General features: G+C 43.2%; 3 long non-coding RNA genes across 3 annotated transcripts; 2 read left to right on the top strand and 1 right to left on the bottom strand.

Moving 5' to 3' along the window:
- The first annotated feature begins 940 nt into the window (after positions 1-940).
- Positions 941-54,894, top strand: LOC114015961 (uncharacterized). Its single transcript, XR_008731583.1, has 3 exons — positions 941-1,843; positions 13,850-13,968; positions 54,058-54,894. It is a non-coding gene; the product is annotated as an uncharacterized LOC114015961 (long non-coding RNA).
- Positions 12,131-19,454, bottom strand: LOC114015960 (uncharacterized). The gene is made up of 3 exons (XR_003560164.2): positions 19,295-19,454; positions 12,945-13,054; positions 12,131-12,810 (listed from the first exon to the last, which is right to left on the bottom strand). It is a non-coding gene; the product is annotated as an uncharacterized LOC114015960 (long non-coding RNA).
- A 75-nt stretch (positions 54,895-54,969) lies between the features above and the next one.
- Positions 54,970-70,482, top strand: LOC129735738 (uncharacterized). The gene is made up of 3 exons (XR_008731579.1): positions 54,970-57,159; positions 67,497-67,588; positions 68,515-70,482. It is a non-coding gene; the product is annotated as an uncharacterized LOC129735738 (long non-coding RNA).
- Positions 70,483-121,896: the final 51,414 nt, after the last annotated feature.

Below are 121,896 nucleotides of genomic sequence, written 5' to 3'. Positions count from 1 at the left end.
AGCCTGTACTTCATAGGTTCATCTATGAGGATTTTATGGGAGACACTGTCAAGAGCCTTGCTAAAGTCGAGATAAACAACATCCATTACTCTCATCCACCAAGCCAGGTATCTCATTGTAGAGGTCTGTTGGGTTGGTTAAGCACAATTTCCCCTTCACAAATCCACGCTGAATACTGCTAGCCACCTTCTTGCCTTCATATGTTTGGCAACGGTTTCCAGAATTATTTGCACCATCACCTTCCCAGGGACTGAAGTGAGGCTCACTAGGTTGTAGCTCCCCAGTTCCTCTATCTTGTCCTTGTTGAAGACAGCAGTAACATTTGCTTTATTCCAGTCCACAGGAGCCTCCCTGATCACTATGACCTTTCAAAGACAGCTAAAAGAGGCTTCACAGTGACATTGGCCACTTACCTCAGCACTTGTGGGTGCATACCATCAGGTCTCATGGACTTCTGTATGTTCACTTTAAATTCCCTAACTTGGTCCTCACCTACCAATGAGGTAAGTATTCCATGCTCCAGACTTTCCTGCTGATCTCAGGTCCCTGGGATTCCTGAAGGCAGGTCTTACCAGTAAAGAGTGAGGTGAGGAGGACATGAAGTATCTTGGCTCTTTCCATGCTCTTTTCACCAGGTCTCCCACCCCATTCAGCACCACACCTACATTTTCCTTAGTCTTCCTTTTGCTGCTGATATACCTATAGAAACCCTGAAGTCCAGGTTGTGGTCCTTTTCGCCCTGCTCCCTCCTTTCAGGATCCTTTCCTCTACCACCTTATGGTCCCTGCAGTCAAGACTGCCCCTGACCTTCATATCCCAGATCAGTCTTTCCTAGTTTGTAAGCATGAAGTCTGTCACTGAATAAAGGTGTGTCAGTGTGTGGGGAAGAAAAAAATTGCCAGGTGGGAAGTTCAGTAATCAGATTAATTTCCTGACTGTGGTCTGAAAAAAAATAGAGAATTAGGGTATGGATCTCTTTATTTTCAGCCCATCTGTCTATCACACACATCTGCCACTGCATCAGAACAGGAGTTACCTCTGGATTCATTTTTCTGTCTGGCAGAAAAGCAGCTAAGGGTTGGGCAGGCGTCTGTGTTAGGCTTTTGAGTCCAGTCCACTACAGTCAATTTGACTCACCTTTCCCAAAATCCTCTATCCATCTGGACCAGGCAAAGAGAATTATTAGAAACTTCTGTTGGGGCTATGAAGGGAGATAAGGTGTCTGGTGAAGTGGTGAGGATGGGGATTGGAAAAGGCATGAGTAAGGGAGAAAAGGCAAAAAGAAGGTAAAAAGAAAAAAAAAAAAAGCTGGACAAGAAAATTTTCCTGTGTGTAGAACATTACCCTGGGATCCCGAAGGCTGATTCAAGTCATCCCTCCAGCACTGACCTAGAATATACCTTCAGTTAAGTCCTGTAATTTCTTTGGGTTGTTCTACCCCCTGTCTCCAGCTGCAGAAGGTTGAAGGCAGGAGAGGAAAGAGGAAGGGTCTGGACGAGGAAGATCTGTCTGTGCCTCCATGCCACTAAGCCTGTGCACAGTAGTCACGCGTCTCCCATCACGTAAGGTTTGCAGTTATGCAGCTGTGTAGCTCTCTTCCCTGTCTGCCTCAACCAGATGTGTAAGCTTGTCTTGCTGTAGGAGCATTTCCTCATTCTTGTAATGAGCTTGTGACCTCAGGCCCCAGCTATCTTCTGGCTGAGCATTAGATTTCCACTGCAGAAGACCAGGTTTGGTCCATCTTCTCCATGCCTGGGAATGGTCTGAGTTCAATGCCGTGGTGGCCCTTCTTTTCCTGGCTTAGCAGAGAGGGAGGATCTTTGGGAGGCTGGAAATGAATGAGGTGAGTTAAAGGATATGGAGGTGACTCTGTCAGGGAAATACAATCGGTTGGTTTGTTTTTCCTGTTTCCAGGGAAATATTTTCTTTTCTCCTAGGGCAGATAGGAGAGGTTATTCCTCTGCACTGATAGCTGCACTTTACGTGAACTTGTCCAGTGTTTGTGATGGCTGCTCTGAGGTGTAGTCACAGGAATGGGAAGAAAAAAAAAAAAAAAAAGACAGAATTCTCTTGTTCTGCAGATAAAACATGTAAAAGAAACCTGAATGAGATGTAAGGGAGAGGAGGATGGGCAAAATTATCACACTCCATAGTGAAATGGCACAGCCCCAAGAAGGGATATGGCTTACACTTACACAAACAGGCATCACCTTTTGCCCTTGCTTGAAGTGACTCAGCTGCAAATATCATCCGCAATTGATTGTTGCCCTGGAAAAACAAATGATTCAAACTTTGTAGAAGGGCACATGCAAGGCACTGGAGCCTGGCAACAGGACACAAGAGAGATCAGCAGCCTGCTTGCAAAAGATGTCTTTCTAAAGAGCACAACAGCCTTTGAAGCACACTTTAAGACACAGATTAGCACTACGGGCAGGTGGGTAAAACCTGGCTCTCCCCAAAGTTAATGAAAGTATTGCCACTGGCTAACTTCCTGCGGAACAGGCTGGGAACTGTACTGCAGCCTCTAAACTGGGATTACATGCACTGCACCAGTGCTTGCTGGCCTTGGCATGTGAATAAACAGCAGGAACAAGCTTCTATGCAATGAGCAATGGAGAAATATTTACCTCCCTGAAAAGTCAATATTTTAGCACAAACACGATTGGGAGAGTTTATGAAGGTATTTTGTTTGTAAGCAAACTTCAAAGCTTTTTATGAGTTAGTTTTTTAGCTACTATTATTTACATTTTTTAATGGTGAAACAGTTCCCAGAAGACTGAATGAGGTGAGTTTATGGCTCCAGTGAACTGAAGGAGTGACACACAGCACTTCAGTGCCAGCTGTGCAGTGGGAGTGAGAGTGCTAGGATGCTGGGCCAAGCTGTTTCCCAAGGAGATGGTCAAAGTGATGTCCTCAGCTTGGGTTTCTGGCTCCTGCTAAGTGATGTGATGTGCAAATACCCTGCAGATTAAAGAGAGCTATCCAGTGCTCCCCACTTCTGAAAACTGTGCAGACTGACTCAAAGTTTAGTTGACTGTTTTTTTTAATCCAGTCCGATCCAAGTCCTTCAGGGTATTCCTATAAGAGAATACTTTTTGGTGCCCAGAGAGCTATTTTAAGGTTCCCAATCTTTCTGTCAAACAAATGGAGGAACTCAAGAAGGGTCACCTTGGACACAGAAGAAATGAGGCCAGGCCACCCAACTTTAGTAGAAAGTGTCCCTACAGCTGAGAGAGACATCACCCTAAGCTCTCCATAGCCCCCGAGTTTACACAGTAATTCAGCATTATTACCTCTTTCCATTGACAGTACAGGGAGCTGAGGTAACCGGTTTCCCAGCTTAGCAAAGTACCAAAAGCTGGGTGATGAAGTGGCTAACCCGATGCTACTTGGCAAGCCAAAGGATGGAGTCTTATCCCCCAGCCTTCTTTGTGCCTTGCTGTCCAGACTCCCTGCTTACCTCTGTAAAACTGCTTAGAGACAAACATTAAGTGCTTCTCCCTCTGACTTCCTTACCCAAACCTCTCACTTTAGTCTTGAAATGCTGTAAGAAAATGGATCCAGACATGTGCTTTGAACAAAGCCTTGTGGCTCTAAATAGACAGTTTAAATAAAAGATGAGGTGCAAAACTGAAAGGTCATGGAAAGATCATTAACCATGCAGAACTGTAGAGTCTGCAGTTTTTCTCCTACCTCACAAATTATTTGCTTCCTGCTAGATGACTTTAAGCATAAATGTGATATTAGTATGGCCTTCCTGAGCACCTCTGTCCCATAGATTCCAGAGGAAAAAAAATATGCTGTGATTTGCATTGCTTTACTGCATACAAAAAGAAGATCTATTCCTCACATGTAGTGCTTCAGAGCTGCACCACTTAAAATTGTCCTGATAACTGTCTAAGCAAATCCCAGCTGTACAGCTGTTGCTGCTGCTGTTGCTATACCCTGCCCTGTGGATGGCTAACATGACAAAGAAGCCAGGGTTTCCTGGAGTATCTCAGTGGTTAGGATGCTGGCAGATGACTCAGGCACAGAGGGGTTTAATTTTGCTTCTATTCAGTGACCTTGCATAAATCATTTCCCACCCTCTGAAAGTGCTTTGAAAATGATGGCTGACAAGTGGTATATAAGAGCTTGTGTTTTAGCAGGGCCTGGTAGTCATTTCAACACAGCCATTTTGTAATCAGGGAGACAATGGTTTATACTGGTGCCAATGTATTTCATTAGGGCCCTCCAGTACTATGTGGTTCCCAGTGGTACAGCTCACTGCTGTGCCATGAACACCTCAGCTCTCTTTCCTACTGCCCTGAGCTCCCCATCCCTGTGTTGCTTGGTGAGAGTGATGACTCCAGCTTTAAAGGAAAACTAATATGGTTGGTGGGCAAGCACAGTTTTTGATTTCCCTGATTAAAGGAAAATGTGCAGCATGGGAGGATGGCAGACAGTTAGAGAAAGGGAGTATGAAGATGGATTTCAGGTGAAAGCTTTCTGACAATGAGATTTGAAGCAAGAAGCTCATGCAACAAGGACCCAAACCACATGGAAATTCCAGGCTTGCTTCCGAGTGTTGAATCAGTGGGAACCCTTCTTGGGAGCAGAGTGGGAAGAAGCAGTTGACACTCAGAGGAGTCCCTGTGTGTTGGGCAATGGATGTCTCAGTGAATGTCTACTCCTTACCTGAGCTTTCCTGTGTGCAGAGAAAACCCAGTATCTTGTACTTTCTTCAGCTGCCTCAGGTTTTGATAACTTCTGGACACTTATTGCCATGAACTGGGTGTCCATGATTGTATTCTGGGAAAAAGAGAGCTCTGTCGGGTTGTTACATTGAGAATCAGGTGGGGGACAAGAAAGATTTAATCTTTCCTTTCTGTCACTTCATCTCACATGTGGCAGTATTTTCACATTAAACTGTCCAGATGTTTCTTAATCTGAATCCCTCCCTGTCACCCTTCCTGTTCTTCTTGGTCTTCTCTTTTTTCTTCTGCAATCCTGAGGCTATGGTGTTTGGGTTTTTTTGAAGACTTGTTCAGATGAAGGGGCTTGCTTGCAGAAGTCTGGTTGTAGATAGAAAAACATGACCTCTGAATGATTGTGTCTGTACAGCACCGTTGTATTGAGTGCTAGCTGACTACAGAAAACACGGATCATTAATTACCAATTGAATGCTGCTCTCTGTTCTAGAAGAAAGGGCAGTTTTCAAGTAGAAAGCTGTCTATATGCAAATCACCACCTCTGTTGGAATTAGAGACCAGATTGAATGGGTAGAGGGGACATCTCTCTGAAGGACATCTCCCTCTCAGTGTCAGGAGACACAGAGAGCTGAGTAAGAAGAATGTTGACCTGCTACATCTGTTGTCTCTGTTCTGTGAAGAATAAGCAAATAGGCGTTTTGGAGCTAAGTTACACCAATGTCCTTACCTAACACCATGTTGCATCACATTGCTAGAAAGGACAGGAAACACTAGAAAAGAGACTTTTTTCCCATGTCCTACCTACCTCTTTCACACCTGAATGCTCTCTGCTATTGCTCATTGTTTTAGACAGGTTCCTGAGATCCGTGGGCTATGCTTTTTGCACTGCTGCCTAAGCATGCACTCTGAAAGGCTGTGATCTAATCTTGTAAATTGTTCTGAAACACTACTCGTGTGAAAGGTGCCCAGCCTGACATGATGGCCCTAAGAATCTCTTTTCAGTGTTTGCATTTCAGCTCAATGCTCTGCCCTGACTGCATCTCTCTGAGTGCTCCTTTTCATAACACCTAGGGAGGCCTAACAGGTATATCAGGGTTACAGGTGAAGGATCTTCTAATGTGTTGAGTATATGTGCTTGATTGCTATATTCTTGTTTTTCTACAAAACCTGTGTGTCTCTTTGCATCGTCTACCATGTAGCCCTGAAGAAGGAACTATTGGCTCAGTGAGGTACGAGTTGTATTTAACCTACTGGGAAGCCAACACTTCTTTTGCTTGTGCTGAGCACCTTGAGCTTTGACATCCCATTTCTATGCCAGGATGAAGAATTACGACGGATCCCAGGATGAGAAAGCAAAGAAAAGATCCGGCAGCCTCAGCAGGACTGCAGTGAGATTCAAGCAGATGTTAGATCATTGACACCTGCTGTGATAAGGGACCCAAATCTGGCTTATGTACCACATATTATTGTACAAGTTGACCCAGGTACATCCACTTGTTTTTCAATTCTATGTTGTATGCCTGCCTTGCTGCAACTGCGAGCAGTACTCCTTCAGGCTTGACTTCTATAAAGCAGTTTGCCATTTGGGTTTCCTTCACTGTGCATGACAAACTTTATGGCAAGAACTTTCTGAAGGCCTGCATTAGAGCTTCTACACACACAAGTGATATTCCACCCCAGTCCCAGCAAATGGGCATTTTGAGACAGTGCAGTCCAAAAGCCTTGTTTTCTGGTGTGCTAAATGCACAGAGAACTACCAAGTTCAGCTAGACTTCAGATGACCTGGTAAGAAACCAGGAACAACTCCAGCCCAGTATGCAGTGTTGAGACTGAACTTTCACACCAGTGTAACTCCATGGATATGTAACAGCACAGATTTGAGCTAATATGGGAGTGAACAAGAATCCAGAGTTCTTGTGACAAAGGTGCCCCTGTCCTGATGGCCTGGGCCTGTGGGCTACCCTGTGTATTCCTCACGTTAGGGAGCAGCTCTTGCACCAAACAACACCCATGGGTTCAACGGGTCTAGCAGCAGTTGTAGTTTTTTTGCCAATATAGGAAAAGGGCTCATCATTTGGCCCTACAGATTCTACTCTGCAAGTTTTTTAAGGGTAGCTGTGAATACTGAAAAAAGCCCTTGTCCCTTTGCAGACCCCCAGGTCTCTTCTCTGTCTATGTTTGCAGTTGTGGGGTGGAAATGTAGGGCTTGGGTCAGGAAAGCCCCCAAGGCATGGGGAACAAGGGTCCCGTGTGCGGACCGGGGCTCAGTGGATGAGTTCTGGCAGCTTGCTTATGTGTGAAAGGGCTAAACCCCACAAGCTTATGTGTGCTCTGAGCCATCCTTCAAGTCATCCTCATCAGGGTGCTGCTGAGCTGACACGTGCTAGGCTGCAAGCACAGCAAAAAGTACATGGCTGGGCCCAGACACAAACGGAGAAAGAATTGGAGAAATAATTGGACAGCACTGGTAGAAAATGGGTGGAAAATCCTATGTTCCTTCATACCTTCCAGCCATGCCTTAGCTGCTCAGTTTAAAAGTAAAGGAAAATATCAGCTTGGCAAAATAAAAAAAGTCTCTACCGATTTGTCTCCCTTTTTTTGCTGAGTTTGCACATTTCACTTCTACAGGGGGAATAACAGCTGCAATCTTTCCTCATCACAATTGCAAAGAAATGATCATCCCCTTTCGCTGCATTTCCTAACTCCCCCAGTTCCTCTTTCAGGTTTATGCCTTTTCTGTATGAAGTTCTCTTGGCGGCGTGGAAATTAATTGAGATGAGTGTGACTAAGAGGGGAAGACCCAATAATGTCAGGATTTCAGTAGTAGCTCCTGAGTTGCGTAAGTACTATTTTTACAGCGATTGCAGACAATCTCATGAATCATTGCAAGTGTACACAGCTAAACACAGGCTGTTTCTTCCCAAAGGCTGGGCCTGAGTGGTTGAGGCTTGTACATCCACAGTGCAGGGGTGCTAATAATAACCACTGCATTTACACAGCACTGTGATCTGGTGTCACTCACGAACATGATGGGGCCTGATCTACAGAGGTGTAACACAGCGCTCACTGAAACAAATCTCCTGCAAACAAATACCAATTCCTGTAGCCTCCCTGGACTTCCTGCAAATACCTCACTCCCGCAGACCATCAAAAATTTCTCTGCCAGGAGTCCAGAGGCAAAAACATGTCCAAATCCTCACCTACTGTATTACTCCTTTCCTTCCTTTGTCTGTACATTATTTCAGTGTCTTCCCTTTGCCTTTGAGGCCAGCTGTAACCCTCAAAGGCCCCTATTTGAGGCAACTTCTGTACTCCGCATACCGTCTGTCCAATTTTTCTGCAGAGACATTTGAACTTTCTTCCATCTGCATGTCTTGCCATCTGTAACAGGAACTTCTTCCTGAGCTGAGGTCATTGTTCAGTGCCCATCTGTGGAATTATGAGCCTAGGTTGCTTCTTTGGAGAGAATTATAAAAGAAAAAGACAGAGAAAGAGCTACCCTCTTCACTACATGACAGCATTAATCCTTGTTAAATTCCTCTGTAATCTTTATTTCTATTGCTGCTTGCTTGCCTCTGCTCTGCACTCTTTTTTTACTTCTTTCAATCTGAGGAAGAGGAAAGTTTCATCCTGGTGTGCTTTTTCATTGACACTGACCTTCAGATGGCATATATAATTTTGGGAGAGGCAATATTAATCAGAGCGGCTGCATGAGTATCTCTAATGCTTCATGGAGAAGGCTTCCTGTGCTTCCAGTCTCGGCTCCTCTTGGGCCTCTTGTTCCTGTGGCCGCATTACATTACCCTTACTTACCGCACTGTAGTCTCCGTTCTGTCTACACTGACAGGATGCATCATGGCAATTTGATGACTGCAGTGCATTACGGAGACGGACTCCAGCCAGGGAGTCTAGCTCATGCAGCAAGAAGCAGGCGTGAGGCTAGTAAATGATGGAGACTGGGAAGCAGAAATTTCATTAGCTGGGACAGACAAGTACAGAGACAGATGAGAGACTCACTTTCATGCAAAGGCTATGCTTGGTTCCTTTCGTATTACTGTAAGAGCTGTGCAGGCACTAATGGGGTCAGGGAACCATAAAATACAGGGTCAGAAGAGACTGTGTGTCCGGCTGAGAGGTGGGAAACAGTGACTCAGTGGTGAGGGACAGAGGAATGTCATTCTTGTGCCATTTATATGGCTGCTAGACCATAGCTCAGGAGATGAGATTGCTTGGAGTCAGTTTTACAACGTCGCTGACCTCCAGGCATTTGTGAAGCATAAGGGTGTATGCTCAGAACATTGCAGATTGAGAACGTGTTTCCATCGAGATGCATATTTACAGTTTGCTGTTGCTCTTAAACCGGATCGGTTTCCTGTTTTTCATCTGGCAGTTCTGCCTTTGGATGGCCAAGTGTGCTGCTCCTCTTTCACTGCCCATTTGCCTTTGTGCTGAAGAGCAGCAGAAGGACACACTCTGAAGATCCTTAAATCTAAAGGTTAAAGTAGGTTGCAAATTGCTCCTCCTAACCCTGTTATTAGGATTAACAGAGAGAGTTACCCATAAATCATGACATTGTTGGTTCTTTTTTCCTACAGAAGATGTATAGCTGTATTTACAGAGTTTAAGAGGTTGTGAAGTCACTGCAGGCGTGCTTCCCCAGCCAGAAGCAAAAGATGCTTGAATGTAAATTGGAGTAGGATATTTTATTGCTAATAATACATCTATTTGTAAAAACACTGTACAACAACATTGTAAAATATTCTGCTTTTAAGAAGCACATGCATAGCCACAGGGAACATGAAGTATTTTATATCTAGGTATGAGGTAGAAATATGGTAACAATGCAATAGAGATGTGCATGTATGTTTACTACAATATGTAACTGTACCAGTCTCAAAGCATTGGAAGTGTGATTAAAACGTGGGCTTCTGGGTTAAAGGGCTGGGGCTCTGAGACTATCTGGGCATTGATATGTATTGATACAGTGTCTGATATGATATGTACACTCAATAAAATTTCCCCAGCTGTGAGCCTTCCACTCGCCTCTGACCATCTGCACATTTGCTTGAATTGCTCTCATTTCTGTAATTCTGAAGAAACCTCAAGATTTTAAATTCCATGAAAAGGGAGGTTGCAAGCCTCCCCTCCAACTCTTTTTTCTGTGCCTTGCTGTGTCTGAAAGCTGGGCCATACGTTACATAAAGGCTGCTGAGTAATAGGATGGAAAAACTTGGATGTTTTTTAGTGCTTTTTAGAAATAAGTGTCTCAAATGCCCAGTGAATAAATTTCTTGAACTTGCTGCTCTAACGAATCCCCAAAATACTAAAGATGGTGAAGATGTGAGGAAAACTAAACCTTAATTCTAATGTGCATCAACATTCAGGGCATATTCCTTCTTGGATCCCTGATAAATTAGCTAGTTAGCTACCCTTTATCTTAATCTTACCTAATAGGAATTATAGCAGCCTGGGCCCTGTAGGGACTGAGGATTTGTGGTAGGAGCTACACAAGGACAAAACTGGAAACCAAAGACACAGCAAAGTAATTAAAAGTAATCTGCTCCCATTCCTTCTCCAAAGCAGCCAACCCAGGGCACAGCCTGGGAAGGAGAGGCAAGTGGCCTGTGCCTGAGAGGGGCTGGCTGAAGATGAAGCTGGGCGCTCCTGGGGGGAGATGGCAGCCTGTGGGCCCCAAGGGTTTCTACACTGGAGCTGGGCCAGTTCACCAGGATTAAAACCTTGATACCTTCAAAATGGTGTCAGGCGGTCACTGAGGAGTGGAGGCCACTGGTGCCTGTTCCCGGGGCGAGTGGGGTGCTGCTGCAGAGCGGGGCGGGTGCCGGTGGGGAGGGAGAGCTGTCTGGCATGGCGGGTGAATCACCCACACTCGCCCTTTGTTGTCCCACCTGGCCGCCGGCCAAGGCACTCAGCCATTTTCTCTGAGGTGATCCAACGAGATTGCAGTGCAAGGAGGGCAGGCCACCTGCCAGGAGCCGGAGATTTCTTTTTCTGTAAATGCTGGTCCTGGTTCCACTCCCAAGGGCAGGTGGCCACCTGGCCCCGCGGCTGTGTCACCATCCCACACGTGCCATCAGCACAGAGGGCCTGTCAAGTCTTGTGGGCCTGGTGCTGCCGGCCATCCTGGCCCTTGCCTTGCATCTGTGGCCTGTGCTGGCAGCAGGGTCCGATGGGGGGGGGGGCAGCTGGCCCAAGCCTCAGCCCCAAAGCTGAGGAGGGTGCTGGCTGATGATTCCCACTGCCGCCATCCATCTTTTGGCCCAGCAATGCCCACTCCCTCCAAGCCTTAGCCCTCAGTACACCTCTCCTTCATTGCCTGTTGCGTCCTGGGGCTCCAGAAAGTGCCCAGTTATAGAGCTGGGGTTGCAGTCGTGTCCATCTGACCCTGGAAACATTTACCACTGTCCTTTCTCCCTGAAAATATGCAAACAATAACCCATACTGCAATCCAATCTGCTTCTCTCATCAAGATAGCTGCACATCCCAGCTCTTATTAATCACACCGCCCGCAGCCATTCGCCTAGGTGGCTGCTGTGTACACAGAGGGTGAGCTCCCTCCTCCTCCTCCCCATACCACTCGCACTGATGTCACGCTGGGCTGCTCCTGCACGCAGTGAAGTGCCTGCCTTGATGCACGGAAGGACTCTCAGCACCTGATGAAAGCACCCAGGGATTTGCTGGCTTTGTATGGCCCCTGTGTACTGCTCAAGGCAGAGACCCAGGCAGGCTGCCAACCATTCTGTCATGATCGTGCTGTGTTGCCTGCTGAGGAAATTGAAATTCAGCAAGAAAGCAGAGGTACAAGGCTGCAAACACTGGAGGACACACACAACCTCACGAGGTGAAGCCCAGTGCATTGCAATGCAGATTGGGTGGGAGAATTTGCCCTGTATCTTGCTCTAGTTTTTCACCCCAAACTATAAACACTTCAGGTGAATATTTCATTCTTCTGCAGTGAATGTGTTACAGACCAGATGCTCCCAGCTATGCACCATGATGCCTTTGGTGGGACAGGTGGGCACCAGGGGGGTCTGTGCTTCACATTGCACAGGGTGATGTTTTCTCCCTTATATGTCTTGTTGACATAAAAATGCTTTGGGGATGTTGAGAAGAGAAAAAACTCTTTGCTTACATGACCCACAGTTACATTCTGTTTGCTGGGAAAACAATTTTTTCTTACTGGATGAAATCCATCTGCATGCCAAGGTGCAAGGGAGCATCTCACCATTTTGCTGAGCTGGCACCAAGAGGTGAATGACCTACTTAGTGAATATAAAAAAAAGGCTTTCTAAAATGCTGCTTATTGAGCTGTGGGACAGAATTTCTCTGAATTTAAGGTGAGCCTGTGGTACTGAAGATGTCAGGGACAATGATAGATAGATAGAAGTTCACAAAGTGAGAAAAAGCACAAGAGACAGTCATTGAATTTAATGTGTTTAATTTGTGGTGTGACAATGTATTTCATTACCCACAGACATAGTCCACATAGGTTAGAAATGCCCTGAGGACAAGATAAATCAGAACAGTGCTTGCTTAAATGTCATCTGTGGGGACATCCACAAAGTGAGGCAAATGGTAATTCCTGGGGAATGCAGCAAAAAGAAAAGTGTAAATTTCTCAAATACTGAGTGGTTTCTTAGTATCACTTCTCAACTGGTATCACTACTGTTAAGACAGCAAGGCACGAAGGTTAGTGGAGCAAACTTCAGTGGAAGACAACATTGAAATGCCTTGAGTCAGTGCTGAAAAGTTCATTTGTCCTTATTGATGTGCACTGCCAGGACTCTGCTGTGGTGTGCTCTACCATACCTCCTCCTACTTGAATGTGAAATAGTAGGTTTCAACAAGCAGCTTCTTTCTTCTTGGGACATTGCTGCATTTCAGCTGCTTTATATCACTATGTACTCTGGAATTTCTGAAATGTTCTGGGGGACAGGTGATGACTGCTTGGAGCTGATTATGGATGGGCAGGAAGAGAGCCGCTCTTTATGTTCAGCTTAGCTTCTGGGACACTTCTGGGTATGGGGAAGTAGCAGGCTTGCCTTTTTCCTGAAGGGCCCTTACAAGCATCAAGCAGCAGGTCGCCTTCCCATGACACATCCTAAGACAGGTTACAACAGGGTTTGTTGGTTATGTCACACATGTGATGTGGTGTGGTAACACAGCGTGACAGCAAGATGAAATGCAAGACCCTGTGTCAAAGAGCTTGCTTTCAAAACGCACCCTGCTCCTTACCATCCCATGGTGCAAAAACCTTTTCACTCAGATGTCACATGCTCGCTTGTTGGTCTGCCCCACTGTTAGGATTGAAACTCTAAAGCTTGTTTGCCATGGCTGAGCAGGAGCTGAGGAGAGATCAAAAAGGCATATGGAGAAGACACTGTGGTTTTGCTATTCCCCTCCTCTCCTACACTTGTGTTACTTTAAGAAGAAAAGAAGTGCATTAGCAGCTCTGAATATGTTGCTGAGCATTTCTGAACACTCTGCTGGTCCCAATGTTGTTGCTCCAAATTCACTGAATTTTTACAGGAAACACAGGTCAAAGTCTAGTGCTTATGAAAAAAATGCTCCTAAGTCCCCCAGGGAGTATAGCACAAGTTATTTTCACCGTGCTGCTCGATGGCCCTCAGCTCTGTCCTGGAGGTATTTACCTGTGTGGGCAGGACTGTGGTGTTAATTATAATGCCCCAGGAAATAAGGTAATTGTATAATATGTTAAGGAATAGTACCCCTCAACCCAATAACCACTTTCCATTTCTTCTTGTTACCTTTTCCAGGCAGGATCCAGCACTTAACATTTGTGTCTAAAGTACAGAATATAATGATACCTTGAACTAATTGTCCTGCCTGACTACATGCATTTATATCCATGCATGTAATGGGTATAATAGTTTATTTACTTGTTTCTAATGACCTCATTTGCAGTCAGCTCCATTGCTTGCAAGGGTGATGTATGGAGACAACAATATCAATATTGCTTCTACATAAACATAGGCAGTGCTGAAAGTTTCTGAGCTGCTGTAAGTAGTACACCTATGGTCCTCATGATCTGGAAGGATGGAGATAGGCTTGAAGAAAGACTTAAATGTCTAATTGCTAACTTAGACCCTCAAAATATCTCTCTCATTTTTCATTTCTAGGCCCTGCCGTTTCTGCCAGGAATGTCTTCATTGCTTCATTACTTCTACATTTGCATCTCTGGATAACTTGATGGAGAAAGCAGGTCATGGTTTGATTCTTCGTTAATGATATTCACAAGGTAGGTGTACTTCTACCTGTCTTGCTGTGATGGTCCAATCTGACTCTGAAAACAGCATATGACACCAAATCCCCTCATTTCTGGAGAGGATGAGAGGCTTGGGGAGCACTTACAGCATGTGGGAGGCCAGGGCTCAGATCTGGTTTTGGCTGGTGATAGAGCACTGGGTTATGCATGCAAGTCCATGTCTGTTGGGACTTTGTGAATCATTATGAATGCCTCTGGATGGTGGGCTTCTGTTTTACATTAAAAAATATTATTTGGAGCAGGGACTGGAACGTGACTTTCCCAGATGTTGGTATTGGGCTCTTAGTATACCAGCCACTTAATTACAGTCATGATGAATTCACAGAACGACTTCAGCATTGGAGTCTCACCCGTAGAGAAGAGCAAGCCCAGACATTAAACAAACTAATCTACTACAAATTAGGAGGTACATCAAGCTAGCACGCAATAGGTTTTCACCAACAAAGCTCTGGCAGTCCCTAACATCTCTGCTTCTAGGCATGTCTGCTTTGTTTCTGCTTCAATTTTGCTTTGAGTAGAGGAGGGCCTACACCCCTACATGATCCACAGTCTCTCCTGCTTGTATTTGTCACCTAGGGCCTGAGCCAAAAGGCATCCCAGAGCACACATATCAGAACTTCCACCTAAAAGCTGCGTTCAGATATTCCTGTGGTTAAGATACTCAGACAGAATGTGGGACACATGGCCTCCATCCCTTTCTCTACCGAGGAGGTCTGAACCCACATCTCCCAGGTGGCTGTCCCAGTCAGCAGGTTATAAGATGTCTCAGGGTTGGACATTCTCCATCCTGTTGACGTGTATGGTCCCTGAAGAATGGGGTATGTGTCTCTCGTGCCAGGGAGAGAGCCCCACTCCACAAGCAGTGGCCAGGGCACTGCCTGGAAGAAGGCTGAGGTTCCTGTGCCACTGTATTGTATGAGATCTCCCTGTTCGGGGAGGATGTGGACAAATTGCCTGGGCTGGATGTGAGTGTGGAGTAGGGCCTGACACATGGTGGCAGTGCAAAGCTGGCTCTGTGGCAGAGGGAGTCCCAGGCTGGGTGGGCTGCAAGGCTGGCGGTGGTGGGCTCCATGGACAGCTGCCCCTCTGGAGAAGACCTTGGCACACAGCTGCCTCAGGGCTGGAGATCATCTAGGAAGGATGGACTCTCAGGGAAGCCAAAGTAAGAGTGCAGGTGCCCTGGCGATGGCCAGGCTTCCTCAAGCCAACCTTTTAATAAGAGGGACTGGAATAAGAGGGTGGACCAAATTCCTGATGCACAGATTAGACTTGCTGATTTTCTTCTTTGTAAGCATACAGAGGACTTTCAGGTGTCTTGCTCCTGTTTTCCCATCAAACAGAAAAGTATGTGTGACTCCACATGCCTAAAGGCCTCTTGAGAGATCTCAAAGGTGACTAAGGAGGTTAATTTTACTTTCCTAGAGCCAGTTGTGGGTGGGAGGTCACACTGTAGTTTTACTTAATTAGCCACGAGGACCTCCAAGCTAACTGAGAAAAGTCATCAGAAGTCCTAAAGAGAGAATTCATCTGGGAAATGCACTGTGAAAGCACTTGTGTGATGTGGGCAATAAATGACCTTTTTGAGAGCAGGTGACATTGGTCTTTCTGCTACAGGGTCTGGCCTTTTCATGCTAAGGATACTTGGGAGCCACAGTCACCAGAGAGAAGCTGGGACATTTCACTGCTGTGACTTTCTGGGAAGATGCAGTCAGAACTGTCTAGGTGGGCAGTTAAGCTCTCTGTTTTCTGACAAAAGAGATAAGTAGGATGCTATATTTGCTGAAGAAGCAATTTCAGAATGTGTTGATTATAATGTGGGGTAGAGTGGTAGGGTAGTCCAAATCTTCGGTCAGGTTTGGTTACGGATGTCAAAAGCTTGTACAGAAGAAGGCTTATTTGGGAATATCTTAAACTTGGTGGGATGGAGGAATAAGGACTGGTGGTTTTTTTACACAAGACAGGGCTGAAAATAATAAAAATTAAATCTATGTAAAACTTTCTTGTTTGCCTTTTGAGTGGAAAAAGCTTATACTCCAGTATAACCACCAGGTTCTTTAACCACCAGGGAATCTGAGAAAATAACGAATTAGCAGCATGACAGAAGGTGGGTTGCTTTTTTAAAATGGGCTCAGTTTCTGCCTGACATGTAGGAAAATCCAAACCGAAATAGAAAGCTTCTGTGCTAGTGTGCCTGAGATTAGATGTTATGATATCAGTTCTGTAAGATGCGGAAATATGAAGGGAAATATAGATCTAAACCAGAGTATATTAATCCCAGTGATGTCTGTAGTGGGAGAATCCATCATACTCTGACCTTTTCAAATCCTCTGAGACAATGGTCTCCCAGGAAACTTCCCCAAAATGCTCCCACCAGCACATTTCACAGTGGCCACTGACCAGCTACCAGGTATGTCCTTGGGAAAGTAGGGTTTTACGCTAGATTAAATCTGGCAGACTAAAGCTCCAGTCCTCTAAATTGCCTAATCCTCTCCATTTTACAATCTGAACAGGAAAAACAGAAATCTATGAAAACCAAGAGAAAAGCATCAACTGTATATTTTAAACCATAGCAGTATCTGGTTATCAGTTTTACAGTGGCTTGGATTTGACCTCCATGCAGAGAATTAGCTTCAACAGGCACCATTTGCATGGGTTTATTTTAGTCTGTATAATTTTATTATTCCTCCAACTATTGCAATCAAGGACATTAGCATAGAGGGAACACTTTGAAGAGGTTATTACTGAACATTCATAGTTTGCTTAAATCCTTAAAGCTACATGATCTTTCTCATGTAGCCATAGAGAGAACACTTTCATGAGTTTGGAGGCTTTTTCTTCTGGCTGTTTTTCATTTCCAAGGAAACAAATAAGAATTACTTTGAAGAGCTGATTAGCCTATGAGCTAATTTATGGATTTTTCATAGTCTAGTTCTTTTGAGCCTCTTTGCATGGAACTGATTTTTGTTTGGAGTAAGACTGTAGATTTTAGTCAATACAGACAGGACTTTTAAAGTAGCTTAGCACTGGCTGCAGTGTTCTCCTCAAGTTTAATGGGAAATTTGCTGCTAATTTTAATGAAAACAACAGCAAGAGATCTTGACAATCTGATTTTTCCTGCTTGCTGAACCCTGTGTGCTCACATAGGAGATTTATTTAAAGATCTTTTTATGTAAGAACAGACCTTGTTTCAGCAACAGTAAGTTGGTACTAGGAGATCTGATGACAAAATCTAGGCAAGGATATTCAGGGAAAATGCTTTGCACCGAGCAGAGGGGAGAGGGAAGGGCGGTGGTGAGGCAATGCAGAAGTGCCCAAGGGCTCTTGTATGCGATGTGTCACAGCCTCTGCTCATGGTGCATTTCACAGGATTCTCAAATTTGCCACTCTGAGATATATTTGACTACACAGCATCTTTGAAAGACAGCTTGGACCAGACTTCCTATAAAATGCATTTGGAGAAAGCTTACTGGTGTTGTCTAGTGAATGTTGTACATACAGTGGTGCAGCATTACTCTGGCACATGGGGGCTTTAAATGCAAGGCCATCCCATTCCTCTTGACCCAAAAATCTCAGAAATCTGAATCCAAGAACTATAACTGTATGATTAGGTGGCTTTCTTTAATTCTTTTGTCATCGTTGTTGCTGTTTCTTTTTTTGTTTTAATGAGAAAAGGCTAGCTTTGGAGCTTCACTCCAGGAACAACTCCTGACTAACAATCCTGGGAGCACGCAGGTGTGCCTTTCTGACATGAAATCAGGCATAAATGTCTCATTTTAAACATCTCACATTCAGTTCATTTCTGCTGAACATAGAGTTTCACCCATTAAAATCTCACCTGGGTCCCTGGCTCACTGCCTTGCCTTTGAGAACTTATTGCCTCCATGTTCAGCGTGTGAACATGGGGCTGTCCAAAAATAATTTTTCCCACCCAAATAATTACAAGAATCTGAACCTTAGAGGATATTTTAGACTTCCCCTTCCCTCCCTTTCCCCCCTGTTCCTTTCTTGTGGATACTAGCAAAGAAAACCATCAAGGACCCATTAGAGCAGAAAATCTGCACTGTTCTTTGTTCTTGATGTCTTGAGCCTTGTCATTTTAGTTTGATTGCTGTATGTAGAATATAGTAATCTAGAAAACTGTGTGTATAGCTCAGAGGCTGTGAGAAAAACAGTGACTGACCCACTGAAGGGCCATAAATGTGACTGCCACTGACACACTGGAAGGCCTTAAATAATTTGGTCCCCACTTTCTCATCTGAAAAATAGGGAAACTAATTATTTACTGACCTTGCAGGTCTGATGCAAGATGACCCTCTCCACTGTGCTCTATTCAGATAAAGCACTGTGGTCTGGCTGGCAGCTTGCTGCCTCATTGCAGCCCCAGGGTACTTTTACCCTCTTTTTCTCCTCTTGCATGTGGACAATTCTTTAAGGCTCTGACACAGGAGCTGCTGCTACTCTTTATTCCGGTGGCAGCATTTTGCCCTGCTGGCAATGATATTAGCTTTTTCATTTCGTTTATATTAACAGGCCCGGGAGAGGGAGTTTGTGTTCGCTTGCCTGACTAAAGGTAAGACAAAGGATCTGAAGTCTGTAAATGCTGAGGACCTCAAAAAATAAGAGAAAAGGGGAGAATAAATGCATGATTTTTAAGATGACAAAATGTGGTGCAAAGGAAACATCCTCCATGGTTTTTGATTCCCTTAATTATCCTGGTACATTGGAACCACAAACTATAATACAGAGAGTGAAGCAAAGTCAGCCAAACAGATAAATTGATGTTATGAATCCAGGACAGGATATGTCTGATTTTCCTTTGTAACTTAACTGATAGGGTTTTTTCTATTTATGGCTGAGCCGTTCCGTGATCTTACAGGAAATTGCTTCCTGTACATGCCATTCTTAATAGATTTTTAAATTCATGGCTGCTCTAGGAAAGTGGATTATAATACAACAGATTATGCATTTTTCCCCAGCTTTTAAGGAGCAGCCTTAATGATGGTTATTGTTGATGAGGGCATTACAGAGCATTCGTGTAGCAACCACCTTGAATAGCTTAGTGTTGAAAGCTTTAATTTTCCATTTAATAATAGTGAAACTAGTTAATACTAATTTTATACAATCACTTCCTAAGCTTCTTAGAAAGCATGCAGTCATGGATTTAGTCTGTGCCATGGGGGAATGCCATACATCATGAGGCTCAGAAAAACCCAGAGTTATTAGAGCTATGTGTAATATTTTACATCCCGCCTCAGATCCACTTTGTGAGGCCTCTGATTCATGGGCAATGATGACTTACCCGGAGATGGCTGCAATGATTCCTGCCGCCGGCTGTCTGCCCCACCTCTCTCTCGGAAGTTTTCATTTGCACTGTGAAGGTGGCTCAGCTGTTTGGGAGGCAGCTGTTGAGCCAGCATGGTTTGCAGACCAGTAATATTAACAGAAAAACTGGCACTGGCTTTGGCTCTCCTTAATACACCAAGATGTAATTTGCAGTAGTTCAATTACGTCCACACCAGCAGCTGAGCTGTCTCGAAGCAAGGGCAGGGCTTGGAGGCGAAGATGGGAACCCCTACAGCCATCTTCTGCCATCCCTATTCATCAGCCAGATACCCAGATCTGGGTTGGGGTTTGTAAACATGCATGGCGGTTCCTACATACATTTAAGCAAATCTTTTCTCACACAAACTTTCTACCTCACCTCACGAGACCCTGCAAGGGTCTATGGTGTCTTTGAATCCCATGGGGATTTCCATGGGGAGGAGGCAGTTCTGCCTCTGGGACAAGGACCCCTGTGGAGGGCTGGGGCCTTGGGAGGGATGAAATACGCTTTCTTGCACAGGGCTGGTGCAGGACCAAAGCCCTACATGTGTTTTGCTGAAACCTGCTTTTGAGGTTTCTGTGGTAACTTCTTCAAAAGCAAATGTCAGAGGGTAATATTGGGTTGGGGATTTCACAATTCACTCTTACCTAAGATGCCCAGCCAAGGGGCAGAGTCAATACTGTGTTATTTAACCAGCTTATGCGGGACATACCAGCCTGTTACTGGTTCACAGGAAAGCCTCCCCCTCCTGTGACTGTCTCATTGCGAGTGCCAATAATCAACACCCAAGACTGCCTTGCTGCTGAAAATCACTCACATTTTTTCCCCACAAGTCACTCACGGACTGACGATCTTTTGTGAACAGCTTGTGCTTTCTGCCTGTGTTTGGTCTCAACAGCAGGACAGAGCATTGCATTTGCCATCCAGTCAGACAATAACTCACAGCTGCTTTTAGAAAAAAAGGGGGGGAAAAGAGGAACAAAGCCCAGTTTTGAGGGCTTCAACAGCTCCTGCTTGTTATTGGAGCTTCGACAGCTCCTGTCCTTTTCATCTCTTCAGGTGTCATTGAGGGAGATTTTTTTAGAAGTGTGGTTGATGTCATAATTGTGTCCTTCAGAGCAAGGACTGAAAATTGTTTATGTGGGAGAACAGGACAGGGTCCTGCTTGGTTTTGGCAACAGTCCTGTCAGCCCCAATTACTGCCCTCCCCAGTGCATAGTCTGTTAGAGGGGCAGCAACCTCCTCCCATGGACGTGGAACCCACCTGAGACCCCCAGTGTCTCTGGACAGGGGCAGATCAGAGGAAGGAGGAGAGAGAGGTTCAGGGATAGGATGCCTAAGTCATTGGGTTGGGCTGAGAGAGGATGTGCAAGGAGAGAGGGGTGACTGGCAGAATAATAAAGCAGGGCTTTTCTGGGGCTGGTTGCTGAGAGTGGTGGGGGCTGCTCTAGTGTCAAGGCTGGGACTCAGGGAGATGTGGGGATGGAAAGAATGCAGTGGGAGGTTTAAATCATGGAGACTGTGAGGTGACAGCCATGACACTGAAACATGACAAGCAGGGGGTGCCTAGAGTCTAAGACACCCTATCTCAGGCTGTGTTTAAATTTCCTATGGGGACCCTTGCTTCTTCCCACAGGCTCAACTCTCCTTGGCTTCGAAGCAGGATGCACACAAAGCCTACCAAAAAGTTCCCATCCCTTTTTTTTTTCCTCCCCTGCAGGAAGCAGAGCAGCCCTGGTTGCATATTCAGTAGTAATTTACATGGTTTTGGTTAGTTACACAAGATATGTGGAGTTTCTCTTCCCCTAACTTGAATGTCTTGCACAACTAGCCAGCATAGTGTGAATTGTCAGTGTGAATTGTCAGCCCTACAATCAGGACTACCAACTGCAGTTTGCCCTGACAAAGGACACAGCAGAAACACAGGGGGGGTTGAGAACAGGCAACAAAAATAATTAAGCACGGACAGACTTCCCTCAGGAAGAAACTGAAAAGAATAGGAATACTTTGTTAGAGAGCAGATGACTAAGAGCTATACAAATTAATGAATGGAATAGAGAAAGTCGGGGGGGTGTTGGTGTTTACCCTCTTGAGCTATAAAAGAACAAGGCAACGCTCAATTAAAGGGGAAGCAAAAAGTATCAGGTGACAAAACCCACTTTGCTTAGCATGGGATTGAGTTGCGTTTGAGGAGTCTGTCTCACCACAGAGCATGGATGAAGCCTCGAGGACTGCACAGCTTGTAGGCACTTAGGCTGATGAATCCCACAGTGTTGGTTTTTTTAAGGAAATACTTGTTTACAGGGAAAATGAGGGTAAAAATAGGAGATGGTATGTGTTTGAAAGCATTAAGATTTCTTTTCCTAACTGCTGGTTTCATGAATTCAGAGTAAAAATGTCCTTTGTGGATAAATATATAATTTTTGAGCATCTTTACTACAACAGAGTGCATTTTATTGGTTCTGGCAGTCCTCCTCTGTTACTGTCTGACAGATATATGGTCATTTAAGATGATATTTTACTTTGTGCTAATTTCCTGCTATTAGCCTCTTAGTATGGGATGTCTGATTATTGGTGCCTTTGCTTAATTGATGTGTTATATTGTGCTTAGATCCATAGGCTGAAACTGGAGCTATACTGGATACTTCAGATATATGGGAATGCCCTTTCCCAGTGATCTAAAATGGTACCCAAAACTCATCTGTAATATTGGGTCACAGCAATCTTAGGTGTAGCAGGCAATATTCAGGCTTTCTCCTACCGGAATCATAGAACTTGAATTCTTTTAGGTGTTCTACAGATTCTTGCACAAACATGATCTGATGCCTAAAGGCTCCAATTAGGAAAAGGAATACAAAATGAGCTGCTCACCTTATTGAGATGATGCTCACCTACCAGAGTAAATATGGGTGAGGTAGAAACAAGCTGATTACTAACTACATGGGAAGATAAAGGACTTGGCAGAACTGGACTAGTGCCCAAACCAGCCTCAGTAATGAGAGAGGGTAGGTTTTCATTGCTTGTGTAGTGGTCACATACTGACATATAATCACCACAGAAACTCACTGTGTGCTTGCAGGGCTCCGGGACAGTTCTTCTGGGACTAGAGGTCATGCCCCGAGCAGGTTACAAGTGGCGTCCTGACTCAACAGATACTAAACTGTTTGAATTAATATTTAGAGTCATGAGAATGTCAGAAACGGAGTTTTCCCTGTCAGAAACACAGGGAAGTGTTTGAGAACTGCTGTGTGAAGAGCTTTCCCCTGTAAGATGTTGCATACCTGGCATACCTGTCCTAGCAAAGTCAATGAAGACATACCTGTGCACTGAGTTAAGCGTGCGCTTGAGTGCCTTGCAGGGTCAATGCCAGCACACATAACAGAGTCAAGTCTTGGGCAGTTTCTGGTGCTTCTTCCCCTGTCGTCGTTTAACCCTAGCTGACAACTAAGCCCTACACAGCTGCTCGCTCACTCTCCTCTGCTGGGATGGGGGAGAGAATCAGAAGAGTCAAAGTGAGAAAACTTGTGGGCAGAGTATACAGACAGTTTAACAGGTAAAGCAAAAGCCGTGCCACAGGCAAAGCAAAACAAGGAATTCATTCAATACTTCCCACTGACAGGCAAGTGTTCAGCCACCCTCAGGAAAGCAGGGCTCCGCCATGTGTAATGGTTAGTTGGGAAGACAAACATCATCGCTCAATGTCACTCCCTTCCTTCTCCTTCCCCCAGCTTTATATGCTGAGCATGATGTCCTATGGTCTGGAATATCCCTTTGGTCAGTTGGGGTCAGCTGTCCTGGCTGTGTCCCCTCCCAGCTTCTTGTGCCCCCCCCCAGCCTGGTCAGTGGTGGAGTGGTGTGAGAAGCAGAAAAGCCCTTGGCGCTGTGTAAGTGCTGCTCAGCAGTACCCAAAACATCCCTGTGATCAACACTGTTTCCAGCACAAATCTGAGACATAGTCCCCCATACCAGCTGCTATGAAGAAAATTAACTCTATCCCACCCAAACCCAGCACATCCTACCCATCCCACCCTCTCACCCCTACTCCTTGCCCCATTTAAAACTCATTGGAACTTCAGATTCAGTGAAGGAAAACAATATTGAAAAATGTTCTAAGTGATCTTCCAATAGACATGAATAACCAATAGCAGACTTTGCAGCGGTCTGGACATTTCACACAGTTTAGAAGACTATAAAGCAGGAAACTGTTGTATAACCTGCAATGTTTTGACATTAGTAGAAGGTGAAGAGCGAGGTAGGAATGCCAGGGATAGATTCTCTCACTACACATTCGGTGGTACAATGAAAGTGATATTTGGCCTAAAGAATCTAAGGACACTATTTTCAGAGCAGCTGCCTGAATTTTCAAATGTGCTAAGTGGCTTGACTTTCAGAGACACTGATCCTAATGGTTGTATCTAGAAGGTAGGGAATGTTTTGTAATTTTTAGGGTCAGAAGGGACAGACAGATGATCTCATCTAGTTACCTGAAATGGGCCATACCATTTACCTTAGTAATTCTTTGAGCTGAAGGAATTATTCTCCTTTGTGTAAGCAAACACAGCTGAGCTCACCAATACACACTAGTTTTTCAGTTCCTTAATGTCTACAGTCAACAGGACTGATTTTCTTGATGGTAAAATTAAAAACCAGGAGGTAGTTCTTGTCTGATGTTTCTCTCCGCAGTGCATACAGGCAATGCTCAGTTTCACCATGTTTTATTAATAGGATACTTTTTCGGTTTCAAGGCTAAAAGTCCTTCATGTAAACTCTTCCTGCCTTTTTACTTCCTGTGGCCTCTGTGCCCAGCTGTCCACGTCCTACCCCTATTGTAAAGCTCATGAAAAACCAGTCAACTCAAAAGACTGGTGATCTTTGGACTTTGCCTTAACTGAAACCAGAAGTGAGCATGCTGGGAAACGGTTGTGAGAAGCAAGTGAAAGGGATCTAGAAAGTTCAGTTGTATCAGAAGTCTACAAACAAGATTTCTTCAGTCAATAATTGATGAGAAGGTTACTTTTGGGGGGAAGGACAGAGACTTGGTGAATTATATTATTTTCTACAGTTGTAGGCAAATCATGCCACTTAATTAATCCTTCAAAAACACATGTCCTTTTCTGTGTATTTGCACGCCCATACTCAGCTGAGCACCAACCTTGTTTGTTGATCTACTATTGCTTCTAAGTGCTGCTGCTGTGTGTCTCATATGATAGTTCCAAAATTACTTTCATATTATTAGAATTTTGGGTCCCTGCAATTTTGTAAGACATCTACTTGAATCAGAACCCTTGCCATGAAACTGAAAGAAGAGTCCACTGTGCTGACTAGAGGAAAAAAAATCCTACAGGATTGTGAGATTTATTCCTCCTGGTTGCAAAATTAGTGTCCCTTTGATGATTTTTGTTATCTCATGTAGCATACCCGGCACACATCTCAGAAATCTGACATAACAAAGACTTTAACATGTACCTGGATTTAGATGCCAGTCCAAATTTTGTCAGTACAAACAATGATCACAAACAGATGCATATCCTAGGATTTTCTGGGATATATTTTTTGAATGCTTGAAGTTCACAGCATGTTTCCAATCTTCTGCTGTGTGCTTAAAAATCAGGACTTACCAGTAAAAGAAGAAGTAGGTATTTTATTCGCAAAATGTGTTGCGGGTCTTGTAACAAAAAGACCTCCATCAGTTTTGAAAAACATGTTCAATGCAGAATCTTTAGATTCACCTTGTGTTTGGTTATCTGCCTTGTCACATCCCTGTTCATGGGTCATGAAGATCTAGGTTCTGCCTAAAGTTTAGTTCTTTTTCTCCACTTGTGCTCATTGCATTGCGGTGTAGCTACTCCAGGAGTCAAACTGTGTTGGGTTTTTTTTGTGTGGATGCTTCAGGATTACGTTATAATTTAAAATCTTTGTCCATTAGTAATCTGAATATCCCATTCCAATTTAACTCTTGAAAGTATCAGCCACACAGTACAAAGGCAGGTGTGATGATCTGCGCTTCAGTTTATTCAGACTGATAAGCCTGTGTGAAAGCACTTGAGTTGAGCAGCATGAACACAAGCACCGGAATGGGAAAAGAGTTGTGATGGCCTTGATTCTAGCTTCAAGGTTTAGTCTCTAGTGTGTGTGACTAAGCCATCATTGGGTGTGTGACGCAGAGTACGTGAATGTGTGTCACAGGGAAGACATCTAAGGCTGACCTAGTCAATGTTGAATCTTTTGCATTAAGTCAACGGGAAAAAGAAATTGGGGTGAAATTGCTTCTGACTCCCCATATGATGAGCCTGAGGTGATTAGAACAGACTTTGGCATTTAACTTTTGGAGAATGAAGTGAAGGTGGAGGAATCCCACCCACTGGGACTAGCTGCTTGTCATGCAAACCTGACTCACAGATGTAGCAGGGTCAGCACTGTCACATTTGCTGAAAATGAAGATGCTGTATTACATTCTGAGGATTTTGCTTATCTGGAAAATTTCTCAGAGCTGTAGTAACTTATTGCAGCCCACAGTAACAAACTGCTGTTTTCTGAGGAAATCTGAGCTTGTGCAATTCACTTCTAACAGAAAGTGTATTCAAGGTTGAGACAGTGCAGACTTACCATACACCCACAAAGCCTCTCTTGCGGGCTGCTGAGTGTTAAAAGATGCTTGTTAACTTCTTTGTTTTCTGGGCATCTCTTGTAAATGGAATGATGAGGGCTTCACAAAATCATCTGTCTTGACAGTATACAGACCTCCTTGAAATCCAGCTATTGCTGTGGCTGCATTCATATCAGAACTGGAAAATCAAGACACACAAATGAAATGGTAGAAATGATTTCTAGCCTTTTGATATTGCTCCAAAGCTGAAAGATGTTTCAGCCCGAGGATCATGTTTTAGCGTATCATTAGTACCTGACTCCTTTAAATTCTTCTGGGTGGGCAGTTGCATCATGTAAGCATAAAACTCCCCAGTTTATATCAGGCTTCTTTTAGCTAGGTAAGAGTTGATGCTAATGAGAAGAAGTCTTTCTCTAGAAGAATTCAGTCTAACCAAAGCAAGGCATGGCAGAACTGGTGGAGGGAAATGAATTCCCATGCAGATCAAGGTCAGGCAGTAAGTCTGTGTCAGAGCCAGGACCAGAACCAAGTTCTTAGCATACTGGATCAGGCTGTTCTCAGCTTCTCCTGTCAGCTGGTGGGCTGGAAAGGAGTTTGAAAGAGGCTTTCAAATGGAGAAAAGAACACTTACCTGCTTCATTGACTTTACCAATAGAGGTTCTTGAGAGAGTGTTTTCTCTAACAAGCAAAGTACTTTCATCAACAGCAGTGGAAAAGGGAAAAAGAAAGCACTTACAACATTTTCAGCCTAGTGCTGAGGATGTTACGGTTTCAAAGCATGTGTAAGTAGAAAGCACAAGATGCCAATGCTTGTGCTCACCAGCAAGTTTCTCGCAGAATCAGCTGACTCTGCAGTTTCTGATGGCAAGTGTTGCAATGGTCAGAGAATGTTTCATTTCTCTGTGAAATACCTCTGAGGCACTTTGGGCTAACTCCTTATGTGATCACAGACACCATATCACCTAACTTTCAGGCACCCTGCTGTCTCGTGGCCTCGCCAGCCCCGGGTTAGGCACTCAAGACTTCCTTCCTGTGCAAAGCTGGGGCAGCAGCAAACCTCTAGCACAGGATTTAGCTCTCGTTTGCCAGGTAGGAAAACTCAACAGTAGGGCCTCTTAAATGGGGTGCCTTCCTCCAGAACAGTCCCAATACAGATTGCATGTGATAAAAATCTCTTCCGCTGTTAGACCTTGCCAGCACGACCCTTTCCCACTAAGGAGAGGGACAAGTCTTTTCACTGGTACCAGGGTATTCAGAGCTAGGTCTTTCATTTGGGAGAAAAGACAACTGTTTTCTAGTTCTTCCACCTCTTGAGTTGTTGGAAAAGGGAATAAATCTAGATATCCGTCATTCTAAGGGCAGTCACCTAGGTATGAATTAAAATGAGGTGGTGATAAACATAAAATTGACTTCTCACCAGTCGTCTTCTATACAAGGACCAGCCATAAAATTGTGCCCATGTAGAGAGTATACCTAGAATATACATATTGGTTTGGGATCTTGGAGACAAGTGGGAGAATATCTAGGTTCAATCCTGCCCAGACAGGATTTGGGCATTAGTTAAGATGCTATCAAAAAGTTTGATAGTGTCAGAAGCAAGAGGTTGCTTCTGGCATGAACTTGGTTGCCTGCAGCTCTAGATGTCAGCTGAGCAGGCTTTTTGCAGATCTCAGTGATAATAAGATACCTTCTGAAGCCCTGCTGAAAGTAGGCCTTTTTTGAGTCACACCCTCCTTGTCCAGTCTTGCCACTATTTTAGTTCACTTTGCAAATAATAAGTCTGATCTGATACTAGCAAACTCTGAAGGACAGAATGTTAATGTCCCAATCTGAGCATAAATAATTCCCTTCACTAAAGTTTCAAAGGCTGTAGAATTTTTTTCTACAACATTAGCTAAAGGCTAAAACTGTATTTCAAAGCCTGATGGACTAATTATAACATGATGCTCTTTTAATGGAGAAAAGTAGTTCTACACGTGGCAGGACAACTGTCTCCTCTGTACTGAGATCTATTTCTTTTCACAAGACAGAAATATGCTGGAGTGGATAAGTGATAAGCACTCTGAACTTTTTGTTTACTTCAGAAGTATAGTGTATCTATGGGCAAAATCTTCTGACTGCAAAGTTTTTGAGGGATCGGGAAAAAGCCTGAGCCCTGTTTTCTTCCTTTTTGGGTAAGAAAGCTGACTTATGTGTATAGAAGTATACTGTGCACTGTTGTCCTCCAAGGGAACAGACAATTTTCTTCCCATTGTCCTCTACCTTGCACAAGCCTTTATGGCGATGCAGAAAGGACGGACTATCCTTTATTTGTGACAACATGATATCCTATCTCTGTGGTGCACAGCTGTAAACAGTAGCACCTTGTCCATAGCAACAGAAGGCTGGACAGTCCATGTGGAGTGAATTGGAGCTGGAGAAATGAACCTTTACTCCATAAGAAGGTATTAAATGTAGGGTGCAATAGGAAGGAAACTGGTAGAAGAATGCAATCTTTGGAGAAATTAATGGCCCACCTGCCTTACAAGTGAACAGTTCTGAAAAATGGAGTAGTATTTCAGCCAGGGTGTTGCCTCCCATCCCTGCTATTGCAGGATAACATCAGTCTGTGGTCCTCTAGTAGCTGAAAGCTGAGTGTGAATTCAAGAGCTTGAAAACTAGACAGGGTGTCTAATGGGTCAATAAATACAGAAGAAGTGTCAGACCCCTTAGATACATCACAGGTTAGCAAATGTACTGTGGGCTGTCCCTGTGGGATGAAGTACCTGTCCCAGTAGGTGTGATGTTAGTCAAAATGGAAGAATTAAAACACAGCCTCTGCAACAAAACATACAGGAACTGCTGATCTAGGTATGATTTCGGACTATTCACTAATTGAGATTTACAGTATCAAGTAGTGGTACTCTTGAGAGACAACACTGAAACATCTGCTCTAGCCTGGCCCACTGAGGCTGGGGTCATGGAGGTGCTGGAAACATTTTTCCTGCAAAGAGCTAGTCCAGCCAGTTTTTCAACTGAAAGAGTAAGACCTATCAAACTCATGTTCCATTACCCAAGCCCTTCAGCTGATGGAAGCACTAGGATATTCTGGGGAGATTGCTGGTCACCATTTCATACATAGCTTCTTGTCCAATTAATACACCTTTTCATTAACCACACAAACAAAACTCTATACTTGTGGGAATAAATATGCAAATGCAATCTGTCCACAAGAAAGCTCTCATTCTATTTCCCTCTCCTTTTTTTTTTGGAAAAACAAAGCAAGAAATCTTCTATTCCTTGCAGTCCTAACTCTAGCATTCAGCTGATTTGATGCAGTTACTCCTGATTTACATCCATTTGAGTGAGTAAGGAGTCAGGCCCTGGTTGAGAAATACGTATTTCTACAGCACCACATTACAAGAGCCCTTAATTCCCTGATCCTCACCCTGGAATGCAAGGAAGACTTGAAGTTTGGCAGAGGTTGTAGCCAGATGCAGTGTGCTTCTAGGTTCACACCCTCTCTAATTATTACTCTTTAAAAAATAATAATAAAATGCAAATAACTTACACCTGGTAAAGCTGGAAAGGCGAAGAAAAGCAGTAAAGAACCCAAAGGTTGTGGGAGTGTTGTTATTATTATTATTATTTTTAATCAGATGAATACACACCTGCCTAAAAGTTCCTCAAACATTGTCTGCTATTGCTTTGGTATCCCCTGTTAATACACTGAGGTAATGTCCTTTGGTTGTGTTACTTAATTGAACAGATGATGGGGGGTGGAGGAAGCTATGCAGGGAAACATGCTAGAGATAGAAGACAAGAATTCCCACCCACGCAGTAGGCATGTACTGTAATAATGGAATAATTATGTGCAGTTGTTTATAGCTGTCTTCCCCTAGCATCGGTGCCTTGGGCTAGGAGTGAAGCAGGATGGGTCCTGCAATCAGTTTTCACAATCATGTTTTTGCTGCGATTTGTCTTTTATTCCCCATTAGAAAGCAGAGCATGTCTAGAGCAAATGCAGTGGCTTCAGCCCTTCAGCATACTGCAAATTTGCTCAGATTTGGGGAGGGAGGGATGTTCATGAGTGACTGGTTTGGATTTGTCTCATGACCTGTGGATCCGGAACTCTGTAATGATGGTTCTCACTCTATGCTCCCAGTCTGTCCAGAGTCGCTCAGAGCTGGATCAGTCTTGGCCTGAGACATTTGCCAGCTTTTCAGATGACAAATGCTGGGCTGTGGATAGAAACCAAAGCCAGATGGCTTTGTGTGGTGGAGACAGCTAAGTAACTGTTACTGCAATGGGCTGTATGGTGGGGATCCATTCTTGGTGTTTTTGAAGCAGGTTAGAAATTGTTCTTGTGGATTCTTTGTGATGTTTGTTAATAAAATTAATCAAGTCCTGGGTTTTGCATTTCATCATGCACTCTCAAAGTGCTGATGGTAAAATGCTGATGATTTTCCTTCTGCTGCCCCTCTAAATTTATTAGAGGATGCTGTAGGCTTCATGCAGCTGCCATTTTGTGTTCAGTTCAGCTGCAGTCTGCCACAGATGTATACACAGAATTTCATTTCCATGGGCACTTAGGAAAATATTTCCAGACAAGTGGAGTATCCACATGATGAACTTTATCTTTCTCTTGCAAAAGCCTGCATACCATGCCCATGTAGTCAAGAAGAGAAATGGGAAGTTTTCATAGAATGACTGCAGGGAGGTCAATAAACAGATGTTGGACCGGGAAACAACCGGAGAACTCCCAAGGTAATTTTTGTCATGATAGTCATACCTGCTGCATTGGATCTGTCACACAGGTTGTGAGCTTTGGCAGCAAATGGCTTATTTCGTATGCATTTGTGCAGCATGTGACATTATAAGGGTCTTGATTTGAGATGTAGTGAATATAGCTATATCTTGGAAACTCAGAGCAGCCTGCAGATATTAACTAACGAAATATGTCCACCCCATTTACTTGTAGAGTAGACCAGAATGCGTACATTAAGCTGGCTTTGGAAATGCCTTGGAAATTCAATAGAGCTGTTATTTAAGGGGTCAGAGATGTAATAGTCATGAAGTGACAATGGCCAATATACGAGGCAGCTGTTAACATCACCTCACATATGCAGCAGACATATCCCTTTCCTGAGGATGTTACAAGCTGGAGCGCTATTTTAATCAGCTAAAACTGTTGAGAGGAATGTAGAAAAGCATGATTTTGTTATCAAAACTGTTCTAAACAAGCTGGAATGAAAAATCAGCTTTGCCACAGGGGAAAAAAAAAAAAAAGTTGTCATAGATCTTATTTAAAAAACAGTTTTGGAATATAAGATATCTAATGGTTTAAACAGTCCTGGTGCCAATGACTTGGCTTTGGAAGGTGGTTTCTGGAGAGATGGGGCAATGGAAACCTTTCAGAACTCCAGGTAGATGCTAGCCACTGTTATGGGCATACCTGTTCCTGGAGTGCTGCTCGAGTCGAGTAGCAGGAATGAACACAGCAATGACTATGTCAGTCACATTGATTCCCACTGGGGATTTTGATGGAATGAGTGCACTTCTGTGCAACACTGATTTCACTTAATCAGCCCTTTCTCATGGGCAGCCCTTATGCTGAAATGCAATTGCTATGCCTCATAGTTCTCTCCCACAGACCCCATCATGGTTAGGGTCATATGGTCATTAGCAGTGGTCTTCTTTGCTTCCTATTCCCACAGCAAACGTAGGAAGTTACCTAAAGCAAATGGGTGAATCAAGAATAAATAGCAAGGTGTGGTGGGCTAACAGAGATTTAGGAACTAGCATTTCTCTGTTTGACTTACTATCAATGATTTACCATGGAGCCTTGGGTAAGTCACTTCATACTTCTATGACTCAAGTTTCTGCCTCTGAAACAACTGTCTGCTGATCTCACTGGAGTAGTTTTAAAGCTTAATTTACTTATATTTTATAGCACTTTGAAGATGTGAACTACACCATATTATGGGAAACATTGGGAGTCATAAAACAAAGAGTCAGTGTTGCAAGAGGAGGTATGATAATGAAGTCTAAAGTCAGAGACTTAATGCCTCAGTTCTTTGCTGAATCAAAGCCTAAGACCGTGAGTTCTTTGAAACAGACTCTCCTCAATTAGAGGCCTGCTCAGAGCTGAACATAATAGGGCTATGACATAGCTGGGGCCTCTGAGCCCTTCTGTAATAAATGATTAGGAACATAAGCTTAAAGATGGCACCAGCTGTAGGACTGCTACAGGTCTCTGTAGGGTCTATCTCTTTTTCTCACGGCTCTTAGGTTTTTTTATTATCTTCAAATCTCTGTACCTTACTGCTTGTTCCATTCTCCAGGTCATTAAAGCATTGTTCGTGCTATAAATAAAGAAGATGAAATTACAGGGTACTTATATGCACGCTAGCTCGGAAGCTGAATGGGCATGAAAGGGCTTCCTGGGTTTCTTCCAATTCAAAATGTTATTGAGTTACTATGTAATCAGATAAATGAGTTGTTAATCAAAGTGATGTCAGCTTGGGACATACTATAGAAAAATGATTCCGTTGTAATCAGAACGGTATAATTAAGCAATGAGGCATGACAGGGCTTGAATTATAGCACGATAATTTTCACCTCAGTGCTACTGATGAGGGCCGTGGCTGTCTGCCATCCAAGTACCCGACTATGTCTTGCTGCACAACAACCCCAGTACCGAAACATCTGAGGCAAACTGGAGTAAAAATTATTCTTTCATCTTAACCGCCTCCCCCCCCCTTCTCCAGGGTGAAACATTTCTGTGATCAGCTGGGTCAGGCTGAGCCCAGTGCATCTGGGAACGAGCTTGACTATGTGTCTGTCTGCTATTAGAATATTTATGGCATGAATGCATTTCGCTTAACATGAGTTTAACGTGACAGCGGAGTATGAGATCCTTCACAGGGCCAATGATTTGATCCATAGTCACTATTAATTTTAAGCAAAATGCTTAACTTTACAGAAGAAGCCTGCAAAAATATTCCCTACCAAACTGTGTTTAGAGTTTCCTAGATTTAAGCCCCCTTCTCTACGTCTGAGAAATTAAAATGAGGAATTAGCTCAGATATTCACAGTTCTCTCCTCCCCTCCACTTGAGATAGAGAGAAAATTGGATAGACTTAAAGAAAGAGCACTGAGGAAGCATCAGAATAACATGGGCTTTGGCAACCTCTTCCATGAACAGGGGAGAGGGCATCTTGTGAATTAAAATGATTTCATATGGAGCGGTGACCAAATCCTGTAGTCATAGCTTGGGCAAAGCTCCTTCTGAAAGCACTGTGCATTTGGTCTGAGTCAGCAGCTGAAAGTTTGTTCCAGAGACTAAGTCTGGAGGTGAAAATGCTGGGGCTGAAAAGTTCCCCTTTCTAATGGAGGGTAAAAATGTCACATAAGAAAAATAAAAACGTGCCACCTCATTTTTCCCCATCAAGTGCTGGCTTTGCTGAAGGGGTGGGAAATATTACGCAATTTACCCTTTCCCTCAACGAACTCTCTCCCATCACGTCACTGTCAACCTTGCTCTGCATGGGCATTGCTCACACTGCTGCTTTAGGAGTGAGATTTACTGGTGAGCTGATGTACTGCGCTGTTGGCCACCTGGGCAGCACTTCCATGGTCTGCTTGTGGTTTGTGATACCTGGGGCTGCAGAAAAAAAGGTTATACCAAAATAAAGCATTTTTTCACCTTCTCCAGACTCTCTTCCAAAGTGTCCCCTGTGATGGTAGTGCATGCAGCTTTGCTGGCACCTTTGTCTTCCTGAAGGTGGAGCTGGGCTCGTCTGCCCCAGTGCTGGCAGGTATGGGCAGCCCAGCACAGATGCCCTCTGTCCCGGGACAGAGAAGGGCAGCGCTGGGCTCCTGCAGCTGCTCGGCACACCTGCACCAGACAGTTTGGCTCAGGTCTTCTGTGTGATGGCTGCAAAAGCATTTAAGAACGCCAGTCAAGATTAGTGAAGCACATCATTCTCCTAGCGTTGCCTCTGTTGCAAAAATTATGTGCTCTTGGCAATCCTGTCAGGAAACTCTGTTCCTGAGGCTAAATGCATGCAAAGCAAAGCTTCCCTTCTGACAAACAAAATAAAAATATCCTGATCTTGGCTGCAGTAGCAAAAATGCTCCTGGCCTATTAAAATTATGTCATTGAAAGAAGTGTCTCTGTGTCTGCTGGTGTATCTGTAAATCAGTTCAAGTGAATGGTCCTTTGAAACTCATTTCAGCTGATATATATGCTCTTGAGGATGAATGAACTTTTGAGCTGCTAATGCTGCCATCTCTCATAAGTCAAATCTCCAGATACTTGAATCCCATGATGATAGTAAAACCTGGGAGTTTACAAGATACATCAGCATCAATTTTTTCAGAGCTTTCACCTTGGAAGGCAAGCAGCATCCTTGGGCTGAGTGCCTGTCAAGCGAGTGTAGCTGCGATAGAGGAAAAGAGGGAGTATTTTTGTGCTCTCCTTTCAGTGCTGGCAGGAGAAGCTGGCTTGAGAGATCCTCCATTAACAAAAGAAGAGATACAAAGAGGGCAGTCATGATACAAGCTTCTCTCTGGCTTATGGTTATATCCATGTTTCTTTGAATGTAGCCACCAGAGAAGCTTTAATTATGGCACATGCAAGAGTCCTGCCTAACTTCCTTTCTCATAGTAAGGAGAGCTGCATATCTTGGGTGGGGAATCCTGAAGTTTCTTTGAACTGATAGCCTGGAGAGGAAGAAGGTTTTCTGGGTAGGATGTTCCAACAGCTTATGTGTCCTTGCTAGTTACTGTTCCTTGTGTCTGACGACAAAAGGAACGAATGAAACTGAGGGTGACAGATCCATAATTGGTCTGAGAGGAGGATGTTTTCGTAACATAATATCTGACACGTGGGACTTCCTGCCACATGATGTTCTTGAAACAAAAGACTTCTTCAGGACTCTGAAAGCTTACAAATTTACCTACACTGTTTGAATAGAAAAGTATTGACCTTCGCAGGACAGGTTACATATCAGATATTAGGTAGATAGGGTTAGCAAGAAAATATATCGCTGACATTTTAGTACATGGTTGGATTTGCATGGGACTGTCCTTCTACTGTCAGCCCATTGCTAAGCAGCCAGCTGACAACTTGGGTTTGGCTTTTGCACGATGAGATGTTTTGAAGAAAGATTCTTGTATCCTCATTAACTGTAGGCTGTGTGCAGATGCACTGTGTTCTGTTGCTGACGGGTTTGAGATGGGATGCCCAGGGCTGATGTGGTCAACAGACCCCAGAGGGTTTTATCCTCTGCCCTCCAGAAGGCTTCTTTTTGTCCACTGCCACTTTGATTTTTCCATCCGTGATTGACTGTTTTAGTTTGCTGCAAATATCAGGATTTGTCAGTAGGGTTGGAAAAGGACAAGTCGTTCTTCTGAAGGAAAAGGAGCACCTTGGCACCTGTGGTGGTCTCTCGGCACCGTTTGTGAGGCACTGAAGTTGCTAGCAGAAGCCAGCAGCAGGCAGCATGTCTGTTTAACCCAGGCCATTAGCTGAAAGTGGAGTGTGTGTTTTATACTAGAGGCAAGGAACGTCTCTGTCACATCCACGTATCACTGTGCAACCCAGAAGGCAGAGAGATCCTAAAACTATAATCTTGAGAGGAAATCAGATCCAGAATTCTCCATCTGGACTGAATTCCCAGCAGGAAAGTATTCAGTTGATGACACGAATACAAGTCTTGACCTTACATTTGTTTTTCCCCTTGACTTTCACTGGATGCAGGCATCGACTCCTTTGTGTCTGTGCGAGGCACGCTGCTGTGACAGGGAACGACTGGAGCGGTTTAGGTTTTCCATTCAGAGATTACTAAATGACTGAGAATTTAAAGAGTTCACAAAAATCGCTTTTGTTAAAAAATTTAGCAGTGCCACCTACAGGGAAGGGCCGGGAAGCTCAGCGGCTGCCCGGGCGCCTGCGGGACGGACTGTCCTTCTCCCGGCTCCGCCGAAGGAGGCTCCGCGCCCGGTGCGGTGCTCCCCCGGTGAGCAGGTTTCCCATCAACATCAAAGGGAGATCTGCACGCACTGATAATGCAGAATACTTGAGAACAGAACTTTGTCCAGAAACCACTGTCTTTGATAGCTATTGCCTTTTGATTTTAAGAGCCTCCTTCCTGCTCCCCACCCCCCCACCCCCCCACCCCCTCCCGGCCCCTTCCCCACGAGCTTTCCCAAACACTATGCATTGCATGTATAAGCTCTGGTCCAATTCCCAGTGGAAATGATGGCAGCTTTCCATTGAGTGCAATCCAGTCCTTAATGCCTTTCATGTATGCCAATGAAAACTCTTTACATTGCATACTAGCACTCTTTAAAGGCTAGAGTAGATAGACAGATTAGATTATTTAGCACTATACAATGCAGCAGAAGTGGTGCTGGTGAGTCATTAAATGGCATTCTTCCCTCTGACTCAGTGTAGAGTCAATGCCTGGGCATGTTGCTATGGGGCTCTGTGTTGTTGGAGGTGCTCTTTTTCAGAAGAGAAGTAAACCCCAAGGTTCTGATCCACTATTCTCACTACAAAACCCATTTGCCTGTGAGCCACTTGGTTGAACTTTGCAGAATTTTTCACCCTAGAACAAGTTATCCTTAGCTTCCAATAGTAAACTATTGTTCTCATTGCTAGGAGGGAGGGGGGTTTTGAGCTATCTGGAACAAAACGTTTTAAAAATAAGAATGGGTTATTGCGATACACTGTGGGGTTTAAATCCTTAACATTGAAGGAAAACCTACGCGGTCAATTACTGCACATTAATATTTAGCTTTCTGGTTTTGTTTACCACTTCAATGACTGTTTTCAATTACTGTTCCCTGCATGAAACCACTTTACTCAGGCCTGCTGCATATGAAGGGGAACTGACTTAGAAGATGACTACTCTGTTTTGCAGTAATTTTCAAGGTTTCAGACTGTTTTTCTGTTCCCTATCTTTAAGGCACTGCGTGTCTAGAGTGTGAGAGTCTTGTTTAAACCCTGTCTGTCTTCCTGGTCGAAAGATTTCATTGCAGCTCTTTCTCAACTGTGCAGGGAAAGGAGTTTCACCTGGCTCTTTCATCTCCTGGCCACTGTCCTAACCACCAGGATGTAAATTACATGACTCTCTTGCAAAAAAAACTTTCTCAAAACCTGATGTCTTGACAAGAACACTTCAGCTTTGAAATCTCACTTTGTGGAAAATGTCCTGACCAGCTTCGGTATGCAGCGAAGTTTGCTTAACAAATTACATAAGCAGCCCAGAGATGTCTGCATGGCTCCTTCTGAGAAGAGCTTTTCAGGCAAAATTCCAGCACACCTTGGGGCAGCTCTATTTTCTTGGTAATGCCCCGAATTCCCTTCTCAAGATGATAAGTGGTTCCCTACCTCTCTTCTTGAAAAGAAATCCTCTGCAGGATAGGGTGCACTGAATATTTGTCAGTGAGGAATTTGCTTTGTCTAAGAGGGTGGTGGATGAACCTTAGGTATGATGCCATCCGCTCCCCTGTGTCCCGTTGCCAGGCTTGCTTCCAGCCTCAGAGAAAGTGTTTTAAATCTAATAATTGAGATTACAAGGAGTTATTCTAGGTTTGGGCTATTGCAAGAGAGGCAATCTGTTCCTCTTTGGTAAGGACTAATGAGATGGAGAGGGCTCATCAACACAGATGAGGTAGAGATCAGGGATGTGAGGCCAGGGAGCAGCAGCAGGAGCAGCTCCTTACTTCAAAGTCAGTGTTTCACAGTATGGCATTCCTGACTAGCCCAGTGACTGCCTTTGTCCCTTGTAACATTTGTGCCAGCCCAGTGTGATAAACCCTGTATTAGGTTGTTTTATCTGTGTTCAGTTCTTTGTGTTGCAAACTCTTATGAAATTCTTATCTGAAAAACAGATATGCCCCCCACCCTCCCCAACATAAAAATTATGCTTTATGTGGGACAGGCATCTTAATCATCTTCCTGTGCCACAGTTATTGTCTGTAGCTCCAGCTAGTATCCGTTAATGATTAGCTATGAAATCCAGAGCATTCAGAAAACCAGACTTTTTATTAGGAATCATTTAATCAAGATACATTAAAGAAATGATGGCAAAATGCTTGGTCCCAAAGCTTAACTTGGAGAAACTATTTTTAAGGAGGAAAAGCTGTATTTGGGACTGTGCTTACTGATAGTTTTACATAAAATTCACAGCAGCTGGAGGAGCTATTTCCTCATTGCTTTGGACTGTAAGCTCAGCTGTGTAGATGCTTTCTCAGAACCTAATTGTTTTCATATGAACTCGGGCTGGGGGGTGTGTTGGGGGGGTGGGATGACACAGAGCTATTGAAATTATTTCGACTGCCTGGGGAAGCATTCAGAAGTTCCAAAGGAAAGTTTTATTGCAAGGTCACATAGCCAGTAACACTTACCTCCTAAAAGTCCTCTTGCTTAAAAACCCTGTAGAGAAGTCTGATTAATGCCGAGCAAAGAAAGGAGATTGACATTTTTTAATGCCACAGTTGTGCCATGCAGGGATTAACTTGCATTTATTGTATAACAGCACGCTTAACACAGTACATTTTTCAACCTAGTCAGAGATTTTTAACACCTACTAAGGGGCTGTCCTTGTAATGAAGAGTTGATAAATGAGAGAAGTTGGGAGGAAAGCAATAACCTATGTTTCCAAGAGGCAGAGCTGCTTTGGGATCGAGGAAATTAGAGAACAGAGCTTGTGACAGAGCCAGGAGCCGGATGCAGATGCCCAGCCTCAAGGTTAACTGCAGAGCCACTCATTGTCCTCAGTGCCTTTTCAGCGCTGTGACATTTGCATTGTGGCTGCTAAATCACAAATACAGCTGGATGAATTTAGTACTGGAGGGACTCGGGTGTGCTGAGCTGAGTTCCTCTGGATTTATACCATGTTAGATGAGAACAGAGTTTCGCCTTGAAGTTTGCGGTTTATGTGATATATGGCACATTCCGGCAATAATGACAAAAAATCCTCTAGTGCCTTCTTCTGAGTTATTTCTGATTTACACCCAAAGACATTAAACTTCCCTGATATTTATATCCTGGTAAATGAAAACACTCTAGGGTATGTGATCAGGAAGGGAAGTCCATCACTTCTGTTCTGCAAGATCAAGCCTAAAATTGTTTGATATTTTGGTGCAAATTTTCTTCCTAAGTTGACTATGAGGTATTTGGGAAGAAGACATAAAGATGCTGCAGAACAGATATGTGGTTTCTAGATTGAAGTTTGCTCACTGTTCAGAAGGGGAGGAAAGTGAGTGAGTGTGAGATGACTCACATAACTATCTCCAACAGATCAGGCTTAACTGCTCTGAAAAGGAAACTGCAAATGATCCTTCCCTATGTGCAAATTCTACCCTCTGTCTGCAAACACCTGCTGGTGACTTCAGTTGAAGCCACATATTGGGAGGCAAGATTTATATCTTCAGACTTTATCATGAAGAGAGGTTGTTGCAGGAGCAGAAAAAAGGACTGCCTTCTGTGTGAAAGCCCACACATCAATTCCTGTAATATCTAGGCTTCATTTTGGCTCAGTGTTCTTAATTTGGACTCTCCTGGATAGATGCAGACACTACTGGGGGACAAAAATACTATCAGATGAATGAGAAAGTCATTAATCTAGGAAAAATGAAAATACAGGAGGGAGAGCATGTGTAGGAAGAACAGGGTCTATACAGTCCGTTGCTGGGAAAGGTGAGGTTACAGGCACATATGTGAGTGCATCCTGAGAATATGCTGGTGACAAAACCGTTGCTGTTGTCCCGTGCCACTGTTCCCCATGCTCTTTCCTTGAGGAATGTCTGTAACCATAAGAACAGTGCAATCAAAGTCTGTGATGGCTCCTCTGCCCTGAAACCTGGGATATCCTAGGGCTGAAAGCCTCCAGTCCTTTCCCCAGGAGCTGAAGAGCTATTCTGTCAAACTAGCTGCTGCAGGCTTGCCTCCATGCATTGGGAATATATCTTCAAACCAGACACGCAGTGCAGTTTCTTGCTGTATTTGTGGTGCAGTTTCTTGCTGTATTAGGGAGCTGGGACTCTGCTCGCCAGTCACTCCGGCTGCGTCTCAGATTTAGCATTAGAAAAAAGGTGCAAATCTGGGAAAGTAGCCTAATTTTCCAGGGCAGAGGGCAAAAGGGTTTTATATGAAGGCAGGTTTGCTGCTTTTTAAAAAAGGCAATTACGTTGCCCTAACAGAAATGAAAAAGAGTTCTCACAGTTTTTTTCCACAATTGCTATGAGTAATGTTTCCAGTCGCTTGGTTTGTGTTGTGCATAATGAAATATAAATACTGCGTGGAATGCTTTGTCATAGAAAAATATTTATTAATAGCAGATTTGCAATCATCATCTTGTCTTTGATTTGAGCAGGTTTTTTCTTCTCATAAGGTTCTTTCAGGCTGCTGAGCTGTGACTGATGTGTGTTTATTTCAGTTGAGTCATCAGTATCATTAATATTATCTTATTTACCAATGTTTGTCATTTTACAGCATTTAACTGGTAGGGTGACTCACCTCAGAGAGAAATGAGAACATGAATATAACAGGCTTTTTTCCTTCTTCCCCTTTGGCTTGGGATAGGAACAGAGAATGACCTTTGAGGCACAGCCTGAGTCATGCAGTTATCGTATTTACCTCTGCTGTTGTGAGATTAATAATTACAAGCATCTCTACACACAAGGGAAAAAAAAGCTTGGGCTTTTGTCCGCACTTCTGCTTGCCTCTCCACGGCTCACGTGGAGAGACATTTTCAGCAGGCCACTGGGAAAATGTGGCTCTCTCCCTTGCACAGGAGCAAAGGAGGCAGCAGAGAAGAGACTGAGGAGGAGCTGAGGAGGAAGGCTCCCCAGAGGAGCCATCCTGCTGGCCCTGCTTGAACTTAGTGAAATTTGCTTAGGGCACTATGAAACATTTGCATTTGCTTTTCAGCTCAAGTGTGGGAACTGACTTAGCAGAACTTCAGCCAAACCTGCTTCTTCACAGCTAGAAACAACCTTTTCCTTTTCGTATCTGCCTGGTATTAATTACTGCAGTGTGCTGCTTGCATCGCAGCAACCCGCGGAGAAAACATGGGGCCTTTTGTAACAGGCATTGCAGACAGAGCCTGAGAGTGCCACGAGTCAATCCCACCACTCTGTAACTCCTCGTGAGAGCAGCACTAAAAGAAGAGACCCAGCAAAAGATTTAAACATGTAAAAGTCAGGCAACAAGAGAGAGCAGAGCAGAACCCAGAGCCCTTGCCATCTGCAGTGTGTAAGCATTGTAAAAGGAGGCTTACTGAAGGACCCCATAGCATCTCCTTCCCGGGGACATTTCCCACTTATACAGTCCCCTCATGGCTTTGCTGTCCCTCTAGATGAGGACTGAGGCAAAGAAAAGCTGATGACCCCAGAAAGCTGGTGCGTTCAACAGGGAATTGCCCAGAGTCAATGTATTCGGCATGCAGCTGCCTACAGCTCATTAGTCAGAGCGGCTGAGAACCAGGGTGGGTGGTAAATCCCAGCCCCAGAAGCTTTAGTTTCAGCACCTCCCTGTAGCCCTGTGCCTACTTAGACACCTTGCCCCAAAAATGAGGCAGGGTAGCAGGGTCAGGGAAGAATAAGTTTGGAAAACGCACTTCCCCTCTAACTTTAGAGTGTGATTCTCATTTTTCTGTTCAGCAAAGGACTGGGAGGGTACCACCTACCACCCTGTACCAGTCCAGCAGCTACAGAGCTGCTGTTCTCCCCTGAGCCTCAGAGCTTTCAAATACGTAAATAGTAGTTCCTTGAAAAATGCCCTAGATACGGCAATACAGGCTTCTATATGGGCATGCAACCCTTCTTTTCTTTTACAGCCCTGCCACTGGGCAAAAAATAATATTTTACTCACTGGCTGAGAAAGGGCCAAAGAAGCTGCCATAGTTTTGTGCAAAACTTACCCCAAGACTGACACCCAACTTGTTCCTTGCAGGCAAACGCCTGAACTATTGGGGTAGAACTGCATCTATACCTCTGTTTCAGGACAAGTGATTGTGTTTCAGTGTATAACCTTGTAGGAGAGAACCCAGGCTTTTAATTTCTGCTAGCAGAAGAAGTAATTCGGCTTTCAGCTTCCCACTTGTTGGCTGAGGGTGTTCATCATTAGACTGCTGCTCTGAAAGAAAAGCATCAGGTGCCACAGCTTTGCCTGAGGGGCCTGATCCTGTCTGTGAATGAGCTGTGACTGAACACCTGGATTCCAGGCTTAGGTTTGAACAGAGCCTGAAATTGCTCAACCTCACAAAACCCCTGTGTTTTGTCAGAAGGTGATGACCTGAGATGCTTGTGTGGCAGCTGAGCAGGGGTGTTCGTGTTCACAACTTTGAACTGCGCTTACAATTATTTCTAATGTGTGTGCTGGACCCAGAATAAAAGTACTATTTGATGATGTGCCCGAAACCGTGCAGGTTGGCGAGGGATAGACAGCAGCTTTCCTGTGCCTTAGCCGAGTGCTGTGATTCCAGAGACCTTTACCTAAGAGCTCTTTTCTAGGAGTAGGTTATTGCAATTACATTTCATTGCAAACCTTTGTCCTGTAGATTACTGCAACGTGTAAGTTCAGTGATTGGAACTTGGGTCCTGAGTTCATCTTTTCGAACAGCCACACCGTGCTGCTCTGCTTTTCGGAGAAAGCTCTTGGGTAAGAGGGTCTTTTTCAACAGTGCCTACCTGTTTCCTAATAAATCTGTGTATTTATAGGGCTGGCATCTTAAGAGAGTTTCTCTCTAATGTGCTTGCCAAGGGACCGATAACTTGGCATCTTTAAGTAATCGTAATCCCAATGTTGCCAAATGAAACTTTCTAATTCAGGAACAAAACTTCCTTTTTGTCCCAGCAGACAGAGTTGTAGCTTCCCCCATTCTTAATGCTGCCATGCAGGATAGCCCAAGCATTTGATAAGCCAGAGCTTTGATGCACCATAATCATATTTTGCCCAGATACCTGAAAATCTGCAGCTGTCTTGAGGATACAAAGGAAGAAGAAAGGATGGAAGAAATGCTTTGGTTTTATCTACTTATTTCGGGTGTTTTCCAAAACATGGTTGTGTCTGTTGAAAACTTTCCCTGTTACTCAATGTTGCCTCACACAGGGACCGTAATTTTCTTTGAACATTTTATCAGAATTCACTTAAAGCTACATGATAAACTGACTCATCCATAAATGCTCGAAGAACTTTTTATTTTCAGCTGGTATAAATCTGGATGTATTTCAGAGCTGGATTAGGTTATTAAAAAAAGCCTTTGCTATGCTGATGTGATGAGCCCACTAGCTGAGCGTTACTAGTCTTTTATTATCGTGTGGGAAATAAAATCGCACACCTAGATTCAGAGGGTGTGACTCATGGCTCACCTGTATGTGAGCACAGAGCTGGCTCTGTTCTGGGGTGTTTGCCTAAAGACCTTCTGGCTGGGTGGTTGCAAGCAGTTAGTGCAATGGGCCACAGGGGCAGGTATTTCTGGCTGACTCAAAGCCTTGCTGGAAGCTTGTAAGGCAGGGGAAACCGAGGAGGACTTGGGCTTTTCCTCGTTCCTGTGCTGCCTGTGCAACAGGTTGAGTGGACAGAACACTGCCATCACTGCTCCCCACGGGCCACCATCTCAGAAAGGGGAGGCGGGGGAAAGACAAGCACATTTGCTGAAATGCTGAGAGCCCACACCTTGGAAGTTAAGCTTTTGGCTTTTCCTTTGCAACCAGAGAAGGATGCATCTATGCTAGAGTTTTTTTGCTGTGTGCTGTCTGAGTTTAGCTGAAGATGAATATTTACTAGGGCTAGTCTGGGCTTTTTTTTCCTAACCCTGTCTGCCCTCTGCAAATGCCCACTCTCTTCTATGAAGAAGAGAATATCTTTCACCTGGTGTATTCCACAACAGCTCCAGTAATCAATCATAGGGCCTAATTACCCTAATCTGCCTCCTTTTCTGACTTATTAAAGCCTAATTAGTTTATAATAACATAGAGGCTGGAGGTAATTTGGAAACTTGGAGGTAAAAAAGCCAGCAACAATTGAACTGCAATAATGAGGCTTCAGGAGAGCCCAAGTCCACAGCTGTGTTTACACTGCCAGTTTTCAGGAAACCTGGATGCAACTGCCCAAAGGGTTTAAGGAAAGGACACTGGTGTTGCTCTGGGGCAGGTTAAACAACTTTGTATTAAAGGATGCTATAGGCTTTCCCTGGTGCTTCTGTGTGCTGTCAATATGCCGTGTGGTGTAGCCATGTTTGTTGGTCTGTTAAAAGTGTGTGATAATGCTGCGATGTGGCCAGGGCACTCAGGTCTTGGTTAAGCACCTCTAGAGCCTGCTGAGGTTGCTGAGTAGAAAAAAATGGCGAACGAAGCCTATTAGTTATGCATTAAGGTGTGGTAAGAGAAAACTGCTGGCTGCTGTTTGTCATTGTGCTAGAGGAAGGAACAGGGAGGGAAAGATGCTCTTTGCCTGATGGTAAACCCAAAGGATTTTGATAGCTGTTAACACAGTGATGCTGCTAAATTGATTTGAGAAATACTTGTCGGAGCTGGAGAGATAGTAGCGGTATATAAGAGGGAGGAGCTAAAGTGCAGAAAGAAACAGGGTGGTAGGGATAAACCTCTTCTTCCTATTCCACCAGAATTTTCTCACCTGAACAACGGTGGGGCAAGGAAGTACTCCTCAGGACCTTGTCCTGTCGAGACAGCTCTGTAGGATCAGAGTGACTGCTAGCTACCAGTGACAGTAGTACAGTCTAATCAAACATGCTCTGGAGTGGTACAGCTTTCATTTAGCTTTACAGTGTTAGTAGAGTGTCCCACATAGTGCATGTTGTGTATCTGACTGCTTAAAGAGAAGTGGAAACCTTTGCATCTCTAAATTATTTAGATTTCTGATGGTACACATGATAGTTGGATGAAGTTCTCTGATTCCTTTGGAAGACATGAAGATCTAGCAAAAGTTGCCCATGAATATTGTGATCTGGCAGTTGTTTTGGGCTCTCACAGCTCATTTAAATATGAGGATTGCAGAACAGAGTTCAGCTGCACAGATAGTTTTGCTAAACTCTGCACTCAGCAGGGCATTGACCTTGTTTTTGTAACAGCTCTCAGTTTTTGCAACCCCAATGCTGTAAAATAAATAAAAATGAATAATCGAGAGACTCAAACTGGTATGGGAAACATAAACAAAGCAAGCAGTAGCAATGCGTGGCTGACTCATCCCCTCTGTTATCATCCAGATGCTGTTATGCATTTCAGTTTCTATTGCAGAATATCTCTCTTGCAGTAGACAAAGTTTAGGGGTTGGTGGCTGTTCCCCCCCCCCCCCCCCCCCCCAGTGTCACTAACTTTATTCTCTTCAGAATCTGGTGCTGATATTCCAGGAATGCAGTGGCTGGGGTAGCTGGGGTGAGATCTCAAGAATACTGATGACGCCAAGCTCTTGCTTCAGCAGCCCTCATCGATTTGGATATCTCTGTTTGCTGTTTGTACCTGGCTTCTTTCGAGTCACATATACTTGGGAGCTGGGGAATTCTTCCAAAGAAAACAAGTGCCGTGTGACCTTTCTGCCCATATCACAAAGATGTATCTAATCTACTAAAACTTTCTAGGAATGACAAGGCTCTGCCAGGATGGCTGTATTGGTGTAAATACCTTCTGCATCAATGGTGCAGCAGGATTTATGTGAGGTAACTTCTGATTGCTGCTCTTTAAAATGGAACCCAAATGTAGACAAAATCATACTGAATACCCCTTAAGAGTCATGTATTGCTGTGCTGTGATAGAGGAACAGACTGAATTGTAGAACAGTGCTTTAATTATTTTATTTTATTTTATTTTATTTTTTACTGCTATAGAGCAAGTATTGAATCTCAAACTGTAAGATGTTTCTCCTTTTATATTCCCACCCAACTCTTCTGACTGTTAAACTAACTTGAAAACAAGCCAGACTTAGCCTGCCCTTTCACATATGTTAGGCAAAACCACAAACAACTATGCCAAAACTTGCCTGGAACAAGTTCATTAATACAGCCTAATGAGACCTGACATACAACTAGAAAAACAGGAAAATACTAACTTTTGGGAATCTTTATTAGAACTCTCCTTAATTTTCTTTTTTTTTTTTTTTCTTTTTTCCTCTCCCCTTGGGGTTAACATCAGTAAAAAGTCATTATTTTTCAAAAGCACCTAATGAGGTGGGGAGATCAAGGACTGGTGCTGAAGGCACTGGTGCGTCTCAGCTGGCTCAGGATCTGCCAAGCTCTCCCCGTCTGGGCAGCACAAGGGGCTCTTCCAGAGGGTGATTCAGAGCATCTAATTTAGCCTCCCCTGGAGAGCAGTTCAGAGGTGTCTGCCTCTTTGAGGAGCGAATTAAAAGATTGAGGGCAATGACTGGTTAATCTCAGGGGAATTCATACCACACACCAAGGTGCCAGAGGCATTTTAATAATGGGACTTGAAACCCTTGGCTCATGATAACCGGACTGTGTTCACTTCTGTCAAGGTGAGCATCCCCAAATCGTCGATATCCCTAGTGTAGACCCATGCCCTGTTGACTTAGAGCTGTTCTGGCAGTGGGACTGGGCTTTCTTCCAACAACCTTAGCACAGAGTATTTTCATATATATAAAACATTTCTTTCCATGGGCAGACTCGCTGTTTGCATCAAGGACGTAGTAATTCCAGCGTCACACAGCCTCTGCTCTGGCCCTAGGAGTGTTGCTGGGAATATTGCCTACTATAAAAGGGCTGGATCCACTTCTGGCTACAGATTAGAGGATGGTTTAAGGTCAACACCTTTTTGGGCTTGTATAAAATGTTTTTCTCTTCTGACTCATACATGAAATAGCTGGTTTTTACGTACAGCTGTCTTCTCTCCTTCTGAACATAATACTTTCCATATACAATGGTGGGACTGCAAGAACAGGCTTTGACTGAAATCTAGCTACTTATTTCTTTCCATGCTGCATCCTGAGCCAAAGACTGAATAGCGGGATCCCCAGGGCCTGCCCTTGGCCAGAAAACTCGGTATTAAGATTTAGCTCAGCCATACATCAGGTTTTTTGCAAACAGCAGGGGGAGCTCATATTCTGCCTGAATCCCAAAGAAGCAGAGAAAGTACATTTTGCTGAAATTCTATTTTAACCAGGGGGAAAAAAACCCCCGAAACACCCCACTTGTGGGCTTTCTCTTAAAAAATTGCAATTTTTTTTCCCCAATATGCCATGGGGAGAAAATTAGGGCATGTAAAACAGGTAATACAGTAATTAACGCGAACAGTTCTGTAACAGAAGCATTGCTGGAACAGTTCTTGTGAACTGGTTTAATCTTTCTACTTCCATGGAGGAAAGTCAAAAGCAGTTTTAATATCTGTTTGTGGAAACAGTCCCCAACAGGGTCTGAACTTGAGAATGGCTGAAAACACTATTATTACGTGGAAAGTAATTCTTGGGAATGAAAGACCAAATGCACCCTTGAACCTGGCTGTCCAGAGGTGACTTTGGCTTGGGGAGGCATTTAGGAGTACAAATTTGCTTTGTTCTTTGAATTCTGTGCAAGTACTAATTAATCCACGCTGCATCCCCACACTTCTGTAGGTAAATGAGCACTATCAGGCTTTGTTTGGTGCCGAAGGAATCTTAACGCATGGATGTCAGTGACTGATGCAAGATCACACTGTCAGGACAGGATTGGGAGATTAGGATCTGGTTTCTTGGTGTTTCCCTCAGAAAAGCTAGAGCAGTTGTTGTCAAGCTCTTTCATCCACGATCCAAAATCCATTCGTAATTGCTTCCCCACAACCCCCTGAGATCCCACGGCTCGTCAGATCTCTGCACAGGCAGGTGGGGAAGCTTGGTGGGGGCTGGCAGAGGATGACACGGGGATTGAACAGGTTTTGGATGGGTGCAGTTTTGGGGAAGATAGGGAGCATGTTAATCCTCCTCCCTGGAGCTGCTTCAGCAGAGAACCCTGTGGGAAAGTGATGATTCTGCTGTCCTTAATGCCACTAGATGTAACACAGGTGATAATCCCTTGTATCCCTAGTGCATGCCCTCTGATTTGGAAATTTTCAAGTGAACTGAGTGGTCCCCCAGTTCTGTAGGATTATGGCTGTTTAGGGCTCTGCAGGCAAGGTAGATTTTCTGCCAGGCTCATAGCAGGGAAATAAATAACGCACAGAGTCAAGAAAAGGAGGCAATAGTCCTAGACGTCAAGCCCCAGTCATAGTCTTCTCATTCTTTGTGATATTTCTTTGTCAAATACCTTTGTGATATTTGTTTGGGTGACTATATCCTCATGAAATGTCTTTAGTAACAGGCTGTGTAGGCTAACTGTGGTATCCAATGCAAACAATGCCGATGCAGTCTCCAAGGGGAGAAAAAAACCCCTGACTAAGCAGGAAATGTAACGATAAAGCTAAAATCTTTGCTTTTACTATTAATTTTCATCACATGCTCAACTAATATTATTTTATCAATGAGTAGGAACTGGAATTTCTTAGATAATCTAAATATAGATCCTTTTTTTTTTTTTTTTTTGGTTAGAGCTGGCCCTGCTTTTAGCTTTTGAAAGCCAGCCTGGCATTTCAAGAAGTCTTGCCTACATTATAGAATTTATAATAAGCTTATGGGTGAACAAAAGAATGGTGGTAGGAGCAGGGAAAAGATACGGGATGTCAGTGACAGATCATCATGATGTCATCAGTACGATGGCAAGTATTCCTTGTAAAAATCAGAGCCATTGATTATGCTGTCAGGGATTTGGGATACAGAAAATATAGCTAAATCAAGGATTTCAGGCTTTCAAGTGGGGAGGAGATGGAAGTTAACAGAAGGAAAAGTTTGCTCTGTGTGGCTGGATGGAGAATGCCAAAGCTAGATGACAATCCACACGCCTGCATGTAAACTTCTGACTAGCATTAGGATGCCCCAGAAAGAAGAAAGGCCAAAGAGGGATAAACCCCATGGCTCTCCAGAGCAGGGGACAGTAAGAGCCAGCTAGCCAGATGGTGTGAAAAGTAGCTTGCATGGCATGTGAGCATAAAGCATGCACCTTTCCTGGTGTCTGTAAGAAACGTGTCCTTACATGCATTGCCACATGCAACCTTCCTATCAAATATAATGAAAGTCAGTCTGCTGTCTGTGAATGGGTAATGGTGCTTCCCCACCACTTCAAAGTCTATATTTCACTTTTTTTTTTTTTTCCCGTGATGTCGAAAGAGATGATTTTTCTCCTCTAAAAACCACAGCCACTGAGAAGTTAATGAAGGGCGCTGCTTTTGAAACGCCCAGGGGACTGATCCTGCCTCTTCCAGATTTGCTGTGACTTTTGCTTGGGAACCAAGCACTGCACTGGATCCTTACTGCTGATTAAGACTCAGAACTGTGAGCACAAGTGGCTGAGAAAGTGCGATGGAAGTGTCAGCACCTGACATTGTGTTGGCACAAGAAGGCAACACCCGTCTCACCATAGGTTTGTGTGCTTTGTTGCCCAGTGGTGTAGGGCACCACAACCTGAGCAGCCCTGTTCTTGGGTTGCATCTTACTTATTTGCATAATGCTGATGAGAAATACCTGGGTCCTTTCTGTGCCAAAGCAGTGAGACAACAAAGTCTTACTGTCTTAGAGGGGCCATACCAAGACAGCTGAAAAGGATGAGGGGGAGTGGGAACCAACTGAGAAAAGAGCCATGTGAAGTTGTCTTTTTGTTTTTAATTAAATGGTGAGGGAGCTTTAGGCCTGCTGAGTCCTGTAGTAAAGTATATTCAATAAGAGAAACTGAACAAAAGAATGAGGAAAGGAGAAGTGGTCATGGACAAGGTGGCAGGAAAGGAGGCTGAGTTGAAGAAAAGCATCTTGTCCATGGTGGAAAAGGACTGTGAAGGACTGTTGGCCCCAGGGAGGTGAAATCCCCCACTACCACTGCAGAGAGCAGCCTGGTGTCATCACCCTTGCCTGACTCCACCAAGAGCAGAGGTTGCTGCCACCTCTTGCACCTCATGCTGCTTTCCCTGGGGTGCCGGCTGCCAAGCTGATGTTGCTGGGAGGAGGAGGAGCCCTGGGGCCACAGGGAACTGGTTACCTCCCTTGTGCGTGTGTGGTCTCCCCTACATAAGCCTGGCCCTGAAGGCTTTTGTGGAAAAGGGCAGTCCCTGCTAGGACATGTTTCTGCTTCTTTATCAGTTGCTGTTGCTGGTTGCTTTATTGCAAGCAGATGCCATTTGCTCAGCTTATTGACTGGAAATTGCATGCAGCTGCACTGGGTAAAAGTGGGTCTGAATTATTTTACCTGCAAAGGCTATTTAAATGGAAAGCTTCAAACTCCCCTTCATCCTCCTATAACATTGCTTAATTTATAATTGAGACCCAGATTCAGAAAGCTCTTGAAACCTGTGCTTATAGGTAGTGGGGAATTGAGATTTGGCCAAATCTGATCTCCCTTAGTGTTACTTTGCAGTTACATGCTTCCTATGTGCCAGACAATATGGGATTATAGAGTAACTGATGCTACTGAGCGTGCTGCTGTAAAAGAAGTGATGTATTCCTTTTTCACAAACTTCTTCAAACGTGTCAGGTCTGTTAATGACCCCCCTCAAGTCACATCACGGTTTGAAAATATGTGACTGCAGAGAATGTTTTGCCATTAGTTTAGGAGAAAGCATATAGCTACAGTCACTGCAAATCTGACTCACCAATTCTTTAATAAACTGAACTAATTTGGGGCTGAAGTATTCAAGCACAGGAGAGTTCAACTTTCCAGAAGAACATAGTTTCTTATGATGTGTTGGAAGACTAGGTTTATTGTTTGCTTAGGTTAAAGGTTTTAAAGAAAAAAGTTAAATTGTAGTTACCACTTCAGCACTACAACCACATCTGTGGTTTTTGGTTTTTTGTTTTGTTTTGGTTGGTTGTTTTTTTTAAAGAAAAAACTGGAGCATGATTTTGGGGATGCAATGGAGGAGAGACTGCCTAACTTTCCAGATTTAAATTGAAGGGTCTCTAAGACAGCAGGCCCAGGCAATCAGAGAGCAATTAATTCCTCCAGAGGGAAGTTCACGGAATGTGAATTGGGTCCCTTCTCTGGAAGTGCAAGGGCTGACCCGTGGGATGCACAGGGAAAAAGCAGCCTCCTGCAGTGGGGGGTCTGATATTAGTCTGAAAATCCCCTATTTGCTTTTTCTATAAATAGGGGTTTTGAGAACAATTTTGAACTTACACATTGACATCCTGTTTTTTAACATCTAGTGCTCATACAAAGTGAAGCAATATGCTAGCAGACTTTGGTTTTATTGGATCTGCTTAATGAGGTTCGTGCAGTTTAGCCTGGCACGTTCTGCTTAGCAGAAGCAAGTTACCTTAAGGTCAGGTACCTCACAGGAGCCATTTCACTTAGACAAGACTTTCCTGGCCACTGTAATAATCACTTCTGTAAGACAATGTCTGTGCTGAAGTACCCTCCTCATTCAAAGATGTGTAATCATGCCAAATTCTGCCTGCCTAGTGGAAAAAGCTGGAAACAGAACTTAAAAAGGCTGAACCACTTTTCCAGGAAAATGTTAATCTACTCTGTTGCAAAATCAGTTCTCAGCTTACATTTATATTCCAGACAACAGGTTAACTCATCACTGAAATGTCAAAGGACACAATGTTTCTATTACTTACAAGAAGAGGATTACCAATATTACTGCTAAATGGGAAACCTTTGTGTTTAAGCTGTGATGTGCTTAGACACATATAGAAACAGCCTTAAGGGACCTGACAAATAAAAAATAGCAGGAGAAGATTAACACAAAGGCTTATGCAAAGAGGTTAAAAGAAAGTATTAACTTTTTCTTCTTCCCTAGAGTAGACTCAGATATTTCAAAGAAATTCTGACCTGTAGTTGGTAAACAGATAAATCCTTTTAATCTTACTGTTTATGAGAGGGAGAAGAAGGCTTGTTGGAGTAGCCTGGCAAAATTACAAGGATCCAGTTTCTTGGCCAGTGTCCACTATGGAACTCCCTTTCTCCTTACTGGGCACATCAGACTGATGTACTGCATGCACCGAAACAGCTCCAGTAGGAGCAGTGACAACGCTTTGCTCTGAATAGCTCATGGAAAATACTAGGATGGTTCATTGCTGAATATTTCACAAACATGCTTGTGCAGGGTAGTAAGCAAATATATTTAGTACATTAATCTGTTTCCTTAGAAATTGATGCTGCTTTACAGGATATGCTGGATTGTGGCCTACTGCAAGCATTTCAGAGTAGCACAGACCTTGACAAAATAAGCATAATTATAGCATATGTAGAGCTCTTGGTTTTCCAATGCCACGCATTTGGAAATATATCTATTTCAATACACCAGCACAGAGAAGAGGACTTGCAAAAGGTCACAATATGAAGCTTCAGGAATTTCTAGGATGAGGAAAGCTCAGCCTTTACTTACACCACAGCAACTCTGTTAGCATCACCTAGAGTTTTGTGGCTGCAACAGTAAAAGTAAATAAATAAATAAATAAATAAATAAATAAATAAATGGGTTGTGAATAGCTACATGGGTAGGCTGCAAGGAAAAAGAAAAGAACATTTAGAGATTACAAACTTCCTTTAAATGTAACTGTGCAGTAAATGTGAGGGAAGAATCGTGAAATTTGGGATTTTTTCCCAATTGACAATAAAATACAGCATCATAAAACTAGACAAATTCAAACTGTTGTTTTGTAGAGGGAAAAGGAAATCAGCTCTAAATGGCTCAGAATTCTAGCAGAAGAAATGAGTACTGGGTTCCCTTCATGGAATTCAGATGCTGTGATTCCTCAGGTAGATGTTAAGGTGAGGTTTGTGATGGGAGAACCAGAAATCATAAAAAGTCCTCCTTGGGGAAGCGGCAATAGCTGTTGCATCGAAGACCTGATGGTCCATCACCAGTATTACATCTCCTGTGGCTCGTGCTGCCTGCTGCCTGCTGCCTCCCCCAGCTCCATCCAGGTCAGTACTGGACCAAGACTGGAGCTGTGAAGTCAGAGCTGCTACAGACTGCTTTTTTGAAGAGGCAGTTGGGGCTTTTGGCATATTCTGAACCATGGGACTCTGCAAAAGCAGGTGTATGTCAGTGCTCCTTTCCAGGACCAAAATAAGCATCTGTTTCATTCATTGCTCTCTTGTTAGTTAGTACAAATATTTCAAGAACCATCCCTCTAGTTTGTACATGCTGAAATTCTAGGCATCTAGAAAAGCACTTAGAAATATTTACAGCTTATTTCAGCCAGAGGCAAGAACAGAAATTACTGGTAACATTTTTAGGATATCTGAGAACACTGGATTTCCAGATGGTTTTCTGTTTCAGTGCAATTCTCCCATTACAACAGAAGGCCAGAGCGGGTTGACATGTCACCTGGAAAATTCTGGTTTGTTTGGGCTGTGGGTAAGATGATTTTGTGTGTTTCCATCCTACAGCATCCCAGCTAAAAGCTGCTGGGTCCTTAAGCTGTGTGAACTGTGCACCAAAGAACTCTGTTCACCTCTTCCTAAAGTGGAAGTTGCATCATTCAAAGAGCAAAATTAGTAAGTGAGGCCCTTTTCCCTTCAGGCCATATAATATTTTCTCACATCTCTGTATGTAATGAGCCATGAAACTTGAGGCCAAAGTTTTCTAGCACCAGTTAAGGACGGTTATCTCCCCAAACTCATGTGACCTTGAGGCTGTGATTCCACTTCCAGTGGCCAAAACATTCTAGGGAAAAAAAAGCGATGAAAATAAATACTGTATTCTTTAAACAACCCCCAAGCCGTTAGAGAGATTTTAGGAAACTGCTGTAAAGGAAGGCTGAACAACAGTAACATTCAAGAAATGGCAGGGGGACAGGGTGCTGTTCTAACTTCAGCAGAACAAATTAGTGGTGTAGCAGTACATAGGAGCTCAACGTCAATAGCAGAACACACAAGTATTAAATGATTAATGGGGCACTTGTCACAGTTTCTGCACGTTGAGTAAAGAAAGTAAGGCAGAAGTGTTTGTTTTTCAGCTTTGTGATCAGTACATTCATCCTTCCTGAAGCTGCTGCTCAGCTCAAGATCTTGTGATTCATCTTCTTGATCTGATGATTACAATCATTGCGCCACATATAATTTGAAATCCCTTGCCTTTATATTTTTATTTTTAGGCTGACCGTATGAAGAAATGATCATGCTCTAAGTTGGTTTCCATTTAAGGAACTTATCTGCAAGGAATGGATGGGTGTTACAGGAAGATTACATGGCAGATGGAGGAAGACATGGGTTTCTATTTTGATGTAATAGTAGATAAGAGGAATTGCACCTCTAAAGCAGCTCACTTGGGAGTGGGATTGGAGCACAGCAAATGAGGAGAATGGACCAGTGGATCTTCATCCAGTATCAAGAGAGGGGCAACACCACTTGGACAGGAGAGTGCCTGGAGGCTGGTAGGGCCATTTGTCTTCTCCTTTGATTGAGAGGAAGGTACAGTGTATCTTGGTATGTATGCTCGTGTACATGTGCTCACTTCTGATAGAGCACAATCACCCAACAAGAACAGCAGAAGTGAGCAACTGTCCTTCTTTCTATGCAAGGCCCAGGCAGTTTGTAGTCATCTGTGGATCCTTGCCTTCAATTTTCCTAATCTGTGCTGTAAAAAGTTCTTCCCCAAGCCAAGAAACACAGGCTTGAACCAGTTCAGAGTTTCTGTCAGCAGCAGCCGCCTGCACTATCAGCGCTGGGCAGGGAGCTGGCAAGAGGCCAGGGCTGTGGCGCTTTCAGCTCTGCTCCTGACTGCAATGTCTTGAGTGGGTTCAAAGTTGGGAAAAATGCCTTTGCATCTGTGAATATGAGCTTTTTACTTTTTTCTACAGCCAATATGTGTTTCTACATACAAATACTGCAAGTCTGGTGCTAGCAGTGCTATCTGTTACTGTAATAAATTATTCCTATTATGCAAAGACCCAGGTAAGTTTATAAAGAACCAGCCCCAAACTCTAACCTGATCTGTGCTGGACACCTCTGTAGGAGGTCTTAAGGGGGGGGGGGGGGGGGGGGGGCGGGGAGCAGAAGTCATCAGCAGTACGGAAAGCTGCTTGTGAGTGAAGGCCATGCACTGTCTCCTTAATGGGCCCAGCTGAACATCTTTTGTTCCCACTGATGTCATCAAAGCTGAAGACCCTCAGCATCTACTAAAATGTGTCACAGAATGGACTCGAGTTGCTGGTGTGAAATATTTTCATATTTCTCAATAGGGACGATGCTATGGCTTAGATCTGATCTTGTGAAACAGAGGAAGGCATCAAACAGGCTGATCACCTATTCCCCATTCAAATATTAGCGCTGTCAGTGTAGTTAGAGAACTTAAATGCTTTCTCCTTTCTGCTCTATATTGCAAGCAACAAGATCTTTGTTTTTTGCCTAAAACTCCAAGTGACCTTCCTTTCAGGACACTGTCTGAAAATCTACCAGAAAGGTTTTACAGTCCCATCTGACCTAGGTTTATCACTATCCCTGCATATTCAAAAGGTGCTTTGTTTTACAGCAGCTACAAAATAAGCACCTGGATTTCATAAAGTGACGTCTGTGGAAATCCCCTAATGTAATGTCTATGTATTACAGAACATTCTTGCATGTTGCAGAGTTGTGAATTTCACCTCTTCCATGAATTCTGCTTCTGCATCTTACCTGAGTGGTATTAGGCCTCAAAGGCTGTTGTTCAAGTGGGTTACATCATTTAGAAAGATGCCATTAGGGTATCATTATTGTGACAAGAAGGAATTACCAAGACTCTGATAAACTACTTCCCAGGATCTCCCCTTTGACTTTTCCAGTAAGGGTGATGATTTGAATCTTTTCTTTTACTCCATTATAGTTCAAAATCCAGCCTTATCTGTTCAAGAATGAATTTTCCTTTTTAGCAGTGTTTTTTAAAAGAAGCTGTTAGTTTCTAACTTCACTCTTACATGGTTGCATGCAAACTTGAAAACAGATTAAAAGTGAACAGAAAAATCAAAATAACTGAGAAAGAAATCTTTTAAAATCTATTGATAGAGAAACTGTTTTGAACTATAAGTCTTCGGATTTTTTTTTTCTGCAGGGTCCTTACATCCTTGAATGAAGAAAACCCACCAAGATTTGCTTTTATATTAATGTGTAGTCAAAACTTTCCTTAATGTAAATATCAGAATAAATTAATTCTGCACTATGCTTTGACTCAATGAGTCAGTGTTAATCTGGAGACTGTGACAGTGATCTGCAGATTTGTACAACAGTATGGAAAATAAAGAGCTCTTCTTACACCTATAGGTATATACCTATATACATATATATATATATATTGTTTTTTCTTGGCTTCATCTATTCAGCTGATTTCTTCTTCCTTCCAACTTTAATTTGTTGCTCCAGAGGCTTTTCTTTTCTAATGAATTAATTTTGTGAGACTGTGAGCATGGTGTGGGTGGAGACCTCATGCTGAGCTCCAGCAAGTGGCGCAGAAACTGGGAACTCCACACACGGATGGTGAAATCTGAATCCGGCACTACCTGAGGAACCAGGAGCTTGCTTTGTGCTCGATTCTCACTGATGTCCAGAGGATGGTGCTACTTGTCTTGTTAAGAATTTCTTGTCTGAGTAAGAACAGCAAAAAACCTCTGTACTGTCGTGGCATTGTCTCCTCAGTGTTGTCTGTTTGTCAAAAGCACCCTCAATTCCAGAAATGAAAAGTGAATTACAGCAAATATTGACATGTGTCTGTTCTGATTTGTTAAAGATTAGTTTTAGTGGGTTTGCTGGGAAATTTGCATTAGGAATAAAATTCAAATGCCATTGCAGTGGAAATTTTAATTCAATGTATTTTTCTCTTTCTTTCCCACAGGTCAGGATCTTTAGGAGAATGTGTTTCCTATAATACACTGCATTCCTTCTTGTGGCAAGGGACAGTACCATCTCAGGGTAGCCTGGTCCAGATGCATCTTGTCTTGACCACAGTGTGGTCTTGAAAGCTGCTACTTATAGCGTAGAATGGGGTGGTGTGAAATTAGCTAATAACACATTATAGGAGTTTCAGGGAAAATATGTTTTTCAATGGAAATACGTTTCTTTCACAAAACCTGCATTTTAGTAAAAACTGAAATTCTAACGGTTTTGACAACTTGTTTAGATTCTCCTTCACATTTGATGCAATCTGTGGAGCGAAGAAGTAAGCAAGACAGCTTTGTCATCCCTCTGGAGTCTACTGGCAAGTGATGTCAAGGAGAAAACTGGAAAATGTAAGTTTCCTGCCTTTTCCTGAACTCGGGACATAAGCTGTTGCTAAACTTAAACAAAATCCATGACTAAAAGCAGTTTGGACACACGAGGCTCTTAAATCTTTGGTGTTTGCAGGGGACAGCAGGTGTAGCCCAAATCCTTCTGTCTGTTCCACCAGGTTTATGAATGTGCTGCATTTGGAAATGATGTAAAATGAAACGGATATTTCAACACATCCATTGCCAGTGAGAAATGCCTCCTTGCCTTTACCAGAGGGAGCCTGTGGCTCACGGGGCCGCTGAGCTGCCAGCAGCTTTCCCCTCCCTCCTGCCCAGCTTGAAAGCCTCGTGCTTCAGTCGGGTAACTTTGGACTTGGTAACTGATCATAGGATACTTTTGCGTGAACTACTCTTAGCTGATGATTGCATTTCAGATTCCTTTCTTTCACTCTCATATAATTTTCCTGGAAATCTGTAGGAGCCACCAAGCTCTCCCTGAGCTGCAATGAGATCAGAGACAAACACAGTCACTACGTCCCTTAACTCCTCCATCCCTGCTCGTTCCCTGCATAAAGTTTTCTCTTTTCCTCCAATTTCAGGAACACATGTAAATAATTAACTTACAAATTATACAAGCTTATCACACTGTATCCCAACAGATGGAGAAACACCATTAAGCTGATTTGTTCCAGCAACCACGTGCTAGACGCAGAAAAAAACAAGGAAATGAGAAGTTACCATTCCTAAGGCATGTAACTGATCTCATGGCTCCTATTGCTGCATGTGACATTACAGCTCATTTACTGTAATCTTAACTCTGACCCATCCAGCCCTTTCACCATACTCTGTCTCCTGTCAAACAGCTGTTGTGAAAGTTTATTTCTCCTGCAACAGGGCGATGTGGTTGCAGCATGTATCCAAATCATACGTAATCTAGCTGGTTCACATCACTCTAGCAACAGCATCGAGATGTGGGCATCCGTCCAGTCTTGCTCTCAGTAGCTATTTTAGAAGCACTGCTTCAAGCATGGCTAGGGATCGTGGCTGGTTTGCTTGACCTCTTGGCCTGGTGAACTCACATACAAACCTCACCCCCTAATAACAGTGGTAGGCACAAGATGAAAGTGTTTTAATGCTGGGAAATGCTCTAGCACTGCGGTGTGCAGAGAAAGGGTTATGTAAAATGTGGATGTCACTTAGGTTATGAGGAGCTGCCAACCAGAATAGGAAAAAAATGTGTTTAATTTTTTTCAAACCAACTTGCTAAAAGTAGCTCTTGCTACTAGAACAACAGAGATATTGAAGCTGGGACTTTAATGAAAGCAAACCCATTTGCTGTTGCCCATGATACAGGCAATGGCCGGAAGAGAAGTGTGTGCTATACTGCCCACAATTCTTACGGAGCATTAACATTTCATTTCATTTGCCAAGGGAAGTAAGTGCATCACTCAGGTAATCTAGTCAATCACATGTAAAGTTGAAACTTGTCTCTCTTGCTTGACAGTGAGTAAAAGAGTAATGCAACATTTGGAAACTGAGGAATTCCTGTGTTTTAGCAAAAGGATACTATGTCACTGGGTATCCACTGTTATTCTGTGGGAATTGTGCCAGGACACCACAGCAGCGTCTTGCAGAGATACCCAGAGGCTTTTCACTTGTTGACTTTGGTACCACTTGCAAACTAGCCACAGCAGATTGCAGCTCAGGTGAATTTGACATGCCTCTTAGTGTGGGCTGCAAAAGCTACTTCGGCTCTGTGTTACTGCAGCTAAGCTGCTCCAGCCTGTTCTTTGGTACCCAGAACACAAGTACGTGCCAAGGGGAGTGGTGCCCTTTGCCTTTGCTGCGGCCCTTGAGCCAAACCTGAGGCTCTTATAAGTGACCAGCACCACTGCTCTGCACTTGCATTGAGTGCTGGGATGCCTATTTTGGGTAACAAGCTTTGCATCTTTGTTTTGGGGGCAAGGCTGGAATGTGAATATCTTACAGGGGAAATTTCTGCTTCTATACTTAGGAATTTTCTTTTTTTTGAGTGTCTGTTATTAGGACTGGCTTTTCTGCTCTCTGCTGGAGTGGTCCATGTAGTTGCACTCCCCCCAGAAGGCAGTGATGTCCTAGCAAGAGAGACAATGGGGCTTTGAAAGCATTTTCTGTGTGCGCATGTGGGCAGTGTGTGCAGTCTGTGGCTGTTATTCTTGACATGGGAAAGCTGCTTATCAAAGTCTTTGCTTGACCCTACACTATTGCTGTGAGCTCAAAGTCAAGCCAGTGAGGGGGTTTCACTGCTTTGGAGATACCTTTTGTATTCATAAACAGTCTTTGGTTGGGATTTTGAAGCTCTCCACAGTTTTAGCCTCTGGGCTACTCTCTTTTGGTCTCTTTCGGGTTGTTCCTAGGGGTTTTCACCCTGAACACCTGTGAGAAATACTTTTGAACTATTTACTCCTTTCTCATTTCACTTTGAGGGCTATATAAATCTTAGGCAAGTATTGCCAGATGACTATCTGACACCTCAATTCTAACTCACCCAAAGACTTGCTGTTTCCAGTACCTGTTGCTACTTCTGTAATTCCACAGCTTTTGTGCTCATGTAACATAGATTTGCTTATATCTCCTCCCTACTATTTTTCTGGTACAAAAGCTTCCCTACAGTAGTTTCTATTCCACTGCTGAAACTCTGCGTTGACATTCAAGGGCTGTCTGGAGGGATATAGAACTGGTCTTTGCTCTGTCCTCCCCTGCTGCCATCTCCCAGCTGCCCCATTTTCACACTCCCATCCCAGCACACAGCACTTTAGGTACATCCCTGAAAGCTTGCAAAATCCTTCCCCCCAGCCCCCTACTCTCTGCTCCACCTTTGGAAATGCAAGTCTGGCTTCTTCTGGCATTCTCTGAGCCCTGTGCAACAGTGCATCTGTGAGGTGGCCGAGCCCAGCCCAGCCCTGCAGCCGCCCGAGCTCTCCATCCTGGCTGGGGCTGTTGCAGCTCCTCGGTGGAGCTGGCCCGGTGGGCAGCCCACAGGGGTGAAACACCCTTAATGCCCAGGTACATGTGTAATGCTAAATCAAGTGTGCATTTGGGCTTGGCCTATTTGGAGTGCAATAGCCTCAATTTAACTTTACGAGCAAGGGCTGTGTTATTTGCTGGTAATTAGTATGCTCGGTGCCGTGCTGAAATGCCACTGAAATGCCAGTTGTTGCTGGGTATTTCTGCTCTGCTTTTGTCTGTTAGGATGGTAATGAGGTGATTTACTGTGTCACCCTGTGCTGGACCCTGCTCAGCCTTCCTTCTCAGCGAGACCTACTTTAGCGGCTCACTTGCGCAATGCCTGTTTTTTGCTGTTACTCTGTGAGTTACTCTGTCGTTACCCTGTACAACTGGGACAGTGACTTTATTGAGATGTATTCCAGGCAATTTTTTCAATGTAAGTATTTATGGGCAGAATTTTCAAATATTACTTAGGAGCACAAATCCTGTTGAATGTCAGTGTGATTCAGATTCCTACAAGAACATTGAGAAATGCAATTTTGCACGTTAATAACGCCAAAAAACTGGCTATTGGTGTGGTTTGAGTAGATGGCAGGCTAATACGAGTTCCCTGTAGAAACATCTTCAGCCTCGGCTAGGCTTGTATGCCCGTATGCTGTATTTAGCTGAGAATAAAGTAGATTTTTGAATTCTAAATTATGAAGTTGCAAAGTAACATTTAGAAAAGAAGAAAAAGAAAAGTATTATTATTCCTAGCTTTTATTCAGTATGAAACCCTACTGCTTTTGAGATTTTTCAAAAGCTTTCTTTTTAGTGCAAGATACTACTACTTTTTTAAGCCTTTAAGCTTTCTTTTCAAATTGTCTCATGATTGGCATTCTAACTAGGAAGAGAAGTATTTGCAAATAATAATAAAAAAAAGTATGAGTGATGGTTGCTCACAGTGTCTGCATCCACAGCAGAAGGCCAGAAAAAGAAGGGAGAAGGAAAGGAAAAAGTATTCTTCCTGACTCACTGTTTAAATGATAAAATGCCCATTAATAGGATCATATTATAGAATTATAATTCTAACCTTTTCAAACGGTTTCCATCATTGCAGATCTTGCAGCTGGTGCAATTACAGTGTGGCATAAACATTTTGCTGAAGAGTTTGATTTAATTATAGCAAGACTTTTTGTAAGGTCAGTGCTATGGTACAGAACTGATGCTCTTCAGGCATTCGCTCTAATTATAGTTTTGTTCTTGATGCTGGGCCTGACTGATCTTCATGTGTTATGTGGAGTCACTCCTGTGCTGTGTCAGTGTTAGATCACTTACTGATTAGAAATAATGAATCTAGGATCTGGTTTTATCCCTGGGACAGCTGCTTGCTCACGTTTTGGTGTGTTTTCTTTCCTCCAGTGGATGAGACTTACCGTACCTGGTCATGAAATGGGGATGCTGGGCTGGAGGTGGTAGTATATTGTTGGAGAGGTGTCACATGGATAGTAAGACTCAACCAGATGGTGTATCCCAGGTGCTGCCTCCCTCCTGCACTGTGACCCTGTGTACCCAGTGAGTTGCTTGGTGGATCTGGGTCACCAGCTGAGTTTCATTTGAAGGGGTCATGATGCCGAAGAGAAGCCATGTCACTGTCCTGTTCATGCCTGAGGCGCAGGCCAGGTATCTGCCAGGAGTGAGCTCTGTGAATCCTCATGCCTGGTGGGTGAGATTTTGGCAGAAGTCTGCAGTCCCACAGGCACAATTTTGTGTTTTGAGTCTTGCCCTCTGTCCTGTAACTCCTTTGCAAAAGCACCCACTCCCCTGCTAGTGTTGGTTTTGATAAGCCCCTTCTAGATGCTAATGAAAGCATTACATCAAACTGACCTCACAGCACTACCTGCACATTTTTACCCCTTTTTGGTTGCCTTTCTCGCTGTGACAGATCCTGTTATTTGGCCCAATCCAGAATAGCTCAAGAGCATGTAATACACCAAAAATACGGGAAGCAGAATGGGTTTGTAAGGAACAAGTTGTGCTAGACAAGCTCCATTTTCCTTTTTTTTCCCCCCTTTTTTTCTATATAATTACAAAACTAGATGGTGTTGGGAGCAGAACAGGCAGGATTGCTGATATGTCAATATAGTATATGTGTTCTAGAGACAAATGAAAGAAAGCAGGGGGGAAAGAAAGGGATCTGAAGGGCATGGACATTGCAAAGGGGAGGGAAGGAACATACTCTGGTGCATCTGCTTTGTGTCATGCCTCCTTAATCATGTGCACTCTGCTTGGCAGTGCTAATGGGGGTATACAGACACCTCCTTTTGCATCTTGTCTCCTCTGCTTTTCCCCAGCAGAGAATCCCTGTGAAAGCCATCTAGTCCCACCATCATCAAATATTTTGTAACTAGATCTTAACAGTTCCTTCTTGCCAGTTAAGGACTGTTCTCCACATCATATTTCCTTTTTGTTCCTGCACAACATGACATCTTGTTTCAAATGTTTCCATCAACTGGACTTCTGGTACTCTTCCCTCAGGAGACTATCCCAGTCTTGTTCTAAAGGAAGCACCATTAGAATTTCTTCTCCAATACTCAGCAATTTTTTTCCTTTGCTAAGCCAGAGAATGCTGCTATAGGAGGGAGCCTGCAAGGGAAGGGGAGGAAAGGGTGGAGTGAGGTGGGAAAAAGTAAAGAGGTGAGAAATAAAGAGTGTGAAGGCAGAAATACTGATAACTGGCTGGACATCTGAGAGCCTAGTGAAATTAAACATTTAATCTTCATTTCTTGCATCCTCTACTTTGCATAGCAGCAGGAAGGAAGAAAATGTTCTTACATTAAGAAAAGGAAATTAAAACTCTACTGATGTTTTTTTCTGGTGCTGAAGAACTCTGAAGTGTGAGGGTAGAAAAGGGAAATGGGTTGATATCCAGGGCTGGCATTTTTGAAGGCACCTAAAGAACTTTGGTGCTGAGCTCTCCCTAAAGCCCTAGAAGAGTGGAGTGACAAGCAACATAAGCTCTTTTTCAGAATCCTCTCCTTAGCGTGTTAAAGCAGACAGGGAAAGCAGAAGGCAGACAGAGCGGTACAGCTATCCATGTAGTGATTAGTCCTGAGGTTGGCAGAAGTAATAATCAATTATTTGTTCTGCAGCTTTGTCTGTGACCTGCATGTGTATTCCAGGGCCCCACTGGGCAAACACACAGGGAAAAGATAGTCTCAAGGAGCTTGCTTAAATGTCTTATTCATTACATTAATTTTTGCCTGAAGAGTGTTTTTTTCCCTTGGGGATGGAGGCCTTAAGATATGGTTCAAAGGAGTGTGTGGAACTTAGCTAAGAAGCTGTCCCTGAAATTAATGATAGAGTTGAACTAAACCCTTTGTCCCCTTTGGAAATCAGCCACTGACACTCAGATAGGTTTGCCCCATGGTAAAACCCTTTTACTTCCTAATGATTGAATTGGCCTTTTGGGTTTACCCTAAAGGGTAAACATACCCCACGGTGCCATTCAGTACTGCATATGTATGGCAGGCAGGAGAGAGAACCAAGCAGCTTCAAGAAATATGAAGCAGTATGGCCTTTTATATAAAATGAAGCTGTGAGCAGAGTTTGGGTCACAGATGCTGGTCCAGTCCTTCAAGTTCAAGACACATTGGCGCAAAAGCTTAGATTTCAGAGCAGTGCTGGCAATTGAATTGCAGCTCAGTACTGGGAGCTGCTGCTGTTTCTATTCAGGGAGTGCAGAAAAATTCAGAAATCTTGAACAGATCAACAGGAAAATGGCTGTTTGAAAACAATATCAGGTGGATTTAAAGTCCAGGTAATGCTGGATATTGTCCCAGTTTAGAGTCGCTTAAACAAGGAGATCCTGAGATACAACCCTCTTCTTCTCATCCTTGTCCTTTCTTCTCCATATCCTTATTTCTTGCCCCAAAAGACTAATAAAGGGAACTGGCACCACTGATTTGATACTTTCCTCCATGTGCTTGAAGAACCAGACCTTTGGCTTAAATGCCCAGGGCTATGACTCTGCGTGTCCTGGAGGAAAATGCTAAAGGACTTCTAGCCTGACTGCTCTTGCATGAGCTGAGAGGACTCCTGCAGACTCTGTCTATGCCAGCATTGCTGGTGTCAACTCAAAGCCAGCCGGGGCAGAAGTCTGGGAGGGGGAAATAGGAATTCTGCTGTGCTCCTCCCTCACCAAGACTGTTTTTAATGTTTGCTTGTTTAGATTGCATTCTGTGGGAAGTCCAGGAAGACTGAAAGCTGTTTTCACAAAGAAAGAGGCTAAGGTCTTCTGACCGAGGAAGGATGAAAATTTGAATGGAGTAATAAAGCCAGATAGTGGGGACTATTACCGTGAGTGGGCTCTGGTTAGTCTCTCAAGCTCCTCTCTTTAGGTGTAAACTACAGGGGTGGAGATGGGAAGAGGAGGAATGACAAAGAAGGACCCTGGAGGCATTTGAACCCGTTTCCTGCCCTCTTCTTGGGATGAAATCAGATATGGAGCTTTCAGAGACTGCCTCCACCACCCTCCCTGCTTGTTTTATGAACAGGGATCCCAGAGTCTGGTTAGAGCTGTGCGAGGCAGGGTTCACCTCTATGTGGTACTTGAGGTAGAGGAGGGAGATGGTGGGTGAGGCCTCCCCTTTCCTCCATCATGTGCTGGGAATCGGGTGATGCTGGAGCCTTCCTGCCCCTTTGTCCTTGAGAGGGGCTGGTCTTCTGCAGGGGCAGCTGATGGCAGCAAGCATGCCAGGTACCTACAGGGCTCCCAGCCTGGCATGAGAGGTGGAGCGATGTAACCTTAGACGGATCTTCTCTGGCTTCTCTGGCCTCTTGTGGGGATTCTTCAATAGGCCACTTCTCATTCCTCACTGCAACTAAACTGTTAGCTAAAGAAGCTGTTAACTGAAGGACAAAAACATTCTTCCCTAAATGGTGGGGTCACCTGTTCCTATCTCACACCTTTTAACAAAACCAGTGCCACAAAAACTCCAACTTGATCATCAGAAAACAAAACCCAAAGGGAAACACCCTGGAGATCTGAATATTCCTGGTTTCATGTGGCATCTCCATATATCCTGATGCCACTTTGCCCTTTACTAAGCAGCATATGTTGCCACCTCCTACAGAAATGGTGGACTCCTGCTTTTTCTCCAGAGAACTGGCTTTTACCACAGGAGGAAATCACTTTATGAAGATTTACAGTCTCATTGTCTGGAGAAATATGATGCCACAGGATGATCTTTCCCTTTTTTATTATTGTTAGACCACTGCTCAGTACCTCTCTCCTATTAAACTGCCACACTTGCTGGGATCCCTTAAGAGCTCCCTCACTGTACATGGTGATCAGGCGAACAGACATGACCAACTCAGATCTTTCTGGCTCTGACAACCTGAACCAGGCTGATGTACAACGAGTTGGAAGACTGGCAGACTAAATCCATTAGCAGCTCTTGAGTCACGGTACTAGTCTTGCAATTTCCTTTGCTACTAACATTGCCTTTTTTGCTTGTCTGGTTTGTACCCTAATTTTCACCAGTTTCACCCTTTGCATGGGCAGGTGGGACCATCCATTGAGCAAGTCTTTTCTAATCCAGTACATTTCCCACAGTATCCTGGTGAGTCAGACTTTTTTCAGGATAGAGCTGTGCTTGCAAAATGTCACGTGTTGTTCCGTGCAGTGGGACAGACCCTCCCTCTGGATATCAAGCTTCATGTTTTACAGTGATATATCGTTCTGCAGCGAGCACAGGTGGGCTGAGTCACAGTATTAACAATGTCTGATTGTTTTTAATCAGGCAGACCAAGTGCCACCTTCAGAACCAGCTCCACATCAAAAGGCTGCAAAGCATAGGGCTGAATGTTTATTTTCTTTAGTGATTAGCTCCATTCTCTTTGCATTCCAGACAAACAGCATCCCCACTGTTTTCTGACTCAAAGCAATATATCCCCTTAGCATGTGGCATGCCAAAATTAACCCCTAGGCAACAAAGTGACAGGAAACAAAGGATTGTTTGTTAAACAAAAATCTATTTATGCAGGATCAGACATCCAGACATGACAAAATAAGTTCCTGTATTTATCAGTGATTGTGTAATCCTGCTTTGAAGCTACAACAATGAACCTATAAAGATGAATGCATTTTTTGGTTAAAAAAAAAAATAAAAATCTGTCTTTGAAACAGATGATTTTGCAATCAGGACAGCAGGTGAAAGCAGAGCTAGATGTTCAGCTGATGAAAGTCAGTATAATTCCCTTCAAAAGTTCTGGTTATATCTGTACCTACTGCAAATCTAGCTCAGAGTATTTTGAACTTTAAGCATTGTCCCAATTTGAAGAAAGTGATTCTTTAAGATAAAGTCTGACTTCCTTCATTTTCTCTGTGTTGGATATAATGGGGTAAGCTTTAATATATTTAGATGTTTTCTCATGTATAGACTCTTGAGCTGCAAGCTGAAGGGAGATTATTTTCATGTTTTTTCCCTGTTAAAATGCTGGCACAGCATCAGTGAGCAGTAGGACCAGCAGAACTGGCCCTCCCTGCCTTCCTTGTTGCCTCAAGCTGTAAAGTCCTGTCGTGTTACATTTTATACAGTGCTCAGTAAGCTGTTGAAATGCAGTTGCTGAACACACTGTTAAGAAAGTTTCCCTCTCCCCTTGTTTTTTATTTCCCTGTGCCTTGTTCTGCTCATGAGGTCTGCTTTTTTAAACCCAACTGCTATTCTGGCTTGAAGGAATTCCTTTTTTTTCTGGGAATGAATCCATCTTTCTGAATCTGCCTGGTTGGCAGGTGATGTCTCCTGCCCATTGCATTAGCCTAGGTGTATTCTGAGTGTTCAGAGCTCCTTGAGGATTACCTGGATATCGTCGTAAGTACGACAAGAAGTCTCGTCTTGCAAAAGAAACAGTAAATTGCATGTTACTATTTTGTGCTCTAAAATGGAAAGAAAGGGATGACTTAACTATATGTGACCTTGCCTTGATGGAACTAAGTGACTTAAAGCTCTTTTCATCTCTATTTTCACTTAGTCTGTGATAAACACATGTTGTGACACATGTGCATTGTGTGTATATTTTACCTTTATGCCCTCCTGCAAGACCTTTCCTCTAATGTCTTCTCTTGCCTGCTTTTTCTGGAGCACACATTCTGTGAGGGGCAAAAAGGGAGGAAAGCCTGTTCAAGTCTGTCCTGTGTGTCAGTACTGTCCCCTCTCCTTTCTCACTAATTGAGCTTGAAATGGCTGGTGAGAAAGGGCTAAGGTAATAGATTAAGGTGTCTCACAATTCAGTGAGCTGCCTTGATCTGAAAGGGAGTGAAAAGGCAGAGGGACTTGCATTCAGAGATGATGAGCCTGATATGGAAGTATCATTTTTGTGTTTTGCAGGTCATACTACAGAGAAGTCTAAAAGATGAGTTGATCAAATGGATGAGCTTTCTTCATTGTGAAGGAACCTCTAAAGCAAGTGTTTTTGAGAGGTGTGTTGAGGGCCCCAGGGAAATGCTCATTAAATTAAATATTGACAGCTCTATTCATTACTTGACTTGACTTACACTGTGCAGTGCTTAGTGATGTGCAAAGTTAGGACCTCCTGTGCTTGGTGCTGTTTACAGGAAGGAAAAATTAAAATTGCCCTTGTACAGACCTTGAAATTGTAATACGTAGGGAGCAAATGCGCCTGTAGTCTTTGGGGCAAGGAGCTTTGCCGTGAGAATAAAGGAGAAGGAAGAACAGCTTTAACTTGTTAAAATGAATTGATGAGATGTGCTGGTGGGGTGAATGGTGAGGTTTCATTTCAAGAGACAGAAGGTATGGTGGGACACAGCTTTTGAAGGTTGTAAAAACTCAGCAGGAAGGAGTCTCTGCTGCTAATTTGACACTTGTGCCAAGCAGCTTTTGGCTCTAGGAGTTAAACATCTTCTCCTGCCCCAGGGGTGGGGGGATTATTTAAGAGGTGGAGACTGGAGAGCAATGTGCAGATAACATTGCATACAGTGGCATATCTGGCATTTCACACTGGAGGAAGCAGTTTCTTCAGTGATGTTCGGTGAGATTTTCAGCTCTTGGGGTTGCTGCAGAGCTTGAAGCAGCTTGTGAAAGATAATTGCACAGTGTGAAGGAAGAAGTTCTGAGCACGCAGAGAGACCAAAGTACACAGGTCCTGCACAATGGGGGGGAAAGATATTTCACCAGAAAAAGACAGGCGATGTGAGAAATCTTTGTAGTTAGCTTGTGAGACCTGGAATAGGAAGAAGTTATGTGACCAGGGAGAGAAATCAGTCCATGACAGGGCTCCTGAATGTGCCATAGCAAGAAAAGGCTACAAAGATGAAGAGACAATAGTCACTAACCATATTAGAGTGACCAGGGTGCTTGAGAACTCACAGCATCAATATCTTTACAGATGTTTCTGCCTGAAGAGGAGCAATGAAGATCTTTGGAAGAGGACAGGCTGATCGCTCAGGAGGATGTGAACTGAAAAGGCAGATAAATTTTGAGTTTCATAGCTGGTGCTGCTATGCCCATGATGTGAACCTCTGGAGATTTTGGAACACAGGTTATCTGTGGCTTGAGTGAATTATAAAAGGGTGACATTTGAAGTAGTTATCAATATTGATACATGACCTCACAGCCTCCTTACTGTGATTAAGGAGAGGCTAATGAGTTCATGTATCCGTTTGACAAGTTGCTATTGTTTCTTCCAGTGTAAATCATCCTGTTCTTTTATTACCTCTGTTGGTTTTGTTTGGTCACTTAGCATTGTTTTGTTCCCCAAGGCTTCAGTACTGGTATATGCATTATTTTCTGTCAGCAGCTGATTTTGCCACTAAGATGATCACAAAACTGAAAGCCATAACCCTTTGGGGAAGGGTCAGGAGTGGCAAGTCAGATACAATATGTGCATTTAAAAGCTACAGTAGGATGTGACAAAACTTTCTGGGTTACATCAGAAGAAACAAAGGTGGGAGGCTAGAAACTGGCATTCCTCCCATGCCAAGAGGCTAGCTAACAAGTCACAGGTGGTCATAGCAGGAGCATGGGAAGAACATGATTGTAATGGATTGTGGTGATAGCTTGTGTGCACTTGCGTGTTTCGCCTGCTTGTTTTTCCCAGCAGTTCTTAAAATATTTTACATAGCTTGCTGTTTTGTTCAGGTAGAGTGCAAATTGGGAATTACCAGAGTGCAATGTCCATTTTGACTGCTTGACTGGGTTTTACCCTCCTGCTGTCCTTTTACTTTCAGCTTGGTCTAATACCCTTAGGGGATGTTGGCCTTGCTGCAGTAATCCTTCCTCACTGCACAGACCTACTGAGGTGACTCAGGTGGGTATTTGGTGAAGATCATTGACTCGAGAGTGCTCCCATCATATTGCAAACACTCCAAACTACTGTCTTACTGCTGCTCAGGAGAGAAAAAAGTGTTTTTCATGTGAGAAATTACCTGGCAACTAAACCTCTTACTAGAGGGTGCTTGTTGCCCACTGGAGCTGGTCACCTGAGAAACAGGGCTGTGACTGTTGGGCAGAAGCTCTTCTAGTTGCTCTGTTGGGCAAGAGAGGAGGGAGAAATCTTCAAATCCACATATGGTTATTCAGAAGCATGAAATGGAGGAAAGAAATTTTTTCTTGAATGCAAATGGATCCTCAAGGGCTTAACAGAGCAAAAGCCTCAAAATACTTGTTCTGCCAAGGAAAGTACAATAGCATGTTCAAAATCCCTGCACAAAGTCTCCTGGTTTGCTTACATGGGATGAGAAGTAACGTGTATCCTGTAATCTCGCTCATAACACAGACCCAATTTTGTCTTAAAATGACTTGTTTGGTGTTTTTGGGTGTGGGGAAGGAGAACATTGTCACTGTTACTCCTATCAGTTCAGTGCTTCTGTAGAGATTGCATCCCCAGACTGGTGAGAAGGTGGAAGTGTGTTAAACTGCAGAGGAGCCTGAGGGGGAGAGGCAGTTGGCCCACAGGTCCCAGTGTGGAGGGAAGGTTTTTCATCCAGATGTGGTGAATGATGGGAGGAGGGAGAAGACTGTATCCATGGCACCAGCTCTCTGCATCGGCTCTCAGTTTCCCACGCTCTGTACCCAAACCATGGATTGTCTATGCCACAGAGGAAGAATTTGCTTGGATCTGGCAGGGCTACTTAACTGAGGTGCAGTGCTTCACCAATCCAGAAATGCTGTTTGTTTGTCTAACTCACCTTCCAACTTATTACCATGACTAATAAATCCTTCTGAACCTGATTCAGGTCTCTGCATCACATTTCTGGAACAGGAATGCAGCCAGGGCCATTCTGCATTTAATGCTGATTTTATCTTCGTTTTATCATCGTTAGCTGTGCAGGATCTGAGGTGATTTCTCCTAGAAGCTGTGCATCTGCACGTGCTCCCAAGTGGTTGGCTTGGAAAGCCTCTTGGTTGCCAAGGGCTACTGCCGAAGGCAAGGAGTAGGCTTTTGGGTTGGCCTGCACCAGACCCCACACAGCTGAGCACTGGGGGGGTGTTGAGGCGAGGCTCCAACACTCAGCTGCAAGCAGCAGGACCAAATGAAGTGATGAAGCCTGGCAAAACTGACTCTTTGTGGGGACCTTACTAGACTTCCTAACTTATTGTAAAATACCCAACAGATTTCCCACTATTTAGGATGCTCCAGCCCACTCCATGCCACAAATTACAAAATTATATTCTGCAATATTGAATTGGAACACTGGCTTAGTCAGGGTACCTACCCAGACCGAACCTGAGCCCTGTAAAAGCGACTGAGATACGAGGCACCCACAGTTTCCGCTGCTCAGGTTTGTGGCTGACCAGCGCTTCTGAAAATGAGACCAGTTTGACCTAAAAAACGAAACTGACCAAACCTTCGGCAACTTTTAAAATAACTTCACATTAATCTCTTTGCCCTCAATTTCTTTAGAAGCTAATGAGTTAGTATCCTGAAGGAGTGTATTGTGATAATTCACAGTGGCAATGCTCTAAGATCCTTGAATGGAAATATTAGAGAAATGGCCAGTTGTGTAATTTTTCAAGAAAAGGAAAAGAGGAAGGGAAATTGCAGTGTAATGGTGCCTGGACAAGGGTGGGAAATAGTAATTCAATATGTAATGATTGAGCCGTCTGCAAGATACTGTGGAAAAATGCTTATTAGCAACACATTTCAAAAGACCTCTCATCTGAATTGCTTTGCAATATAAAGTACTTGATAAGTTGTTAAAGAAAATAAGAATATTCTGCACAGGCTTCTCTAATTATGCCTAACTGTAAGTTTTAACTGAGCAAGGAGCTCCATCTGCTTCAACAATACGATTTATGATATAGGAGCTTGGCATCCTCAGAGTGCCTCAGAACAGTGAAATGCAGTAGCATATGTAAATACTTCCTAATTATGCACAGCAATGGGAATTCACAGATGGGTAACACTGCCATCTACCAAAGGCCTGCTACCTATAAATCCTCCTTGAAACAGTCTTGTATTACAATGGATTCTGGTAGTTTTGGGGATGGATTGTTAAGATTCCATTATCTAAATTGTGTTTCAGGCATGGGTGGGCTTGAGCTTGCTTTTATAGGAGGATGTATTGCAGACAATGGCATGAAGTACTTAACTGCACTGCAGAATACGGCTGCTACCCTATTGCTGCAAAAGCAATGTTTGTTTTGTGGTGATGGAAATAGGAATTTACGCAGATGCGATAGCGCTGTGCTTAGACAAAGAAGCCAGTTCAATGGGCCCATTTCTTTCTCCTGTAACAGGATGAAATACCAACGAGTTTTGCACTCAGCTGGCTGTCAGATATTCCGGAGATAATTAGGGGTGAGTTCATAAGCTGGGTTAATATCAGTGAGTCTGGGCAGCTAGTTCATCCTGTAGTGAATAGGAAATAGTGGAACTGGAATTCAGAAGGTAAACCCTTCTGAATTAAAGACTCCACAGCAACCTCAGCTTCAGAGGCTGCTGTCATTTAGTCTGACTAAATCTATAATTTGAATAATTTCTCTGTAAAAATATAGCTGAACACAAAGTATTTAAATTGTTAAAAATCTAAAAATCTGAAAGGGTTTGGAAAATCCTGTGCCTTAGAAGAGTTCATGAAAGGTGAGTGTTATTTTCTACCAACACCACAGCAGTGACTTTGTGTACAGATTAGCTTGTTACTTCTTGCTTTTAAAAGAGATGACTCTGTTGATTAAGTAGAGGAGACAAACTCCATTCCCCTGCCCTCCCCCCCACCATTTATCTTTTTAAGAATAGTAGGGGGATGAGTTGAAGACTTCAGTCATCTAGGAATATGGAAGAAAATCTTTAACATAGCAAAAATAACCACCAATGGAGGATTTTTTTGTTTTATTCTTAAGTGCAATAAGCAAGCTTTGGCATGGTGATATGGAGTAACAGCGTTTGCAGTGGACTTATCAGAGGGTGTGTGGTTATCTGGGAGTATTTTAGGCACAGGTTTGCATGCACAGGGCCTTGATCCACTGGCTGAGGGGAAGGCATCTTCACAACTGCCTTGCAGTCCCCCTGGTAACAGTAGTAAGCACAACCAGCTCTCACTCTTAAGCCCTGAGCATGTGACCAAGACAAACGAAGAGGACCATAAGCACAATGACACAGGTACAAGTCCTACCTCATGTGTCGTTCATTGGCTGGTAACAAATGCTTAAAGCAAGTATATAAGTGATCCAACTGTATTCAAGGAGATCCTGCCTCTGGGTCGTTTGTGTTTGGTGGATTCTCTCTGAATTTGTCTCATCCCTATTTGAACTTGATTATAAACCACCGTATCCTGTGGCAATGAGTTCTATAATTTAATTTTGCTTTGTATGTGTTTCTTGGGGGTAGACAACCGCTTTTCATTTATTCTCAGCTTATCACCTGGTAACTTCATTAGCTGATTCTAAATTTTCTATAGTAAGAAACAGTGGGTAGTCATTCTTTGTTTTTCTTCCTTACACCAACTGTGATGGTATAGACATGTATTCTACTTTCTTCCCAGTTGTTTCTTTCTTCAGTTGAGGAATTTCAGTCTAATTGATTTTTGCATGGAGCTACATACTGAGTGTAAATCAGATTCTGTGGCTGCTGAGTGGAAACCATCAGGACATTCACTTCATTTGGCCCCTCAAAATGGGGAGGAAAATCAGTGTTGTCAACTACTGCTACCCCATGTGGAACTCAGATTATTTAAAAATGTGTTGTCTTTGCAGCTTTTTAATTAAAGCAGCTTGTATTTTCAGGAACTAATTAGCCCATCCACATGCCAGTGCAGTGCCCTGACTCTCACCAAGGACAAATAATCCCCGGCCCAGCCTGGAACATGGACTGAGCTAGCTTGTCTACAAAACTTCCACTAGCAATAGGGACTATTACAATATAAATAATAATGTCTGTGCAGTCCTAATATATCTTCCCCAAAGGTTGCATTACAGTGCCTACACTTTAGTATCTTGGAAGTTACTATTAAATGTAAGTAAACCAAGGATAAATACTGCATTGCAATGCCAGTCAGCAAATCAATAACATTAGAAGGAAAATGCCTATATTTTAGCTAGTGTCTTCAGTTCAGGGGGATCTACTTCTGCTTCTCAAATTTGTTATTTTCCTGAAATGAGAAGTGATCAGTTTGGAACTTTGCTGTTAGATAAAAATGACCTTTGATTTACAATGTTGTCAGAACAAGCCCAGGCAGAAAAAACAGCCGTACCTGAAGTCCCTTCACTGAAACAGGGCAAGATAAAATGTGCAACCCTTTCTGTATTACCTTGGGTTTTTTTTCCTTTTCAATTGTCAGTCTCAGGTATTTCTTACTTCTTGAATTTCATGAGTGTTATTAAACACAGCGAAGCAAACCCTCTATGGAGATCAGATTTTGTTAAAACTGATTTGCCTGTGGCCATTTAACAGAAGACTTTTGCCTGGCTTTTATTTGTTAAAGATACTATTTTTTCCCCTTTCTTATGTACTAGAGGTGACATTCTAAATGAGCAATTTCTTCTTGAGTTTGATTATGAAATGCAAAGTGTTTGATTTAGGTTAATGAATGATCAAATATTAACTCTATCTTAAAATGTTCTGAGGAATTAAAGAGTGGTGGGAGGCACCTGAAGTTAGCCTGTGTTAGGAGGCTTGCTTTGCCCTGGGTCTTTTCATATAGAGGGTCCCAAATTGCCCTCTACCGCAGCTGACTTTCAACAATTCATTCGAATCATCTCCTGGAGGGATCTGTGTCTCTGCATTGACTAGATAAGAAGCCTAGAACAAACGAGTGTGAGCATCCCCTGCCCCTAGTTGACTCCAGGAATGGGTATTTTTTTTTCCCTGAGCAGGCTGGTAATGAACACTACATTGGTCAGAGTCAGAGACCACACAGTCCTGGAGGATGAAATAGCCTTCTCAGGCTCCTGTGAAGTCCCTTCAGGTCAGGTTTTAGCAATATCAATCTGACAAAGTTTTGTGAAAGATGGAGAGCAGCAGTCAGACGTTGTGGAAAGCTGAACCTGTTGCTCTGCGTGATCAAGCACATGTGGGCTTCAGATTAAACTTTCTGCCTCAGAGCCCACTTTCACACCAATAAATCATGCTTGTGTCTCTTTTTTTTTCTTTTTTTTTTTTTTTTTTGGTACTAATGGCCTGTGTCCATGATATTCAAAGCCTTTGGTCTCCAAAATAGAGTAGCCACCTCCAAACTGTGCATTAGTAAAGGTCCTGGATCTGTGTGAGCTCCTGAGCTGTGTCTGGGAATTGTTTGGAAGACAGCTGATTGTGGCCAGAACCATCCTGAGGACATGCCTCACAATTTAACATTGCCATGGTTGAGTCCTGCTGCCTGGTGTTAGTCCCAGAGACTGCTCAGCTTACTTGTGTACTCATACCCAGAAACTCTGGTCCAAGCCTTGCTCACTGTCATACACCTGGGGGTTTTTGCACTAGAGTTACCTTTCCATACCCAGCTGTTGGTAGGAGGGAAAAAAAGGATGATAACTGGAAGGTTTTTGGTCCAAAAGCCTTAGCCTTTCACTGTTTTGGTGCTTCCACATCACATTTTGACTATGGCAGACGCCTATTCAGCTGAGGAAAAAAAAGTGCAAAGTGATCGAATGTGTCTCTGATCATTTAGTGGACTAATTGTGAACATGCAGGTTCATGATTCTGCAGGCATTGGTCATGGAATTTGATAAAACAGTGCAAACATGTTTGGGGATTTGGTGGTTCACTAAACCAAAAGATCAGTTACGAGTCTTGGGAAGGCAGTTTTACTAGGAGGTTTAGTTCAGCTTTTCCTCTGGCATATAGCTGCAGGGGTTATGGGACAGCAACAGGAGGAATGATTAAAGGCATGAAGTTCATTCCTCCTTGTTTCCTTTCCTGCGTATTCCTGTTTCCATGAGCCATCACTGTGGTTCTCCACAGAGATGTTGATCTTTCGTAGTGTCAGTGGCAGAACTTCACTTCTTTCTCACTTGTTTTTGGGAATAGCACCTCTTTAACATGAAATGTAACCCCTCACATTCAATTACAGCAGTAGTAGGAAGTGTGTGATCAAACATTTACATGACTGTACCTCTTGGTTACATAAAAGAAAATGAATGTAATTTTCACCTACATACTTTTATCTTTTTATGAGTGAACTGATTATAAGCCAAATAAGCCAGAAGGCAAACTGCAACATATTAAGGTGAGAGAGAAAAAGAAAAACAACCTCAATATTTTCAGAGAAATGTGTTAAATTTGAATACATTTAAAACTTAGTGATACATATAATTAGTGCTGGTTTCCGTGGTTACGGAGTCAAAGATACAGAAGTTGAAGCTCCATTTCTTGTCACTGAAAGCTCAAAATCAGAAATGGAGTGGATCCAGGTGGCAAATATCCATATGCTGGAATTGGCATCACCCATCTTGTGCCCAATCTGTTAGTCACGTAAATTAAAATGAGTCAAGATTTGTGGTTTATAATTAATGTATTTGGTAAGCAAGAACGTAATCACCACTGAAGAGGAAAAAGGAACCATTTTATGTCCTAAAATGGCCCCCAAGAGAGAGATCCTCTAATCCTCAGATTTAGCCCCAATGGGATGCACCCGTGAGTGCTGAGGGAGCTGGCAGATGTTATTGCCAAGCCACTCTCCATCATCTTTGAAAGGTCATGGAGAATAGCAGAAGAGCCTGAGGGCTGGAAAAGCAAAGGTCACTTAGTCTTCAAAAAGGGCTGGAAGGAGGACCCAGCAAGCTACAGGCTGGTCAGCACCACCTCCACCCCTGGCAAGGTGATAGAACAGCTCATCCTGGAGGATGTCTCAAAGCATGTAGAGGAAAAGGATGAAGCATATTCAACATGGCTTCACCAAAGGGAAAACTTGCCTGATTAACCTGATAGACTTCTGTGATGGAATGACTGGCTGGGTAGAGGAAGGGAGAGCAGTGGATGTTGTCTGCCTTGACTTCAGCAAGGTTTGTAATACGGTCACCCATAAATTCCTGGGATGTAAACTCGGGAAGTGTGGACTGGAGGAGCAGACAGTGAGGTGGATTAAGAACTGGCTGAATGGCAGAGGAGTTGTGATCAGCAGCACAGAGCCTGGCTGGAGGCCTGTAGCTCGTGGTGTTCCCCAGGGATCCGTGCTGGGTCCAGTCCTGTTCAACTTATTCATCAACGACCTGGAAGAAGGGACAGAGCGTACCCTCAGCAAGTTTGGTGACGATACAAAACTGGGAGGAGTGGGTGACACACCAGAGGCTGCGCTGCCATTCAGCCAGACCTGGACAGGCTGGAGGGCTGGGAGGGAGGAACCTCATGAAGTTCAGCAAAGGCAAACGTAGGGTCCTGCACCTGGGGAGGGACAACCCCCCACACCAGCACAGGCTGGGGCTGGCCTGCTGGAAGGCAGCTCTGCAGAGAAGGACCTGGGAGTGCTGGAGGACAGCAGGTTGCCCATGAGCCAGCAGTGTGCGCTGGTGGCCAAGAAGGCCAATGGCACCCTGGGGTGCATTAGGAGGAATGTGGCCAGCAGGTTGAGGGAGGTGATCCTCCCCCTCTTCTCTGCCATGGTGGGGCTGCACCTGGAGTGCTGTGCCCAGTTCTGGGCGCCCCAGCTCAAGAGGAACAGGGAACTACTGGGGAGGGTCCAGTGGAAGGCTGTGATGATGATGAGGGGGCTGGAGCACCTCCCTGATGAGGAAAGGCTGAGAGAGCTGGGCCTGTTTAGCCTGGAAGAAGAGAAGACTGAGTAGAGATATTACCAATGCCTACAAATATCTTAAAGGCGAGGTTCATATTCAGGAGGATGGGACCAGGCTCTTTTCAGTGGTACCCAACGACAGGACAAGGGGCAACGGGCACAAAGTGAAACACAAGAAGTTCCTCCTGAATATGAGGAAGACCTTCTTTATCTTGAGGGTGACAGAGCACTGGCACAGGCTGCCCAGAGAGGCTGTGGGGTCTCCTCCTCTGGAGACATTCAAAACCTGCCTGGATGCGACTCTGTGCAACCTGCTGAAGGTGAACTTGCTTAGCAGGGTTTGGGCTAGATGTTCTCAGAAGGTCCCTTCCAACCTGACCATTCTGTGATATAAGTTTGTATCTTCATCTTTGGCTGTATTATTGTCAAATGATTTGAAATGACAAGCTACAGAAAGATTCCTAGAGATATGACCCCTCAGACCTATGGCTCATTTAGCGTAGGGCCATATGTCATCTGGGCATCCCTTTTCCAGTTGTTACTTGTCTGTTTCTAATCTGTTGGGATCTGCTTCAGGAGTAAATATTGTCTCATTGCCTGTGACTGTCCTAGAAAATATAACAGCACCGTGACATAGGGTTGGGTACTAGTCTACCAGTACCCATGATGTTCAATTGTTTATGTGCTCCTGGGTGTCTTGGGTGGCATCAGCCAGCACTTCCCCAGCCAGATCTCAGGCACAGTTCAGGGAACAGCAGGTTTGGGAGAATATACGGGATATACTCACACATGCTGACTTTGGGCAGCTCGTATAGATGGGAAGGGAAGCCCTCCTGGACAGGCACACAGGACAGGTGCTAGTTAAATGCTCACTGTTGGATAGCTTTCCTGCTGTGAATTTCTCCCAACACACACACACAATTCTCTTCTGGTGTTAAAGGAGGGCCGTGAGATCAGCTGGATGTTTTGCAGTCTGTGCAAGTACCCTGCTGTTTCCTGGTCACTACCTTGCTTCCTTTGCTCTGATTCACTTCAACATATTTTTCCCTGTTTTCCACTTGCCAGTGCCCCACCCCAGCCTCTTTGCCTCCACACTTAATATTTAACAAATGTTTAAATTTTTAAATGTTTAAATGTTCAGATTCTCCTGGAACAAATGGGAAGAGTAATTTTTCATATTCAAGACTCCTCCTTTTCATAGCGTGCAAATTTTTTGTTAACCTATAGTCTGATTTTCCTTTTTACCCTTCTCTCAGTCTGTGTGTTTGGAGCAATGAAGCTACTCAGTTGCATACTTTTATGTTGGGCCCATAGTCCCTTTCTGCTGGTTTTACTTTGCTGATGTGTCTTTTCTTAAACTGGCAGATGGCTCCTCAGGGACAGGGATGTTTGCTTCCCCTGTGTTTGTAACACACCTAACGCAGTGGAGATTTGTTGAAGCCTGGAGTTTTGAACACAGTGATAGCATCTATAAAACAAATGTATTCATTTTGATCTTCCAGCCATGTTCATTAGAAAGGTATGTTTGTGTGTGTTGTTATTTATTTCAAGGAAGAGATTGTAGATCTGAGCAAGAATGGAAATTCCTATATTGTGGGAAAGGGTACAGTTTCAAAGCTTGTTACAAATTGCTATAAAACTAGCAAATTCTGAAATTTCAATTCAAGTGGAAATTTTGTGTGTATTTCATGCTAGATAGCTTGAGAGATTCTATTTCAACAAAATAAAGACCTTTTAATTTGTACTTGGATGTTGCTAGTGGATTTATTTTTTAATACAAAGATCTCAAGAAGAAAAGTGAGTTAAATGTAAATATTTCAATCTGAGGTTTCACTGGGTTATTTTACTTTGTCAAAATGATTTTTTTGTTGAAATCAACATTTCTCCATAGAAAGCTCAGGATTATAGAAAATTATGTATTCCAGTACAAGAGTGTTCTGTGGGGAAATCTTGGACCTGCTGTGTTAGGTTGTAACTCCTACTCTTTCTCTCCAGCACATCTCACGTACCCTTACTGTTCTGTTTGTGGGATAGGACAGCCAGCACATTATAACTTCCAAAAGCAAGGATGGCAGCAATGAACTGTCTCAGCAAGGTATTGTTCCAACCCCTGCTATTACCTACCAGCCAAGAATACAATTATCACCTTCATCAATGCATTTTTTATTTTACACTTGACTTGAGGATGATTTGCACCAACTCCCAAAAATGCATATCTGTCTGATTGGAAACTTTCCTGAGCTACACTTATACAGTGAGCTTGAGGACCTCTGACCACCTAGAGGACCTCAGAGGTCCCTGGTTGCTCTGCAGACCTGGTAGATGAATCTGCTGTTGTCTAAAGCATCCTTAATCCTGGCAAGTCAAAACAAATCTGAGGAGATGAAGGGAGAGCTTGTTCAGCAGGAAATACTTCAAACAAAAATGAATTTTCAATACAGCTTAAAAAAGCAGAAAGATTTCTGCCACATCATGATCTGCTCCAGTGTGGTACAGACACCTGTCACTCAGGATTTAGTTCTTCAGCTTATAATGGAAAGCAGATCCTCAGTGTAGTCACATTAAAAAAAAAAAGAAAAAAAGAAAAAAAACCCCAAGCAATGGCCACTGGCACTAAGAAAAAGCAAGTACCCGACTTATTACATGAATGTGGATTGTTTTTTTGTAACATCTGATCATGTTTTGTACTTTAATTTTAGCATGAGAAAAAGAACCTACAGTCTTCAGGGAATATGACAAAATACACAAAGACTAGAATTTTTCTTACTTTACATAATGGACCAAGGTTAGAAAAAAATAGGTTTGAACTTGCATGATTTCAGGGCTTTTTGCATAATTATTAAATAATTTAATGCATAAATAACACCCATAATCGTATACTGGGATGGTGTTGCAATTAAAAGTAAACCCTGATTTTCAGAATATTTAATTTTGTGATGAATTAGCTGTTAGTCCAGCCCCTTATTTCTGTCCCTTATTTCTCTTCATGGAGTTATTTAAATAAAATAAGCATCATGTTGTACCGTAAAAACTGATAGCAGTAGATTCGTTGAGCTATACAGAATAAAATCATTCATGTCTTACCACTTCTGATAAATGTACAGATAGCACCTTAAAATCAAAAGTATGTTCATATTCAGATTAATCCCTAGTACTTAAACCACTATTTTACCCTATAGAGGCTTTTAGTAATATTTTTTAACAATGTTACTTTCTTTACAAGGAACACCAGCTTATTTGGTGGAGGCTGCTAGAGGAATGCTTTGCGATTAACGGGTATTTGAATTTCAGGGACAGGCTGATTGATAGTGCAAAAGAGTATTCTTTGGAACAATCACTTTGAGTTTTTCCACAGAGAATGAACAATTTAGTGTAAAGTACAACAAAAGATCAGCGAGTGAAATACCTCTATTTACTGTTTGTATTTTTAGGGCAGCCAGAAGTTGTGGACTAGTGAACTGTCACTTTACACTTCAGTGCCTTCAAAGATACAAACTTACTAAAAAGTTATCCTGTGTTGTTTTCTTGAATTCCTGGTCAGAAATATGTTAAGAGCCTGATGCCTTGCAGAAATTATTACAAGTATTGATTTAGTGCCCATCACCACGATAACTGAATTTCAGCTCAAGACGGAACATACAAGGGATCAGTAAGAAATAAGCCTAAATATGTTGCCTGTGTGCTCATGGCACAGGGAAAAGGGGCTAAATCCAGTAAGGAAGCACTGGGTAGAAAATACCTTTTTGCAAGCAATGGGTTTGTGCCTCACTGTATTCCTCTGATCTTGGGCCTTGCTGCGCAGAAGGCTCTGCCATCAGTTTATATTTTATCTAAATATAGTGTTTTTGGCTAGTGTTTTTTGACTTCAGAAAAATATACCAATATTGGAAGGCACAGCCAGATAGGGTTATTTATCGTATTTGTGCTACATTGCCTCGTGAAAAATACTTGTAAATATGCTGGGAATAACACTTAGGGAGATATTTTCAAATGGTTCAAATGAAAATCTGAAAAATAATAATGAATGTTTTTAGAGGTCCATTGTGTAAGCTTAAACATTTTTTTTCCAAGTATGATCTCTTTATTTCTACTGGAATGAATTGTGTTGTTTGGTTTCCCCCCTCTAGCTATTATGTTCAAACCTTTTGAAATATATTTGGTCCCCTTTATTGAACTATGCATGTTTAAGTTGTATAGCAAAATATATGATAAAAATATTAGATACAAATCCAATGCAGGAGACATTTTGTAACTAATTATTATTTTTTAAATAGTGAAATCAAAATGATTAGCTACATTTTTACTTTCCCTATCATAAAATAAGCTTTCTATATCTACAAAATCATGCACTTTTAAGAAACTTCTAAGTTTTAGCTAAAAGCAGGGCTTTTTTCACTGATAGGCTGTAAAAATTAGATTTATAATGGAAACCCTGTCACTTGCTTAATTACAGAGGTTCAGAAACCACTCTAATTAGCCCAATGACAGCAGCAGATGAGATGAGTCTGACATTTCAGCATCTATCTAGGTATTTTGCATCAGTTCTTTCATACCAATGAACTGAAAGACATCTTTTGCGACCTGATGCTAGTCTTCTATTTGAATATATTTTTTATTCTTTTTTAAACTTTTTTCTGGTTCTTCATTATGGAAGCCTAAGCTAAGTAGTTCAGATTCCTCCAGGCATTCAGGATTAACCTATTAAATACAGTGGTGATAAAGTGGTAGGATAATGACCTGTGGAGAGTGGCTGGCCCCATGCTCTCTCTAATGCCACAGGAGTCTTCCTTTTTGTTTTTGTCTTGGAGCAGATGCTTTGAGGATGGCTTATACCTTCCTGCTCCAACTCCTGTTTCCCTCGGTCCAGTCTTCTTTCACTCATAGTAGTGGAAAACTTTAAAGGTCATTTATGTTGTTCCTATATGGAGGTTCCTTAAAAATAAATACATTGAAACATGATTTTTTTTCCCAGTGGAAATGCCTCAGAACCAGCAGAAATGAAAAACACATCTGAACTGCTGAAGTCTTTGGTGGGGTAGCTAAAGGCGTATTTCACAGCTAGTCCCAGATATAAGTGTGGCTTTGCCTTTCTGCAGTAATCCTTATAGCATGAGCAGAAGGAGATCCTCGAGCCTGAATGGCAGTGTTGAAACAAAAGTGTATGTGGACTGATGCAGGGTCTGTAGGCAACAAGAGGCAGGAACTGTGGGCCTTGGTCTCTAGTTGTTAACAATCAACACTTATTAAAAGGCAAAGATGATTTTTTATTTCTGCTCTGAGTTCTACCTGTGAAACATTATGGTTTTTGTTGAAATTGGCCCTGTTAAGCATCAGTTTGGGAGAAAGTTGGTCTTACCTCTACTGGACTTTATAGCATCTGGGTGAGCAAGAAAGAAGTGCTGTTCACTAGTGTGAATGTCTGTTACCAGCACCAATACCCTGAGTTTTACTGGTAGCCCAGCTAACCCTTTTGGTGGTGGTTTTTGATTTCTTAATGGCTGCAAAGAAAGAACTTTGCACCTTGCATCTTTTAGAGATAAACTACATGGGAAGCAATCATGGAAAATTTGAAAAATGGAAAAATAACAACAGAGGGCCCAAAATTCTCTTGCATGCCTTAACATTTTAAATATGCATTTGTAGTGGGTTTGCATGGCAAGATTTAGGTAGCAGGGGGGCTACAGAGGTGGCTTCTGTGAGAAGATCCCAGGCTTGTGACCCTGGGGGGACCCACGCTGGAGCCGGCTGTGCCTGAGGGACGGCATCCTGTGGGAGGGACCCATGCTGGAGCAGCCCGTGAAGAGCTGCAGCATGTGGGAAGGACTCATGCTGGAGAAGTTCATGGAGGACTATCTCCCATGGGAGGGACCCCAGGCTGGAGCATGGGAAGAGTGTGAGGAGGAAGGAGAAGCAGGAACGTGTGATGAACTGACCACAACCCCCACTCCCTGTCCCCCTGTGCCACTCAGGGGGAGGTGGTAGAGAAATGGGGAATTAAGTTAAGCCTGGGAAGAAGGGAGGGGTGGGAGGGAAGGTGCTTTTGAGTCTGTTTTGCCCATGACAATATTTGCTGAGTGATGTCTCCCTGTTCTTACCTCAACTCACAAGCCTTTTGTTAAATTTTCTCTCCCCTGTCTGGTTGAGGATGGGAGTGATGGAGCAGCTTTGGTGGGCACCTGGCATTCAGCCAGGGTCAAACCACCCCAGCATCTCTAAGAACAGCCACAGACTGGATGATGTTTTCAGAGGATTATGTGGTCTCTTTCAAGATGTATTGGGGCTGAGCTGAAAAGATAAATGAACCTTTCTAGCATCATCTTCTAAAAGTTCTGGCAAGGCTGTCACTGGTAATATGTTCCCAAAACATATGCCCATGCAGTACTGCATGGGTTCTCCCACAGGCCAAACCTTCCTTTCAGTTTTGCACAAACTTTGAGAAAATGGGACTGATGCCAGTTTCTGCCTTAAAGACAAGTTGCACTAAATTCATATGATCTGGGATTTGTGCAAGCCAAGTGGAAAGAGAAACAGGCTCCCCCAGCATGGAGTTTGGCCTTTGGTGAAATTATCTGTAGATAAGTCAGAACTTTCAAACTGAATGTGGAGGCTAGAACTGTGTTTTTCTTATTTGTAATTTGAAGATTTTCAGCAACACAAAGATGCTTTAAAAAAAATAATGAACTGACTCAAGTCTTATGCAAAGGTCTGTAGTAATTAGTCCAGTACCTGTTGAGGTGGGACCACAATGAGATGTAGGCTGCCAATTAAGGCTCCTTTAACAGTGGGAACTCAATTTTACATGAACTGCTAAGGGCCGCCGGGAAAGAAATTAACCAGCCATTGTTCTTAAACTCAACTAGTCCCTTGTAGCTTGAGGTTAGAAACAAGGGGAACAGAAAGGGATCTGGAAGTTTTCTCTATAGAGATGGGCAAGGTGACTTTGAAGAAAAACACCACTGCTATCAGCAGTGATAATGCCCTAATGGGAAGATGTAGCCCCTACTTTGTTTTAAGAAGAAATGGAGGCTGTTTTGGTTTTAAGGAACAAGGTGAGATGCATTGCCTCCTCAACTCACTCCCTTTTTCTGCACAGGTACAGAAGGCAGAGGAGATGCCTCCTATGTTGCTACAGAATAATAAAAAAGAGGAGATAAAATAAAGAATTAGAACAGCAAATCATTGTCTCTAGAACCAGGACAGCTGGGTTTTTTGCTGCTTATCCCAAAGACAGACCATGGACTGCAGCATTTGTTATTGTCTTCTGATGACAGAATGAACCGGGGCAAAATAAATGCTTTTTTTTTTTTTTTTTTTTTTTTTTTTAAAGTGGATTTAAGACTCTACCAGATTTGTCACAGTAACGGTTCCAAGAATGCCTGGGGATCTGCAGTTTGTCAGCAGAGTAGCCAGTGAGTTATTTATTGCCAGGAATATAGTAAAGCCAAAAAAAAAAAAAAATCCATGCCACTTCAGGTTGTTTCCTCTCTCCAGCATCTTCTATTTGTGCATGGAAACCACAGAACTATAGTTCAGGCTATAGTTCAGTGACCCAGAAGATTATGGATTTGGATCTGCCCCAGAGGAGGAAGGCTGGTCTGGTCATCAGCCAGCCTGTCTGGAGTGTGATGGGTTTTAGCTTTTTTTCCTCTCCTAAACTCCTGGTGTCATACTAGACAACTGAGTCACCCCAATGCCATACAGTTGGATAGGGCTGGAAGGACTTCATCTGAAAAGGTCATCCTCAAAACTTCAGCTGCTGCCTAACTTGATAGGCTCCAACTTTAGGACTGATTGATCAGTTGATGTATCTATCCATCTGTCTACCTATCCATCTGTCTGTCCATCCATCCATGCATCTGTCCAACTGTCCATGTAAAAGTTAGATGAATCTTGTCCAGGAATGTCTTGATCTTATCAGAGCTGAAGAGTTCACTGCTCATCTCCCATCTTAGTGCCATGGGAAGCCACTAATGATTTTCTTATTTCTCAGTGTTAGCTGGAGGACTTCTTCCAGAAAGTACATTCTAAGAAATTGCCCCTCACAGAACATGGAGGGTTATATAGTGTCATTAACACCACTCCTTGCTTTTGTTTTCTAGCAGAGAAGTCAGAGCACTATATTATCTGGCAGGGTAACTCCTTGAGGGAATTCAAATTCACATTTCCCACAAGTAAGGACAGTGCCTAAGCAATGCAGTTACAGGGAACAAATTGAGATTCCCAGATGATGAATTTGGCCAAGGCCAAGATACAAGAACTAGGACAACATGAATTTTAATAATTGGAGGTGCTTAACAGGAATGGGGATTTCTTGATTCACTGCTACAGAGGCTGGTCTCATATTTTATCCAGTGACTTTTTAATGTACTGTCCTTAGAGCAAGGATCTGAAGCCAGGTTCCCTCCAGAAAGAAACAGCTCTGGCTGTGCTAAGCACATGTTTTCTCTTGCTGTCTTGAGTGGCTTAATGAATCACTTGTGTATGTGCCATGCAAAGAAGAAGGGCTTCTTCAAAGGAGGCAGAGTAACAGGGAAATAAATCCTCATCTTTTGCTAGTTGGGCAAATGATCCTACATGATGGTTGGTAGCAAAATAGTGACCACCTGCACCACCATTGATGGTAGGGTCTTAGGAAAAATAATGACATCCATGAGAAAATGTTAAGCACCTACTACCAGCTTTGGCGGGGACTGAAGCACAGGAATGCTTGAGAACCAGAACTGATGCACCCTGTAGCTAGTGTTGTCTCTTAGGTGCTCTGAGTTGGCTCTCTGCTGAACATATAAGGATTGTGCTTGCTTGTGGTAGTGCCTAACTCCCTCCATAACCTACGCTAAAAGTCAGAGTGTCTCAGAGTGGTGCTTGGGGCAGTATGTAAAGAGCAGGTAATTTCTAGCAGGGCAGTAGGCCTAAGTTCTGACACTTCCTCAGGTCTTCCTTTGGAGGAAGACCTTAGTCTCTGTTGCCTGCTGCATCCTAATTTGCTACATAGAACTCAGACCCTCCATGAAGGGCAGATGGACAACTTAGAGGAATGAAGCTGGGTTAATTGATATTGATAACATACAGCTGTGGGCTGGCTTCAGGGGCGGTGGGTTGGATGATGTAGATAAGGTGCAGCTGTGGCTGGTTCTTTTAAGTGGTTGGGCAGCCAATGAATGGAGAATAGCCAATGAAGAGAGATCTGGGTGAGGAGAGACAAGGAGAAGGCAGTAGAGGGACCTTTGAGACCTTGTGGGGGATTGGTGGCCATGCCGGGGCAAGGCGTGCTGACTACTTATTGAAGTTAACTCGGTACGTGATGGGAAAAAGATCTTGTTGCAGCTGGCTAGTTTTGGTAGTGCTGTGACAGACAGCTGTTGTAGGCATGAACCATACCCAGCTACAGTCCCAGTGCAGTGTGTGGTTGTAGCCTGGGGGTACTTAGAGGCCTGTTGACCCCAAAGGGCTCATGCCTATGCCTATGATTTGGACTCCCTCTCAGGCCTTGATGAATTGTGGTTTAAATGTGTCTACAGCGAACTTGAAGGATTTCTGCTCTGAAGATCTGCTTAAAGCAGTTTTACTGTTCATGTTTGCTTTAGAGAGAAACAGGAGCATTGTCAGCCAATTAATTAGACCCACATGTTGCCCTTCCTTTTGGAGGCTGGAGTGTAGGCAAGGAGGCATCAGGGTATGCAGCTGATATAACTTCTTCCCAAAATGGGAGGAGTAGGGATACAGCATTTTAGAAGATTTTTTCTCCATGGGGGTGGAAGCAGAAGCCACTGTGCAGTTATGCTGCTAATCCCATACCCGTGGGAGGAAGAAAGAGAGGGAGGGAGGGAGAGTAGAGACTCTTCGGCAGCTTTGCACAGAGTTTTACTAATCTCTGGATAAGCTTCTGCTTGTGTAGAGAAGCAGAGCTTGGATGTTCTGATACGCAGAGCCATGTCCCCATCTGTTGTGCTAAGGGTTAGCCACTGACTTACTTTAGGCTGTTTCTTGCCTCTGTTGAATTGGTAGCTGAACTGTTGGGGAAGAGATCAACTCATCTAGTCCAGTGATTAAAAACATTCTTTAACTGCTACAAAAATTCTGTTTCTAAATGAGTGCTGTCATGATTTTCATCAGCATTTAAGAATCAAATGAGGTCTAGGTACAGTCCAATAAGTCATCTGAATAAGTATATTCTGAATTCAGAAAATGGTTTCCATTTGAAATGGGCCTGCAGTGTCAGAACTTTGGTCTGTTTGTTCTAACGGGTCACTTCTTGGCTGGGGACTAGAGGAAAAAGGTGTGGGAGGTGCAGGAGCTATAGGATCTTAGGAGAAATTTATTCAGGTTAGAATCGTAAATGGAGTTAGAAGCTTAAAAGCCACTTTGAGTAACTAAATGGAGTGTTATGACATTGTTGAAAGCTTCAAAGCTCCTGCAGTTTCAAATTTGTCTTTAAAATCCCAAGACATCCATAGTTCCATTGAGGGTATCCAGAACCACCCAGTTATGATCCCTTCGGGGTTTCTGATCAACCATATCCTATGTTTCTCTCTTCTATGATCTTCTGTAGCCTGATTTAATAGTTGTTATTTGATTAATCTTTACATCTTATAGGATGCTATTGGGAACAAACAACCCAAGATCTCTGGAGGGTAGATGGGCAAGTGTTTGACTTTACAGGCCTGATGGGTTTTAAGAGACTCAGGTTTGAAATTGCTCAGAAACTCAACCCTGGGTCTTGCTGCTGGTGATGGAGGAATGCTACTGAGGCTGACTTACTAAAGCTATTTCTTATAAAGAATTAATTATCCTTTGGAACATGGTCTTGAATCATCCTTTCCAGGAAACTGGGAGACTGGGCCTGTAGGAAAGTGAGGCATGGCTGTTTTCTGGAGTTTAGACTTGAGTTACATCTCTGAAAATACCATGACACCAGAACTCAGGTGGTTTAGTCCATGCGTTCATGAGGGGCCTGAGTCTGAAGATCTGAGGGCCTTCTCTCTGTCAGAGTGAAGGGCAGATCTACAACAGGGTGTTTCAGGTTCCTGAACTGCTCAGGGTGTTGTGTTTAGGAGCTGAAGGAATAAGGATGCTTTTCTAAATGTGATACCCCTCAAATCATGAAGACAAAAGTACCCTGCTACTTTGGATTACTTGCTGCTCTTCTAAATAACTCTTGTGCTTTCTGATGCCAAAATGACAGAGGAAAATATAATAAATAAAATAAAAAGTCCTGAAGGAAACCTGGTCACAACAGACTGATGCTAAATTAGGGTGTGATTCCCATTCTTTCCTGTGTCCGTTGGCACTCCTGTGCTGTTACTCCTGATTTATGACTGTATAAAATAACAAGTGAACCAGACCTGCTGCAGGTCTCTTGACATTCCCTGCAGAAAATCTCAGCAGCGGTTTTTTTTAAATGTGTATAGAAGGTAGAAATATAAGTTGGGATTTAGGTGACAGGTCACCTGCCTGCTTGGATCTGCAGTTGGATAGAATAACCTCTTGTGCATGGCAGTGTCAAAGTTCTGAAGGGAGAGAGTGAGATTTGAAGTGGAAAACTCCCCAAATGCCTGGCATCAGATTCTGCTCATGCGAGACAATGGTGGTATTTAATAAAAAAAAAAAAATAAATCATTTTTACATTAATTTTTGCAGAAGTCAGCCCTTGGGATATGAACCCTCTGAGGCAAGAATTCCTTCCTGCTTTGGCTCCTTGTTGTTATTGTCTGGTGACAGTGTAATAAAAGTGACTACTGAGATGGCATCCTTTGGACTCTTCACCTGACACTTGTGGTTTATTGTCTTTTGGAAAAGGTGGGGAGATCAGACAGACTCATCACTATGAGTTCATTAGCTTGTTGATTATTATGGTAGAAAGAGTATAACTCATCAGCAAGGCAAAACTTCCAAAAGTGTGTAGCAAGAGCACTGCAGATGGCAGCTGCCCATGTGCACATATCGTTTAGTCAAGTCTCAATGTTGATGGTATCCATACTCTGCTTGCTTATAGCTGCTTGTCCTTTCCCTTATTCTGCTCAGACTTTTTGCTGCTGCTGGATTCTTTGTGCATGCTGAGATACTGGCAAACTCACAGGGTCTTTTGCAGCTTTTCATTATATTTTCTTTCATGCATGCAAAGTCAAGATTTTTTTTTTTGTTAGGTTTTGCAATTGGTATAAAATAAATTGTCTAAGAAAGCCATTACCACTGGCTTCTTATCAAAGTATACCAAACATTTTGCACAACATGACTACAGTTTTGTATACTAAATTCTTAATACAAAATAGCTTTGCTAGACAGCAATAAAGCTTTCATTTTATTGCTTCTTTTTGATTTACTTCTCTACTCAGCAGGAAAAGCATCTATTTCCATTCTAACTCAGCATACCACCAAGCATTCTGGGGATATGGTTATGGAGTTCGGCATAAATATGAATCTTTGACTAACAGTGCAAAGCTCTGGCTATTAAAGAGCTGGCTGAGCCCTGCTCCTGACATTGAGAGCAGCCACACTATGTGCAGATACTATGGAATTAGGCTTCATTTTTTCTTTCAAAAATCAGATCTTCATCTTGGAAAGCTACCACTGAAATACAGGGATAATGGTGAGAACTCAGAATTTCTGAAACAGTGTTGATTTTTAGTCAGATGGTTTAGGTGTCAAGGAATAAAAGACAAGCACTAAAAATTAAGTTTTCCTCAGACTACCTACCTGCAGGACATGTCTAACACCCCTGCTTTTCTGCATCCTTTTTCAAGCGTAAGGGATGCCTGTTTGGATTTTCTATGAAAATCAGGAAATAAGCACAAAAAGATTTCTCCTTAATCAGACATAAAAACATGGCCTGTAATATTTCAGGAAGATGCCTGCAAGTCCGAATGTTTTACAGTTTCCTTCAGTCACTGCTATTTGCAGCTTCAGAGAACACCCTCGGGGAAGAAAAGGTAATTATTAAATTTTTTAGAATGGTTCCATAAGATACATGGATCGTCCTTCAAGTTAGCTTTCCACTGATCTAGGACACATGATTTGAAATACAGGGTATTGCAAGTTACAGATGGATGGAGTAACTCATAATCTCATACTCTTCAATTAATTTAGAGAAGAAGGATGTCTGTGTGATGTGACCCTGGACAGTTGATTGGATTTCACTTCTCCTTTCCAGTATAGCATTAACATGTTCCCTTGGGAAATTTCTTCACAGCAGTGGGGATCATGCAGCCTTGGCATTCACCAGGATGCTCTGTTTGAGCCTTATATGCTGCGTTCACAGACTTTAAACTTCAGTTAACATATATCATCCAGAGCACAGGATTTGAATTTCCCCTTGTCACCTTCTTGCTCATGTGTTGTTTCATCTCCTCTGCTTATTCCTTCTATTTTTGTTTTTAAGCCTGAATCTGCCAGCCGAGACCATCGCTCTGAGCCTGGACAAACAACGCTTTATTGAGTCTGATACTGCAACAATTCTGCTAAGTCTCAGATTGGCCTGTAAAACTGAGTGTTGTGCTCAAACTTATTTAAAAAAAAAAAAGAGAACTACAAGAAAGAGCCATTATCTGAGGCAGATGCAGCATCGATCTTTTTTCACCCCCACCCCACCCCCCGCTTTTATGTAGTTTGTCTTGTTTTATCTGCGAGGAAGCTGGATCAGATTTTAACAAGAGCAACAACTTTTCTTTCCAAAAAGGACACTGGTTACCATTAGTATTATTTAAAAACTTCCAGGAGTGTTCTTACTTTACAGGGCTTCTCTTCAGCCAAAGAAAACTGTGAGTTATCTGTGAATACTTTACATTCCAAATGTTTTTAACAAACTCTTTAAGAAATGTTGGGAAAAGATCTCTAGTAATGGCTGTTGCTTTAAAGTCCCTGCACTCAAAATACTGGACAATGTTGAATTTTTTAGTTCACATAGGGTCACATCAATATTTTTCAGTCCCTTAGAATTTATCTTCCATTAAATTAACACAATATTGTTCAAGCTTGGGATACAATGTGAGCATCTCATTGGAGGCCGGACTTTACTTTGTACTTGCACTATATCAATGGGGCTATTCATGTCAGTGAAACAAGCAACCTTTGGCCCCTGGTAATGAAATGAACATCAATTACATATATGAGACTTGGCTCAATAGAATTATCTTATTGCTTTACTTTTTATTATTAATTCCTCATCATATTTAATAGCTTGAAGCATTTGAAAAATAAACTGTAATATACTGGTCATAAAGGATAAATGAATAATGCTTTAATTATCTGGTGTCATAAAGCCAAGTCTTCAATTACTGCGCATGAACATCTTTGGTTCATTTCTAACAACTGTGACTCTTATCCAATAATCATATATTCTGATTACTTGTCAAGTTTATCCGGCATATCCTGTGACCTGATGGGGCTTGTGGCTAATCTGGGAGCAATGTTGTAATAAATTAATGCATTTTCATGCTAGAGGGTCCTTTCTGATTATCTAACATGACCCCTTCCATTTCACGGGTCATGGCTTGTCAACCACTCATACCTGTTTCAAGCCCATCTTTTGTGGCAGCCACTGAGCCTCCATTTGCTTGGTCTTCTGGTGAGGAACACAGGATGAGTTAGTTACCTAAACCTCATGGAAGCGATGTAGCTTTATTGCAGTCACTTTCATTCACGCTTGGATATGATTCAATCATGAAATAGAGCTTGCTTAATGTTAGACACCCTTCACTGAACACACTGGTAAGTAACATTTCTTTCATACTCCATGAGGCTTTCAATCTGCTCATGATCTGGTGCAAAGCAGCTGTTGGTGTTTCACAGAACTGAATGGCTTCACTTCTAGACAAAAAAAAAACAAAACCCAAAAAAACCTTCATCCAACAGAATTTAGTCCTAAGAGAGATTTTTCTCCTGATGGTTTCCTTTTCTTTTTTTCCCATGCCCCAATTGTACATAACACATAAAACCTAACTCAGAACAAGTGCTAGGTGGAATCTGAGAAGAGGATGGAGGCTAGCTCTTGTCTTGAATATTTATTTGTGCTGCTCCTGAAGGACTATCATGGATAAGAAAAGCATTTACTTGGAGATTTCAGGGTTCTGCCAGAGCATCTGCTCAAACTGATGTGTTAGTTTGCAGGTGAGCAGCTGTTTTGCAATCATGCAAGAGCAAGTGTGAGCCAGAGCTGGCTGTAGTTGGGTTTACTGGCTCAGGCTACTGCCGTAGTGTGGGTGCTGGCATGGCCACCCTTGGCAAAATGGCCTGGAAAACAGGATGCACTGAGATGACCCGGTTGCCTTATGAAGCCCAGTTTAAAGCAAATGGCAGCTTCAACAGCTGTGGTGTTGGTAAAACTTGCTGGTGCATGAAGGACAAGTGGTTTGTTTTTTTTGTGTGGGTGGGTAGGTTGGGAAGAGGAACTGCCCTAGGAAACAGTAAGGAAGAGCCATTTTCTCTTTGGCTCAGTGATTTATTTTACAACTTCCCATCTGACACTGGGAGTTCTGATTAGGTTGCATCTCACACCCAGTTTTAAAGGAATCCCCAGGTGACCCATGGGAAGGGCTTCAAATGGCTACAGTCAGCATGAGGACAGACTTGTTTTACCCTCTGCTGTTTGTATCACTTGCTTACTGATGTGAGCTGGCGCTCCCTGAGCTCCAAATAAGCAAAAACCTCTGGTAGGGTCATCTCCCCTCCTTGGAGGCCCAGCATCCTGTGAGCTTTATTCATTGCCAGAGAGTGGTTTTGCCCAGGAAGGTGGATCCAACCAAGCTCTACGACTCTGAAAGTTGTAAGAGTTAAGGCAATGCTGAGCTGAATAGTCGTAGATTGGCTGCTAGTAAATTGCCGGAGGAATTATTTTGTACACATGGTATTGCTGTATGTCTTTTTGCAGTTCAGGCAAACATCAGCAGAAGGAGGCACAGGGTGTGAAACAGGGAATCGCTCAGACTACAGAGAAAAGCCGCCGTTTAGCGTTTGGGATGAAATTCCAGGGTAAGTTTGCCACCAGCAGAATGGTATGGGGTAACACACAGTATGTTGTCTTTGTCACTCAAGTGACAGTGCATGCTGGAGAAACTATGACAAGGAGCATTTTATATGTGGTGGAGCTTGCTTCAAGGAAATCCAGTCTGGTCCTCACGGTAAGCCATTGTGAAAGCTCCCAGCTCTTTTCTTGCTCTGCCCTCATTCAAACTGCAATGCCAGCTTTGGTGCAGGAGAGAGCTCAAGTGGGGCAGCTGCATCTGTAAAAAACCAAGTCTCTGGAAGTTGTTAGGGGAAAAAAAGAAAATTGCTATATTTTTTGTGGGTGCATGTGTAGTTTGTGGTTTTTTTTTTGTTATCAGGCAGCTGAGCAGTGATAGAGGGAGGTGCCTCTGTCTTCTTGCAAAGTGTTCAGGGCTCCTTGCTCCTGGTGTTCATCCCTCTTTCCAGGCGGAGGACAGGACTTGCAGAATGTCTCTTGTCACTACAACTACAACAGGCTGTTCATTTTTTTCCAGGACCTCTAAGTAGGTTGTTAATCTCTGCATCCCCCATCCCTGTTCTTCTCTGGTGAAAAATGTAGTCATTCCTCAATTCTTTGGCTGAATCCCTTCCTTCCCACCCAACCCAGGCAACAGCAACGTTAGTGAAAGCTACAGAGAAAAAACAATTAAAATTTCTCCCTTGAAAGGCAGCAGATTGCAGCAAGTGTCAAGCACTTCACAAACTTGTTTCAGGAAGAGAGATGCTGACTCCAGACACCGCGTGTGTCTGTGTGACCTTCAGCAGACTCTGCAGAAAAGATGTGGGTCTGTCCTTTATTACTCCAACAGCTGATTCTGTGTGGCAGTGCACACACCTAGCCTTTTTCCTTCCCTTCTCTCCCTATCAGGAATAAAAAATAAATTCTCTCAGTCAGTATACGCATTATTCAGATCTTTTGCCAAGTCCTGCTCTGTCCAGTACTTTTTCCAGAAAAATAGGGGTTTTTTATTGTTGCTATTTGTCTCCCATCGTTGTGGGAAAACTGAAAATGGATTCTTGCTCTCTTATTTAAGCTTTTTCTTGGTTCATTGATCTCATCAGTTCGGTTTTTGACTTGGGAGTGTTCAGTACTTCTAACCACGTATCTAATTCCTCTTGGACTAACCAGGACTAACCAGTAAATGCAGGCTGGCAGTGGTTTTTTGTGGGAGCCCATTGTTGCTATGAGCACAGCATGTTTTTGAGGTTGGGACTATGTTTTTCTTGTGTTTCTGCTTTCATGCAGCTTGCAGAATGATACTCTCAGGGCTACCAGTTCTCCTGGAAGAAGCTGTAATGGTGAGAAATCTTTTCTCTGATTTAGTTCACACTTCATGCCACTTCTAGGAGGAAAAAAGAAAAGATATGCACCACCTCCTTTGGGAGTATTCACCTGCTCTCGCTTCTGCATTTCCAGTTTGCGAGGGATGGTTTTGTGCTGGCAGATGCTAAGTGCAGCTTTGCCTTCTCCTTCACCTGTGTCACTTCCCATCTGCTGGATCACTGATGAAGACAGTGTGGCTTTTATGGGGTAGAGGAAGGAGAGATCTGCAGAGCCTTCGTAGTTAAATAACACAACATGAAAGACACTATTGTCTTGCAATTTGTCCCAAAGCCTGGAAGGTGGGTTTTTTTTTCATTGCTAGTAAGAGATTTGATTTTAGACTTTGTTTTAGCAGCTGTGCTTGCAAGGTGGGTTCTTTGTTTTGTTAGCTGAGTTTTCACCTCTGAGGTCTCATAAAAGATTCTCAACACAGTCAGATACCACACTTGTACTGTAGACTACTGAGGACCATAAATGAAGCAGAAGAGTATTGCACTGTTAGTGAGAGCTTTATCTAATGGAATGGTAAATATTTGAACACATGGTCTTTAAAGTTACTGTTCTCTTGCTTGCAGTGTTCATTTGATTACAGCTCAACTATGCAGTAAACAAGTTTTTTAAGCAACAGTTTATATTAAAAAACCAAGAAATATCTTCAGGCCAAGTGTCGCTTGAACACAGCAAGACCAATACTGTTACAAGTCAGCTTTGATTCTTTCTCAAGGATTTGGTCCTCCTGTGTCAAAGGAGGTGCTTGATCATGCTTATGAGACCCGTATGCAGAGTCTCTCCTTTTCTGCAGCAGTAGAGATCTCAACCTTCTTTTCAGAATTCCTTGGATGGCTTTGCACAATTTGAGGGATTTATGGACATGTTGTAAAAGCAAAGACTGGAGCTGAGAGCTTCCTAACTTCCTCCCCATCTCTGTGAGGAAACCTGCTTCTTGACATTACAGTCCAAGGAAATGCAGCTTGCTGGGTTCTTACCTTCTACCTGCCTGTCTCTCCCAGGTGCTTGCATGCTTATTCCTAGGTGACCGGAACACTTCAAGTTGTTTATGTGTGTATTCTCACAGGCTTCCCCTCTGTGTAAGGCAAGTATAATTGCATAACGCTCAGATGTGGGTCCCCAGGGACAGGAGAAGCTGAGGTGATCCACTGGAAAGGCAGAGGAAAAGGTCATGGCTGAGCCTGGGGCTCCATTCACTCCTCTGTGTCCGTGTGACATGACTGGTTTAAGCTACTGCAGCTATGGAGAGGAGAACAGAAACCAAAGTAACTTAGAGGCTGGCGGGGGGTGGAGAATGATGGATGGAGTTACACCTAGTTTTCTGAACTTTTGCATTGATATACTGGTCTGTGGGATTTTTGTGTGTGGTTGGTTTGTGGGGTTTTTGGGTGGTGTTTTGTGTGGGGTTTTTTTTGTTTGTTTGTTTTTTGTTCCCCACCCCCACCCCCCTGAACCCCACTGAAGCGAGTAATATTTCAGTTATCTTGATATTTCCTATGACTAAATTCATACATCACCATGTCTTTCCCAGTACAGACTATGCTCCTGTAGCTCTAGAGCCTCCAGTCTGACTGTAGCACCCTCTGTTACATACCTGTATTGTCCCACATTTTTTTCTTTTATCCTGTCTGAAAGCATAGTTCATACTAAATATCTGCATGCAGAACATGACTTACTTGAGATCACTGGTGCTTTAATCCTGATAATCAATTCTATTCCTTCAAATACAATGCCATGCCAAGACAATTTGTGATTTCTAATGACTCTAGCATTCTGTAAGTTAATTTCACCTTTTATGCTTTGAAGGAGACTCACAAGAACAAAAACTAGCATAAACAGAAAGGTTTGTTTTCACTCTCTGGCTTTCATCTGTTCTTATAATCTGAAGTGGGTTCAGATGTCAGGAATGTTTGGAAAGCACAAAATTTTGCTGCTACAGGGTGATTTGAGTTATGTGACTTTTCCTTGTCTCCCGAGTCTGATGTTTTAGAAAACTCAAAAAACAACCAGTGAAAGTGACTGTGTTGAACTTCAGGATGGAAAAGCCATCCTGTGGATCATATTACATATTGGCTAAATATTTTGGCTTTTTTATGCCTTTTTAAAAATCTTTCTATTGCAAACCACTGCTAATAAGGATTCTTAGCACAAACACTTCCGAGACTTCAGTCTTTAGAAGCAAGGGTAGTGCTGAAGTAATACTGGTCTGTAATTCAGAATTAGTGAGGCATCATCATCAGTAATATCCTACAAGTATTTGCATGATGGGATGGGTGCAAGTGAACTGACTTATTTAGCTAAGAAACAGATTTGTTTCTAGTTAATTGTAACAGTGAACAGACGTATATTAGAGAAGGAGGTAGTGGATAGATGGCTGTATAACGCTGGGAATGTGCTTGGCTAATTGTGCAGCCACCTGTGGTTGTGCAGATGGCAGTATCTGCACTGCAGCTGTAATGTTCACCAAAGCCCTGCTATCCCCAGCAGAAGCAGCTGGAGCCGTCAGAGACGGAAGAACGGGAACAGCTTGAGCTGGTCTCACTTCTGGATTCCAAGTTACCAGCTACCGTACCTGTAAACTAGCCCTAACTTTTCACACCGTGCTTCAAGGCTTGCAGTGTTTTTGTAGTTGTAACAGGCAACAGCAAAGGAACAGCTGAAATATTTAAACCAGAAGAAGGTACTGAACCCAAACGAACAGAACTGTGTCAGTATAGAGTAGTCAGCATCTGCTGTGACATGGTATGTTTTGAGTCCTTTGTGTCATCTCCCATCTTATGTATTTAAGTGAATGCAGAGGTTTATCAGGTCTTATTTCAGAACTAGGGAAGATCTGCATGGTTTTAGTTCACAGGTTCCCTACTATACACTTTTAAAGCCTTGGTGGTTTGTGTCTTCTGTCAAAAGACAGTGGCTTTTCTAGCCATGTGATTGCTGAAGTCAGCTGACTCCGAATAAAAAGGCATTTTGGAAAACTTGATTTGATCTAGAAATGTGATTTTAGTTTCTCTTGATTTAGGGTTTTTTTTTTTATGTTCATGGGAAACAAAATTGGGTGATTAGAGCCTTAACTGAGGAATGTTTAAAATGTGCATCTCTTCCAAGTCCCACATTTGCCTCCTGAGTTTTGTTCTCTGCTGTAAGCCTTCAATTGCAATTCTGTGCTTGCTGCTTGTTCTGCAGGAAAACACAGGTGAACAGAGCTGTGCAACCACAATGTTAGCTTTTCTTCTAATGCAAGGTAATGTTGAAGTGCTGGATTTTAGAGGAAGGCTGCTTGGATACTGGGAATATGAGTTATAGGGCAATCCTTGGAAGGACAGGACATGCACCAGGTCCTTCCCTCTTTTGCACATGAGATGTATTTGGCTGGTGTAAAAGTGTTTAGAGCTTTTCTTCTTGGCCTCCTGCATAAGGGTTATTTCTAGGAAGTGGTTGTCATGTCCACGTTGTTCTTGAGACCTTATAATTAGAAAGTGGTAGAAAAAGGGGCATTAAGATGGTTGGGAGTTGGAGCACATGCCATATGAAGACAAGCTGAGGTTGCTAGTCTTGTTCACCCTGAAGAAGCAAAGCTCTGGGGGAGCTAACAGAAGTCCCTTGGTACTTCTGGGGATGTTATTGAGAAGATGGAGCCAGGCTCTTCACAGCTGCATGTTGGGAAGATGAGAGACAACAGATGTAAGCTGAAAGAGAAGAGGTTCACACTGCTTATAAGGGAGAAACTTTTTGCCCATGAAGACAGTCAAGCAGTGGAGCAATTTGTCCAGAGATGTTGTGCAGCCTCTCTGCTTGAAGGTTTTCAAGACGTGACTGGATAAAGCCCTGACAGCCTGGTATTATCTCAAAGCTAACCCTGGTCTGAGCTAAAAGTTGGATTAGGGATGCCCTCAGATCCCTTTCACCCTGAATTATCTTATGATCATGTGATTCTATGAATTTTTCCCTGGCACATTTTTTGTATGAAGTATGAATTTTGAGGCAGCACCATTTTGGGGTCTTAACACCAGCATCAGGGAAATGGGAAGTCACAGAAAAGCCACGATGGCTTCCTATTTTTCATCAGCAGTTTACGCAGCCTAGAGAACATCGGCTTTTGATGGGTCCCCAGCCACAGTACAAATTACATAGATATTACTGCTGAGGATTCATGAGAACACAGGACAGGAAAGCAGTGCAGGAGTTTCTGACCATTGACCTCTGTTATTGCAGGCAGCCATGACATATCTTCCCTTGTTACAAAAATATCCTCCTATTTTAAAATCAGTTAATATTTTACTGCTGTTACTCCTGTGACAAGGCTATTCCAGAATCTCTACTTTCTATTTGTTAGAGAACTTCTAATTTATAGCTTAAATTTATTCATGACCTGTTTATACCCTTTTGTTCTGCTGCCATCTTTTCCCTATGGTTTAAATAGCTCTTCTGGCACTTGTTTTCTGGATATGTTGGTAGAAAGCAATTCTATCTATCTCAGCTTTCATCTGAGAAGTTAAACAAACCAGACTCTCCCAGGCTCCTTTCATAAGGCAGCCTTCACATTCTCCTTGTTATCCTGCACTGCTTCAGTCTGAATTAACTGACCTGGGACTAGATTACCAGTATAGTACATATCACTCCAAATGAGATCTTTCTGATGCCCCATAGAAAGTTGTTAATATTTGCCCATGTCCATTGGAAATACTTCAGCTAATGCATCCTATGACTGCTTTTGCTTTTTTTGTGGCCGCCATGACTTTTTTGGCAGCACTTGCTTTCACCACAGCTTATAACTCATTGCTAATGCATCTTCCTGTGCATGCATTTTCTACCTTGTATGAAAATTTAACCTTTTAACTGGTTCTTAAGGTTGTCCAGTTGTCTTGCTGACAGTGTCCTCCATCTTTGTGTTGTCATTGTACCCCCCTTTTCATCCTTTATAACTGCTAGCATGGATCCATCCCTGAAGAACTCTGCTTTTGTGGGATGCCTTCCTCCAGCCTTGTAGCTCTCCTTTTCACTACAACTGTTTCTACTTTTGGGTTCCTGTGCTAATCTCTATCTTCACAAATTTAATTTGTAGAGCTTCGCAGAAGTTGAGATAGGTGAAATTGACTGCATTTTCTTGAAGAAATCAGTTACTGGAAATCTTATGTTTCACTGGCACAGCATGCCTTTCCTTATTCTTCCCTGAATCCCTGATGCTGTTGGAGTCAAGCCCAGCTGGCGCTGAATTGTACGCAGCACAACAGAGAGCAGAAAGGCAAGAACAGATCGCCCTGTGACCAATAAAAACCACAGGAGAGAATTCACCAGGTACCTTGCACTTACCTAACCCAGGCTATGTCCAAGTTGCACTATTAACACCCCCTGTCTTCTTCTTGTCATTAACAACAAGTCAAGGCCTCTCAATTTTGCATCCACTCATTTCACAGTCAACCTGAAGGTGCCAGGCAATGCATTGACTGATGGACATTGATTTGACATTGACTGATGGATAACTTCTAGCTCTTTCTGCTAATCAAGCTTGTTAAATGGCACTCCTGCTTAATAATAAGAATAGCAGCTCACAGGCAGGTGATGTGTGTGCAGAGGAAACTTTGATTGCTAAGCTTTCCTCTTGAGATGCCTTTTCTGGTGCCACATAAAGCACCAAATGTGTGATTTATGTGCTGCCAATATTTTTTTTTGATTGCAAGTAATCCCTGCATAGCACTTCCTGTGAAGGGACAGAACTAGGTACCGTTGAAACATCATGGGTTGCAAGAAAATAATGATCCAGGTCTTGGAAGTACTAGAACTTTGTACTCTATCAATTTTTCTACAGAATAACAAAAGAAATCAGCCTTCCAACAAAATAAATGATTTCTCCCAAAGGCAATGGTGTCTGTCCTGTGTGATACTTGCTCCTGCTGTAGCTTCACATTAGTCTCTGTCAAGTGATCCTGAAGTTTGCTTTAGTGGTTGGAGCTGGTGGAGAAGCTAGTCGGCTGTACGAAGCAACAGTTCCAGGGGCTGAACAAGAAAAGCTTCCACAGAACTTGAGACCTCACTTAATTCTTAACTAATGTACAAATTGACATGATAATATTGAGCTTATCTGGCTCCTGTGGTTAAGATCCTGTTAGGTAGAAGATCAGTGATTCCTGAGAAGTGTTAGTGAAGTGAAGCATAAGGGATGTCTTTAGCTTAGTGACTCCCTTGATGTTTGATTTGCTTTTTGACTGTGTATCTCCCTCATCTGCTGCAAATGCCTGCAGGTAGGCTGGATTCTCCTTTTAATGGAAAAATCCCACTGGACTTAGCCAGAAACTGTGCCATTTTGAGACTATGGGCATATACTTGGTGCTGCTTTCAAAATTGCTGCAGGTTTTATCCAGCAAAATCCAATGCCACTGGGACAAAAAGTACACTTTTCTCTGCTTTTGTTGTTGCTGAGAACAGTGAACTTTGGGCGTTTTGGCTTTCAGCAAAAAATGTGGGGTTTTCTGATACAAATCTGGACAATACTACTGAAAACATTCTCCTAAAAAAGCTGCATTTTCATTTAAAATCCAGCAAAAATTCAACAAAAAGTGCAATGGCAATTCTGCACCTCCTTTATTTTCTGAAAGAGTTATCTGTTATGAGTTTATGGAGGGCATGAGGGAAGGAAGAGGAGGGCTGGCTGAAGGCTTGTCACTTTGGTGCTTTCCATGTACTCTGCATGTGCTGGTTGTGTGATGTGGTGTGTCTGTATGTCTCAGGGACCAATGCCACCATGCCCAGGATCTTTCATAGCTCCTACCATGATGTGGAGAGGGTGGAGGTGCTGCGCTGCCTGTCTCTTGGTACACATTCCAGTGATGAGGCTGTACTGGGTAGTAGGGAGAGTGGTGGTGTGGGGCTGCAACCCCCTGCAAGTCCCCAAGATCTCACCAATTAAGATGTGGTTGAGTCGGGACTTTACACCGGTGATTTTAGGAGAGCTACAATGATATGACAACCATGATATAACAATTGTGTGTGATGTACATAGTGTTTCCAACAAGAATAGTTCTGAAAACCACGATCCTTTAAAATATTGCTTGTTTTTTTTCCCACCAGGAGCCACCTTTAACTAGAGTGCAATGAACTCCCAGCAGTAGGCACAAGTAGAAGTAACTCACACAGCCCATTATGCCAATTAGTTTGAACAAAGTAACAATGAGGGCACACTTTATCAAGGTTTTCATGAAAACATTTTACATACCTTTCCTTCCAGGTTCTGAGATGAGATAATCAAATTGTGCAAGGGAAAAATATTCTGACATTATAGAATCCATGCAGGGTTTGGTGTCCTCTTAGTTTCCTAGCCAGATAGTGAATTTTGGGCTTGTTAATGTCAAAACAGTGGTTGTGGTGGATTGGTAACAAAATGATTCTGTGCTTGAAGGGACAGAAGAAGTCTTCATTAAGAAGAATTTTCTGTTGCATGTAGCTAAATTGTGTTACAGAATGGTGATGCTGCAGAAAAAAAAAAAGTTTTATTTGCTCATTTTTGAAGGAGAAAAGAAACCAATCGTATCATTAGAAAAGCAATTACATAAACATCGTGCATGTGGTGTAGGGAATATTTAAGTACTGAAGTAGAAGACCTAGCCAACAACGACTCTTTAAATGTCATTATATATAAATATTTGAATGTGTTTATGTGAACATGCGTTTGTTGTGGGTGTGTGTGACAAAGAGAGAGCACTTTCCAAAATCAAAACTTTTGAATTATGAGGAATCTCTAGGAGTTGACTGTTCTAATGTGTAATGAACAAGTCTAAAACTTGTTTCTAGAGAGAAGGCCAGAATACTTGCTGTATGCACAACTCAAGTCCCATTTATACAGTCTCTGATGGCACATACATGGTAAATATTATTTTTCAGGCGTTATTTGCAGAGCTAAGCCTCATTTTAGGTCCCAGTGTTGGCAGTCGCAGAAGTTATAGTTACATTATCAAGCACTGTGGTGCGATAGGAGCAGATCTGTAGAATGGAACACTGGATGCCAAAGACCTGCAGTTCACCCTGTATCTTCTTCAGGGTGCAGAGGCTATTTTGGACTAGCTCCAGCCTGTTTCTGTGGACTGAATGAATGCCCATAGGAGGTTGGAATGCATCAGGTGCACTCTTAAAGCATAATTTCCACTTCAGTTTCATCAGGAACCCCATTTATATGCCTGTAACAACTCTACATTGGAGTGAAAACAAAGAAATGGGATTGATCTGGAGATTCAATGCATGAAGTAGTTTGTGATTGAAATTAAAATGCTCACACAGACTCACACTTTGATATGTCTGTTCATGTTCATGCAACCCCATGGAAATTAGCACCTAGGTCCTTGCAGGACTCAGTATCCAGAAAAGCAAGAGCAGTCCTTTCTAATGCCAGGCTTCTACTAATGGTCATTTAATTGTTTCTCACCCGGTATATATGATGGTTCCATATTGCATTACTAAAAGTTACAGTAATAAAATGCTTTATGATTAGTAAAAGGGCCCATTTCAATTACTCAGATAAAACACGAATGTAAATATCCCATCCAATTAAGCTCATGATCTTGTTTACAAGAAGACAAAAACAAAAATCTGTAAACAAGTAATTTGTGAGCAGTAGACTAATGAAGCCTGATTTTGGAACAGATTTGCATCACTCAGATGAGCGACTTGGTAACTGACTCACGCTAGCATTTGTTTGTAATCTTTGCATCTGTCTTTGCATTTTTTTAATCTCATCCCTCATGACCATTGTTTCTAGGACTGTTGTGTGGTGGATGAACAGCTGATTGCATATGATCATAGAAATTAGCTGAGGGGCTTAAGAGTTGCTGGGGTGAATCTGTGAATATTCTACCTGTTTCTCATGAGCTGCCTTGTTTTTTAAATCTTGTAGGAACCTAGTTACCAGTGAGGAGTCCGCTATTTACCCAGGCGTGGCTAAATTTGATTAGCAGGTTTCTAAAGCCTCCATGCTATAGCAAAACTGGCTAAAAAGATTGTGCCTGCTTCTCCTCCTGTCTTTGCTTTATGATTAAAGCATGGTGTTCACCTTCATTCATCTGCTTTTAACTTGTACTGCTGTGACTTTGACATCAAGCCTGTTGATGAACTTGACTTATATGAAGGGTCATGTCTGAAGTGGATGGTAGTCTTGCCACTGATTGTAATGTCAGCAGGAGCAGAATAGGAGTGTTTGCTAAATGGAAGCTGAATAGGTCTGAAGGATTTCTTCTTTGGATTACAGTGAAACCATTTAATTAAATACTTTTTGTTATTCATCAAAGAGAAATAACTCTCTCCAAATAATATTTTGTACTCGAACACCGAAAATAGTACACAGAGCTTTCAAAACTCTGATTATATTATGACTGAAAATCGCAGAATGGTTGAGGTTGGAAGGGGCCTCTGGAGGTCATCTGATCTAATCCCTCTCCTGCTCCAGTAGGACCACACAGAGATGGTTGTTCATGACTATGTCCAGGTGGCTTTTGAATATCCCCAAGGAGGCAGACTCTACTGTCTCCCTGGGCAACCTGTTCCAGTTCTTGGTCACCCTCATGGTATAGAAGTGTTTGCTGACATGCAGAGGGAAACTCCTTTTCTCCCTGAAAGGCTCTGAGTTTTTTCCCATAATCGTGCCTTGCAGGCATGTCCTTGTTTACGTGCATATGTTTGAGGTGACACCATTTAAGCTCCATTTTGTTGATTTTTGTCTTCACTTTTGTTTGCATCACACCAGGACCTTTATCTGTCTACCCTGTCCATCACTCCCTCACAGGGCTGCTGGAAACTCTCCCTTTTCCCAATTATTCCTAGTTTAGAGCTGTTCTTACCAAGTCAGCCACCCTGCTGGCAAAGAGATCTATGCTCCACTTAATGAGGTAGAGCCTGTCTCTCCCAGGCAGATGATGGTCCTCAAACAGGGTCATGTGGCAGCAGAAACCAAATCCCTTTTGCCAACATCATCTCTGCAAACAGTTGTTAACATGCAGCATTAGTCCCTCATCCTCACACCCTTTCCTCTCACTAGCAGCATTGAGGAGAACACTGCCAGGACCCCCATACCCCTGCCTATCATCCCCACAGCTCTTTAGTAATTATCATCGGTGCCTTCATGGAAGAACAGCAGGGAGTAGTAGTCAGAGGGTTGGACAAACTTTGGCAGTCTCTCCACAATATCTCAGATCCAGGCCTTGGCAAGCAGCAAATTTCTCTAGATGACAGGTTGGGTCAGCAAATGGGTCCTGTGTCTCCGACAGCTGAGATCCACCCACAATATTGCTTACCGCTTTGTCCTGGTGCTCCTGCACAAGTCTGTGTCAGCTGGCCCAGATACTTCACTTGAAAGCATACCTGGCTTCTCCTCAGCTTTGAGGGGCATGTACTTATTCCATAGTTTTAAGTCTTCAGGTGGTGGAGCAGAAGCCTTCCTCTCAGTGCCTGAAGTCACCAGCTTTCAGCCTTCACCAGCCTTAGAGTTTGCAGTTACGATCCTGCTAGGGACAGGTTCTACCTGTGTCTCCACTGCAGTTGGTGTCCAGGGCTCTTGAAGCCACGAAGTCTCTGAGAAGATCCTGTCTACCTCTCTCATAATCTCTGATGTTGACTCCTTTCCAGAACTCCTCCACATGGTGGCACAGCGCTGCAAGAAGAACATACCAGGAAAGAAAATAATCTCCCAGACTCAGGGAGAGGCATCAGCTCTGCCCTGCATCTGGGGACTTACAGAGCTGAGTCCACCACCCAAAGCTCTGTATGAATTGGTACCTCCACCATGGCAGGGACAGCTGCTCCTACACTGCTGGGGAACGTGTTCTGTGGCATGTCAGCACCATACCTGAGAACATTTATAGTGTTCTGAACTGTGAGGACATGCCTTATTCCAAAACACAAAACCTGATTTTGATGAATCAAAGATTCTTTGCTATAAACCAACAAAAGTCTGTAGGCTTTAATACATCTTGGGGTGTTTTTGAAATAAAATACCTTGTATTCACTCACGTTACCTGATATATTCTTCATGCATGTGTGCAGAGTACACATAATTCTAAAAAATAATCTTCTCAGCTGTATGCAGGCAAGGGTTCCAGAAGACAATACAAGTGAAACAAAATATGGGCAAAATATGTTAGAAATATAGTTGTTTAACTCCATCTAGCTGGTAAGCTGAAAACTCAAGCAAAGGCGGAGAGGAGAGAAAATGCAGGTGGGTTTAGAGGGTTAGTTCAGGATCTGTGCACCATAAGAGAGTATTCAGCTGCACAAATGAGATTTGCTTAGCTCTTCCTGATTGCCTGTGGAAATCCAGTGTATTGAGTGGTTGGAAACCCTTTCACATAGAAATGCTGCTTGTTCTTTGCTTGAACAACATCAGTAAGACTCAAGGAGTATGTAGACTTCAGCAGTCCTTTGCACTTTCTTACACTTTGCCACTGAGCTAGTAAGTCCAGTGAACAAGCCATCTCATTTTTAGAGTGGGCGTACTTCTGTTGTGTGTCATGCTTACTGCATAAAAGGGAAATTTCAGAACTCATGCTGACTAAAGCCTTTGGTCAAAGTTCATCTTCCCTTGACCTCACTATTTCAGAAAAAAAAAAAAAAAAAAAAAAAAAAAGTAGTCCTGTCTGTGGTACTGTGGTACAACCTCACTGACAAACTGAAGCCACTGTTGAAACGTCAAATTTGTATTCAGATGTGCAGGTAGGGACAACGGTTGACGGCTGTTCTACCATCCGTTCCTCTCACTGTACCCTATGCTATATCAGCTGTAGCCTGAGACCTAGAAAATACCAAACTGAGGATGACATTTCTATCATCTTGCTTGTGTTAGACCAGATAAAAGGCCTAAAAGTTTAAATCTAGCTGGGACTGCTTTGAGAGTGCCTTTACAATCCTGGGCTGGGAATAGACGAATCTTAGAAAGGCAAACATTCTCCAGAAGGCAATTCTGGCAGGTTGCTACAGCTGAAGACAAGTATTGAGGGATGTTGCTAGTACGTTAGAAGACTTTCAAGTATCTGGAGTAATCCCTGGTCTGCAGAGTGCAGAGGTGGCCTAATGCTATTTATAGTATTCTCTAGGGCTATAAAATTATGCATTGCTCTGGAGTGGTCTTTAGCAAGAGCTAAAGGGAAGTGCCACAGGTGACCTTGCTTTTATTTCTCCTGGCGTGCACCTTCGTTCACCATTCTAAAGGACATGCAAGCTTGATTGCAGAGCCACAGCACATCCAAGTGCATGTGGAGGGAAGGGGTTTTGCAGAAAGATGTGGGACTGTAAAAGATTCCTTTAGAGGACAAGTATAGAAGATTAAGAACTGCAAGAACAAGCCTGACTCTGGGTTTCTGTATGTAGGGAATTATGTGTTCATACTACATTCAGGATAATGGTGCCATGATCCTTGCTGGAAACTGTTAGGGCTACTAAGATGTAAGCAATTACTCTTCCATGTACTTATACACCTGTTATCTGGCAACAGATTCCAGCTTTTCATTTCAGTGACAGCTGTACCCACGGCTTCAGTTCAGGATGACCTTTCAATGAATATCGTGTTCTTTCTCTGACTGGGGAAGGTCCCTGATCCAGGACATCTTTGGCAGAACTGTTTATTTTTCCCAGTTAGCAGTAACTACAGTGAAAGTACAATAACTAAAACGAAATCAGGAATAATGGCAACAAAATCAATAGACAACTCCGGAGTCTCCTATCTCTTTTCTACAGCTGCATTGTACCTCAGCCATGGCTACAGTTAAATGAGCAAAGGAGTATGGTAAAGAAGTGTTTCCTAACTGCTTTTCTTTCTTCTCTTAGGAATTCCAGGCAAGATGATTGTTCTATCACAGATGCCCAAACTTTGGACTGAAGCCAAAGGCTTGGCAATCAGGAAATGGACTTCCAGTTATGCTATGGTAATTTTCATTTGTATTTTAAATGTAAAGGTGATTTGGTTTTGCTATTCTTTTTACTTTGGTGGATTTCCCTTTCACCTTTCGCAGTTGTAATGTACCTGACGGCTTGTTCCCTAACTTCACAACTCACTGAACTGGATTAATTGATGTGGTGTAATGAATGCCAAGTCATGTTAAGAAGTTTGCTTTGAGGGTGGAACTCTAGGAATTGTTGGGAAAAATGCTGCATCAGAAAAAGATGAAGAGGAAAGTGATTTTAATGCAGAGAATGACTGTGAGTTCTCCTCTCTGAGATCCTTTTGGCTTAAAGCTATGGTACTACAAGCAGCTGCATTCCTGCAGTTAAGCACTTCCTTTACCATTTTATGGCACTTTCTGATTGTATACCTTTGGACATTGTTTACAGATATTGCATGGTTTCAAAGCTATGACTCTCTGGGGGGAGAAACCATAATCACCTGCCTTGGGTGCATTTTCTGTAGAAAACTAGGGTCAGTGAGAATGTTTTTGTTCTTTTCCAGCAGTATCTTCAATAACGTTAGCCAGCTTTGGCCAGTGAGAAATGAGGAGGGAGAATCTGCTTTAGAAACAATGTTTGAAAGGTGAGAAGAGAAGATTCGTTGGGTGAAAAATGAAGCTGGAGCAACAGACAAGTGAACAGCCAAGACTTTGGACACTGTTGGTAATGTTTGGATTGTGGGTGAAGCTTGTTTGAGAAAAGAGTTAACCGATGAATCTCTGACCAAGGTACGATCATTCATGTGCAGCTTGGTGAAAAAGAACAGGAGAGTTTCAGATTAGGCGGTAGTAGTGTAGTCTGCAAACAGACTGTAGAGAGGCTAGGAAGTCTCCACTGTCTGCCCGTGGCTGCAGCTTCCTGCAGCTTTCCCAGGCCAAGTCCATCACTGGTAGCATCGCTATGCCAAAGGATGCAGGAAAGAGAGGAGGGGGTTTTAATGCATAGTTTTAACCCAGGCCACCCTGGGCAACAGGTGGATTTTTTTTTAAAGTATCATTTAATAAGACCAAAAGATTTTCAGGGAGGTAATTTACTAAACTAATAATAGATATGACAACATATCTGTTATTTTCTAGTTCATATTTTCATATGTTCATTTTCTAGTCTCACTGTTCCATGGAGTGGGACTGGTCCAATATTTCTTGCTCTTGACACAGTGTCTTTCACCTGGTCTCCCTCACAAATCACTGTGGGTCCCCCTTTTGCCTCCTGGAAAGCTCATTGACGCTCCTTGCTCTATGCTTCTAAGGTTTGCAACCATCTGGAGGTAGGAAAGGGGGTTCTTGATACAAAGAGCTTGTCCATTCCCTTTTGAATGTCTACAAAAAGCAAAACACAGTTTCACTAGATTTCTTTAGTAGTTTTCTTATTTTGCTTTTACTCATTAAGGTGGGCCAGGGGATATTTTAAAATTCCAATAAGTACACAGTAGTTATGCCATGGTACAGATCCCTTATAATTTTTCTATTATTAGGTGTCACTGTTAATGACCTATAGGTTCTATTCCAATGTGCTTTTCCTGTACCTGCTATTGCAGGTAGAGTTGTAAGCAAACAAAAAAATGCAAATTTTCTTGGATCTGGTTATTGTTATTGATTTTTTCATGGAGGCTGTCCATCCACTACTTGACCTTAGAAAGAAAAACCACCAATATATTGGCTGAACAAATAATGTCTGGAGATACTTAGTAGAGAGTTATGATCGATCTTCCCCATAGATAAAATAATTTCCATACAAGGCAGAATCAGAAGCCTTGGATAAAGGCATCTTCGAGGTAGCTATCTATCCACTGCTAAATATTTGCATGTGCACTTGCATGCGAGTACACACATGCTGCAAAAGCAGCTCATTGCATTAAGAAATGAATTACTATTTCTAATTACCCCTAGTAGTTAATTACTTCTAATTATTACACTGAGTAATAAATTGCTACTTCTAATTATGCTGTGGGTACAGTCAAAGTAGTTGGAAATGCAATTTGCATGGTTGTTTACATCACAAGCATGTTTAAGTAATTGTGCTCCCTTAATTATGTGGAATGGTCGATGTTAAATAACATAACAAGTTTTGTAGCTTCATCTGCAGTGTCATTTGTTTACCATTTATGGTGGCTGGGTTTCAGAGAACTGGGGAACAGCTACTGTGTGTCACTGGGGAGTAAATATTTTTATTTGAAGCCTACAAACACTCCTGATTATCTATGACTTGACAGGCGTTTCTGGGAATGTTCACTGTGTTGTTAAACTTGCATTACACCTCTAACTTCTCAGCCTAAGTAAAACCACTTGGAGACACTGACCAAATCCTGTTGTCCTTAATCAAAGTCTCATTGTGCACTCCCCAGGCTCTCTGACATCATGCGCCAGCATGAGGGTCTTCTCTTGCCCTGAATGCTGGGACCGTGTACTCTCACCTCAGCTAAATTTTTTCCTCAAGTTCACATGAGCACCTGTAATGACCTATATAATTTCTGTTCAGAAAGATGCCCGTTAGTTGCATCTAAGACTGTCAGGAATTCCCAGCAAAAGCTGTATTAGCTTTCCAGATAATCTCTGTGCATTTTCATGTGTGCCTCAGCTCTCCAAATCCTTCTAGACTTGGGTGTTACACATCACAGTTTGGGGATGATCTTAACTCCTCCTCCAGAGAGGTCGTACAGCAGTGGAGACTGACTGTCCTTTTGGAGGAAGCAAAGGTACGCTTTCTTTACAAGGCCTTGAAAGCATAACCAGGACTTGAGCTCTTCCTCGGGCCTTCCTCCTCTGTGTAAGTTCGCAGGAGTTTGCTGGGACTTAGGAGTTGCAGGACTTTGCCTCTTCCTGCGTCGTTCATATTTATTTTTCCTGTTCCCCATTTTATATCTCAATTTATAATACTACTTGATAATATTAGAATTGATTGTAGTGGGAAATAAGTGTGTCCCACCAGAGGTGGACAGCCTGCTATGCTATCTAGCAAGAGCAAAAGAGGCAGGAAAAAATAAACTGCAGAGAATAAAAAAATATTGCTTGTCATTCGCATGTCCTCAGAGAGGGAAACAATACAGGAAATTTTGAACACAAGCACATTGTTAAACATCATTTTTCATAGTTTTATGAGGGACACCAGTGGGATGTACAGTTAAAGAACTGGAAAGTTCTCTCACTGTCTGCACACAATAGATTTGGAAGAGTGGGTTTTGCTAGCTGAAGAATATCCTTGGTGCCCGTAACAGTGGTCCCCAGTTGACACAAGGGGTTTGTCATTCTGTGTAGATTCTGTTTCAGTGTAATAATGTGAAACAGTTTTGCAGATAAAGCATTGTGGCTGCTTTGGTGGGAAGGGACTTTAAAACGGAAAGCAGCATTGGAAGTGGGGATTGCTAGAAAATGGACTACAGACCCATGACTTTATGTGAGGGAGCTGGCAGATGTTATTGCCAAGCCACTCTCCATCATCTTTGAAAGGTCATGGAGAAAGGCAGAAGGGCCTGAGGGCTGGAGGAAAGCAAAGGTCATTCCAGTCTTCAAAAAGGGCTGGAAGGAGGACCCAGCAAACTATAGGTTGGTTAGCTTCACCTCCATCCCTGGCAAGGTGATGGAACAGCTTATCCTGGAGGTCATCTCAAAGCATGTGGAATAAAAGGATGTTATTAAGAGTATTCAGCATGTCTTCACCAAGGGGAAAATTTGCCTGATTAACCTGATAGACTTCTGTGATGGAATGACTGGCTGGGTAGAGGAAGGGAGAGCAGTGGATGTTGTCTGCCTTGACTTCAGCAAGGCTGTTGACACTTTCACCCATAAATTCCTGGGATGTAAACTCGGGAAGTGTGGACTGGAGGAGCAGACAGTGAGGTGGATTAAGAACTGGCTGAATGGCAGAGCTCAGGGAGTTGTGATCAGCAGCACAGAGCCTGGCTGGAGGCCTGTAGCTCGTGGTGTTCCCCAGGGATCCGTGCTGGGTCCAGTCCAGTTCAACTTATTCATCAACGACCTGGAAGAAGGGACAGAGCGTACCCTCAGCAAGTTTGGTGACGATACAAAACTGGGAGGAGTGGGTGACACACCAGAGGCTGCGCTGCCATTCAGCCAGACCTGGACAGGCTGGAGGGCTGGGAGGGAGGAACCTCATGAAGTTCAGCAAAGGCAAACGTAGGGTCCTGCACCTGGGGAGGGACAACCCCCCACACCAGCACAGGCTGGGGCTGGCCTGCTGGAAGGCAGCTCTGCAGAGAAGGACCTGGGAGTGCTGGAGGACAGCAGGTTGCCCATGAGCCAGCAGTGTGCGCTGGTGGCCAAGAAGGCCAATGGCACCCTGGGGTGCATTAGGAGGAATGTGGCCAGCAGGTTGAGGGAGGTGATCCTCCCCCTCTTCTCTGCCATGGTGGGGCTGCACCTGGAGTGCTGTGCCCAGTTCTGGGCGCCCCAGCTCAAGAGGAACAGGGAACTACTGGGGAGTGTCCAGTGGAAGGCTGTGATGATGATGAGGGGGCTGGAGCACCTCCCTGATGAGGAAAGGCTGAGAGAGATGGGCCTGTTTAGCCTGGAAGAAGAGAAGACTGAGTAGAGATATTACCAATGCCTACAAATATCTTAAAGGCGAGGTTCATATTCAGGAGGATGGGACCAGGCTCTTTTCAGTGGTACCCAGCGACAGGACAAGGGGCAACGGGCACAAAGTGAAACACAAGAAGTTCCTCCTGAGCATAAGGAAGACCTTCTTTATCTTGAGAGTGACAGAGCACTGGCACAGGCTGCCCAGAGAGGCTGTGGGGTTTCCTTCTCTGGAGACATTCAAAACCTGCCTGGATGCGACTCTGTGCAACCTGCTGAAGGTGAACTTGCTTTAGCAAAGGGTTGGACTAGATGTTCTTGGGAGATACCTTCCAACCCCGACCATTCTGTGACCTTGTGATACGAAAGCTGGAATGTGGCAAGGACTGTGAGAGGGCTGGCACTGTCAAACATAGTGTTTAATAACTTTGGGGAGTGAAATTAAACCGTTCATCTTAGAGGACACACCTCAGCAGTCAAAAAACATCAAAATCAAATTTTAAGATACTTTTCTCTCCTTTCTTGCCTCTGAAAGCAGCTGGTTCTGGGTCACCAAGGGTTGGCAAGGATTCCGAACTAGATTTTCACTAAAATTTGTTATCGCATTAGAGCCAGACCCTGCAAATGCTGCCACAGAGCCTGCAGGACTGGGCTCTGCACGGGCCCTGTGCTTGGTATGTAGCCCTGGAACAGAGCTGTAATGGAGAAAGAACTGAAATTATATTAACAACCTGCCTTGCAAAATTACTGTTTTGTTCTGCCTTTTATGCCCTGTGGGACTGAAATTCTAATCAAGGTGTTTGACTTTTTCTGAAGGAAGCTGGGATGGAGACTAAAGTAGGTGGTTATAAGATTGTGACTGTTGTACTCCCAAGTGGGGAATGGAGAGGTGTAATTCTGCTCATTATCATAACTAATTAGCTGCATTCAGAAGTGAAAATCAGAAGGGCTAGATCACCGCCTCCAACTGTTAATAATGGGTTATTGAATTGCAGTACATGAGACCAGAGGGACTGTAATTACCACCAGTGATGAGCCCGGGCTGTGTTCCCAACACCATAAAATAATTCAGCCCTGGATTTTCGGAGTGCTTTCACAGGGTGCAAGAAAATGCCATTTCTGGAGTGCTAAAAGATGAAGTTCAACTCCATGAACTCAGTCATCAAGCTTGGTCCCTAAAACAGAGTACAGGCACTCATGTGCATAGAGAGGTTTCACTGGAATCCCCTTGGACATGAGCTTTCTTAGCTCCAGGGGATTTAGACATGCTGTGCACCTGGCCAGGTCTCCAGCCTGGCATCCTCGTGGAAGTGGGGACATGTTTTTGCAGGACAGAGCTGGGCTGGGCTGTGAGCTAGCAATGGACAAACTGGAAGTGATCTTGGTGTAAAGGTGAGTCTGAGTTAATTAGCCCAGTTGATTAGCCTGGTTGGATCGCTATGCTGCACTGGCTGTTATCACATCTGGTGTATGAACTGTGTGTAGCACTGTACAACACCGTGCAGGCATGCCCTTTAGGCCAAATTCTTAGAGTCATTTTAAGTACCTCATGCTGTTGACTGGCACGACATGGATGGCTAAAAGGGGGAATTCAGCAGGTACAGCTGTCAGAGGGGCACAACCCTGTGTGCTCCCAGAAAACTGTAGCAGTAGAAAGGCATGCAGGCTGTGTTTTGATAGAATAACCAAACCACCTGGAATCAAGAGGCAATCTGAACTATGACAATCCCATTTTGGCTTGAATAATTTCAGTATGGCTCCCCTTGAGATAAACTAAGATCTTATTAGCCCAGCTGTGAACATTAATGGGGCCAATTCAGGAAATTCAGGAGAAATTACAGCACAAGAGGAAAAGTCTTTTAATGAGATCCATACAGCACAGCTGGAATTGATGGTGTAAGGGATCTGGGAATAGGAACTGCTGACTGGTACACCAAATTTTTTGTCTGGGTTATTAGCAGGACCTCTAGAATTATATTGTTATTATATATGGGATTCAGAAGGGTTCTGGAAGACTTTTAAGGTATCACAAATTTCAGGATTCAGATGTAGCTTAGCAAACTACCTACTCCCCTCCCTGTTTAACTGTACTAGGGCAAGAGTCTTCCACCATCACAGGGATACACTTTAATGGGAGCTCACAGATACTGACAACAGATCGGAGCTCTCTGAAAACCCTTTTAGCTGAGCTTGGCCATAAGACTGATTTCACATTAATCATTTGGTATCAGGTAGAACTGAGTTTTATGCAGTAGTTATTTTAAAAATCCAAATATATGCTTTTTCAGTATTTTTCTATCTTGATAAACTGATGATGAATCACTCATTAATCAAAACAACATGGGTATGAAAATAAACCCTGGACACATATTTGATCTCTGAAATGTTAGCAAAAATGAATAGTCACTGTAATTAAGTAAATAGAGTTTCATAAAAATTACCTGACATCACAATGAGGCACATTTAGATCCCTCACAGCTCTCTTAAAATTTCTCACTGGTTGGTGTGACTGCACTCTCTGATGTTAAGATCTTTCCCGATTTCTCTTTCTGCCATGCTGGTCCTTACTCTACTGTTGCCTGGAACTGAACTATGGTGATGCGGAATTCCCAGCCCCATGAAGCGCTGCTATAGGGGACATATGTGCAGTTATACCTTTACGTAAGAGGACTGGGTTAGAAGTGCCAGCCAGGCCTTTAATGTTATTTTCCTAATCTTTAGCAGCTGTTGTTGGAGATATGGGGCTAGAGAACCAAAACAGTGATCTTCAAACACAGCCCAGGCCTCTGTGCCAGGAGAGCCCATGGCTGTCACTCCAGAGTGATCAGATCTACAGCTCAGGACTCATTCAGGCTCCACATTGGTAATCACTGCATATCCCATGGCTTCTTGGTGGAGCACAGCAGGTTCTCCAAATCATGTAATTGAGCAGGAAGATGCTCCAGAGTTGCACAGCTGAATTTTGTGGATTCAGTGTGAGGTTTGAGTGCCTTCAGTCATGCAATGGATTTATTGATGGCCCAAGGCCTGGTCCAGGACACCGGGTTGTACTTGGAAAATGATGTTAGGGAATAAAAGCAAGAAAGGGAAGGATTTTGAAGTTGTGCTTGGATCTGTGTGGGGGTTTCCTCTGCTACAGGCCTGCTGCCACCACTGAAGCAGGGATCTCTTTCTTGTTGGGTTGAGCTTTGTTTGTTGCAATACCGTGTTAATGCAGCACCTGTCAGCAGTGGCTTTCCAAAAAACGATGCACAGATATTGCTCCTCTTATTTTGGACACAGAAGAAAAAAAAACAAAACAAAACACAGAAAAAGGTCAAGTTCAGCAATTACCATTAGCACAAGCATAATCTATATTCAGTGTCAAATATTTGAAATTATTGAGATCTATTAGTTTGTTGAAGTTTGCAAAAAAATACCACATAAGTCATGTTTGTCTGGGCTCTCTTGGCCAAACAGGAACTGCTTTTCTGCCCTGGAAGCCCTTTCACCAGCCATTTTGCAATGAAAAGAGAGAAATAAAAAATGAATTTAAACCTGACAACTGACATGATCTACCCAGGGATGGATCTGGATAGGAAACCTTCCTTCCTGCACACAACTTGATAGAAAACGTCCCAGTCTACCACACTATATTGTGCTCTTATAGGTCTTTTATGTAGAGGTGTAAGGCTGTGTAGAGGGTGAAGCTGTGGTTGTAGAGAGTACTGGGCATACAATCTCCTCTAAGTTCAAAAGAACAATAAAGTTCACACTCTTGCTCCTTAGAGATGCCAGGCTATACGTCCCTACAGCATGAGAGAAGAGAAATTGCAATGCTTCAGTAAGCTACCTCTGCTAGGTTGTATGAAGATGGCTCCCCCTTCCTTCCATTGCCCGCACCATTTACTGGACCTTGACAACATCCTGATCTTCAGAAGCCAAAGCAGTCAGGACAGATATATTGGTGCTCTGCATAAGGATAGTAGTGCCCAACACAGCTCATTTGTGTGGGTCTTTTAGGACATGTTTATTCCCACCTGCAAAGTAAAACACAAGCTGAGACTGATGAAGGTTCCTTTGTTCCTGCACTTCAGCCTTTGCTGGCTGAAGAAGTATGTGGCTTGTCCTTGCAAAAATCCACATTGTAAGCCTTCAAAACTGGTCTGTGGAAGCTGCTGAAGATGAGAAAGATTTCCAAGATGGACATATAAGATGTAGCAAAATTTCTGAGGAGTGACTGTAGGGGTGAAATCCCCCCCCTTCAGATCCAGAGGCAGAGTGGGAGTGCTCTGACACTACTCATGGTGCCTACAGGTTGCCTGCAAATAGGAACCCTTCTGATGACCTCACGTCCGTTTCACCTTGAACCCAAAACCATGCCAGACTGGGTCCTGCTGAGGCACTTCCTCAGCTGATGCCGTGCTCTGCCGTCTTGCTGCCTTGCAGTGACCCTACAAGCTCAACAGGGTTGGTCAGGATTCTCCATCAGGACAGGTGACTGTGAGGAAACAACTCTGAGGATCTGGCTGAGTGAGTGTCCCACTGAGGGGATTGCCTGTCCTTCCTCAGAACAGTCCTTTGCTGCAGTCCACAGTGCAGCTGCAGAGCTGGCTGGGGTGTTTCTCCCACAGCACACAGGAAGGGTCACATTACCCCGATCTTTCTCCATCCTACCCAGCTGCATATCGAATTGCAGTATGTGTTGAACAGTGTTGTTGTGACCTTCGTTGGTCTTTCTAAACAAGTATCCCTGCACGAAATGCAAGCATGTGCTAGGAAGCGAGAAATCAATGTAGTGGCTCTGACAAGGAGGGGGAGAATTATCAGCAAAGTATCAAAGATTTGAGGATACCACTGCTAAAACACAGAAGAAGCTACTGCCTGCATAGGAAAGCACAATCAGCTGGAGACTGGGAGGGAGTTGGCAAAGTCATGCTTCGGCTGGTGGTGTTTGTGCTAGTCCTAGGTAACCATCTGCTGAGCTGTCAGACCCGACTGGGCTTTTTTTTTTTTGTTTGGGTTTTATATTATTTGTTTTTCTGTTCTTTTGAAATTAACTTTACTGAAGGAAATAAAATCATCTTGCTGCTTCAGAAGAACAAAAACATCTGAAAGATGATATAGGCTGCACACAGGAAGCATCCTTCCAGGAGGCCTGGCTGCTTGGCGCGAGCACAGCAGCAGCGCAACCCCTTGGCCTCCCTCCCTCCATCCCCATGACTGTCTGCCAAGCGCAAATTAAAGGATCCACTGGCTAACAAGCTGGGTCTTTCTAGTATTTCCCTGGCTTTTGGTAGGGGGTGATGAAACTGCCAGGTCCCCAAAGATGGAGAAGCATCAAGTACTGCCTTGTCTCAGTCAAAGAGCACAAGCCCTTCCTGGGCAATTTCTCTGTGGATGCCGTTCATAGAATCATAGAACGGTTTGGGCTGGAAGGGACCTTAAAAATCATCTACTTCCAGCCCCCCCTGCCATGGGCAGGGACACCTTCCACTAGACCAGGTTGCTCAGAGCCCCATCCAACGTGGCCTAGAACACTTCCAGGGATGGGGCATCCACAGCTTCTCTGGGCAACCTGGTCCTGTGCCTCGCCACTCTCATCATGAAGAATTTCTTCCTAATAGCTCATCTAAATTTACCCTTTTTCAGTTTCAAGCCATTACCCCTTGTCCTGTCACTATATGCCCTTGTATAAAGTCCCCCTCCAGCTTTCTTGTTGGCCCCTTTAGGTACTGGAAGGCTGCAGTAAGGTCTGTGCAGAGCTTCTTTTCTCCAGGCTGCATAGCCCCAACTCTGTCAACCTGTCTTCATAGGAGAGGTGCTCCAGCCCTCTGGCCATTTTCACGGCCCTCCTCTGGACTCGCTCCAACAGGTCCATGGCCGCCTTATGTTGGGGGCCCCACATATGGACACAGCACTCCAGGTGGGTTCTCATACGAGCAGAGTAGAGATGGGGAACCACCTCTATCAACCAGCTGACCATGCTGCCTTTGATGCAGCCTGGGCTATGGTTGGCTTTCTGGGCTGCAAGCACACATTGCTGGGTCATGCTGAGCTTCTCATCTACCAGCACCTGCAAGTCTTTCTTCTCAGGGCTGCTCTCAATCCCTTCTCAGCCCAACCTGTATTTGTAATTGGGATTGCTCTGATCCAAGTGCAGGACCTTGCACTTGACCTTGTTGAACCTCATGACGTTTGCACAGGCCTGCCTCTCAAGGCTGTCCTCGTCCCTCTGGATGTCATCCCTTCCCTCCAGCGTGTCGACCGCACCACACAGCTTGGTGTTGGCAAACTTGCTGAGGGTGCACTTGATTGCACTGTCTTTGTCACCCACAAAGATGTCAAACAGCCCCGGTCCCATCAAGCACAGTTAACAAGGCTGAAGTGCTTTTGTTGTATTTATTAGCTCAATATGAATTTATCAGGTATCTCTGTCAGTCGCCACTCTGTGCCTTGGAAATACAGCTGTATTTCAACTGCTGTGGTGCTTCAGAGGCTAGCACCTGAGCATTAATCACACACAGGGAATGAATATGGCAAAATAGAATTCAATTTTGTCCAACATGAAAAGAAAGAATACAAGATTAAATAACCTAACTCGAAAGCACAGCCCACACATTCCCTGCTTGAGCTGCTAATAACGGTTCAAATGACGGAAACTGAAGCAATTATTAAAATGTAATTAGTTTACACTGTTGGCGCATTGTGTTTGTTTTTGCCACTTCTCTTGGCTTGAAAAATTTTCAATGCACCAGTCATACAAAAGCCTAACTTGTGATTAAGACATGGACTGATATTCTGGGAACCTGGGGGCAGATCCTGGCTATATGATAAAATTCCTGTGTGACTTTCCTTGGTCTTATCACTTCTCTGTGCCTCAGTTCCTCTCAGTAGAATAGATAAAAGATAGAAATGTATCCTTTGTCTGGCTACTTGCTCTATTTAAACTAAAAGCCCTTTAAGTAGCAGATTGTTTTTTAATGTGTTTATGCAGTGTAAGATAATGAGGACTTGATCTTGTTTGAACAACAAAGTGCAGACTGGTAGACCACTGTGGTGATATATCAATCCAGAGAGAATTTTTTCATGCTGCTGCTTGCATGATAAAGGAAGAATTTTAAATATCTTTTAACACTGATACTATGTGTAATATTCCCTAGAAAAGAAAACATGTAATAAAAGAGTAGGACGAGGCTTTTGGATGCCTAGCAGATAATTTCTTAATGTTCTTTGTGAGGAAATGGTGCCTTGGTATAAAACAAAATAAAAAAGCCCATTGTTTTCCCACTTCATTATGTATGTTCCAAGTCCCACATTAAGATCCAGAAATAGAGGAAAGCATTTGACAACATGTCCCCTGAAGACTGTGATTGATGCATGCAACTATTTTGACAGAGACACTGCTTGCAGTTCCTCTGGCCGCATTTTGGGCTCTGTGAACAGGCAGTGCACACGCTGTTCACCTGCAGGAATCGCCCAGCAGCTGCTGAAGTCTGGACTCGGGAAAAGGGTTTATACCATGTGCTTCAGAGTCAGGGGTTTCAGTGGGGCTTTGAGCACACGCCTGAAGCTAGCGATGTGCTTTAGCTTCCTTCCTGAATAAAGGCAGTTTCCCTACCCTGACTTTTATATACTGTTTGGCTTCCCTTGTAATGAAAGGCACAGCTGTGCTCTTCTTGTCTAGTCATGGCAAAGATCTTGCTCTGATCCCTATACCTGTGTTACCAGCTCCAATCCTGGCAGTGCTTGTATTAGTTAAGAAAATGGGGCTGGAGTGCCACTTTGAGCACAAGCTCTGCATATGCCCAGTTTGCTTAATTACTAACACCCTCCCAGCATAATTTTGACTTGCACCAGCTAGTGGTTCCCAGACAGTACCCGTCCACGGTTTGGGGGATAGCTCATGCCAGGAGGATTTCCAAAAGACAGTCTGGACAAAGCTGCAGTAGGTTTGGTTCCCTCTCTGCTTTACAGTCTCCTAGTTTTATCCTACCAGGGCTTTGCATCCTCCACATTCCATATGCCCTAGCACCACACTGGCATGTCCTCAGTTGCATGACATAAAAACGCTGCCCTGCTGGGTGGCAGCACAGCCTTCATGATATTTCAGACACTGAAAAAAAAATAATCACAAATGTTATGATATCTTAACAATTTTCATTTTAAGAAACAATACCTACTCAAGTAACACAAAATAATCCTTCACCATGTTTTCTTTAGTGGTATATATAGAGCGTACAGGGGCGTGACCATTTGATGTGCATCTTTCCAAACCAGTGGGCTTCCAACCTACCAGTTCTGGTTGTATCTTCTGATGCTGAAGTGGTATGAAATCTGGTGCAAACTGACAGTCATCTGCTACTTTTATTGTAGATGGAACTACTTCTAACTTTTAGAATAGATTTTTTTAAAAAAGAAAAAATAACTTTAAGCAAAATAGAGGTGCTTGCCTGAGAAATCTCAATTTTTCCTGTATTATTTTTGACAAAGGCCGAATGTAAAAACATTGTGTTTAATTACAATTCCATCCTGTTGGAATGGAGGCAATTTTATGAAATGGAATTTAATTTATTTCTAGAAAATTATGGTCATGGTACATTTTGAAACACAGATGTTTTATTTGAAGTTTCCTATGAAATCTAAATAGGATTTTGGTTGTCTCTTCTACTAAGCATTCCTCAGATTATTTTACGTAGTTATGAATATTTACTCAGCTCTGTGCATATGAAGCTACTTAAAGTTATCAGCTGCCTGTTTTTTAATATCTGAAACAAAACCTAATAATTCTTGCATTGCTGAGAAACTCTAATGATTAAACAGTGATGATGAATTAATGATATAGTAGTAGTAGTGATTTGCAACTAATTCATTCTTTAACCTAGCCATGAAAAAGTATAGTTATGATAAAGAAATAAGGGCTGGTTTGTTTCCCTCAAGCAGCATTAAAAATATCTTTGCTGCTCAAAATATGCAGCTAACACTAGCCCTGCTATTGCAAAGTGTCTTGAGTTTGCAGAGCTACATTTTAATGCAAACCAGGGTGCTAAGACTTGAAGAGAGAATATGACTAAAACCTCGGGGTCTTTAGTGTCCATTGTTTCACTAAGAAGAATATAGGTGAGGGGGAATAGGTACCTTAAGGAGGTACCCCTCTTCTCCTCACTTCCACCAGCTGACAGAGGTTTCTCCCTGCCAGTCCCTGTGCCTGGTCCCTGCATTTCCATGCTGTAGGAGGACCCTGTGTCCTTAAAAAAAAGTGGCCATGTGTCAGAGACTTGCGGGGTGGGGGTGTGAGGGAGGGCACCGAGTCCTTTACAGATTTCACACAAAGGCCTGACGATTGCAGTAATCTATGTGCCTCTCCCACCTTCCTGCTTGAAATGCCCCTTGAGAACAAGGCACCTGCCTTTGCACCCAAAGCAGGACATGAGTAAGCTTCAGCACAGCGCCAGCATTCAGGGTCCAGGAATTAAGCAGAATTCAGCAGGGAAGCAAAAGTGCCTTGAATATGAAAGTGGAGCAAGTGGCAAATTTCAGTCTGTGCTGCTGAAAGAGGAATGAGCAGTTTAGGCTCTATGATGCAGTGTCATCTACATCTTAATAGCAGTAATGCAATAGGAGACTATTAGGGGTAATCTAATTTACCCTGGTTTTATTGAAATACTGTATAAAAATTTCACCTACCTATAGCTACAGCTTGCGTATAGATGGTCTTGTTTTTAATGCAATACAGTGGGTGCTCCAATAGAGTTCCTAATGAATAAAAACCCGCATGCTGGCATGATCTATAAATAAGAGATACAGTTCAGCAGCAGAACCATGAAATAGCTAATAATTCTGGAGAGTAAACAGTTGCTGAA

The sequence above is a fragment of the Falco cherrug genome, chromosome 3, assembly GCF_023634085.1.
Source record: "Falco cherrug isolate bFalChe1 chromosome 3, bFalChe1.pri, whole genome shotgun sequence".
Lineage (NCBI taxonomy): Eukaryota > Metazoa > Chordata > Aves > Falconiformes > Falconidae > Falco > Falco cherrug.
This window is presented reverse-complemented; position numbering and strand designations above follow the sequence as displayed.